General features: G+C 54.5%; 8 protein-coding genes and 1 non-coding gene across 13 annotated transcripts; 6 read left to right on the plus strand and 3 right to left on the minus strand.

The window, feature by feature from the left end:
- The first annotated feature begins 9,892 nt into the window (after positions 1-9,892).
- PTBP1 (polypyrimidine tract binding protein 1) lies at positions 9,893-23,099 on the plus strand. 2 transcript variants are annotated; one of them, XM_070415617.1, is made up of 15 exons: positions 9,893-9,997; positions 12,774-12,804; positions 16,312-16,387; positions 16,677-16,849; positions 16,953-17,099; positions 17,195-17,365; positions 17,442-17,552; positions 17,637-17,811; positions 18,078-18,155; positions 18,854-19,002; positions 20,161-20,194; positions 20,615-20,707; positions 20,790-21,006; positions 21,348-21,425; positions 21,520-23,099. In XM_070415617.1, the coding sequence occupies exons 1-15, from the start codon at positions 9,990-9,992 to the stop codon at positions 21,650-21,652; spliced, it is 1,674 nt and encodes a 557-aa protein (XP_070271718.1). In that variant the 5' UTR covers positions 9,893-9,989; the 3' UTR covers positions 21,653-23,099. The 2 variants fall into 2 exon arrangements, with proteins under 2 accessions (XP_070271718.1, XP_070271719.1); XM_070415618.1 differs by lacking the exon at positions 18,078-18,155.
- A 506-nt stretch (positions 23,100-23,605) lies between these two features.
- PLPPR3 (phospholipid phosphatase related 3) lies at positions 23,606-29,269 on the minus strand. Of its 2 annotated transcripts, XM_070415615.1 has the most exons (8): positions 29,168-29,269; positions 28,895-29,014; positions 26,245-26,430; positions 26,021-26,162; positions 25,727-25,922; positions 25,574-25,631; positions 25,226-25,399; positions 23,606-24,995 (listed from the first exon to the last, which is right to left on the minus strand). In XM_070415615.1, the coding sequence occupies exons 1-8, from the start codon at positions 29,168-29,170 to the stop codon at positions 23,640-23,642; spliced, it is 2,235 nt and encodes a 744-aa protein (XP_070271716.1). In that variant the 5' UTR covers positions 29,171-29,269; the 3' UTR covers positions 23,606-23,639. The 2 variants fall into 2 exon arrangements, with proteins under 2 accessions (XP_070271716.1, XP_070271717.1); XM_070415616.1 differs by lacking the exon at positions 29,168-29,269 and having other exon boundaries at positions 28,895-29,155.
- Positions 29,270-44,135: 14,866 nt separating this feature from the next.
- Positions 44,136-47,971, plus strand: LOC139009751 (myeloblastin-like). Its single transcript, XM_070413855.1, has 5 exons — positions 44,136-44,202; positions 44,482-44,638; positions 46,117-46,258; positions 46,973-47,203; positions 47,721-47,971. Exons 1-5 carry the CDS (start codon positions 44,136-44,138, stop codon positions 47,889-47,891), a joined length of 768 nt encoding a protein of 255 aa, XP_070269956.1. The 3' UTR covers positions 47,892-47,971.
- Positions 47,972-53,106: 5,135 nt separating this feature from the next.
- On the plus strand, positions 53,107-55,555 carry ELANE (elastase, neutrophil expressed). Its single transcript, XM_070413856.1, has 5 exons — positions 53,107-53,173; positions 53,593-53,749; positions 54,048-54,189; positions 54,891-55,121; positions 55,282-55,555. The coding sequence occupies exons 1-5, from the start codon at positions 53,107-53,109 to the stop codon at positions 55,480-55,482; spliced, it is 798 nt and encodes a 265-aa protein (XP_070269957.1). The 3' UTR covers positions 55,483-55,555.
- Positions 55,556-58,322: 2,767 nt separating this feature from the next.
- CFD (complement factor D) lies at positions 58,323-60,285 on the plus strand. The gene is made up of 5 exons (XM_070415620.1): positions 58,323-58,411; positions 58,926-59,082; positions 59,180-59,330; positions 59,467-59,724; positions 60,071-60,285. Exons 1-5 carry the CDS (start codon positions 58,354-58,356, stop codon positions 60,266-60,268), a joined length of 822 nt encoding a protein of 273 aa, XP_070271721.1. The 5' UTR covers positions 58,323-58,353; the 3' UTR covers positions 60,269-60,285.
- A 10,142-nt stretch (positions 60,286-70,427) lies between these two features.
- MED16 (mediator complex subunit 16) lies at positions 70,428-89,185 on the minus strand. 2 transcript variants are annotated; one of them, XM_070415621.1, is made up of 15 exons: positions 89,107-89,185; positions 85,180-85,351; positions 84,036-84,143; positions 83,537-83,706; positions 81,229-81,660; positions 80,450-80,555; positions 78,132-78,287; positions 77,180-77,391; positions 76,427-76,633; positions 74,949-75,159; positions 74,328-74,461; positions 74,052-74,244; positions 73,445-73,661; positions 71,457-71,540; positions 70,428-70,851 (listed from the first exon to the last, which is right to left on the minus strand). In XM_070415621.1, exons 2-15 carry the CDS (start codon positions 85,310-85,312, stop codon positions 70,725-70,727), a joined length of 2,490 nt encoding a protein of 829 aa, XP_070271722.1. In that variant the 5' UTR covers positions 85,313-85,351; positions 89,107-89,185; the 3' UTR covers positions 70,428-70,724. The 2 variants fall into 2 exon arrangements, with proteins under 2 accessions (XP_070271722.1, XP_070271723.1); XM_070415622.1 differs by lacking the exon at positions 89,107-89,185 and adding an exon at positions 88,569-88,745.
- Positions 89,186-89,403: 218 nt separating this feature from the next.
- Positions 89,404-89,508, plus strand: LOC139011831 (U6 spliceosomal RNA). Its single transcript, XR_011471662.1, has one exon. It is a non-coding gene; the product is annotated as a U6 spliceosomal RNA (small nuclear RNA).
- Positions 89,509-91,479: 1,971 nt separating this feature from the next.
- On the minus strand, positions 91,480-99,887 carry R3HDM4 (R3H domain containing 4). Of its 2 annotated transcripts, none has more exons than XM_070415623.1 (8): positions 99,755-99,887; positions 95,639-95,793; positions 94,898-95,022; positions 94,350-94,473; positions 94,112-94,197; positions 93,604-93,689; positions 93,463-93,518; positions 91,480-92,502 (listed from the first exon to the last, which is right to left on the minus strand). In XM_070415623.1, the coding sequence occupies exons 1-8, from the start codon at positions 99,835-99,837 to the stop codon at positions 92,399-92,401; spliced, it is 819 nt and encodes a 272-aa protein (XP_070271724.1). In that variant the 5' UTR covers positions 99,838-99,887; the 3' UTR covers positions 91,480-92,398. The 2 variants fall into 2 exon arrangements, with proteins under 2 accessions (XP_070271724.1, XP_070271725.1); XM_070415624.1 differs by lacking the exon at positions 99,755-99,887 and adding an exon at positions 99,187-99,582.
- Positions 99,888-103,320: 3,433 nt separating this feature from the next.
- KISS1R (KISS1 receptor) lies at positions 103,321-106,979 on the plus strand. Its single transcript, XM_070413858.1, is given in 6 exon segments — positions 103,321-103,564; positions 104,267-104,391; positions 104,912-105,047; positions 105,255-105,487; positions 105,665-105,988; positions 105,990-106,979. Coding segments are annotated over 6 exon segments (1,197 nt in total). The 3' UTR covers positions 106,125-106,979.
- Positions 106,980-110,598: the final 3,619 nt, after the last annotated feature.

The raw sequence follows: 110,598 nt of genomic DNA on the forward strand, positions 1-110,598 counted from the left end.
AGGGAGACCCTGGGCGCGGGCTGGTCGGAGGTCCAGGAGAGGCAGTGTTCTGAGGTCAGCTGTGCTGGGGAGGGCTCCCCGCTCCTCTGGAATGTGGGTGGGGCTGCCAGGAGCGTCGTGCCTGACCCCTGTCCTCAATGACGGGGCACCCAGATTTAGGGCTGGACGTGCCTGCGCGCCCCCAGCACATCCTGCGTTTAAAGAAGCCCAGGGAAGGAGGTGCTGCCCACGTGGGGAGGGCGCCCCAGAAACGCTGACCAGGAGGAGGCCGTGAGACTGTCAGCGCCGGCGGCCCTGCCCACGTGGAAGATGTTTCCAGAATTTTGGTTTGGGAAGATGAAAGAGCTGTGGGGATGGGTGGCTGCACTACAATGTGAATGTACTTGATGCCACCGACCTGCAGGATTGAAAATGGTGAAAGGGGTAAATGTGATGGCATGCATATTTTACACATTTTTTTTTTTTACTAATTTAAAAAAATATTTTACAATAAAAAAAAAATGATGCTTCAGAGGAAATGTTAATGTCACCTGGAAAGTTTCAGGTTATAAAATAAGGGGAAAGGAACAAGGAAGCAAGTTTCACTTTGGTGAACACAATAAAGCTACAAAATAAAATTCAAAGCCCCTGCTCAAACACACTAGCAGTTGTTCCCTCTGGATTACTGGGGACATATATTTCCTCTTCTACTCTATTTTTAAATCTTTTGCTACACTAACATGGGAAACTGAGTTGGTTGTTAAATACAAAATGCATCATGAAAAAATGAATGGCACCCTAGCTGATTTGGCTCAGTGGATAGAGTGTTGGCCTGCGGACTGAAGGGTCCCGGGTTCGATTCTGGTCAAGGGCACATGCCTGGGGTTGTGAGCTCGATCCCCAGTAGGGGGCGTGCAGGAGGCAGCTAATCAATGATTCTCTCTCATCATTGATGTTTCTATCTCTCTTTCCCTCTCCCTTCCTCTCTGAAATCAATAAAGTACATGGGGATATATATATATATATACACATATGTAGTGCATGGCCTGAGGACCATTTAAAACTCAAAGGATGGAAGATGCATACGAGTTGGGAGCATGATGCCAATCTTACAAAACACAAAAAACGACTGTATGTCCGCTCAGATTTTGTGGTGGAAAATAGGGCCTTGGAAATGTCGGGGAGCAAATAGTGTGAACTTGGAACAGCTGGAATATGCAAGGAACAGGGCACAGGAGCTCTGCATGTTTATTTTATATTATTTTTTGGCCGGGGGGGGGGGGGGGGGGAATTGGTTACTATGATACTTAGTTTTTAACCAATGTTTAGAAAGTATTAGCATGATTGGGATTATATATGTGTATACAGACATTATGTATGTGTATATACGTATACACATATCTACATTTATATATCCACTTATTTTCCTTACAACATACATAGATGTAGCCTTGGCAGGCATGACTCAGCAGTTGGAGCCTTAGTCTGCTCACCAGAGTCGCAGGTTCAATTTCCGGTCAAGGGCATGTACCTTGGTTGCAGGCTGGATCCAGCCCCTGGTTGGGGCGTATGTGGGAGGCAACCAATGGATGTGTCTCTCTCACATCGCTGTTTCTCACTCTCTCCCCGTCCTTTCCACTCTCTCTAAAAATCAATGGGAAAATGTCCTCAGGTGAGGATTAACAAACAAACAAAAAATCAATGGAAAAAATATCTTCGGGGGAGGATTAAAAAACAAAAAGGTAAATAGATATAGAAAACCTAAAAGGAAGGCCTAAGAGGTTAAAGGTGGTTACTGCTGACTTGAGTAGTGGGAGTTTCAGGTAATTTTTAGTTTTCTTCTATTTGGTTACCTAATTGTTTACAGTGAGCTTTTTAAAAAAAAAAAACTTGCCTTTTCATTTTTAAAAAAATATTTTTATTGATTTCAGAGAGGAAGGGAGAGGGAGAGAGAGATTGAAACATCAATGATGAGAATCATTGATTGGCTGCCTCCTGCACGCCCCCTACAGGGGATCGAGCCCGCACCCCTGCATTTGCCCATGACCCGAATCGAACCCCGGGACCCTTCAGTTTGCAGGCCAGTGCTTTATCCACTGAGCCAAACCAGCTAGGGCTACAACGAGCATTTAACATACCAACATTTTAAACTCAGTAAGAAAAATAATGCAGAAAAGCCTCAGGAACAAAAAGAGAAATCCCACCCCCATCAGCGGTCACTCCCCATCCCCCTTCCTAGCCCCTGACAACTACTAACATACTTCCTGTCTCTGTGAATCTGCCTGTTCTGGGCATTTCACATAAATGGAATCACACACTGTGACTTTTTGTGTCTGGCTTCTCTTGCTGAGCATCATGGTTTCCAGGCCCATCCACATATCTGTGCTTCACTCCTTTTCTCGGCCGAGTAATATTCCAGCGTGTGGACGGGGCACATTTATCTGTTGATGGACACCCGTTGTTCCCACGTTATGGCTTTTGTGGATCATGCTGCTGTGTACAGTGTTTTGCTTGTTTCCGTGTAAAGTTTTATGTGGATGTGTTTTTGTTTCTCTTGGAGTGAAATTCCTAGGAAGAAATTGCTAGGTCAGACAGTAACTCCATGCTCACCCTTTAGGAGAACTGCCACTGTTTTCCACAGCAGCTGCCCGTTTCACAGCCCAGCAGCTGTGGACTAGGGTTCCAACCTCTCCCAGTCCTCGTCCACCCGTGATCACCACGTGAACAGTGGCCATCCTGTGGGTGTGAGGCACCGTCTCGCTGTGAGTGTGTTTGGGCAGCATTTCCTCCGTGTCTCATGTTGTTGAGCGTCTTCTCATGGCCTTGTTGGTCATTTGTCCATCTTTTCTGCAGAAACGTCTGTTCAGAACTGCAGAGGAACTTGGAGCCAGGAGCCTTGGCCCCTTCTCCTCCCTCTTCTGTGGATTAGCAAGTAAGCAACCCCACCCTTCAGCCCATCCAAATGAAAACAAGTTGGTGGCAGTGTCTCTGCTCCGGGAAGGGTGGCTTCTGTAAAACCAGGCACCACACGCGTGTGTGTTCAGCCTGAGATGAGGCACAGGGTCCGTCCTGACCCCCTGTGGGTCCTCAGGAGCCTCCCCAGGCAGGTGGCCCGGAGGCCATCCAAGCCGACTGCCCGAGACTCCAGATCAAGTGTCCGTTCCTGCTATAAACTATTGATGCCGGCAATGTCACCACTGGAAGGCTGGCTGTCTGGGGTGTCATATGTTACCTGTTATGAAATGCAAGGGCCGCTCTTCCTTGTGTCCTCGAGTCCTATCTGCCTGCCTTGGGGGCACGTTCTCTCCAGTGGGCCTGGATCCTTCCAGAATTAGCTTTTTACCAGGATTCCAGGTCCCCCCCACTGTGCAGCCTGACCTCCTTCCGGGGGTCATCTGCAGAGGACTCAGGGGCTTTATTTAAACTCAGCTGACATTGGGCAGTTACTCGATGTGGGGGGCCATCCTGGGCACTTGTGGGATATAGAGCAGCATCCCTGGCCCCCTGGTGTCAGGAACACCCACAGTGTGACAACCACAAATGTCCTCAGGCATGGTCCAGTATCCAAGGGGGAGGGGGGGCAAAAAGAATCTTCTGGGTGAGAAAGGCTGCTTTCCTGTATGTAGGAAAGGCTCTGCTGCCGTGACCAGGATGGGGCTGGGGTCCTCACCCCCAGTGAGTGAGGACTTGGGTCTGTGCCCCTACCCTGGTCAGGACATGCTGGGCAGCCCAGAGCCCCTGATCTGCTCCATCCCAGCTGGTGCCCATGGCCCCATGACCCTGTGGGCAGGCGGGCATCAGAGTGAACAGATGGCCATAGGATCACTTACAGCCCAGCTCACATTCCCTCTCCCTATCAAGACATCCTCCTTTTCATAAATTTTGCAAGGGCCACGGAAGCAAGCCAACTTTCCTGTCACCAGGCAAAGCTGCCAGCCCAGGCAGGACCGCCACCGTCCACCCCCCTGGCCACACTTCTCAAAGGCATAGTGAGTTTCCTGTGGCTGTCGTGACCGAGAGCCGTGAGCTGGATGTCTTAAAACAACACACATTTACTCTCTCCCTTTTCTGGAGGCCAGAAGTCAGAGACCAAGGTGCTAGCAGGCTGGTTCTTTCTGGAAGCTGTGAGGGCAGATGTTGGTGTGGCCAGCAACCTTGGCGTCCCAGGCTGGGGACCTCATTACCCCCGTGTCTGCCTCCGTTGTCACTGTGGCCTCTCCCCTGTTTGTATGCAGATTTCCCTCTTCCTATAAGGACACCGGTCATTGCATTCGGGCCACCCCACTCCTGTGTGACCTCATCTTAACTGTTTACATCTGCACAGACCCCACTTCCAGGCAAGGTCGCATTCATGGGTGCGGGTGTCAGGACGTGGACACATCTTTTGGGACCATGATTCAGCCCTTGACAGGGCCCTGGTGGTTCCGTCCTCCACACTCTTGGCCCAGCAGTCCAGTGGCCAGCCCTCCCCCCTCAAATTAAATGCGGCTGCTCAGGGAGGCTGCCCTGACCTGCCGCAGCCCCTTCCTGCCTTTCTCTCTGGCATTTCCTGCAGGGCTCATTGCAGCCGCCTGCTGATGTTTGCTGCCCTCAGCTTTGTGTTTATCGTCCATCTTCCCAGGCCAAGGCTTTCTGCACAGCCCAGTGCCCAGCAGGGGCCCCGACATGACCTGGAGCCATTTGGGCTCCTGACCACTTGACAGAAAGACCCCTGGCCCACCCCTCTTCATGGGCTGCATATGGTGACCCCCTCCTGGGAGGACAGTTCGGGGAGAGACTTCCCATGGAGAAGTCTGACCAGCACAGAGGCCAGGAGATGAGGGTCAGTGTCAGGCCTGAGGAGCCGTAGGGGACAGCAGGGACTCTGATGACTTCATGGCTTGTCAGTGTTTCGTTCCTTTTCATGGCTGAGTAATATTCCACCGTGTATGTGGCTGCATCACGTTTCGTTTGTCCGTTCATTTGTCAATGAACCCTTTTGGCTGCTGTGCACACTCCTGTACAAGTGATTGTGTGAATTTGAGTTTCATTTCTCTTGAGCACATACCTAGAAGTGTTGCTGGGTCAGGTGGTCACTCTATGTGGACTCTTTGTTGGACAGGCCTGTTTGCCCCAGGGAAGGCGGAGCGGCCTCGGGAATCTTACAGGCTAAGAAGCTCAGGCAGCTGACTCAACCGTCTCTGGGCTGGGGGAAAGGAAGTGATAGTATTTCACACTCAGAGGATTAAAGAGTTAAAACTGGAAGGCACCCAGCACTAGCTGAGCTCCCAGTGGGCTGTGGATCAGCCTGGGGGTGGTATAGTGCTGAAGGTGGAAACTAAGTTCTAGCTCTAGGGCAGGGCCTGGGGAGAGGGTGGGTTCCTCGGGGGAGGGGCAAGCCAGGCTGGTTTGGGCGAGTAAGGGCCAGGGAGTTAGCCGTTGGCCTGAGGGCCTGGGGGAAGGGAGTCTGAGCCCTGGATGTGGGATCTATGATAAGACCCTTGGGAGGTGACCACGACAATTCAAGGGAAGCACCTTGGAGACCCCTTCCCTACCTTACAGAGACAGGGGGCTGGGCAGGGCCTGGCAGGGATAGTGGAGGAAGAGGCCTGGGGCCTAATTGGAGGAGGGGACCAGCTGAGGTCTGGTAGCTGGGGAGTCAGCTGTTCCCTGATGGACCCAGGCTGGAGGCAGCTTTTGAATATTCTTAGGCTGAAAGAGTTCCAGAAGGTCCAGGAGGGTCCAGGCCACCCAGCTGGGGCCGGGGGAGGAGCTCCAGCTTGGAGGAGCTGGGAGTAGTCTCTTTAATCCCTCTATGCCCTAGTTCAGTTCAACAGAAATGTAGAAAAAGGGTCAGAAAGTCTGGGAGGCCTTCTGGTGGGAGGGAAGATGTGAGCGACTTGCCCAAGCCCAAACCAGGTCCCCCACACCCCATGGCTTTGTAATCTAGGCAATGGATAAACAAACATGGGACTAAATCCAGAACTATTAAGCTGTTTCCATTTGAAACAGGAAGGTAAACCAAAGGGAGGTGAAGAGGGACAGGCCTGGCCATGCCCCTTCGTTTTGACAAAGAGATAAACTGAGGCACCATCCTCCACTCCCATCTAATTCGAGAAGAGAACCGAGGCCCTGGAATACCTGCCCTCCACCCCCATCTGGCTCCCACTCGCCAGCCTTGCTCCTGCCACAGAGTATCATTTTCAAAATGATCAAACAATTGCAAGGTGAGCATGTGGCCCTGCTCACCCTGAAACTTTCATGAGGGAAGCAGCTGGCTGGCAAGATTAGGATGGAAGCACTGAGAAGGGAAAGGGAAGACAAAGAGGAGGCTGCTCCCCTAGATAAACCAGGGGCACAGATCTAATTGTCAGCGCCCTGCCCTAAGCCTTAGCAATCATGAAGGCCCCACCGCAGGCTTTGTTGCTGGTCCGAGTTTCAGATGGTGCTGTGGACTGTGGACTGACCAGTTGGGCTGGGGGTCACGATTAGATTATATTCACATCTAATCCCTGAACCTGTGAGCATGACCTTATTTGGGAAAGGGGGTCTTTGCAGGTGCTCTTAAGGATCTCATTAACATAAAAAACATTCAAACCTGTAAAGAATTTTTGTGAGTTTATTTGAGCCAAACTGTTGACAATTGCCGGGAAGCAATATCTCAACGGATTGGGATAGTGCTCCGGGGAAAGGCGGGTTTTCCTCTGTTTTATACATTGCAATCAAAGGAGGGACGTAGGTGGGTTACATGAAATCCATTGGTGAGAGAGAGGCAGGAGAAAGCAAAGCAGGGAAACCTCTGGGATTGGATAAAAAGTAAAATGATAGACACATACTTAGGTGGGTGCAGGAATAATTAACATGATAACAATGAAGGGATGTGTGGTATCTGTCCTGACGCCCAGACACATTAGGTTGTGCCCCAAGGGGTCCAGAAAAAGGAAGTTACAAGTTACCCAGATATTTCAAGGATATGGTATTATAGATGCAAAAAGACAGACAGGCTCAGTTAAGGTAAAGGTTGAACTTGTCAGTGAAGATGGCGGCCTAGGACGGGACTATCCACCATAACTGCTTTTACTTACTTATTTATTTATTTATTTATTTATTTATTTTTAAAATATATTTTTATTGATTTTTAACAGAGAGAAAGCGGGAGAGATAGAGAGTCAGAAATATCGATGAGAAAGAAACATCGACCAGCTGCCTCCTGCACACCTCCCACTGGGGATGTGCCTGCAACCAAGGTACATGCCCTTGACCGGAATCGAACCTGGGACCTTTCAGTCCGCAGGCCGATGCTCTATCCACTGAGCCAAACCGGTCTTGGCTATTTTTAAAATATATATTTTTATTGATTTCAGAGAGGAAGGGAGAGGGAGAGATAGAAACATCAATGATTCGAATCATTGATTGGCTGCCTCCTGCACACCCCCGCACTGGGAACGGAGCCTGAAACCCAGGCATGTGCCCTTGACCGGAATTGAACCCGAGACCCTTCAGTCCGAAGGCCGATGCCCTAGCCACTGAGCCAAGCTGGCTAGGGCCATAACTGCTTTTAAAGTTTAATTTCAGACCATCCTTTGTGGTTACGTTAGGTCTCTGAGTTTGCAAGACCGTCATGCAGGTCTTCCCTGAGCTTGTCAGGTCAGCATGTGGCCCCCTTCCAGTCTTGAGGTGAGATCTTCCTGGATTATCCCGATAGGCCCTAAATCCAAAGAGAAATGTCTATTTTAGAGACACAGAGAAAATAAGGGAGAAAAATGGCCACGTGATCACAGTCAGAGACCAGAGTGATGTGCCTACAAGTCAAGAGCCTGGAGCCCCCAACCTGAGAGGCATTAGGCTCCTGCCCTGGAGCCTCTAGAGCAGTGGTTCTCAACCCTCCTAATGCCGAGACCCTTTAATACAGTTCCTCATGTTGTGGTGACCCCAATCATAAAATTATTTTCGTTGCTACTTCACAACTGTAATTTTGCTACTGTTATGAATCGTAATGTAAATATCTGATATGCAGGATGTATTTTCATTGTTACAAATTGAAGATAATTAAAGCATAGTGATTAATCACAAAACAATATGTAATTATGTATGTGTTTTCCGATGGTCTTAGGCGACCCCTGTGAAAGGGTCGTTCGACCCCCAGAGGGGTTGCAACCCACAGGTTGAGAACCGCTGCTCTAGAGGGAGCTTGGACCTGTTGACACCTTCATTTCAGACTTCTGGCCTTCAGAGAGTGGGAGAATAAAGGAGGGAGTTGTGTAGGTTTAGGGAAGAATCTTCCAGAGGGAACTGCTGCACCAAGGAGGCCGGCTAGTGAGGTCAGAAACCAGAAAGGTGGCCAATGGTGTGGGGCCTCCGGGCTGCCAGGCTGCCTGGGGCTTGAACTCTGAGCAAGACAGGAGTCCTGGGAGGGCCAAGCTCAGAAGTGGGTTCTAACACAGTCTGATGGCTCAGACCCCCGCCCCCCCATGCCAGCTGCCCCTCTTCTCTCCCCCAGACCCTGCCATGAAGGGTTGGCGGTGGGGAGGCAGCCCTGGCACTGGTCACCAAAGGATGAGCAACTGGCCCTGGTGGTGCCCAAACCCGAGCTTGGGTGGGAGTCTGGGAGGGAGCAAATCCACGAATCCACTGAAGCATTGCTCCTGATGAGTAATTCAGGGGCTTCAGATCTCCTGGGACGGGAGGGGGCCCAAACCCACAGGGCAGGCGGCTTCCTGTGACCCGGGCAGCCGCCGGCTCCTGGGCTGCGTCCAGGTCCGCCAGGCCCGGCGAGTGCTGTTGCCAGGACTACGGGCGCTTGCGGGTGAAACGAAACCAACCCGCGAGGCAGAGGAGAAAGAAATGCCATTGCTGCTCCCTCTCTGGGCTGGTGCCATTTAAACATCCCCCTTTCGGCAGGGCCGTCAAGCAAACTATCATCACAACAGCTTCCGCTTCTTCTGCTTCGCACCGAGAACCTCGCCAAGCCCACGATGCCCGTCGGCTCCGACGCCGGTGCCACCAGCAGCGCCGGGGAGCCGACCCTCAGCAGCCTCCCCGGCTCTGGCCCCTGATCGCATGTGGAACTCCCGCTGCCCATCTCGCTGGCCTCGGTTTCCCCTCTTCTCTCCGAAGGGGCAACCCGTCACAGACAACCCTGTGAAACTGGGAATCAGCACTCCTGGGAATACGTTTAGGGTGTTTTTCCTGCTGCTGGGACGGAGCCGAACCCGGTTCTGAATTTCCCATGATGGCAGGATTCTGCTTTCTGCCACCCGGGCTCAGATGCCCCGTGTGCAGGACTGCACTCGGCCTTGGCTGCTCCGAAACCAACAGGCCGGTCGGGGCGCTCCCTGACCACATTGCGCCTGCAGGCTCGGTGCCAGCAGTGAGGACTGAGGCCTGGCGTCTGGGATGCGTTAAGCGGCCTCTGCCTCCCCGCCTACTAACCTAGGAGTAAGGACTCAATTTGAATCAGACTTTTCTGCCACGTGCCCACAAGCAAGATGGAGCCTAATAGGTGTCCCGCCCGACTCCAAGATGGCCACGCGCCTCCCTTTGCTCTCACGCGTGAGGGGGACAACACCTGCCCGTTTGCAAGATGGTGGCAACCTAGGGCGAGCACGCTTCCCGCCGCCGGACTCGCCACGTACCCACTCTCAAGATGGCTTCTCCCGCAAAGCCCTAGGCAGGAGGGCTGCTGGCTCATTGGTTCCGGCTTTGTCACGTGCTCCCACCTTTTCTCCCCTCCCCCGAGTCCATGGGCCGTTTCCGCCTTGAGCCCTGACGGACGGCCACGTTCTCCAACGGTCCCCTGTCATTCCTCTTAGCTCCACCCCTCAAGCGGCCTCCTAGCCACTGGGAGGCGCTGGTGGGGGCCCGCAGCGCTCTCCCCGCCTCTCTGAGCAGCGGGAGCCAATGGGCAGAGCGCGCAAGGGACGTGTTCAGGCGTCTCCGCCATTTTGTGAGTCTATAACTCGGAGCCGTTGGGTCGGTTCCTGCTATTCCGGCGCCTCCACTCCGTCCCTTGCGGGTCTCTTCTGTGTGCAATGGACGGGTGAGTCATGTCTTTCCGCGCTTCCCGCTCCCCCTCTCGCGCTCCAGCCTTCCTCTTGCGGCCCCCTGGGCCTCCTCGGAGCCGGGGCCACAGCGCCTCCGGGATCCTTCCCCTACTCCCGGCCGCGGGCGCGGAGGGAAGCTGCCAGGAGCGAGAGGTGTCCCCACATTTCCCGAGCCGGGGGTCGGCCGGCCCAGACCTTCCCACCGTCGTGCTCGTTTTCGGTCTCCGCGGCTAGTCTCGAACACACGCGGCGGCCGCGCGACCCTTTCCGCTGGTCTCCTCCCCTCCCCCGCCCGCGCTTCCCTTTGCGCTTTCCACGTGCCCCTTCCTGCTGTCCGTCCGGCCCTTCCCGGTCCCCGTCCTGTTCTTCCCGCTCCCCGTCCGGCCCCCACGCGCGCGTGCGCAGTTATTCGAACTCTTCTCAGGCCCCGGTGCGCGTGCGCAGCCTTTCCCGCCGCACCGACTTTGCACTCGGCCTCCCCCGCCCGCGGCGGTCCCGGGCGCGCCGGGAAGACGCCGCCCTTCTGCCCGGAAGGGCGCGGGCCCTCCTCCGCCCCCGCCTTGCGCCTCCCCCGGCTTCCCACAAAGAACGGCCGCGCTCCCGGTTCAGGGCCGGGGGTGTCGGGGAGGGGCCCTCGCGTTCCCTTTGTTCCCGCCATCCCGGGGCTCCTTGTACGGGAGTTCTTTAAGCACGAGTTGGCCCACCCCGGCCGTGGAGTTTCAGGCCCTAAAGCCCGCGGAACGACCCACGTGGGCCGGCACCACCGGACCCCGAGCTTTCGGGCCGGCCGGCCGGCCATTCAGCCGCCTTGGGAGAGGGAGGGGGCCGCTCCGGGGCTTGTGTGTGTGCCAGGGACGAGAGAAACGGGGAGGGCGGTGGGGCCATCTAGGTTTTACATTGTGGGTTATCATAGCCTTAAGCAGATCTGAGGTTGCAAAGACTGCACTTTACGGTAGAGATTTAGGCCAACGCACGAAGCTGTATTCTGTGAGCCCGAGACATGAGTCTGCCAGTTTAGGGACTTTTTTTTCCGGATGTTCTGGTCTGGGGAAAATGATAGAACTTGTTAAAAATGAAACTAACTTTAAACAGGGCCTTTTCTTCTTTCGTGTTAGTCTAATTGTTTTCATTTCCCCTTGGGAGGGTTAGGTTCTGATTTTTAAAAAAAGTGAGCCAGAAGATTCCAAAGGTAGTTCTTATCTTTAGATCTGGAGCTTTGAAAGCCCTCCTTCCCTAGACTGACCTGGGGGGGCGGGTGTGTAGTTAAAATGCCTGGACGGTCACTATCTCTGTGCCTCTGGTTTTAAATGATACGTTTCAGGCTTAATTAAATTCTGCCTTTTAGAAAAACTGCTGGGCCATGAGGAATGTGATCTGGGGTCCACCTTCCGTTTTGGGTGGACCTCCCAGGGAATCCCAATCCAGTTGGCCTGGGCTGTGGGTGCACATAAGTGGGAATTTAATGGGCCCTGCAGGGAAATCTTGATGGAAAGTGGGGACTGTCTGGTCCAGTTCTGTTTTCCTTCCCTCAAGGACAGTTGGAGTGTTTTGTCCCCCAGATGTGGCTTGGTGGCCCAGTCCCTTCTGCAGCCTCTTTTGAATGGTGTATTATCCGGGCAGCCAGGTTCTCTTTGGAAGGTTTGAAACCCTTTTAAGAAGGGCCATTTCATGTCAAACTGCCTGAGGGGCCCTCCCAGGGAGCAGTGTGTTGCCCTGGGTTAGCAGACGGGAAGCTGCATGTTTTTAATTCTTTCCGTTTTTCTGAGTTTTTCCTTGACTCTATAAGGTTTTAAAAACCCTGTGGACACTAGCCCATGATGTTTTTATACTGAAGAGGTGAAGCCCTACAGTAGAGGCAGTAGCCGGTGAGATGTACAGCGGATGGCAGGACTAGGGTGTAGCGCTTGGGGTCGTGCTGCTCTGCGGGTAGCGGGTGTTGGATCTTCTGCCCATTCTGAGACCAGCCTTTCCCTGGCTGGTGAGGGGGACATCTTTGTGTGACATCATGGGAGGCTCTGGTCACAGGCCACTAAGCCAGGTGACCTGGTGTGTGTGGGGGGGAGGGTGTTGCTGACGAAGTTCTTCTCCTTGAGTCATTAAGGACCTTGTGAGTTTACATTTAGAAGCCTAGGAGAGTTTTATGTTTGTACTGAGAGCTGGTGTGCAGTTGAGCACTGCAGGAACCTCAGCAGCCATGGTTTCTTCTCACCTTCCCTAGCTGGGCCTGGAGCAGGGAGAAAGTCCAGTCACAGGGAGCCAGGTTGATGAGTAACTGGTGTTAATTTTATCTGATTGTTTCATCTTTGCTGCCTCCTTCCTCTGGAGGATGCCATTCTTTGAACAGTTCCCTTGTTGAGTCCCTTTCTCATCCCCCTGGAGCTGTGACCTCAAGGCCTTGTGAGCTACCTTCTCACTAGTCTTCCCTGCTTGAAACATTCTCCAAGCATTTCCAGTTTTTAGAAAGCAAACAACAGCACTTCAGCTTTTAACAACAAGCATCAAGTGTCCCTCCTGGGGCTTTTGGAGGGGGTGTTTTTGTCTGGGGGCCTGCTGGGAGGGAGGGGAGCTAGAGCACAATGATGGCTCCTTTTTCAAGTTGAGATTAAAGGCACGGCAGCTCACTTCCCTGCCCTAAGCTTACTAGTTATCTGAGGACCTCATTGGGGGGACTGTGCAGCCAGAGAAGCCCTTCGCTGGCCGGCCTATCCTGAAAGTCCCAGCAGTAGCTGCTGTAGTACACCTGCTAACATTCTTTTTTCTCTCTCTCTACAGCATTGTCCCAGACATAGCAGTTGGTACAAAGGTAGGCATTGCTGACTCTGCTACCCTGCTGCTGGCATGGCCTCTGATCTGGTGCTGCCCTTGTTGGCCCCTTCCCTCCTGCTGCTGAGCACTGGGGCTTCTTCTGACAGCAGCGCTCCCATGGTCTACCGCGTGTATAGGGCAGACAGTTTGCAGGTTGGGCTCTCAGACACCTTTCCTTTGCCCTGCCTGCATCCAGCTAATTCCAGGCACTGCTTCCAACAGTGTGGGTTCAGTGGCCTCTCGGTGGTAAATGCACCTTTGGCCCTAATTTCGGACCCTTCCTCCCTGCTCAGGCGAGAGTCCTGTGATTGGGACTGAGTATATTTGCCAAGTGTTCTAAGTACCGTTGGTTTGATGCAGAAAAAGTTGAAACTTGGTTGTACCCCAAGTAGTTTATGAGGTGGCTGGTGGGATAGGAGGGTACAGAGGTGCTACTCTTCTTACTTTTAAATATATTTTTCTTGATTTTAAAGAGGATGGGAGAGAGAGATAAACATCAGTGACGAGAATCATTGATCGGTTGCCTCCTGCATACCCCCCACTGGGGTTTGAGCCCACAACCTGGGTGTGTGCCCTTGACTGGCATCAAACCTGGGACCCTTCAGTCCGCAGGCCAACACTATCCACTAAGCCAAACCAGCTAGGGCCAGAGGTGCTGCTTTTGATGGCATTGTGATCTGGATACTTTTTGGTCTGCACATCTGATTGCTTCTTTTGAGATGAAAGAAAATGAAGGTGTGTCCCCTTTATATGCCATCCTTGGTACTTGGGACATTTAAGCTGTAGGAAGGACAGAGCTGGCAGTGGGTGTCTCCACAGGAAGTGGGGCCATGATGGTTCTCAGTTCTCCCCTCAGGTGAGGACCAAGCCTGTGTACACTGCAGTAAGTGGTGCCAACTGAATACTTCTACAGATTTGGTACCGTGTGCTGGCAGGAATTGGGGGCTGGGGAGTCCACTGCCGGTGGGTTGGTCAGTGAGCCATGCTGCTGGGGTGGGTTTGGGTTTTTCCAGGTGGAGTCTTGTCTTCACAGGCTGCCTATCCTGATCTTCCTGCAGATAAAACCTGTTTGTTCAGTGGTAGGAGGAGGGGAGAGGGACTTTCATCTGAAGCATTTGTAACCATCACAGAAAATGTCTGGCTTCCTGTAATCCTCCTGGCTTTGCCTGTTTCCAGTTGGAGCAGCTCTGTCTGGGGTTGTCCTTAGAGTGGTCCTTCCTGGCCAGTCCCAGGCGACCGCTGCTTTCAGAATCAGACCTGTGCAGGACAAACTCGAGGTTCTAGTGGGTGGGTGGTGGGGGGCTACTTGCCCTCAGGAGGGCAGCACGGTTGGGTTCTGAGCACTACTGACCATCACCCCAGCTTTAGAACAAGCTGTGCCATAAGTTAGAAGTGTCCAGAGATTAACAATGATTAGCTACTGACTAAAAAGCAAAGGTTCCCCTTAACATACTGTTGGGAGCAGGTGTGCCTTGTTCCCAGCAGGAAGCACACAGATTGGGGGCTTTTCCAGTAGATGCTTAATTGACTTTGGGTTAGGTACCCTAGGGTCTCCCCAGATGCCCTGGTCGTGGTCTCAGTGTTCCTGTGCTCTGGGGATGGGGGAGTTGCCTTTAGCAGACCCGACCTGTGTCCTGGGGAAGGGGGGCCGAGGGGAATGTGGACGGACAAGTGGTCACAATTTGCCCACAAATGTGGGAGCACCAGGCCATCTGCCATGGGAACATGAGAGTCAGGAGTTTTGCCACTCAAATGATGGCCCACCTGGCACTGGTCAGAGACAGCAGTTAAGATGCCCTTTTTAAGGTTGTGCAGTCAGCACGTGGGAGCCACATAGTGCCTGGCTCTTGTCCAGCTTTGGGGGAGTCACCTTTGTGAGCCTAAAGGGGGCAGGAATATGGGTCAGAACTCCCAGTCCAGAGGCAGGAACCTTCTTGAGGCTTGCACAGGTGAGACTCACCTGCCCTTGGTGTCACCAGGAGGTTCTGGGGCTGAGGTGCACTCTGCCTGGTGGCTTTGTCCCCACTGAGGCCTGGGTGTCCACTCAGGAAAAGCTCAGTCATGACACGCCCAGAATGTTTCATTTTATATTAGACCCCAGTCCTCAGAGACCAGCAATTTTAACTCTGTTCCTTGGCTCTAAGCACCACTGGGGTTTGAGCAGCCCTCACAGCCTTGGGCTAAGGGGCGCTAGGGGTGGGAGGCTTCTGGGTGCTTGCCTAGCCAGGGGTCTGGGATGTGGGGATATGCCCACATAGCAGGGACCAATGGTGATGTGGCCATTCCTGATCCTCTTCTTGAAGAGCAGTTTGTAAACCTCGTCTCCCTTCAGTAGGTACTGACACCTGCCTGTGGCAGGGGGGATTCTGAGGGCTTTTAGAGCACCTCAGCTCTGCCTGGGGTAGATGGCAGCCCTGGGTGATGGTTGTGCTTGTTGGAGGAAGGGCAAAGATAAGGTGTCCTTGAGAAAAAGGCAGTTGGAGGGAGAAGGGGCGAGGCTCGTAACCCTGAGAGCCAAGGCCCAGTTGAGCTGGTCTTTCCTGTTCCTGCTACAGGCCTGAGGGGGCACTGAAGTGGGGGTGAGGGAGACACCCTCCCCTGATTTCCAACCTTGGTCCTAGTTCATGTTGATGGAGTCCTGTCACAGCTCTGCCCCAACACCCAACAGGTCCTAGAGCCTGCAAGTTCCTGGTGCTCATGCTCTTGTTCCTAGCAGAGTCTGTTCTGGGTGGGGGCTGCATCCTGAGTCTCCACTTGCATGACTGCACTGCAGCCTCATACAGCTCACCCCCTGAATAAAAGTAGTCCTGTCCTTGGGCCCCGGTCCACAGGAGGGATGCCTGTCTGCCTGCTTTCTAAGCCCAGAGTCAGACTAACGTGATCGAGGAGTTGATTTAATTAGATTGAGACTCGGGAGTAAATAGGTTGTTTCTGGAAAGAAAACAGGCAGGTCAGAAGTCATAGGAGCCCGCCTACAGATGAGCAGTTCTAGAGCTGCCCTCAGACCCTGTTTTCTGTCACTAGATAGTGTTGCTGGCTCACAGAGAGGTAGTGTTTCTAGTCAGTGAGTGATGAGGCTGCGGCTCAGGTGTCCTCACACAGCTGGAAAATAGGCCGAGCTCCGGAGACCAAGGGAATAGCTGCAGTGTGACAAGGGGGCTTTGTTCTCAAGTTTGCAAGTAGCTTTGTAATAACTAAAGACAGTCTAACAGTCTCAAGGTGGCCGGCTAGGCCTGCCCTTGAGGCACCTGTCCTGAGGCCTGTCCACAGACCCTGTAAGGGTTCCCCAGAACCTGGAGATGGGAGTGACATTTTAATCCCTTGTCAGCCCCCCCTCCCCCCCAAAAGCAGCCACATCTGGGACTGTGAGGCCATCTTGGGGTGGGACGGACACAGTGCAGGGCAGTGTCTTCACAGCTGAGCAGCAAGGTATTCTGGGAGGATGGTGTCTGCAGCCATGTGCCAGGCCACCTCCAGCCCCACTTCAGCACACCCTCTCTTCCAGCGGGGATCGGACGAGCTCTTCTCTGCCTGTGTCACTAACGGACCCTTTATCATGAGCAGCAACTCAGCCTCTGCAGGTAACTGCTGACCATAGCCCTTCGTCCCTGCCGTGGGGGCGCCCTCTCTGTGCCCAAGTAGGCTCTGCTTCGAGAACACTGGGGTGAAATGATTTGGGCTGTGACCTTGAGCCCTGGTTTATACATGGGCACTTACTGGGAGCTATGTGTGTGAGGGGTGCACCAGCTGTGGAGATCACTCTGCTTGGATCCTGTCAGGGAGGAAGCTGATTCTGAGGAGGTGGGGGGAATATCGCTGTGTGAGAGCCTAGGAGGTGCTCCGTGTTAGATGTACCACCTTTCTTCTCAGCAAACGGAAATGACAGCAAAAAGTTCAAAGGTGACAACAGAAGTACAGGTGTGCCCTCCAGAGTGATCCATATCCGGAAGCTTCCCAGTGATGTCACCGAGGGCGAGGTCATTTCCCTGGGACTGCCTTTTGGGAAGGTCACCAACCTCTTGATGCTGAAAGGGAAAAACCAGGTATGTGAGCACATCCCAGGAAAGGCCCTAGGCCTGCTTTAGGAGTGTGGTGCCAGGCTTCTTCCAGGGGTCTAGGTCTGGCTTACGCCCCCACCCCCACCAGGCCTTCATTGAGATGAACACAGAGGAGGCAGCCAACACTATGGTGAACTACTACACCTCGGTGACACCTGTGCTTCGTGGCCAGCCCATCTACATCCAGTTCTCCAACCATAAGGAACTTAAGACCGACAGCTCACCCAACCAGGCAGTGCGTCTTGCCCTCATCCCCTCCCAGGTCTGGGGTGGGACAGGGCTCTTGGTGTGAGGCTGGGGGCAGTGGGACTCATGCTTTCCCCCCAACAGCGGGCCCAGGCGGCCTTGCAGGCAGTGAACTCCGTTCAGTCGGGGAACCTGTCACTGGCTGCCTCAGCTGCTGCCGTGGATGCCGGGATGGCGATGGCTGGCCAGAGTCCAGTGCTTAGGATCATCGTGGAAAACCTCTTCTACCCAGTCACCTTGGACGTGCTTCACCAGGTGAGGTGGAGTCCATGTGCCCCCATTTTCCACCCAGACCCTGGGCAGAGGTTGACTGTTCTTCCTTTTCTGACAGATCTTCTCCAAGTTTGGCACAGTTCTGAAGATTATCACTTTCACCAAGAACAACCAGTTCCAGGCACTGCTGCAGTATGCCGAACCCGTGAGCGCCCAGCATGCTAAGCTGGTGAGTGGGTACCCAGGGACGCCTGCCTGCCTTCTTCAGCCCCAGGGCCCCAGCCACTCACAGCTTTCCCCTCCTCCCCCGCAGTCGCTGGATGGGCAGAACATCTACAATGCTTGCTGTACACTCCGCATCGACTTTTCTAAGCTCACCAGCCTCAACGTCAAGTACAACAATGACAAGAGCCGAGACTACACCCGTCCTGACCTGCCCTCTGGTGACAGCCAACCCTCACTGGACCAGACCATGGCTGCAGCCTTTGGTAAGATTCCTGGGAAGGTGCCTGCTACTGCCGTGTGCCATAGTCAAGGACGCGCAGCTCAGTCTTAAGTGACTAGGCCCCAGGAGTCCCAGGATGCCCGCCCTGCGCCCAGGGAGGTTGGCGCCCATCACTCCTTCCATGGCCATAGCACCCAGCCTGGGTGGACATTGGACCTGCCTGCTGGGTGTGGGGTGCGCCGGCTTGGCTCACTCGGCTCTGGTGGCGGAGGTTGTGGGTGCAATGATTAGTGTCTCATTTGTTTCTAGGTGCACCTGGTATAATGTCAGCCTCTCCGTATGCAGGAGCTGGTTTCCCTCCCACCTTTGCCATTCCTCAAGCTGCAGGTACTCAAACACTTGGTCTTGGTCCCCATAACTGACTGTGCATGCCCACACACCTTTCAGTAGCTCTGCCGACATGCGAGCTGACGGGCGCAGTCACGGGGGGAGCCCATCTTCCTGGGCGCGGGCTTCTTTCTGGGTTCCCTGAGGAGCCTGGACAGGGTAGTTGTAGGATAGGGCCACGCAGAGAATACTCTAACCCCACAGTCTCTGGTCTGATTCCTTCAAGCACCTCCCGGGCAAGGACGTGTACACAGAGTGGTTGGAGGGCTGTGTCCCTAGTAGGTGAACTAAGTGTCCTGGTAAGATCAGCATGAGCTGGGCGGGCACACCTGACCGTCCCTCCTGGGGGCTGGCCGCCCCACAATGTAACGACTACCATGTGACAGTCATGAGCCTGCTGTGTCCTGCCCAGTGTGCCATCTGCATGGTGATGGGTACCTGCATGCACACAAGGCCGAGGCTCGATTCTGCATTCATGGAGCTGGAGCTTTTGTGCTGTATGGGCGCATGTAGCCTGGTCCAAACCCAGTACAATCTGCTGTGAGGAGGATGAAGGAGCCAGCAGGCCATATGGCCAGGATAGGCCGAGTGCAGACACCTCCTGTGTGTCTCCTTTTGCATGAGGATGGGCAGGACTTCGCTCCCCTTTTGGTGGAAAGCAGGCTGTACTGCTCATCTCCTTCCTGCCTCTTCCTCAGGCCTCTCCGTTCCCAATGTGCACGGGGCCCTGGCCCCTCTGGCCATCCCATCGGCGGCGGCGGCGGCGGCGGCAGCTGGCCGGATCGCCATCCCAGGCCTAGGAGGGGCTGGAAATTCTGTTCTGCTGGTCAGCAACCTCAACCCTGAGGTAGGTGGCTCTTTCAGGCTGTTTTTCCTGGAGGCTCAGGCAGGGGAGTTGTGCATCTAGGTCTTAGGGCAAACTATCAGCAGGCCACGCTCCTGTAATCCACAAGCCAGTCCTTATGCAGTTCCACTCTGCTCGCATCCTCCCCTCCGTTCCCACTGTGCTGGAAGCTCTGTCCCTGAACATCCTAGTTTACATTTCCAATTTCATAGTGTTTAGAGTTAAAATATTTTTTGATACTTTCATGAAAGCAATCATAAAATTTCGAGCTAAAAACACCTCTGTTTGAGGAGGCCTCTGGGCACCTCTGCTCAGGAGGGCCATGGTCTGCGCTGCCCCCACAACTCTGAGTCATAGTCCTACTATAGCCAACCTACACTTGTCTCGGCCAAGTTTGGCTCAGAGAGCATGGGTGAGATCAAGGCTCAAAATATTTAACTCTAGAGAGATGGGATTAATGTTCAATTAGCGTTTCAGACTGTTTTCTCATCTGTCTGACCACTCCTATCATCTCTTGGCCTGGGGCGGCCGGTGCCTTGTCTGACTGAGTTATTAGATGCTCTAGAAGCCTCACTAACAGACTCCACCCCTCGTGCTTGTGTGAGCGTTTACACTTTCCCCGCAGCAGTCAGCAGGAGACAGTTCCGGGGAGCTGAGCCCAGCAAGGGGCTTGGCAGGAGCAGGGCAAGGCTGAGGGGCAGCAGCGTCTCCTGCTCACTGTGCGGACAGGGGCTTTCCTGCCTGCTCCACGAGGTGGACCTGTGACTAGGAATGTGTGTAGATCTGACTGATGGAACACTGCGGATTTTCTTATGTATTTACTGACCTGTGTTTTTTGCTACTTTTTTTTCTTTTCTCCCCTTCCCCTTTCCCAATTTTTTTTCTGATCCGGAATTTCTTTGCCAACTGACTGCACGGTACTTCTGCTTCCTGTTGTTGCTTGAAACAAAACAAAACCATAAATAAATAAAAACAAAATTCCCCCTCAAACCCTGCTCTCCGGAAACCAACCTGCCCTTGAATATTAACATCCTGACAACTTCATCATCCATCAACCTGCACGCCTGCGGGGCTGCCTCCTCGTGGTGGACGATGGCAACTCGCCCCTTGACCTCTCCCTTTCCCTGTCCCTCCGCTGCCTTGCTCTGCTGTCCTCTAAAGAGAGTCACACCCCAAAGCCTCTTTATTCTTTTCGGTATGTTATCATTCACACTTTTATTATCTTGTTTTCATTTAATTGAGGTTATTTTTATGCCCTAAGATGTACTATGAGTTTGCAGTTCTGCCTCGTTACTTGGTTTGCCTTCGGTTTGTGTATTTATTTGGATTTTTTAGACACGCATGGTTTATTGCCCTGCATGCTCTCGCAGAGTTAAGCGTGTTGGTAGCATGTAAAGTGATGGCTCTTTGGCAATTGACCTTTCCTGGATTTTATGACGTCTTTGCTGAAGGGAGTCCTCCTGTTAACGTCCCTGTGACTAGACGCAGGTTCCCAGAGGCAGAATAGCAAACCTTCAGGAAGAGCCAGTCCTGTGAGGGTGTGCGGGTCATGGGGGCTGGTGTGGGAGGCGGCATCAGATCCTAGGCTCAGAGCTCTGTCCCCACACTTTTGAAGGCGTGTATGGCGATGTGCAGCGGGTGAAGATTTTGTTCAATAAGAAGGAGAATGCCTTGGTACAGATGGCAGATGGGAGCCAGGCCCAGCTGGGTAAGTGGGGATGGCTGGAGATGGGGGGAGGAACCAGACCTGTGCCTGGGGCCTTGAGGTCATATGGGTCCTACCTTTCCAGCCATGAGCCACCTTAACGGACATAAGCTGCATGGAAAGCCTGTGCGCATCACCCTCTCCAAGCACCAAAACGTACAGCTGCCCCGTGAGGGCCAGGAGGACCAGGGCCTCACCAAAGACTACGGGAACTCACCCCTGCACCGCTTCAAGAAGCCTGGCTCTAAGAACTTCCAGAACATCTTCCCACCCTCGGCCACCCTGCACCTTTCCAACATCCCGTAGGTGGCACGTGGTGGGGAGCAATGGGGGAGGAGGGCCTCCCTGAACCACCAGGCTTTTGACAGGTTGTCCTGCTGTAAGCTGCCTCTGTCCTTCCTGAAACACTCCCAGAATAAACAAGGAAGGAGGGGGTGGCATTTTTTGCAAACCTGTTTGGTGTCATTTTTTGAAGCCAAGTGGAGTGTTTTTTGTGACTCTTGATAGACCTTTAAGATACGGTCGTTCTGCAATATCTATCTATGGGTGCCTAGAACAGTGAACAGGCCCCTCCCTCACCTCAGAATTACTGTCCTCAAGCGAGTAGCCAGATGGTCTGCTCAGGTCTTCCCTCTCCCTACAGGCCCTCCGTATCTGAGGACGACCTCAAGATCCTCTTCTCCAGCAACGGCGGAATTGTCAAAGGGTTCAAGTTCTTCCAGTGAGCATGACACCCTCTCCCCACCTGCCCTCCCTCCCCCTTCTCTGTCCTCCCCCCTCCACCTCATGCTGTCTCTATACCCCTTGTCCTGCAGGAAGGATCGCAAGATGGCGCTGATTCAGATGGGTTCAGTGGAGGAGGCCATCCAGGCACTCATTGACCTGCACAACCATGACCTGGGAGAGAACCACCACCTGCGGGTGTCCTTCTCCAAGTCCACTATCTAGACTCCCCACCAAGGACCAGCCTGCCGGGTAGTCCCGGCAACAACTTCCATCATTCCAGAAAATAGCCACTTTAAAAAGCAGCTGAAGTGACCTTAAAAAGACCAGAGATTTTATTTTTTTAAAGAGAAAATCAGTTTACCTGTTTTTAAAAAAATTAAATCTAATTCACCTTGCTCACCTTTGGGAGATAGGGTGCCGGCCTCAGGCTCTTGGTGACCCGTGGACGATATGCCTACCCCTTTGGCAGGGTGGGTGTTCCCAAGCCTCCACTCAGCTTTCTTGTGCCTTAAAACCCACTGCTTTGGCAGGGCCTTTTTTTGCAGTAGCAAATGCATAGGGGTTTGGGGACAGGGGACTGCTTCCCCACAGGGATCATGTGCCTGGCATGGCAGGAGGCTGCCAGCTGCAGGGTCGGCGGACATCCTAATCCTCCATTTAATCAAGTGTCTTGATTCTTCCCTCTCCCTGCCCCTGGCTTGAGGTGCCCCTCCTGGGCCAAGACCCTCTAGGGTGCATCCCTGGCACTTCTTCAGCTTGGAGCTTTGTTTTATCATAAGTCTTTGTATTGTGCTTTTTTGCAGTTGCAGACATCTGTGCCTAGCAATATTTCCAGTTGACCAAATATTCTAATCTTCATTTATATGCAAAAGAAATAGTTTTAAGTAACCTTTTATATAGCAAGATGATAAAAATGGTATGAGTGTAATCTAAATTTCTTCCTTATATGACCTTGTATACTGTACTTTTTATTTTATTCCTTGTGATTAAGTTGCAGGGCAGGATCTAGTCTCCAGGGCAGACGCAGTGGTGGGCCACTGCGGAGCCTGGGTTCTTCCTAGAAAGCCCCAGGCCTGAGACCTTCAGATGCCTTACACATAGCCTGTCCTCTGTCTGGGAGGACAAGGGCTCTCTTAAACTTTCAGGGTTTCTTTTTTCCTGCAAATCATGGACCAAAGTTTTTTGTTTTTTTTGTCTGCCTCTAACGCTGGGACCCATTAAGGTGGGACAATAGCCTTCGAGTCTTAACTGTCTCCCTTACCTTGTATAGTCCTACACTCATGGGTCCAAGGGGCTTCCCTGTGCACAGACCTTGTGCTGGCTGGCCCCTCTTCCTGGGGCCTGGACCCCAAGTGTTCATGTTGGGGTGGGGACGAGGGATTAAATATTTATAATTTTTTATACCTGTTGTAAGACATGAGGGGCAGCAAATGCAGTTTTTTATGGTGACACAGATGTATATTTTGATACCAGCAATTACAGGCTCAGTATTGTAACGTGGAGCGTGGCACATTCCACTGCCTGCCTTACGGCTTGTAATGTTGAGAAAACTGAATTAAAGCAATTTTATAACAACTCTTGCCTTTTCCGCAGGCTTTCTGTTCACATTGTAGAAGGCAGTTTGGCTAGTCTGTACTGGACTTTGAATAAACTCTTTCTGTATCCTGCACTCATTTCCCTCTTTATTGGGCTTGCTTGTCTTCACTGCTGTTTTCTTTGTGAATTCAGACATTTGTTTGCCGTTAGGATTTCAGGGGGGAAGTTTTATGGGCCAGTGAGCCCTGCTTGGGAGTCTCACCTGTCCTGTCCCAGTGCGGGTGGCCTTCCCTGGGAAGTAAGCATGAATCTGAAAAGGGGCAACTCCCCAGATGCTGCAAACCACACCGAAACCTTTTCCATGTTCCAGTTAGAACCTTGCTGCAGTCTTTGGGCACTGGACAGAACTCAATGCCTTTCTCCTAGTGCCGTGTCCGTAGTGCTCCGGGCCCTGGTCACATGGCCCAAGAGCCTGCAGCCAGCCCAGCACCCTGGGGTCCGTGTGCATGGCCAGGGCTGCCTACATGGGGGAACCTCAGACCAGGATGACTGCAGCCAGGACTCCAATTCAACCTTTTATTATCTGATTGAAAAATGCCTCCACTCCCCTTTCCCAGGCCCCCCATGCTGTTGCACCCCCACCCTCACCCCAGCCTGCCAGGCCCCTGGGCATTCAGTCCTTGAACCTGCGGGCTGCCTGCATCTTATGGTAGTAGCTTTCAGCCTCTGACTCACAAGAGGTGGGATCTCGCTCACCCAGTGCCAGGCCAACTGCTTTGCGCCTCAATGTTGATTCCCGGCTGGCTGGCCCGAGAGTACTGTCGGCCGTGCCCAGTGGGGGCAGCCCCTCCCCTGTGGCCAGATTGACTGTGGCCACACCACCAAACCTTGGCTCCTCCTGGTCCACATCACTGACAGATGAGCCAGGAGACACACCCAGTGGCTTGGGCCCACCCCGAAAGCCATGAGCCAGGTCTCCTAGCTCATAAGTGCCCTCTCCCTCCGGCCCCTTGGTCCCACTGCCAGCAGCCTTCCACTCCCAGGGCCCATTACCAGCAGACAGGTGGACCACGGGGTGGTGAGGCGCGTGTGCGTCAATGGTGACAATGCTTGCTGAGTCACGGTCTGATGGCGACCTGTACTGTGAGGAGTCGGAGCTGGAGCTGGAGGACAAGGCTGTCTCAGCCGCCTTGGGGCCAGGTCCACCAGGTGCCTTGGACATAGCAATCACCTGCAGCAGTCGGGGTGGGTTGGCCATGCGGGGCTGGGTCAAGGCTGTGGCCACTGGGGCCCCGCTCTTCTCAGCCATCATGAGCCACTTGGCCCGCACAGCCACGCTGCCCTTAGGTGATAGGCCTGCTGCTGCCTGCGCCCCCTCCTCGGGGATGTGTACCAGTGGCTGTGGCCCGGCCCTTGGTGGGAGAATGACCCGAGGCCCGAGGCCTGGCCTCGCCTGGACTGTGGGGTAGAGTGAGGGTGGAGCTGGGCCCTCTTCCTCTCCCTCCTCCTCCTCCTCCTCCTCCTCCTCCTCTTCCTCCTCTGCCATGGGCTCTGCGGGCACCAGCATATGCCCCAGGCTGGCCTCATCAGGCAGCCCCAGGCCACGGCCTTCCAGTGACTTCTGTTTCCACTCGCTAATGAGCTGTTTAGAGCGCGAGGCGTCAAGTGGCACGTGGATGGTCATGTGGCGGCGGGCAGGGTCATCAAGTGAGGGCGTGCTGACACGGGGCAGTGTGTGGCTGAAAGTCACCATGTTCTCCTTGCCCATGGGGCTGCGTGGGGCCAGCAGGTCCACGTCCACGCTGGCCCGCTTCAGGCTGCCCAGTGAGGTCTTCTCTCGGGCCACGGGCCCAGGCACACTCTCCAGCCGCCCTGGAGGGCCCAACTCGTCAGTGCTCACAGACTTGTTCTGCTGGTACACCGAGTCGTGGCCCCGCTGGGTCAGCACCCGCAGTGCATCTTTGGCAGGTGTTGGGGCTGTGGGCTTCTCTGTGGGTGGGGCCTGGAAGTTGCCAACTGCATGGCAGGCCTGGGGGTGAGATTCAGGATGGCTGTGAGGCCACGTCAGGGTCCCCACAGGGCAAAGACTTGGGGGTTTTGGAGGGAGGCAAAGGTCTTATCAGTCTCCCCAGAAGAGGGCTAGGCCTTGGCACCTGTCCTCCCCTCCTCTGACCTCCCCCTTGGGGGCTAGCCTGCTCCTTCAGACCTCCCCTCTCAGACCTGCCCAATGGCTGCCAGCCTCCCTGGTCAGACTCTCACCAGGTAGGCGGCGATGCCAGCACCAATGAGGAAGCCCGCATACACGTCCACGGGGTGGCTTCGATACTGTGTGATCTGGGTGAGACCGCAGACACCCGCTGCGATGGCGAAAGCGAACACCAGGCTGGGCTTGAGCAGCTTGGTCGTGTCGGAGATGACAGAGTTGAAGTACATCTGGGGGCGGGGCAGCAGTCAGGGCGGTGGGGCAGGAGTGGAGGTGGGGGCGGGTGCAGGGAAGCTGGGGCGGAGGTGGGTGGGGTGAAGGCGGGGTCTGGTCGGTGCGAGGGGATCCTAGCGGGGGTGGGGGAGGTGCGGTAGGATGAGTAGATCCTGGGCCTGGGGACTCACGGACACATAGACCGCAGCAAAGGCCGACAGCGTGGCATGCTGGGATGGGAAGGTCTTCCTGTAAGAGTCATCCATGTGAGCCCCGCTGTATCTGAAATCCCTCTGTGCCTCAGTTTCTCCCTACTGAATGGCACAGGAGCTGGGCCTGCTCACCTTGCAGACAGGATGGCATGGGTGTCCTGGCCAGAGCAGATATCCTGCGTGATGTAGGGGTTGGCCTCGCATGAGGTGCCCAGCAGTGTGTAATTGGGCTTGCAGACCGTCAGGAAGAAGGGTGCATGGTAGCCCGTGGCCAGCTGGATGACGTCTGTCACCAGGGCCGTGGCACACAGGCCGAACACATGGACTCCTGCAGGTGAAAGGGTCAGGGCCGGTGCCAGGGGGCCAGGACCCTCCCACCCCGGGCTATAGATGGGGAAAGGGTTGGGGTGCTGCCCAGGGACTTACCCACAAAGCGCACAGTGCGCCGCAGGAAGGAGTTGAAGTTGCAGCCGCCAGCATTGATGCTGCCCTCGGCCCCACCTGGGCCACCTCCGCGGCCCCAGAGCCGAGACTGCAGACAGTACAGCATGCCCTCGCCCACCATGATCTGCCGACAGGGGGGTGGCTCAGCTGGATCCTGGCCGGGGGTGCCCACAGGCTGGCCGAGACCCCTGGACTCTGGGACTCACCGAGGCTGCAGGGGCAGCGAAAGCCAAGCTGAGCAGCATGAGCAGTGGAATGAGCTCCTCGTTGGTCTCCACGTAGGGCATGGAGAGCGTGCGGTCGTAGCACTGGAAACCCACCTTGGCTGGCTTGAAGAGGTCAGTCAGCTCCAGGAAGTACAGGGACACGATGGAGGATGCCACAATGGGCAGCTGCAGGGAGAAGGCTATTCAGTCACACCCATTCACTGACTCATCCATCTATGAATTCAGTCCCATCCATTGATTCACCCACCAACCAATCCATTTATCCCTGCTGCAGTTCACCCATCATGCAGTGACCCACCCATCCATCTGTGCAGCAGCCACAGTCCATCCATTCATCATAGCCATTCTTGCACCCATGAATTAATTCATCAATCCATGGATTTACCCATCCATCATTCATCCATGCTTCCTTCCTTCCACCCATCCACCTACTCACCCACCCACCCATCATCCATCCTTTCATCCACCCATGCTTCCTTCCTTCCACCCATCACCCACCCACTTCATTCATCCATTTCTTCCCTCCGCCATCCTTGCCATCTTGAAAAACTCAGAAACAGCAAACAGTCCTGCCTCTCAGCTTTTTCTCTCAAAGATGGATGGATGCCCTTAGATATCCCTCTGGTGCCCCAGCCCTCCTCAGAGGAGCCCTCCCTGGCTACCCATCTCTCTATCCCTTGCACTGCTTTATGTCCTCTGGGCCCCCTACCCTATGTGCCAACCTGCCACTCAGCCCCGAGAACATGACAGGTGCTGAATGAATGAACGAATGAATCCATTGAGTCACTAATTCATGCAACTGTCCTCCACACATCCTGTCTTGTGCCCCGCACAAGCTGGGCACACTGCATGCTCATGCCACCCGTGAGGTACAGAAAGTAATGCGTTTGGGAAAGCTGAGCTGTTCTTTTTTTTAAAAAATATATTTTATTGATTTTTTACAGAGAGGAAGGGAGAGGGATAGAGAGTCAGAAACATCGATGAGAGAGAAACATCAATCAGCTGCCTCCTGCACATCTCCTACTGGGGATGTGCCCGCAACCAAGGTACATGCCCTTGACCGGAATCGAACCCGGGACCCTTCAGTCCGCAGGCCGACGCTCCATCCACTGAGCCAAACCGGTCAGGGCCAGAATCTTTTTAAAAAATATATATTTTTATTGATTTCAGACAGGAAGGGAGAGGGAGAGAGAGCAACATCAATGACGAGAGAGATCATTGATTGGCTCCCTCCTGCATGCCTCACAATGGGGATTGAGCCTGCAACCCAGGCAATATGCCCTGACCAAGAATCAAACCGTGGCCTCCTAGTTCAGTGATGGCGAACCTAGGACACGCGTGTCAGAGGTGACAGGCGAACTCCTTTTTTTGGTCGATTTTTCTTTGTTAAATGGCATTTAAATATATAAAATACATATCAAAAATATAAATCTTTGTCTTATTATGGTTGCAAATATCAAAAAATTTCTATATGTGACACGGCACCAGAGTTAAGTTAGGGTTTTCAAAATGCTGACACGCCGAGCTCAAAAGGTTCGCCACCCCTGCCCTAGTTCATAGGTGGACACTCAACCACTCAGCCATGCCGGCTGGGCAGGCAGAACCTTTTTGAGGAAGCAAACCCTCTTAGTGTTCTATGCCTCTCATCCTGGTCCAAGGGTCTCAAACTCAAACACCCACAGGGGACAGAGAGGAGTGGTACTGTGGGGGCCAGAGAGTAAGAAAGAGTCTAAGGGGGCCTGGCTGCCTTAGGAAACCCCCCTCTATTTTACAGACGTGGAAACTGAGGCACAGATACACCCACGAGGGGCTCCCATCTTAACTCCTGCTTTGGATGACGCCTTAAGAGGGGCCTCAACCATCCCTCTAGCCCTGGAGAAGGTACTGGGCAGGACAGACAACCCCAAGCCCATGGTCAGGGCTGGGACCAGGGTAGGGGCTCTCAGAGGGAAAATGCCCAAGTTGGATTTGTAGGAGGTCTCCCCCGCAAGGAGCATTTATTGAGTGCCTGTTGGCATGTCAAGAGGGGGAGGTTTCGGCTACAGGGAGACTAAAGTCAATACCGAACCTCAAAGGGTGGGCAAAGGTCACCCTGTGCCATCATCAGCATATGCCAAGTGGCTGCTCTTACTATCTTTTACTTTTTAAACACTCATTAAGCCTTCATTATGTGCCTGGACTGTTCTATCAGAGGTTAGGGGAAGTGTACCAGCCCCCACCATCAGCACAGGAGGGATTTGAGCTCAGATCCTCAGGCTTCAGAGCTCAAGCACTGGAGGAAATCAGTGCACCCTCATCACCTGCACCATCCTATGGCTCCCAACACCTTGTTCCAGCCCCTCCAGGTGAGCTACTGGCCTGAACCCCCGACTGAAGGCCCCACCTCCCCCTTTCCCCAGCATATGCCCACTGTTTGGGAAGCACAGAACAGCTTTTTGCCCCTCGAACTTCTACTCATCCTACAGAGCCCAACTCCTCTGATCCTCACCCCCAGGCACAGCCCCACCCCCCAGGCACTCTAGCTGCGCCCCAACTCGAGGGTGACCCGCCCCTGGACCTCAGCATGGGGGTCCCGGTGGGACTGAGGCCTCTGCCCTGCCCCCGCCGGCGCGACCCCCTCCCCCCTTACCTCCACGAAGTAGAAGCAGGGCAGAAGCGTCATGCTGTCCTTCGGGTTTTTATTCTTCTCCTTGGTCGAGATCATGGTGTCGCGGCTGCCACAGGCTGTGGTTGGAGGGAATAAAGCTGCCTGGAAGGGAGGCGCAGACTGAGTCCGGGGGCCTGGTACCGCGATGGCGGGGGGAAGGGCGGGCGAGGATGCGAGGGCACCGCCCAGGGAAACTGAGGCCAGGGGCGAGGGGTGTCCCCGCGGCCGCCCCCGCGCACTGTGGCCCTGTCAAACCATCGGCTGCTGGCACCCCCACACCCCCGATGGGGTCGGGCGAGGAGGGCGGGGCCGGCCTGGCTCAGAGGGGGTCTTAGTCCGGGGCGCCCTCCGCGTCGGGCGGGGTCCTCCGGGAGAACGGGGGTCCGAGCCTCAGCTGCAGGCCCCTCACCTGGCGCGGGCGCTCCGAGGGCGGAGCTGGCGGCGCGGCGGCCCCGCTAAGCGCCGAGCACAAAGCACAGCCCCTCCCCCGCGGGAGGGGGGCCGAGGGGCGACGGGAAGGGGAGGGGCGGGAGGAGGGGAAGGGGGAGGCGGAGGGGACCCCGCCCGGCCCGGAGACCCCGCGCCCGGAGGCCTGGCTGCGGCGCGAGGGGCGGGGGCTCTTTGTCTCGGCGCGTCGGGGGCGCGGCGCGCGCTGGTGTGCGGTCCCCGCCTCCCGGGCGCCCGCCGCCTCCGCCTCTGGGTCTCAGGGGTCCCCGCGTCCGGTCGGGGAGAGCGGGGGCTGGGGTCTGCGGTCTCCTCCCCCCCCCCCCCCCCCCAGGATAGGCCCCGGGAGCCCGCTCGTTCCTGGGCCCGGGGGCGAGGGTCTGAGTTCCGGGGTCTCTGGTTATCTCTTCGTCTCTTGGGTCTCTCCCTGTCTCTGCCGCCCCAACCCAGCATCCCTGCACCCCTCCCTGGTACCCACCGCTCGCCCGCACGCGTTTCCATGGCAAGAAACCTGGGCGCGCAGCCATCGGGAGACAAAGAAGCGGGGCGGGGGCTTGCCCTCCCCCCAGCCCAGCCTCGCCCCCGCGCCTGCCGGGGTCCAGCCGGGGTCCAGCCGCCCGAGTCCTGGCTCCTGGCCAGGCGCACAGCCCTCACGGTGAATTTTTATTTTTATTTATTTATTTTTAAAAAATATATTTTATTGATTTTTTACAGAGAGGAAGGGAGAGAGGGATAGAGAGTTAGAACCATCGATGAGAAAGAAACATCGATCAGCTGCCTCCTTGCACACCTCACACTGAGGATCGAGCCTGCAACCAAGGTACATGCCCTTGACCAGAATCAAACCTGGGACCCTTGAGTCCGCAGGCCGACGCTCTATCCACTGAGCCAAACCGGTTAGGGCTCACGGTGAATTTTTAATATGTTTTCATTGAATATATATATATAATTTTAATCCTCACCCAATGATTTTTAGAGAAAGTGGAAGAAAGAGGGAAAGACAGAGGGAAACCTCGATGTGAGAGAAACACATCGATTGTTGCCTCTTGCACCATCCTGACCGAGGCCCAGGCCGGGGAGGAGCCTGCAACCCAGGTACGTGCCCTTGACGGGGAATGGAACCCGGGACCCTTCCGTGTGCAGGCCCACACTCTATCCACTGAGCCAAACCGGCTAAGGCTCCCGGTGAATTTTTTGATGCACAATTAGGCAGCTCTTACTGTTTGTCGTCACTTCCTCCTTACCATTCACAGCCCTGTAGAGTGGGGACTGACTGAGTCCTGAGCCCTTATTTATGAATGGGGAAACTGAGGCCCAGGGAACTTAAAAATCACTGATGAAGGTCACCAGGCACAGTCAACTCCGTCCTTAAGTGTTGGGGGTCGAGGGCTGCATTATTGAGCTCACCACTGGTTTTTATTCCTGGTCAGCCGCTCACACTCCACCAAGGCTGTCCAGTAAGTTGGGCAGACCAGGGCTGTCTGTCCAACCTTCCCAGGCCTGGTGGACAGGCCTCAGTTTTCCTGGCTGGTAGAGGCTGGGTTGTCGTTTATTGAGGCAACGTGGTGCTGGTGTTGAAAGGTGACTACAGCCAGCCAGCCAGCCTTTGGGAGGCGGGAGGCAGGAGGAGGAGGGAAAGATGTGGCAATCACTCTTGGGTGACTCCTGGGGGGGCAGGAGCATGAAGAGGTGTCCTGGAGAAACTTTTTAAAAAATATATATATTTGTATTGATTTCAGAGAGGAAGGGAGAGGGAGAGATAGAAGCATCAATGATGAGGGAGAATCATTGATTGGCTGCCCCCTCCATGCCCCCAATTGGAGATCAGATCAAGTCCACAACCCAGGCATGTGCCCTTGACCGGAATCGAACCTGGGATCCTTCAGTCCAAAGTCTGACGCTCTATTCACTGAGCCAAACCAGCTAGGGCTGGAGAAACCTCTTGACTGCTTGATAGTCTAGGGCAGCGGTTCTCAACCTGTGGGTCACGACCCCTTTGGGGATCGAACGACCCTTTCACAGGGGTCGCCCAAGACCGTCGGAAAACACATATATAATTACATATTGTTTTTGTGATTAATCACAATGCTTTAATTATGTTCAATTTGTAAAAGTGAAATTGGGGGTCACCACAACATGAGGAACTGTATTAAAGGGTCACGGCATTAGGAAGGTTGAGAACCACTGGTCTAGGGGAGTATCAGATCGGGGGAGGGGGAGGGGTGTGTCCTTCTTGCCACCCAATTCCTGGTGGTGGAGATGGGGCCAGACCTGACTGTGGTGGCACATTATCCAGCTGGGGGCCTGCACTTGAGTCTGGGGCTTCAGGGAGCCACCGGAGAGGTTAGAACAGGCAAGAGGGGTTGAGCATGCTAGGTGCTGCTCAGAGACTCATACTCATATTATCTTGATACCACAGCTCTACCGAAGGGTGGGGCTGTTCATATCCCCATCGAATAGTTAGGGAAACTGAGGCACGGAGCAGGCAGTTTACAGCACTAAGGGGGCTGGCCTGTAGACTGAAGGGTCCCGGGTTCAACTCTGACAAGGGCACATGCCCAGGGTTTCGGGCTCAATCCCCACTAGGGGGCGTGCAGGAGGCAGCCAGTCAATGATTCTCTCTCATCATGGTTGTTTCTATCTCTCTCTCCCTCTCCCTTCCTCTCTGAAATCAATAAAAAATATTTTTTTTTTTAAAAAAGGCGACATGATGGTCACAAGGTAGTTTTGTTTACTTGCAGCAAGAAAAAGAGCCAGAGGATTCCTATCCAAAGCTCTGCCTCCCCAAAGGGAGGCTGAGCCATTGCTTTTATACACGATTTGGTCAATTCCATGTTGATTTCTTCTTTGCAGTTGGCTACACTTATGGGTTGGGTTCCTGTCAAGTTTATCCTGTTTACAACTGGTTTACAAAATACTGTGCTATATATTTTACCATTTACCAAGAATAGCGTTTAGTAAGAATGGCTCAGACCTTGAGACCCTTGTCCTATCTAACAATTCCCCCAGGAGATTTTTTATGCCTCATTTTTGAGGGAATAGGGACAAGGGTCATACTTCTGTAACTTTTCTGCTGAACGTGGACCAAGTATGTCTTTGAGTTAGAGGAGTGAAATTATCCGGATGCCTGACTTAAGAAAGCCATGGGGTCCCCTAGGTTTTGAGATTCCTGAGAACAGGAATGGATGGAGAGAGAGCACCACGCTAACAGGAGACAGGAGCCATTAGAGGTGAGGCAGAAGTAAGAGGGGAAAAGCAAGGAAACTGAAATCCTGCTGCTTGTAAACTCACACTCTGGTGGGGCTCTAATGAGCCAGACAGAGTAGAGTGACAGCTTCCCTAAGATGTCAGCAAACTAGGTCGTCTGTCCAAGACTTCGAAGGACAGGTGGGATCTGGGCAGGATGAAGCACGGTCACTCCAGAGCGGGTAGGGATACCAGATATGACAACTGCACTCAATATCCAGTCGGTGTCCCATGGTTTTTCAAGCACAGAGATGCTTGCTACGTGGCCGAGTGAAGAGCTGCATCTCACAAGGCACCTTGGCCTGGGGAGGGAGGCCAGTTTGGGAGGAAGTCCTGGCACAGCCTTCTGAATCAGCTGCGCACCAGAGAAAAGCCCCCCACCCCACCCCGTGGTGGCAGGAGGCATTCGCAGGGACCACAGACTCTGTGTGTGCATGTGCAAGTAAGGTCAGACACTTGAGGCCACGCTGATCAGGCCAACACAGCACAAGGCCCTCCATAATCAGACATCCTGCTGGATACCATCCCCTAGGAAGCCAGCTACACAGCTGCAATTCAGAGACTTAAAACCCTTCTGAAAATCAGGACACGGGGAGAAAGCACTCACTACCTCTTTGTCATCCAAACCGACTGCCCCGTAGGCGCTGGGATGAGCCTTGAGATGAGCAGAGCACCTGAGGTCTATAGAACCCGTAATTTCCATCTTTCACGGACTGTGGCTCCTCCACCCCTTGTCCCCAGTTGGGAAACGTTAGGAGCTCAAGTCTAAGAGTGAAGGCAGGAAACAGCTGCGGAAACAGGTTGTCATGAAACAGGAGGGAAAAGTAAGGAGAGTCGGCAATGCCATGAGGAGCTGCTCACAGGAGGCACCGAGCACCCTCCCCTCCCCTCTGGCTGCAGACGCCCACATTAGCAGAGTCTCCTACCGCAGTTACAGACCCCGGCTCCTCTCAGTCCTCCGGCGCCTGGACTATTAGAGAAGATGAGCTGAGAAGGCCTCCCCAGGGCTTGCCCCCATGTTCCCGACAAATGGGACTGTGAGAGGCAGGACAGGCCCAGGATGCCGGGTATAAGAGCTTGCCTCGCGCCACAATTCAGACGAAACCTGCTAAGAGGAAGGGTCAGGGTGGTGTGGCCTCCCTGTATCTGACTCCCTCCCAGATCACACCTCAGCAGGGCTGTGTTCTGTTCCTAAACTCCCATGGCTGCCTCTGGCTGTGACAAAACACTGGGCTGTGCCACCTGGGGCAAGTGCCTGGGTCAGCCCACTCCCTGGCAGCCAGAGGCTCCCAAAGCCACAGGGGCCTGTGCCCAGCTGAGTGGGGACCACTCCCCAAGGAAGAGAGCCCACCCTTTTGGCTTCTGTGACTCAAAATACACACATGTGGTTGATTCTACTCGCTTCATGTTGCAAGTCCATTAAAGCTGACTCAAGCTACTTTTTTCTTTTAATGTCAATTCCTTTTTTTTTTAAATATGTTTTTAATGATTTTTTAAAGAGGAAGGAAGAGGGAGAGAAACTTTAATGTGAGAAACATTGGTTGCCTCCCGTATGCACCCCAACTAGAGATCAAACCACAACCTGAGTATGCGCTGACCGGGAATCGTATCTGACCTCCTGGTGCATGGGATGATGCCAAATCCACTGAGCCACACTAGCCAGGCGAACATCTCTTTACACCAATGAGACTCTTTTTTTTTTTTTAAATATATATTTTATTGATTTTTTACAGAGAGGAAGGGAGAGGGATAGAGAGTTATAAACATCAAGGAGCGAGAAGCATCGGTCAGCTGCCTCCTGCACGCCCCCCACTGGGGATGTGCCCGCAACCAAGGCAAATGCCCCTGACCGGAACTGAACCTGGGACCCTTCAGTCTGCAGGCCGACACTCCATCCACTGAGCCAAACCGGTTAGGGCCCAATGAGACTCTTGAAGAGATGTGGCATGTCATTTTTTCCCCTTCAGAGGAAGAAAAGTAGAGGGAGTCTTTCTTTTTTTTTAAATTGATTTCACAGATGAAGGGGGAAAGAGAGAGACAGACAGACAGACACATCAATTGGGAGTCTTATTCAAACAGCTCATAGATAAAACCAATAATTCTTCCCATATGATCCCAAGCATATATCTTTACATTATGAGCCATAGATTGGCCCCTGAGTCCCACAGCCAAACCTTTGCCGCTCTTGCTGGTCCCAGATCACCCCCACTGGGAACCAGGAGCTGACTTACTGGCCCTCCTCAGTGGAGGAGGTGCGGCCTGGTCTGATGGGAACCTCGTGTTGTTCAGGGAACTGCTGGGGTGCCATTCCCATTCCCCACCGAGCTCCACCCTGGCTGCAGGAGCTCCAGAAAGTGCCCTCCTCGATGGAGCAGAGCAGGAGTGGCTAGAGAGAAGCTTATATGTGGTCAGCAAACGTTGAAACTCCAATAAACAAAAAACTGCACTTAGAAGATCACGCCTCCTAAATCCAAAATGGAATCCCAGCCTTGAGCAAGGCTGCCTTACACAGGACAGGCCGTCTCCTACCATTAGTCCATGTGGTATATTTCTTCATGTATTTTAAACGCTTAATTTATTTAAGTCAAATAAACCAAGCTCTTTTTATCCAATTCTTCAGAATGCACCCCAAGAGGCTGCATTGGGGGATCAAATTTGAGTTGCCCACAGCCGACACTTTTACATATAAGGCGAACAAGGCAAACACCAGTGTGCACACAAAGAGCAAAATCTCACTCCTGCAGGACAGACAGCCAGACAACCAAACCAGAGATTGCCACCCAAGGATGTCTTGGGTGCCTCACAGCGTTCCTCAACCCTCCAGAGTTAGCCCCAGGCCAGGCCTTGAATCTGGCGTCCCAGGGGTAAGTTCCTGCCCAACCAACCAGAAACCAAGCGCATACCAACTGAAACTATCTTTCCGACAAGCCTATGCCCCAAACAGGAACAGAAACACCAATTCCAGTGACCACAGGAGCTGATGTCCCGCATCCCTTTCGAAGTGCTGAGTGAGGTAGATTCAGGTGTCCATTCGGCTTTGCTGTCCAGGCAGACCAGGCAGCCGGCTCAGTGGGCAGCACCAAGTGGGAGTATCCTATGGGACAGATGCTTCGTCCGGTGGAGATGCAGGCAAATTAGTTCCGGATGAGAACTGCTGCTGCTGACCACTTGGCCAAGTATCCGCACAAGGCCAAGAGGAAATCCTTTTAGAAGGGTCCCATCTGAGTTGCCAATTTGGTACCGAACTCAAGGGGTTCACCACTTGGGGTCTCTATTACAAACATGAGAGGGCCCGACTGGGTGGCTCAGCAGTTGAGCATCAACCCAGGAACCAAGAGGTCGCTGTTTCAATTCCTGGTCAGGGCACATGCCTGGGTTGCTGGCTTGATCCCCAGTACAGGGCATGCAGAAAGCAGTCAATCAATGATTCTCTCTTATCATTGACTAGAGGCCCAGTGCACGAAATTTGTGCATGGGGGGGGGGGTCCCCTCAGCCCAGCCTGCACCCTCTCCAATCTGGGACCCCTCAGGCCCAGGATCGGGCCTAAACTGGCAGTTGGACATCCCTCTCACAATCTGGGACCACTGGCTCCTAACTGCTCACCTACCTGCCTGCCTGATTGCCCCTCACTGCCCCCCATTGCCGACCTGGTCACTCCCAAATGTCCCCCCCTGCTGGCCTGGTCACCCCACTGCAGCCTGTTTGGTCATTGGTTGTTTTGACTGTGACAGTTGCTTAGGCTTTTATATATATATAGATGTTTCTATCTCTCTCTCCTTCTCCCTTCCTCTCTGAAATCAATATACATATATATTAAACAAGTCTTGGCTGTCACAAAGTAGTTTTATTTACTTGCAGCAAGTAAAGGAGACAGAAGATTCATATCTAAGGGAGGCTTAGCCATTGCTTATATACACTATTTGGTCAATTACATGTTGATTTCGACTTTGCTGTTGGCTATACTTGGGTTCCTGTCAAGCTTCTGTTTACAGTTGATCTGCAAAATACTGTGCTACATTTTGACATTTAGTAAGAATAATATTTGGTAAGAATGGCTCAGACTTTGAGACCCTTGTCCTATCTAACAAGTTGGCAGAGTCTAGGCAGGTTCCAGGAGCAGTTGGCAGTGGAGGCCTTGGGCAACTTCTTGTTTTTCACCAGGAGAGGCTGACCCAGTGCTGGGGGTACTGCCAATGCTGAGGCCCGAGGTCTGAGGGAGGCCCCATCCCCAGCCACCCCCAGTTGCTCGGTCATGCCAGCACTCAGACTCCTGTGCCAGGCAGGCGTGCCCATCCCATGCCAGGCATGCCCATCTCTGCTGGGGGTCCAGATGCAGAGGGAGAGGCCCAGATGGGAGGGAGCAGCAGCCCATTCCTGTTCCCTGGACTTAAGGCTCAGAGAGGGAAAATTACTTGGCTCAGGCCACACCGCCAAGGGACTGTTCAGACCCTGAGCAGTCCTGGAAGGGGGATGCAGAGGGCCTGGGGCCACCTGTCTTTTTAGGGAAGGAGTGGGGGGAAGCAGGGGTGGGTGTCTCTCCAGGGGTAGGGATGAGACATGCCCCCACCCCTGGTTCAGCTCCCCCTTGTGGACATCCTCGGGGTAGGGGGGCAGGAAGGCTAAGTCACTGGCCTCCATTCGGTATCAGAGATGGCACTTCTGTGGGGGTGCCCTGGACCACACGCTCTGTGCTGACAGCAGCCAGCTGCTTCCAGAGCCGGTGATGAGGGGGCTGCGGGTGCAGATGGTGCCACAGGGGCGGTGGGTTCAGAGTGGGAAGGGTTCGTGGGGAGGGAGGTACCTCAGGATTCATAAGGGGCTGCCTGGTAGATGAGAGGGGAGAGGGTTTGGCAAAAGGGGGAGGCTCAGGGAAGGGTTAGGGGGTTGGAGAGGGAAATGGGGGATCCCAGAGAGGCTCAGGAGAATCTGGAAACAGAAGGTGAATCTAGCTGTGAGGGAAGGAGGCCTGGCCATCCTGGTTGGCCTTTCTTTGGCTCCTGGGCTGCTGGGCTGTGGGCTGATAATTCCCCACCTTATTTGCCAGCTTGCTGTCAGGCAGTGCTCAGGTCCCAGGGTGGATGTGGAAGGTTGAGTTGGGGGTTTGTGGAAAAGCTGGGGGCTGCCCCAGCCTGGTGTCTCCCCCTCCTGCTTTCCACCCACTCCCAGGAGCCCCAGAATCACCACCGTGGTGCTGGGGGCCTATGACCTGAGGCATCAAGAGAGTTCCAGGCAAACATTCTTCATCAGGAGCATCCACAAGAATGGCTACCATCCTCAGGAGAACTTGAATGACCTGCTGCTGCTGCAGGTGGGAAAAGGGGTGACACGGGGTGGACCGGTAACAGCCTGGGGGGCTGGGGAGAGATGCGCCTGGTGTACACCCGGACTCTTTTCGTTTCCTTCGGTGGATTAAATCATGCAGCAAAGTCCACAGACATCCCACAGTCCGTTTACTTAGCCTCCTGTTGGTGGACACTTGAGTTGTTTCCAGATAGAATTACAATGAACTTCTTTGTATCTGTTCCCTGAAAAAGTTTCTCCAAGGTAGACAACATAGCTTACCCTCTCCACCAGCAGAATCAAAAACTGCCCCTTTCTCCATAGCTGTACCAACACTGGATATCATGATTTTTTATTTATTCTGTTTTTAGGAATTTCCACATTTTTAAAAATATTTTTTTTATTGATTTCAGAGAGGAAGGGGGAGAGAGAGATATATATATAGGAACATCAATGATGAGAGAGAATCATCGATCTGCTGCCTCCTGCACACCCCCCACTGGGGATAAGCCTGCAACCCAGGCCTGTCCCCTTGACTGGAATCCAACCTGAGACCCTCCAATCCGCAGGCTGACGCTCTATCCACTGACCCAAACCAGCTAGGGCTGATTATTCTTTTATTATTATAATTATTAATATATTTTTATTGTTTCAGAGAGGAAGGGGGAGAGAGAGAGAGAGAGAGAGAGAGAGAGAGAGAGAAACATCAATGATGCGAGAAACTCATTGATAGGTAGCCTCCTGCACGCCCCACACTGGGGATCAGCCCGAAACCCAGGCATGTGCCCTTGACCGGGACTGAACCTGGGACCCTTCAGTCCGCAGGCCGACGCTCTATCCACTGAGCCAAACCAGCCAGGGCTAGGGCTGATTATTCTTTTTCTGTGGTGCAGGAACCAGAGGCTCAGAGAGGTAAAGTGACTGGCCAGGATGCCACAGCAGGTTACTGCCCAAGCTGGGACTTGAACCCAAACCCAAACCACTTTACAGACCAGAATTTATTTTGCTGCCACTCTGGCTCCCAGCTGGGCCCCATGAGGCTCCAGTCCCTCCTGACTTGGTTCCCCTCCCAGCTGGAGGGTGAGGCCAACTTCACCATCAGTGTGGCCCTGGTACTGCTGCCCTAGCAGAACGCCATGGTGGAAGCCAACCCCAGCTTCCAGGTGGCAGGCTGGGGAATCCAATGGCATAGGCCTTATGCCATAGGGGACTTATCTCCAGTTTCCCAAGGGTCCCCAATGCCACCCACCATGACCCCCTTGGACCAGTGTCACCCCAACAATGTGTGCACTGGCACTTTTACCTGCTGGGGTGGCATCTGCCAGGTACAGGCCAGGTGCAACCTAGCATGGGCTCCCCATGGTGGGAGGAGAGGTCTTGAGAGAATGAGTTTCCCGTGGTGGGAGAGGCAAGCCCAGGACCAGGGCCTTGATACTGAGTATGGAATTAGAACTGGATGATTAAACATTTGAGCATTTGAGTAGCATGAGAACAGGTTGGGTTGGAACAGGTTTGGGGGTTGCAGGAGAAGGGCTCAAGTTGTGGGGGCAGCTACCAGCTCAGAGATTCTGTGGGAGTAGCGAGGGGGACTAGGCCTGGGGGTGCCCTGACTGGTCTGCCAACTGTCCAGGGTGATGGGCTGGTGATGGGTGCCCCTCGTCTATAACGGCCTGGCGTGTGGTGTAGCCTCCTCGATGGAGCCCTGTGGCAGGGGCCCCAACTTCCTCACCGGAGTGGCCCTCTTCCAAGACTGGATACTGGCCAGAGCCAGTTTGGCTCAGTGGATAGAGCGTCGGCCTGCGGACTGAAGGGTCCCAGGTTTGATTCCCATCAAGGGCACATGTCTAGGTTGTGGGCTCGATCCCCAGTAGGGGGCGTGCTGGAGGCAGCCTATCAGTGATTTCCTCTCATCATTGATGTTTCTATCTCTCCCTCTCCCTTCCTCTCTGAAATCAATAAAAATATATATATTTTTAAAAGACTGGATACTGGATGAATTCTGTTCTAAACCCCTCATTGGATTAACACTGGCCTGAGAGGCCCTCAGCTTAGCCCGTGGTGGGGGGTGGGGGACTGTGACCCCCCATCTCCAGGCCTGTCCCCCACCCCCACCCCAGCCTGTGCAGTTATGACTCTAATACAGAAGCCATCCATTCTCTCCGCACCTGACCCCTGCTTTGCCAGGTTGGCAGGGGCTGGGGCAGGAGGTAATGAGCATTTTCCGGCAGTCGCTGAATTCACTCACAGCCCTGAGAACCAGGGGCTGTCCTATCTCCACCTGACAGACGGAGCACCTTACCCACCTCTCACTTTGCTCGAAAGATATTGTGCCGCAAAGTCAAGAGGCACACGAGACACTGGCCTAAGACTGTCACTTGACTCACAGAGGCTAATGTACCTAATATAGAAAGACCTAAAACATAGCTATTAAATGATAAATACAATTATATGAAAATAATAAATAGAATCATATATTACATAATATAGTTTATGAAAATAAAATTTAAACAACGTATCATTATTTAGTATATACCACTATATATATTTAAAATGTGTATATTTAGCCGTGGCTAGTGTTGATGAATGGTTAGAGCATCGGCCCACACACTGAAGGGTCTCGGGTTCGATTCCCAGTAAAGGGCTCGTACCTGGGTTGCAGGCTCGATCCTGGGCCCCAGTTGGGGTATGTGCGGGCAGCAACCAATTGATGAGTCTCTCTCTCTCTCTCAGATAAACGTTTCTCTCTCTCCCCCTCCCTTTCTCCCTTCCACACTCTCTAGAAAATCAATGAAAAAAATATCCTCAGGTGAGGATTAACAACAAAAAAGTATATATTTAACAATATATAATTATGATTAATATATGAAGAGCAACTAAAATCAATAAGAAAGAAACAACAGCCCAGCAGTAAAAGAAATGGGTACAGGATGTTAGCAGTTCATAGCAAAGAAACAAAAGAATCTTGGAGATATAGAAACACCTTCACCTTCAAGCACTATCCTAGAAATATGAGCAAACTTTCTCAAAAAGACCATTTTTTTTCAGTCTATGGGATTTGCAAAAGCCCTGGGGTTTGAGAACTCTGTGGGCATCTGCCTGGGTGGGCGGGTAACTGGGACACGCCCACCAGAGGTGGATCTGGGGCCTCAGAGCCAGCAGCGCCACCCACCATGGGGCAGGGGGGGCGGGGGGGGGGCGGTAGTGGTAGTGGTTTGCCCCACCGGTCCCTTTGCATCGTTCGGATGATGAGGGTACAAGTTCCTGCCACATGTCTACAAGGAAAAGAGACAGAAAACAGCATAGCGTCCTCAGGAGGAGGCCACAAATGCACCAAGTCTGGCTCACTCCCCTGGGGAGTAAGGCGCAGCTGTGTAAAAGGTGGAGGCACCTCATTCACCGGCCTAAGGGGTCTTCACGGGACAGTGGAGACATGGACAAGGGCAGAACAGTGTGTGCACATGTGTGAATGGCACATGCTCATCTGTTGGTCGGAGCATCGAGAAGCCCAAGAGAATCGGTCAGTTTACTTGGGGGTGGAGGAGTCAGGGATGCAAGGAGACTTCCCGATCTTCCCAGGGGAACTTTGTACACGTATTTAAATGTTTTATTTATTTACTTTTTGTTAATCCTCATCCTAGGATATTTTCCCACTGATTTTTAGAGAGAGTGGAAGGGAGGGAGGAAGACAGAGAGAAACATCAATGTGAGAGAGACACATCAATTGGTTGCTTCCCATACATGCCCGACCAGGGCTGGGGATCGTAAGTTGAAGAAGAGCAGGACACCTGTTTGTGCTGGAGGGAGCCCGTGATTTGGGTGTCACGCTGCATTTAGGGGGGCGTTCGTGTTGTTGATCTGCGTCCCTAGAGGGAGCCCCTCAATCATGGAATGGGCCGCTAATCGCCTGGGGTCCCGGGTTTGTAGGGGAGTGTGTGTGCCAGAGCCCACAAAGGCTTTGAATCCTTGGCCAGAGGAAAGGGGCGAGAGCTCTGCCCAGCTGCCCGGTGTGAGGATCCGTGGACTCCACAGCCCCCTGCCCCAGTGTGGGCGCCCCAAAGCCGCCCGCTGCCCCCGGGAGCCCCCGACGCTCACCCAAACCGACTGACCACCAAGGTTGGTTATGTGTGTTGCCATATACTCACCTTCACAAATGGGGAGGTTGAGGCTCAGAGGGGACTCTTAATGCCTCAGGAACCTCGATCCTTCCAGGGGCCCTGGCCAGAGCTTAGGGAGGTCAAGCCACTGCCTGCTCATTGTTCAGATGGGGAAACTGAGGTCCAAGGGCTGTTGGGGTCCGAGAGCATATTGTCCCCCAGCTTGGAGCCCCCCACACTGATACACTCAAGAAAATCGTAATTTTCTTTTTTAAGGAGAGAGAGAGAGAGAGAGACTGACTACAGGCTAGACCTCCTGCTCCCTCTTTCCCTCGGGTCCTGGTGATGCAACAGGCCGGGTTCCTCCAGCAGCGGTTGCCCGTTATGCCACCCACGGTTGGAATGGAAAGGGGCCGGGGCAACAGCTCCCAGCCCCCACTTCCCCTCCACCTGCCAGCGGGACCCCCTGCCAAAGGGTTCATTCCTATTGCACCCCCCCAGGCTCTCCACAGCCCCCAGCTTCTGCCCTGGGAGCTTTCCCACACCCCATGCCCTAGGCCTCCAGGCAGCCCCCCTCCCCCCGCACCCATCTGCCTGTCCCCCAAGCCTTGGTGTGTGTGCACCCGGAACAGAGCGCTTGGAGAAGGACACCCCGAGACCCCCCAGGGAAGCCCCCCTTGGTGGGTGAGTTATCTAGCAGGTTTGTGTGTATGTTTCATTTTGTTGTTGTTGAAGCTTTATTGAAATATACTTTATAAACCATAGGACTTGCCAGTGGTAGTTGATGCATTCACAATATTGTGTAACCACCACCTCTCTCTAGTCCCAGAACATTCCTTCACCCCGAAAAGAACTCCCCCCTCCCCATATGCAGCCACTTCCCATCTCCCTCCCCCAGCCCCTGACAACCACCAACCCACTTCCTGTCTCTGGATCAGCCTGTTCTGGACATTGCACATAAACGGAATCACACAGAATCTGTCCTGTGTCTGGCTTCTCTCACGAGCACGTGTTTTCAGGGTTCATCCACATTGTAGCAATGTCAGCGCCTTGTTCCTTTAACCCGGGGTCAGGGGATTCCCGGACCCCAGGAGACTCTGCTGTTTAGTAACCATCTGACCACTGAGGTCCTGGGAGGCTGCCCACACATAAATATGCAGCCTGAGTGGGAGGTGGGGGAGTTGACTCACAGATGCGAGGGTCACCCTGGTTTACATCGTCTGAACATCATGATTTATTCTGGTGTCTACTGTGAGCAGGGAGTGAAATCAAAATGTTCCCAAATAGCCCTGACCCGTTTGGCTCAGTGGACAGAGCGTCGGCCTGTGGACTGAAGGGTCCCGGGTTCGATTCCGGTCAAGGGCATGTACCTGGGTTGCGGGCACATCCCCAGTAGGGGGCGTGCAGGAGGCAGCTGATGGATGTTTCTCTCTCATCAATGTTTCTAACACTCCCTTCCTCTCTGTAAAAAATCAGTAAAATATATATTTTTAAAAAAATGTTCCCAAATAATTAACTATGGTTTCTCCACTATTTACACGGGGGAGGGGGAGCAGATCACCTCTGGGGAGCTGTCTGGGCATTATGGGGGGTTGAGAATGGTCCCTGGCCCCACATACTCCATACCAGGGGCATCCTCATCAGTCCTGCTGACCTTCACAATGTCCCCAGACAGTGTCCCCTGGGGCAACAACCACCCGGTGAGAACTCTGCCTCAGAGGGAACGGTGAACCCTTCTGCGTCCCAGGAGGGCACATGGCTCTGTGGCCCCACCAGTTTCCTGTGCTTTCCTGTCCCCAGGAGGGGGGCTCACACCAGCACCTGGACATGCTGGCCACAGTCCTCTCAGGCAAAAGGGGCCTGTGGGGGAGGCACGGAGAGCGGTGTGTGTGCCCCTCTGAGCTGTGCCCTGCTGGCCCTTGTCCATGGGACCTAGGCATGGGGTGGGCAGGAGATAGTTTCTCACACTCGCAGGGGAGTTGGAACCCTGAGCCCAATGCTCCCTGTCCCCCTGGAGTGTGGTTTGACCCCAACTCCCTGCGGCCCCAGGTTGAAAGGAGGAAGTAAGGACACCCAGTCCACGTGTGGGGCAACCCAACGGCCTCTAGGTCTTGGGCTATAAGAGGGGTTGGGGAGGCAAGGGAGCCCCCACCCAACCATGACCCAGAGCCACCGACCCTCCCAGCCTGCCCTGGCCCTTGTCTTGCTGGCCACGCTGCTGGGCGGTGAGTGGGGCCACATGTTGTCCATCCATCTGCCCAGGCCTTGCTGATTCTGGGGAATATCCACCCACAGCAGCCAGTCCAGCACCCTCACCACACAGATGGGGAGACTGAGGCAGGCCCAGGGCAGGACCCATTTGCTGCCTGGAATGAATGCCTCAAGGGGAGGGGGCAGCTCTGGGACATGGGACTCGGTGTCTGCCCAGTGCTTCCCTCCCAGGGAGGTGGGTGGGGATGCACGCAGCAGGGAGAGTGACAGCCGCTGATGCCCCTCGTTCTCAGGTGCAGCATGGGCTTCGGAGATTGTGGGCGGGCGGGCAGCTCAGCCCCACTCTCGGCCCTACATGGCGTCACTGCAGATGCTGAATGCCCACTTCTGTGGAGGCACCTTGATCCACCCGAGTTTCGTGCTGACCGCTGCTCACTGCCTGGCGAACATGTGAGTGCCCAGGTGGCCCTGCCCTGGGTCTGATGGGGGAGGCCCTGCCCTGGGTCTGATGGGGAGGCCCAGTCCTGGGTCTGAGGAGGGGAGATGGCCCAGCCCTGGGTCTGATGGGGGAGGTGGCCATGCCCTGGGTCTGATGGGGGAGGTGGCCCTGCCCTGGGTCTCATGGGGGAGGTGGCCCTGCCCTGGCTCTGAGGGAGGAGGTGGCCCTGCCCTGGGTCTGATGGGGGAGGTGGCCCAGCCCTGGGTCTGATGGGGGAGGTGGCCCTGCCCTGGGTCTGATGGGGGAGGTGGTCCTGCCCTGGGTCTGATGGGGGAGGTGGCCCTGCCCTGGGTCTGATGGGGGAGGTGGCCCAGCCCTGGATCTGATGGGGGAGGTGGTCCTGCCCTGGGTCTGATGGGGGAGGTGGTCCTGCCCTGGGTCTGATGGGGGAGGTGGCCCAGCCCTGGGTCTGATGGGGGAGGTGGCCCAGCCCTGGGTCTGATGGGGGAGGACCAGTCCTGGGTCTGATGGGGGAGGACCAGTCCTGGGTCTGATGGGGGAGGTGGCCCAGTCCTGGGTCTGATGGGGGAGGACCAGTCCTGGGTCTGATGGGGGAGGACCAGTCCTGGGTCTGATGGGGGAGGTGGCCCAGTCCTGGGTCTGATGGGGGAGGTGGCCCAGCCCTGGGTCTGATGGGGGAGGTGGCCCTGCCCTGGGTCTGAGGGAGGAGGTGGCCCTGCCCTGGGTCTGAGGGAGGAGGTGGCCCAGTCCTGGGTCTGATGGGGGAGGTGGCCCTGCCCTGGGTCTGAGGGAGGAGGTGGCCCAGTCCTGGGTCTGATGGGGGAGGTGGCCCAGCCCTGGGTCTGATGGGGGAGGTGGCCCTGCCCTGGGTCTGAGGGAGGAGGTGGCCCAGTCCTGGGTCTGATGGGGGAGGTGGCCCAGCCCTGGGTCTGATGGGGGAGGTGGCCCAGCCCTGGGTCTGATGGGGGAGGCCCAGTCCTAGGTCTGATGGGGGAGGTGGTCCTGCCCTGGGTCTGATGGGGGAGGTGGCCCTGACCTGGGTCTGAGGGAGGAGGTGGCCCTGCCCTGGGTCTGAGGGAGGAGGTGGCCCTGCCCTGGGTCTGATGGGGGAGGTGGTCCTGTCCTGGGTCTGATGAGGGAGGTGGCCCAGTCCTGGGTCTGATGGGGGAGGTGGCCCAGTCCTGGGTCTGAGGGAGGAGGTGGCCCTGCCCTGGGTCTGAGGGAGGAGGTGGCCCTGCCCTGGGTCTGAGGGAGGAGGTGGCCCTGCCCTGGGTCTGAGGGAGGAGGTGGCCCTGCCCTGGGTCTGAGGGAGGAGGTGGCCCTGCCCTGGGTCTGAGGGAGGAGGTGGCCCTGCCCTGGGTCTGAGGGAGGCTGTAACTGAGGGAGCTGCATCTGGTGCTCAGGGTGCCCATGGGGTAAGGAAATGGGTGGATGAGGGGAGCAAACAATAAGCACCCTGACCTCTCAGGCCCATGGCCCTGGTGAGGGTGGTGCTCGGGGCCCACAACCTGCGGAACGCCGAGCCCAGCCAACAGAAGTTCTCCGTCACTCGCCAGTTTTCCAACAACTATGACCCAGAGCTGAAGCACAATGACATTCTCCTACTGCAGGTGGGTGGGCGGAGCCCGCAGGGCCGGTAATTACTCCTTCAGTCACTTTTAGCAAACACGTACTGAGCACCTACTGTATGCCAGGCCCCTGCCGGTGCTGGGACATAGCCTGGTATACAGTAGGCCTGGTAAGGAGAGGGCCATTCAGACAATAGCCCCACAAATGGCTGCCCCACCTGCCTTTGACCTGGCTGTGCCCCTTGCCCGGCACCCATCCTCCCAACATCCTCACCCCCCACCTCAGCGCCAACCTCACCTTCTCAGCGAGAGCTCCCCTCACCCTAGTGCAAAGACAGCCACCCCTCCCCTGATGCACGGTTCACCATCTCGCCATTTCCCTCGACAATGCATCTGTCATTCTCCTGGCCTCTCCCACTCCCTGTAAGGTCAGCTCCCTGAGGGTTTAGTGGAGGACTAAGCATACAGTTGGCACTCAATAAGCGCTTTGTGAGTGGATGAAAACCACAGTGACAAATGCTGCAAAAGGGAGGCCCATGGTGTCAGAGAATGTAAAACAGCCCTGGTGGGGTTTGGAGGATCAATCAGAACAGGCTCCCTGGAGGAGGTGACCCTGAGGTAGAACCTGAGAGTGAGTGGGAGGGGGCCCAGAGGAGGCACTTTGGGGTGGTCAGGACGTGAGTGGATGTGAGAGGGGGGTGGCTATGGGGCCTGGAGACAGGATCTCACTGCCCACCTCCTCTCACTCTGCCCCAGCTGGACCGCCCTGCCAACCTCACCGCCCAGGTCGCAGTGGCGCAGCTCCCGGAGCAGGACCAGCTGCTGCCCCACGGCACCCAGTGCCTGGCCATGGGCTGGGGCCGCCTGGGCACCATGGAACCATTGCCCCAGGTCCTTCAGGAGCTGAACGTCACCGTGGTCACCTTCCTGTGTCGGCCAGAGAATGTGTGCACCTTTGTCCCCAGGCGCAAAGCTGGCATATGCTTTGTACGTACCTGCCCAACTGCCAGTGCCCTGGGCCTCTTTGGATGGCAGAGAGGGCTCCAGGAGCTGCCCACAGGAGGGAGGGCGGGGGGGTGGCAGCAGTTCAAACCCACCTCCTCCCCACTGAGCAGCTGCAGGCTGTGCCTTGGTCTCCTGTCGGGAAGAGGGGCGCACCCATCGTGAGGGCTCAGCAAGGGATGGAGAACAGCCTCGGCTCCCACAGGCACCCAGGGGTGCTCATGTCGTACCCGGTGGCCTTGGTGGGTCTAGGGATTCTCCCACTCCGGGGCCCCCTCTCGGACCCGCCCAGCTCACTCCAGGGGTCCAGGGGAATAGCAGGGGCCGTAAATGCCCACCCGCCCCCCCGAGTGGCCCATCTCCCTCTGTCGCCCACGTGCCTGAAAGAGAATTCCGCACTGGAAACACGTTACCGCTAACTGGCATTGGGCTGCCACCAGCTTCACTTTGCCCGACGCGGCCACATCCGGGGTGATGACCAGCCTGTTCCCGCCCTTCCCAGGGGGACTCTGGCGGCCCCTTGATCTGCGACGGCGTCCTCCAGGCCGTGGACTCCTTCCTCGTTCAGGAGTGTGCCAACCGCCAGTACCCGGACTTCTACGCTCGAGTTGCCCTCTATGTGGACTGGATTCAGTCTGTGCTGAGAAGTGTGGGGGGTGAGGGCAGCCCCTGAGCCCCTTCCCCCGGGTCCCCCCACAGGCTGAGGCCAGAGAACAAGCCCTAATGGGGGGAAGGGAGCCGGTGCCCGGCCTCACGGTGACGTCAATAAAAACTGAAACCCTCCTCTGGCTCCTGTCTGTCCTTCCCACGTGGGGAGAGTGGCCCACGGTCCCCAGCATCCAAATCTCCAGACCCCAGGCGTTGGAAGGGGGTTTGGAGCAGAAGCCTAGAGCCAGTGTGGGGCCCGGGTCACAGTGGGTCCCCTCCCCCAGCGCCCACAGACTTGGGTGGAATCCAGCCCCACCAGTGCGGCCCGGCAAGCCGATGCCCATCTCTGCGTCTCCGTTTCCTTGTCTGGAAGAGGGAGCCACCGCAGACATTTCCCAGAACGGACACGTCTGTCCATCCATCTGTCCCTGGGCATCTATTCCTGCTTCTCCATAGTGTGGGCTCTGTGTCTCCAGCTCGGGGGCTGCCGGAGGACCGGGCTGTCATAACACGAGTGCTGCCCAGCAACGAGGCTCAGTGGTTGAGCGTCACCTATGAACCATGAGGACATGGTTCCACTCCCTCCCGGTCAGGGCACATGCCCAGGTTGCGGGCTCGATCCCCAGTGGGGGGCGTGCAGGAGGCAGCCGATTAATGATTCTCTCTCATCATGGATGTTTCCATGTCTCTCTCCCTCTTCCTTCCTCTCAGAAGTCAATACAGATGTATTTAAAAAATAATAATAACATGGAGTGCCCAGGCCTGTGGGGCTCCTGACTCAGCTGGGGGCCGGCAGAATGGCTGTTAGGGAGGCTTCCTGGAGAAGGCAGCTGTGCCTGAGCAGGAGCATGAAGGGAAAAGCACCCCCCACCCCCAGGGAGGCTCATCAAGTGCAGAGGAACAGGAAGGGTTCAGTGTGGCTGGAATGGAGATGCCCAAGGGGCTGGGGAAGGAGCGTTCAGGCATGTGGCGGGGCTGGAGTATGCAGGGCCACAGACATGAATGGGGGGCAGTGGGGGCTAGCGAAGAGCCCTGAGGACAGGAAGAGGTAGAGATCATTGGCCAGCAGGCGAGTAGCCATGGGAATGAGGCTCAGAGAGAGGGCCAACCTGCTCACAGGACATACGGGACCTGGAAGGAAGCTCTTTCCTTATTGCTTTCTTCTCCCACCGCCTGGTGTCAGCATACAATTCAATAAGAGTGAGAACTCCAGGCCTGCCCCTTCTGCAACTCTGTTACACCTTAGCCCAGGGTAAGTGCTAGGACTGGTCTATGGCAGCGGCAGCAGAGCACATCTGCGCTAAGACAGGGGACACAGCTGAACCCTGGGAAATGCACGCTGAGCGGCAGGGCGGTGCTGGGGGTTCCCTGCACTTCCCAGGGGCTCAAGGCAGGGAAGTGGTTTCTACAAAAACCCCACAGCGCTGGGGGTGAAAGAGGTTTGCTAGAGCAGCGGTTCTCAATCTGTGGGTCGCGACCCCTTTGGGGTCGAACGACCCTTTCACAGGGGTCGCCTAAGACCACCGGAAAACACATATATAATTACATATTGTTTTGTGATTAATCACTATGCTTTAATTATGTTCAGTTTGTAACAATGAAAATACATCCTGCATATCAGATATTTACATTACGATTCATAACAGTAGCAAAATTACAGTTGTGAAGTAGCAACGAAAATAATTTTATGGTTGGGGGTCACCACAACATGAGGAACTATATTAAAGGGTCGCGGCATTAGGAAGGTTAAGAACCACTGTGCTAGAGCAAGGGTCCTCAAACTACGGCCCGCGGGCCACATGCGGCCCGCTGAAAACATTTATCTGGCCCGCCAGGTGTTTTTGCCACCGCTGTGTGCATAGGAATTTGTTCATGGTTTTTTTTTAAACTATAGTCCAGCCCTCCAACGGTCTGAGGGACAGTGAACTGGCCCCCTGTTTAAAAAGTTTGAGGACCCCTGTGCTAGAGGGAGTGTAGGGAACAGAAAGGCCCACAAAAATCCAACAAGAGATGTTTGCTAGTTTTGTGGGCTCATGTGTGAAAGGTGGCTCAGGTAAGCTCTGCACCGCAAAGATCAAACCCAACACTGGGAGCTGAGGATCAGGGGTCGGGGACCCTGGGGAGGATTCAGGAAATGAGGAGCCCATGAGAATAACAAGCAGGATGGTCAGGCATGCAAATCGGAAGGCCTCAGGGAGCAAGGGGTCCCCCCCTACGCCCCAGGGGTGTGTGGGTCTGTGCTGCTCGGGGCCACAGGCAGGGGGAGCCAGTCCCTGCAGCTCAGAGGTGCCCAGTCTCCAGTGGTGGGAGAGATACTCGAATCACTGTTTCCTCCCTGCAGGGTAACTCGGGTCTATAAAGTGCAGGTGTCTTATTTGGAAGATGCGTTACTCATTACGCAGGTGTGGCCAGTGTTACCACGACTCTGCAGCGGAGCAGTTTGCCACCCAGCCTGGAGGTGGTTAATGGTTAACATCATTTTCTTATCTAAGAACTTGGCCAACGTTCATTCACCTCATCTTGGGATAATCCTATACAATGGAGTCTATTGTTATAACTTCCCTTTTACAGACAAGGAAACTGGGGCACAGACGGTTAAGTCAGTGGGTTAAGTCAGTGTCCTCAAGTTATGTAGAAGGCAAGTGGCCAAGCAGGATAGGAACCCAGAGTGGAACCCAGAGGCTTGACCACTATGAGATGTGTGTACCCAGTATACAGGTGATGCTCAATAAATGCAACTTTGATTAAATGGGGTCTCCCTGTCTGAGCCACAGCCTCCCCCACACCCCACCAAGACATGGCTTCCTCCACTCTCCCTCATCCCTGGACTGGAAACAGGGCTGTGTACACAGTAGGTGCTTACTAAATGCTCTGTGGCAAATTTAACACAATGGGGTGGGGACCCTGCCAAGCAGGTAGGAGGGCAGGTGACATGTATCCGATGAAGGGAGGGATGAGGGTGAGCACTGAGCGCCTGCTGTGTGCCAGGCTCTGGGAAAGCAGGGCCATCACCCTCAATGATGAGATATGGGGGTTCCTTTGCCTGTGGCCACAAATGGAGTGGGAGGCCCAGGGACAAGCAGGACTCCAGCCCTGGCTCTGGGTGTCCTCCATGCCCCCACCCACTTGTTCCTGCGATGGATCCGTTGGTTGCCCCCCATGAACCCTGCTCCTGGTCAGGAGAACGTTGCTTCTTGCGACAGCCTTGGCTACAGCCGTTGGAGCTGGAGCATCTGGGGGAGGTGGGAAGAGGAACAGGGCCAGGGGGTGGGGGCTGGGCCCTGGGGGCCCTTCTCCACTGTTTGGCCTGAGTTCTTCCACAGCCCCAGACAGAAGCTCTCAAGCTTCACTGGACATCCATGGTCCAGCCCCCTGGCCCGGGCAGGGTTCCTTTCCCGGGCTGGAGAGGGGGTCTGTGAAACCCCAGGAGGTGGGGTTCGGGGCGGCCGGGGATTCTTTCCCAGAACCTCTGCTGGTGACCTGAGACTAATAGGGCCCCGGGTGGGGATGAGTTCCCCATTGTGAGCAATCGCCAAAGGGAGGTTGGAAGGCCAGGCCAGGAGAGGGAGACCCCAGCCTCAGGGAGGCGGGCAGCAAATCATCATCCAGCTGCGAATTGTGGGGGCCTGAGTTCAAACCCCAGCTGCTCACCATGTCACTGGGTAGCCACTCCTGGGGGAGGCCTCGTTGTGCATCAGCTTCCTCATCTCAGATGGGAACCGAGCAGCCCCCCGTCGCCCCTGTGAAACGTCAGGACCGAGCTGGGTGCCCCGGCCCGATTGTGGTGCTCTGGGGAGACCGAGGCATGCGCGGCAGCCGCCACTCTGGGCCCAGGGTGGCCAGATTTGGCAAAAATACAGGACACTCAGTTACATTCGAATGTCAGGTAAATAATGGCTAACTTTCTAGATAAGTACAATATTTGGAACATAGTTATACTAAATAAATTGTTTTTTTAAAAAAACACTCAGCGGGGGCTGGGAATCTGCACAGGAACCGACTGGTGAAGCCCAGCACCGCACTGCAGGGGCGCCCAGGCCCTGCGCCCCACCCAGGCCCAGCAGCAGAGGTGCTCGGGGTCCTCTTGCTTGTCACGGGGACTCCAAGGAGAGTTCTGTGGCCCTGGAAAGAATGGCGCTATCGTGTCCGTCTTAAACGGGGCCTCGTCAGGAAGCAGTCTGGGAGTGCCCGGTCATGGCCACCTCGTGAGGATGTGTGGCAGGTGGCTCTCAGGCAAAATGCGGAGTCTGGACCATCCGTGTGGCCGCTGTGCAGAGGGGGTGACAGCTCCAAACTAGAACGGAGCTGCTCTCCGCACACTCCCCCAGCGCAGTGTGATGAGGGCGGCCAGTCCACGTGTGAGCGGTGGGTTTGAAGAGAAGGGACGGTTTTGCTCGCTCCGTTTGTCCTGGGGCTGCTCAGGCTGAACAGTAGGTGGCCGCTGTTTTCAAGGAACCAACCCCACGTGGCTGGTTTGGCTCAGAGCTTGTTGCATCCCTGGCAGTGAGTGCCTCTTGGTCTGGAAAGTTAACGTGTCTCCTAACACCCACAGCTGGGACATCCTCTCTGCAATAATGAATTGTGTTGGTTTTACATTAAAAGAGAATATCTCATCACTAGAGTTTGCCGGTGTTGGATTGTTCCCACTGTGAGGTTCTTAAGCTTTTTTTGCTTCATAATTAATATTAAAGCAATTCATGTTAGAGATCCTTTCAATATGAAAGGTTTGTAATGGAGGCATAGCATTTTATTGTTTATAATAAAAATCATCTATGCAGAAAAAAGCAAACACTCATAGACACAGACATCAGTATGGTGGTTACCAGAGGGAAGGGGGTTCGAGCGAAGTAAAGGGGTCAAATATTTGGTGACAGAAGATTTGACTTTGGGTGGTGGGCACACAAGGCAACATACAGATGATGAATCAGAACTGTACGCTTGAAACTTACATAATTTTATTAAGTGATTTCACCCCAATACATTTAGTTAAAAAGAAAAAAATAATTTTTTAAAATCTGACTTTCAAATTTGTGCCCTGAATTTTATCTGGAGCCAACCCAGGCCCCTGGCACCCATCCCCCCTGTTCTTGCCATCATCACCCTCATCCATTCCTGGGGGTGGAGAAAGGAAGTGGGGACACCTGGCCCTGCGGTGGGGCAATGCAACGGCCCCCGGGCTTTGGGCTATAAGAGGGCCAGGTGGGTGCAGGGGACAGAGACACTGGAGCCCCCGCTCAACCATGACCCAAAGCTGCAGACCCTCCGGCCCGGCCCTGGCCTCCATCCTGCTGACCGTGCTGCTGGGTGGTGAGTGGAGCCACACGTCTGTCCATCCATCTGTCCCTGGGCATCCATTCCTGCTTCTCCACTTATGCCCTTGACTTAAGTGGTCCCCTTCTCCTCACGGGAAGGGGTGGCTGGGATGAGGAGACCCATTTCCAGAGGAGGAGACTGAGGTTCAGAGTGGTGAGGGGCCCAGGGAATCCAGGGGGGGGGGGGGTCAATGGGCAGGCTCTGGGGACTCCAAAGCCAAATGAAGCTCAGATCTAGCTGTGCCCTGGCAGGAGGCGGCGGCTTCCTCTCCATACCTCAGTTTCCCCATCTGGCAACAAGGACGAAAGAATCCTGACCCAGAGGTTCTGGGTGGGAGTTCAAGGGCCAACTGGCCCAGTGGGGTAGGGCTCCTCCATGACACTCACCACCACGCTCCCCCTGACTGTCTCCAGGCCCCGTGCTGGCCTCCGAGATCGTGGGTGGCCGGCAGGCCCGGCCCCATGCGTGGCCCTTCATGGTGTCCCTGCAGCGGCGTGGAGGCCACTTCTGTGGCGGCACCCTGGTGGCCCCGAACTTTGTCATGTCGGCCGCGCACTGTGTGAATGGCATGTGAGTGACTCCCGAGCATACCTTCCCTCTTTTCTCCATTCCCACATCTGTCAAAGCAAGTCGGGGTGGAGGGGGTGGGGAGTGAGACCAGGGTCTGGGCCCCTCCAGGGCGCCCCCATTAATACACCTTCTTCACCAGGCCGAAGTGCGGGCATTCAGCCCAGGAGCCCAGAGATCTGTTCTGGGTGGTGAGGCCACACGTGGGCCTGGGCCTGGGCTCGCTGAGCTCTGGGGTCTCTCTCCCACCCCCAAACCCAAGAGCCACCTCGAATCACCTCCTGCACCCACTTTGCTGCAGAAACTTCCAGACAGTGCAGGTGGTGCTGGGGGCACACAACCTGGGCCGGCGCGAGCCCACCAGGCAGGTGTTCAGCGTCCAGCAAGTCTTTGAAAACGGCTTCGATGCCCAGCGGCTGCTGAACGACATCGTGCTTCTGCAGGTGGGAGGCCAGCCCGGCGGCCAAGGGGTGCCCGGGGCGGGGAAGGGATGCCCACGCGGGTGTAAAGGCCCGGGGCCCGAGGCGTGGGGAGGGCACAGAAGGGGCGACAGACCGGGGGTCCCACCTGGCCCTAACGGGGCAGGTCATCCCTGTGCCTCCGTCTCCACCTGTGTGACCTGGGAAAGAAGCCCCACCTGGCAGGGTTGGTGAGCGCGTGAACAAGAGGATGCAGAGTGCTCGGAGCGCTGTCCATCCACAGGCTGTTGTGATGATTCGTGCCCTGTGGCCGAGGGCAGGGACAGTCCCTGTCTTTGTGAACTGGGGCCAAGTTCCCCACATTCAGACTGGGGGAGGCTGGAGGGAGAAACCGTCCCTCCCCCCCGGCTGGCAGAGCTATGATTACTCTCTGTCGTGCTCCAGAACAAGGGTTTTGTTGTTGGTGGTGTTGGCCACAGTTTGGTACCTACTGTTCACTGCACTCAAGACATGTTCAAGTTCACCCTGAGCCACTGTGGCTGCGTCTCCTGCACAGACGGGGAAACGGATGCTCAGGGTGGGGAGCGTCTGGCAGGGTGGCCACGCTGCCCCATAAAATCCCAGAACTATCCTGGGGCCTCCGCTGGGGAAACAGGCCCAGGACGGGGAGAGTCGGCACCCGCTGCCCCATGTGACTCTCTGATGCTCTGTCCTGCCCACTGCAGCTCAACGGGTCAGCCACCATCAACGCCAACGTGCAGGTGGCCAGCCTGCCGGAGCAGGACCGAGGTGTGGGTAACGGGGTACGGTGCCTGGCCATGGGATGGGGTCGGCTGGGCACAAACCAGCCACCACCCAGAGTCCTCCAGCAGCTCAACGTGACCGTGGTGACAGCCCTCTGCCGCCCCACAAACGTGTGCACCCTGGTGCCGCGCCGCCGCGCGGGCATCTGCTTTGTGAGTACCTGCCACCCCCCTCTCAGCTCCCGCCCCACTCCTCCCCGGGCCACAGCAACCAGGACTGCAAGCCAGATGCCAGGAGGACTTCCCAACCCCGAAGGGAGGCAGGCGGGGGGCCCTGAGAGCCTAGCCCCCTAACCTCACCTGCCCCGCACAGGGGGACTCCGGCGGGCCCCTGGTCTGCAACGGGCTGATCCACGGGATCGACTCCTTCATCAGAGGAAGCTGCGGCTCCGGCTCCTTCCCAGATGCCTTTGCCCCCGTCGCGCGGTACGCAAACTGGATCAACTCCATCATCCGCAGCCACAGTGACCGCCCTCCTCTCCACCCCAGGGACCCTGCAAGTAGGAGCCACTAGCAAGGGCTGCCCCGTCACCCCACCTCACCTGCCCCTGGCCAGGCCTGTCCATGCTGCCTTATGCAGCATCTGGCAGAATAAAAACCTTCTCTGTTTTGTAGAATGTGTCTGGGTGTTTGTTGGTTGTGCAACTGGGGATTGAAAGTAGTTAGGAGAAACAGATCCAGAGACAGAGAAGCATCGATCAGACCCGCAAACCTCAGAGCAGCGGTTCTCAACCTGTGGGTCACGACCCCTTTGGGGGTCGAACGACCCTTTCACAGGGGTCGCCTAAGACCATCGGAAAACACATATATAATTACATATTGTTTTTGTGATTAATCACTATGCTTTAATTATGTTCAATTTGTAACAGTGAAATTGGGGGTCACCACAACATGAGGAACTGTATTAAAGGGTCGCGGCATTAGGAAGGTTGAGAACCACTGCCTCAGAGGGAAGGTAGGGGAGGGTGGGGGTAAGGGGGAGAGATCAACCAAAGGACTTATATGCAAGCATATAGGCCTAACCAATGGACACAGACAACAGGGGGGTGAGGGCATGAGTGGGGGGATGGAGGGTGATGTGGGGACAAGGACACATGTGCAATAACTTAATCAATAAAGAAATTAAAAAGAAAGAAAAAGTAATTAGGAGAGTGTTTGGGGCATCTCACAAGTATGCTGCCACCAGGTGGCAGCAAAACCAGGGCATTGGGGTCAGAAGTTCCTTCCCCTCCTGGCACAAAAGGATGCCACTTGCCATTTCTGGTTTCCCTCCTATAAAACGCATTCACACATGATTAAGTTAGAGTTACAAGTGGCCATGACACAAGTCGCTGTAGCAGGTGTTTGCTGAGTGCTCACCGGATGCAGGAATCAACCTCAGTCTTCGCAAGTGTTGGCTCATCTCCGGCCCCTGAGGCGGGTCCCATCAGTGCCATGTGTTACAGAGAAGAAGCGGAGGTGCAGAGAGGCGAAGCCCTTCTCAGGAGCCTGAGTTCGAGTCCCAGCTCTGACTTTGGGCAACTTGGCGGCTGCCTCTGAACCTCTGCGTCCCTGTGGGGAGGAGTGAGTGCTGTCTGGGAAGGGTGCAGCCAGGGACTGGGGTTCACTGGTGACAGAGACAAGCCCTCCCCCAACTCCCCAGCCCTTCGCTCTGACAAGTGGGGAGGCGCAGAGCAGAAGATTCCCCAGGCATCCCCCAGCCTCGGTGGGAGTTGCTGCCCTGGCCGGGGAAGCGGGGGGGGGGGGGGGGGGGGGGCGGGGGGCGCATGACTGACTTGTACCCTCTTTCGTCTTCCTGGTCCCATGAGGAGCCCTCTGGGGCCACGGGTGGGGACCACAACAGGCATGGCCTCTGCCATCATGCAGCCTAGAGTCTGACGATGGGGGAGGAGATAGTCAGCCAAGCAAACAAATAAATGAGTGGAGTGACAATAGGTAACACCCCAACACACACACACACACACACACACACACATGCACACACGCACCATGAGTTTGGGATAAATCTTTCCCTCTCTGTCCCCTGGTCCCAAATGCCCTCCCTCTGGAGCTCAGCCCCCTGGGTTCCCCTCGGGGCCTCTGCCTTGGCTGTTTCTCTGCCTGCTCTGCCTGCAGGCGCTCCCCTTACCCAGCTGCCCCCAGGTGCCAGCTGCTCAGGAAGGTGCCTAGCTGCCCTGCTTTTCCCACTTAATACTACACCCAGGCGGCCTTCCCTTGTCCACACAACATCTGGAGATGTTCAGGGTTGTTTATGGAACCACACCATCTTCCTAGGTCATTTCCAAATTTTGTTGCAATTTTGAACATTCTTACGTAATCCGGACTCCCATCTCCTCATGGGCATTCATTCAGAACTTCTGATTTTAATAAGGAAACTGTTAGGATCTAACAGATCACATTTGTTATTTTCTATAGGTATGAAATAGTCTGATGTGAGGAGAAAAAAAAAAAAATGAGGGGAAAGTATTGTGCACTGTTCCCACTGGGGATATTCAAGGTCTGCCCCACCCCTCTGGTCCCAGCACCTGCCGCCACCTTTCTTCTCTTCAGAACCTGGGAGGGGGCCTGTGATCCAAGCTCAGCCAATCAGAGGCAGCCTGCGGACACTGGTGTCATGGGGAATTGGAGCAGGAGCCCACTGAGCCACTGGGCTGAGTCTGGGGTTCCTGGGGCCACAACAGGGGAGCCTGGTGAGGAGAGAAGCCATCCAGGAGGAAGGGGGAAACTAGTGGCAAAGACCTGACATTGTTCAAGGCCCCTGGGTCACGCCACACCTGAAGGCAGACCTGAACTTCCCATTAAAATTTCCTTGTTGAAGGCACGGTCTTTCCAGCTGCCCCTACACAGCACCTTTCCAACATTCCACTGGTTGGGGTGTCAGGACCCAAAGGCACAGCAATGGCAACAAGGTGTAGGGTGACTCTATTCCCTCCCCCACCCAATTTCCCCTCCAAGTTGGAGAAGGAAGACAAAGGAGGGAGGTGCAGGAAAAAGAAAAGAAAAGAAAAACACGAGGAAGTGGGTTGTTTACACGCTGTGGCCTCCAGCGGCTGTTGTGAAACTTGAGGGCTGGAAGGGCACTGTGGGAGACTTGGCTGAGGGGCTCCATCCCTCGGCTCTGCTCCTGCATCCCGAGGGGTTGCTCCCCACACCAGGGTCAGCTCTGGGCTAGGTACCCAGAGGCAGGAGGCAGCCCTCAGGGTGCAAAGTCCAGCCGAAGATAACCTCAGCGCGAGGTGGGCGGAAGCAGACTGGCGGGCTCCCCTTGACCCAGCTGGGCCACTGCCATTGGGCAGATAGGGCCAGTGGGAGCCGCCCCGCCTCCCCCTCTCATAAGAGTGTCCCAGGGCCCCGCCTTGGTCAGTGTCGAGGCCACAGCAGCACCATGACAGACCTCTCCGTGCGCCTGGCGGCTCTGATCCTTCTAGGAGTGGCCCTGTGTGGTGAGAGTGGACCTGGGACTGGGCTGACAGCAGGGGGGCACCAGGCTGCGGGGTGGTCAGCCATGGGGCCCCCTCCATCAGGCAGAAAGGACTGTCCCCCAGCCCACTAGATAGGCAGAAAGGGGGCAGCGCCCAGGTGAATGGAAGGCTCTGAAAGTCGGGGGATTCTCAAAACTTGGGTCTGAAATGAAAGCTTTCCGCGCAGTGAGAACGCGCAGCTCTGCAGTGAGAACGGGCAGCCCGCGTGTTCAGTGGCTGCCAGGGGTGTTGGTTTGGTCTACCCCACTTTTCTTATGTTTAAATCAAAACTGTTAGGCTCAGTGTATAGAATGGAATTTGCCCCGGACCCTGCTGCTCCCTATTGTTCCCCCAAGCAGCTGAATTGATGACCCTGGGGTGGGGGCTCCAGTGATGAAATTCCAGGTCTGAGGGGGGCTGGGGTGGCCTGAGGGGGCCTCTGAGGGCTGGGCTGCCGTCACCCGTGGAGTCCTCACGCCCACCTGCCTGCACCCAGTGGCACAGCCCCAGGGCCGGATCCTGGGCGGCAGCGAGGCCAAGCCCCACGAGCGGCCCTACATGGCATCGGTGCAGGTGAACGGCACGCACGTGTGCGGCGGCTTCCTGGTGGCTGAGCAGTGGGTGCTGAGCGCAGCGCACTGTCTGGAGGACGTGTGAGTGGTGGTGGCGGGGGCGGGGGAGGGCACACGGGGCCGGGGATGTGACTGGGTGGGGCTGGGGACGTGGAGCTGACATGGACCCCTGCCCCAGCTCCAGGCCCAATGAGACGGTGACGGTGCTCCTAGGCGCGCACTCCCTGTCGCAACCTGAACTCTCCAAGCGCCGGTATAATGTGTCCCGAGCAGTGCCCCACCCGGGCAGCCGGCCGGAAACCATCGACCACGACCTCCTTCTGCTGCAGGTCGGCCAAGCCTGGCTGCACGCGCCCCCCAACCCTGGTGCCCACCTCCCCCTGCCGGTCCCACAGAGTCTAGCCTCAGTCCCTCCTGCTGCATCCTCTCCCTGCAGCCCTGACACCCGCCTCCCCCCACCCGCAGCTGTCTGAGAACGCCACTCTGGGCCCCGCCGTGAAGCTCCTGCCCTGGCAGCACGAGGACCGCGAGGTGGCCGCTGGCACGCGCTGCGACGTGGCCGGCTGGGGCGTAGTGAGCCACACGGGCCGCCGGCCCGACCGCCTGCAGTACTTGCTCCTGCCCGTGATGGACCGAGCAACCTGCAACCTGCGCATTTACCACGACGGCACCATCACTGAGCGCATGATGTGCGCCGAGAGCCACCGCCGGGACAGCTGCAAGGTGTGGGGCGGGGCGGGGCCGGGTGGACCAGGGCCCGCTGAAGAGGGGCGACCCTGAGGGCGAGGGCAATGGGGCGGGGCCTCGGAAGGTGGGCCCCATAAGAGGGGTGGGGCTGGGAGAGGGCGGGGCACTGAAGTGTGGGGTTTGGAGGGCAGGGATGGGGGCCTGCGGTGGTGGGTGGGGCCTGGGGAGATTGACACACGGGGGGCGGGGAGTCAGGTTTGGGTTGGAGGGAGAGGAGCGGGAACTGCAGGGGTCGAGCTTGGGGTGACACTGGAGAGCCTGGGGACTCTTGGGGGATTGGTGGGGGGAGATAAACACCCCCTCACGGCCCTTTCTCACCTAGGGTGACTCTGGGGGCCCTCTCGTGTGCAACGGCGTGGCCGAAGGCGTGGTCACCTCAGGATCCCGCGTGTGTGGCAACCGCAAGAAGCCGGGCATCTACACCCGGGTGGGCAGCTACGCGGCCTGGATCAATAGCGTTATGGATGGAGGCGCGGTCTCCGAAGGGGAACCTGAGGGGCAGGGTCACGAGGAGCAATAAAGTCATTCACTCCTGCATCCCATCAGACTTTATTTCATTTTTTCCTCTTTCTATTCTGTTTATTTATTCGTTTTAAGATCCCACATATACGTGAAACTATATGGTGCTTGTCTTTCTCTGTCTGACTTGTTTAATTTAGCGTAATCCCCTCTCGGACTAGGTCCATCCACGCTGTTGCGAATAACAAGAGTTCATTCTTTCTCGTGGCTGAGTAATGTTCCATTGTCTATGCACCACGTTTTCTTTATACGTTTGTCTATCGATGGGCGCTTAGGTTGTTTCGTGTTTGGCTGTTGTAAATAATGCTGCCATGAACACAGGGATGTAAATGTCTTCAGCTAAATATCCAGAATGCGGGGCCATACGGCAGCCCTATTTTTAATGTGAGGAAATTCCATCCTGTTTTCTACAGTGGCTATAGCAGTTTACAGTCCCACCAACAGTGCCGACGATTCCCTTTTCTCCACACCTCACCAACACTTGCTGTTTGTTGATTTGTTATTATTTTTTAAATCCTGTTACAACCACTTTCTTGAATTGATTTTAGAGAGTTAGGAAGGGGGAGAGAGAGAAACATTAATGTGAGAGAAAAACATGGATTGATTGCCTCCCATATGCGCCCCTGGGAATCAAACCGGTGACCTTCGGGCGCATGGGACAACTCTCCAACCAACTGAGCAACACTGGCCAGGGCATGTTTGTCGATTTATTGATGAGAGCCATTCTGACAGGTATGAGGTGGTGTCTCATTGTGTTGTTTGGGGTTTTTTCATCTTCACCCGAGGAGTGAGAATATTTTTCCACTGATTCTTTTATTTTTCATTTTTTAAAAAAAATATTTCTATTGATTTCAGGGAGGAAGGGACAGGGAGAAAGAGATAGAAACATCAATGATGAGAGAGAATCACTGATCGGCTGCCCCCTGCACGCCCCTTGACTGGAATTGAACCTGGGACCCTTCAGTCCGCAGGCCAGCGCTCTATCCACCTAGACAAACCGGCCAGGGCTCCATTGATTCTTTTAGAGAGAGTGGGAGAGAGGAAGGTGGGGGTGGAGAAGGGGGGGAGAGAGAGAGAGAAAGAGAGAGGGAGAGAGAGAGAGAGAGAGAGAGAGAAACATCAATGTGAGAGAGACACACCTATTGGTTGCCTCCCACACTCACCCCGACAGGGGGAGAGGGGCAGGCAGAGATGGAACCTGCAACCCAGGTATGTGCCCTTGACTAGAAATAGAACCTGAGACCTTCCCTTGTGCAGGCCAACATTCTAACCCAGCCGTGGGCAAACTACGGCCCGCGGGCCAGATCCAGCCCGTTTGAAATGAATAAAACTAAAAAAAAAAAAAAAAAAGACCGTACCCTTTTATGTAATGATGTTTACTTTGAATTTATATTAGTTCACACAAACACTCCATCCATGCTTTTGTTCCGGCCCTCCGGTCCAGATTAAGAACCCATTGTGGCCCTCGAGTCAAAAAGTTTGCCCACCCCTGTTCTAACCACTGAACCACGCTGGCCAGGGCTCTTATTTTGGTTTTGATTCACATTGATGATTGGTGACCTGAGCATCTTCATATGTCCGTTGGCCATCTGTATGTTCTTTCTGGAGAAATTATTATTTAGGTCTTCTGCCAAATTTTTAACTGGATTGTTTGTTTTATGATGTTGAGTTATATGAGTTCTTTACATATTTTGAATATTAACCCCTCATCAGATAAATCATTTTCAAATATCTTCTTCCATTCAGTAAGTTGTCTTTGTTTGTTGTTGATGGTTTCCGTTGCTGTGCAAAACTTGTTTTTGTTTTGTTTTGTTTTGTTAATTCTCATCTGAGGATATTTTCCCATTGATTTTTAGAAAGAGTGGAAGTGAGAGGGAGAGACAGAGAGAAACATCGATGTGAGAGAGACACTTTGATTGGTTGCCTCCTGCATGCACCCTGACCAGGGCTGGGGAACCTGCAATCACGGTACATGCCTTGACCGGAATTGAACCCTGGACCGTTCACTCCACGGGCCAACGTTCATTGAGCCAAACCTGCTAGGGCTGCAACACTTTTTAGCTTGATGTAGTACCGTGTTTCTTTTTTCTTTTGTTTTTCTTACCTGGGGGAACATATCCAAAAAGATATTGATAAGAGTGATGTAGAAGAGTTTACTGCCTATGTCTTCTAGTTTTATGATTTGGGGTTGTACATTTTAGTCTTTAATCCATTTTGAATTTATTTTTGTGAGAAATCAGCTGATAGCCTTATGGGATTTCCTTTGTATGTAATTCTTTTTTTCCCTCTTGCTGCCTTGAAAATTGTCTCTTTATCTTTAACTTTTGCCATTTTAACTACAACATGTCTTGGTGGGGTCTCTTTGGATTCATCTTGTTTGGAACTCTCTGTGCTTCCTGCACCATGATATCTGCTTTCTTTCCCAGATTAGGAAAGTTTTCAGCCATTATTTCCTTTAAAAAATTATTAGAGAGAAATACATTGATTGTTGTTCCTCTTATTTATTATTCCTGCATTCATTGGCTGATTCTTGTATGTGCCCTGCAGACCAGAGATCGAACCCGCAACCTTGGCATATCCTGAAGACACTCTAACCATTTAAGCTACCTGGCCAGGGCCCAGCCATTACATCTTTAAGTAAAGTCTCTGTTGTTTTCTTTCTTTCTTCTCCTTTTGGGATCTCTATAATGTGAATGTTGGAGTGCTTGATGCTATCCCAGAAGTCCCTTAAACTATCCTTGTGTTTTTCAATTATTTTTTTCTTCTGTTCTGAATAGTTGTTTTCCACTAGTCTGTCTTCCAGGCCACTGAGCCATTCTTCTGTGTTAGCTAATCTGCTGTTAATTCCTGCTAATGTGGTTTTATGACCACCTGACGTTTGTAGGCAAATTAGCTATAATTTCACGCTGAAGTTGCTAGAGGGCCAGACCATTATAAATGTCTGAATAGCACAACGTACCTAAGTATCGTTGCTGATCAAGTTCATCCTATCATGTTGATGGCGTATCCCAATGGAGATGGCTTCTTCCAACAAGACAATGCGCCATGCCACGGTGCTTGTATTGTGCAGGAATGGTTTCAAGAACATGAGGGAGACTTTACCTTGCTTAGGTGGCCCCCACAATCACCAGATCTCAATCCAATTGAGCATTTGTGGGATGAAGTTAAAAGAGCCATCAGGCAGCTGGTTCCACAACCATCAAATCTCACAGAACTGGACAGTGCTATTTATCAGGCATGGTGTCAGATTCCTCGCATCACCTTTCAGCATCTCATGGAGTCAATGCCAAGAAGAATCACCACAGTACTGATGGCAAAAGGTGGCCCAACAAAGTACTGATGGGGTGGTCATAATAATCTGACCAGTCATAATAATCTGGCCACTCAGTGTGTATATATATAATTTTTTTTTTTTTTGCAGAGAGGAAAGGAAAGGGATAGAGAGTAGGAACATTGATGAGAGAGAAACATAGATCAGCTGCCTCCTGCACGCCCCCTACTGGGGATGTGCCCACAACCAAGGTACATGCCCTTGACCAGAATCGAACCTGGAACCCTTCAGTCCGCAGGCCAACGCTCTATCCACTGAGCCAAACGGGTTAGGGCAAGTTATTGTATTCTTTAGGTCTGCTTGGCTCTATCTTATACTTTCTAATTCTTTGTTGAAGTTCTCCCTAAGTTCCTCTATTTTACTCAAGTTTGGAAAGCATCCTTATGACCACTCCTTTGAAATCTTTTTTTTAGTGGACTTATTATAATTTACAGTTTGTATATTGTTTTACATCGTCTCTATAAAATTGTGTGCTCTACTTTACCTTGTTTCATGAGCACTTTCCTGTGAGTATTTCTAGTTAGTATTTTAATAATCATGTCACATTTCTTTGTGTCAGTGCATCATACTACTTAAACATCACTCTGTTCTGTTATATACTTGGTTCCGAAGAGGTTCTCAGTATGTATTTGTTGAAAGAATGCACGAATATCACAAACTTATATTCTGGGCATCTTTTCAATATTTCAAACTAAGGGGCAGAAACATTTTCCTCCTACTCTTCTAGGCTCTTTGGCTGGTCTAATCAAATTGGCATAAGATAGGTTAACAGGAGAAAACCAAATTTAATTATGTACTATGGAGGGGGGAAAGAGGGGCCCATGGAAAGTAACCTCATAGGGTGGCCTGATTATAAATTCCTAAGTGGGCAGGTCATGGTGAGTAGTCAAGCCCAGGCCTATAACTACTTCTACTTCTTCTTCTCCTTCTTCTTCTCCTTCTTCTTCTTCTTCTTCTTCTTCTTCTTCTTCTTCTTCTTCTTCTTCTTCTTTAGGGAGCATCTGCTATTTTACTTTTAAAAAACATTCAATTGTTTCTTTTTAAGTAAAAAAAATATATATATATGCACATGGTTTAAAAAATTCCCTAAGCAACATAGAAGGTAGAAAGTGAAAAGCCTTCCTTTCATTCCAGTCCTCCCTCTACAACTTCTTTAGTGAAAAGTTTTAAGCCAGCCCTGTCCATCTAGGGCAGCGGTTCTCAACCTGTGGGTCGCGACCCCTTTGGCGGTCGAACGACCCTTTCACAGGGGTGGCCTAAGACCATCCTGCATATCAGATATTTACATTATGATTCATAACAGTAGCAACATTACAGTTATGAAGTAGCAACAAAAATAATTTTATGGTTGGGTCACAACATGAGGAACTGTATTTAAAGGGCCAGAAGGTTGAGAACCACTGCCTAGGCCAGTGATGGAGAACCTATGACACGCGTGTCAGAGGTGACACGTGAACTCATTTTTTTGGTTGATTTTTCTTTGTTAAATGGCATTTAAATATATAAAATAAATATCAAAAATATAAATCTTTGTTTTACTATGGTTGCAAAGATCAAAAAATTTCTATATGTGACACGGCACCAGAGTTAAGTTAGGGTTTTTCAAAATGCTGACACGCCGAGCTCAAAAGGTTCGCCATCACTGGCCTAGGGCATCTCCTTTGAATTCCTTATCAGGCAAATTATTAAATTATTTACCTTTTTCTGGAGATTTTTCTTGTTCCTTCAGTTTAGAGATATTCTGTCATTTATTTTGTTTGCTTTCTATGTGATTTTTAAAAAATATCAACTAGACAAAGTAGCTGTCTCTCCCAGTCTCAATAAAGTGGCCTGATGGAGAAGCGGCCGCTGTTTGGTCAGCATGTGCCGCTGGTTTTGGGAAGCTGGTGGGAGCCAAAGGTGTGGGGCACTGGCCACTAAGCTGGAGTGGCCCTGAGGCCCTGTCCATCCTGTTTGCTTGCTTTGTTCGGAGGCGACCTTGCAGGCAGACCAAAGTCCGCGGATAGAGCTTCTGCTGCCTTCTAGAGGTAGAGGGATGTAAACAATGACACTCATGGCCCCGCTGACCCCGCCATCTGGGAGAGTTCCTGCAGTTCACTCTCCAATCTTCTCTGTACGTTCTCTCTCTCCTTTGTCGTTTAGAAAGTGGTCTGGCATAGAAGCGACCACTGTGTAGGTGTTACGTGTGGGTTTTGCAGTTTAGGAAGTTGGTTGGAGCTGGGCAGGCATTGTAACACCTGGGGCTCCGGCCTGTGGACCTGAGTGACTCCCTGGCAGGGAGGCTAGGTGTGCAGGTGCCACCAGCCCCGTTGTCCCTTTGTTCAGAGGCAAAAGGCTCCAGGCAGTGTAGATGGGAGCCTCCTGTGCTGACCTTGCAGGCCAAATCCCCTGAATAGAGCTCCTGCCGCCCCATGGTTCTTTGGCCTCTGATTAGGTGAGTTCAGCTGCTCCCTTGCTGCTGCCATTAGAGCACACGCTGCAGGACACAGACAAGCCAGACCCAGGGGTGGCGGAATCCGCAAATAAAAGTACCTGCACCAGTAATGCGGTGCCAGGAAGTGACAGGAGGGCTGAAAGGTGGTGAACCTGGTTGGGGGGACCTTGAGGTGAAGGGGAAAAGTGGGGAGATCTGACACCATTCATGAGGGGCTGGTTGCCAGGCACCTCTCCATGCCTTGGCCACACGGTGGCGCCCTAACCCCTCCCTACCAATAGAGAGGACGCCTGTCCCCTTGGTCTGGTTAGTGTCCAGCTCTCCTTTTGCTTCCCAGATGGACTGTGAGGGCCTATGTGTGCAAGCCCCTGCTCCGGGCTGAGATCTAGGTGTACAGAGACTCTAAAGTTGTGCTTTATTGCCCTAACCGGTTTGGCTCAGTGGATAGAGCAGACTGAAGGGTCCCAGGTTCGATTCCTGTCAAGGGCATGTGCCTAGGTTGGGGGCACATCTCTGGCAGGGAGTGTGCAGGAGGCAGCTGATCGATGTTTCTCTCTCATCGATGTTTCTAACTCTCTATTCCTCTCCCTTCCTCTCTGTAAAAAATCAATAAAATATATTTTAAAAAATAAAATAAATAAAGTTGTGCTTTATGGCCATGTCGCAAATTGGGAAATAGGCTGGGAGAGGTCATGTGGTCACACAGAAGCTACTGGGCAAAGTCTGAATTCGAACCCAGAGCCATGGCCCCTGCGTTCATTGGCATTTCCTGGGCTGAGATGGCCATAGAAAGAGATTGACGGGTGTCCCTGAGCAGCCACACAGCTCTGCCCTGCCCTCCTTCTGGGCAATGACAGGGAGGTGACAGAGGGCAGAACCCAGGCCCCCAGGCCCTGTGCCCCTTTTCCTGCCTGGATGTGGGGCCATTAAGTCCCCATTAGTTAAGCCTAGTCCCCAAGGGCATTCATAACTTCCCTTTTGTTGAAAAAGAGAAGGAGGGTCTAAAAGGTGAAGTTGGGTGTCCCACTGGGGATGGGCAGTTGGGATTGGGACCTGTGGGAGGGTTTTGTTTTTGTACATGGAGCATTCATTTATACACAAGAGTTTATTGAGCTAATCCCGTGTGCCTGGCCCTGGGCTGGGCGCTGTGGGCACAGCTGACTCCCAGTCCTGCTCATACGAGCCGGTCATGTACTCTGCTGCCTGGGATCTGACTGATCAGGCTTTCCTATGACGGTGTGAGGTCCTCCTCAGCACGCTCATGAGTTTCGTAAGGAGTTGTACACATCTGATAAAGGGAACGAGAGACGTCACTGCTGGTCATCTGCACCCAAGGCTCAGTCACTCAATAGGCATTTCCTGAATGAAGTGATGATGCCAGGGAGTGGCTTGGAAATGGGGAGGGAGGAGGATGCCTAGATTTAGCAAATGAAAACACAGGCTGGCTAGTTACATGGGACTTTCAAAAACCAAATACATTTTATATTTTATCTGTCCCAGGTGACACTTGGGACAGACTTACACTAAGAAAGTATTCAGCCCTAACTGGTTTGGCTCAGTGGATAGAGCGTCAGCCTGCGGACTGAAAGGTCCCAGGTTCGATTCCGGCCAAGGGCATGTACTTTGGTTGCGGGCACATCCCCAGTAGGTGTGCAAGAGGCAGCTGATCGATGTTTCTAACTCTCTATCCCTCTCTCTTCCTTTCTGTAAAAAATCAATAAAATATTTTTTTTTTTTAAAAAAAAAGAAAGTATTCACCGTTCATCTGAAATTCACATTTACTGGGCATCCTGCCTTTTATCTGACAACACTGGTGGGGGTTACAGATGGACTGCTCCCTGTCCAGGGGCTGATGACTGATGAAGCTGGGCCAGGTTTCCTCCACCTGGAAGGGGGATGGGGAGAGGCAAAAGGGGGTGCAGCCTTGGGGGGGTCACAGGAGGTTCACCCCCATCCTGAGGTCAATGGGAGCCACAGAAGGTTCCAGAGATGTTTGGGAGGAGGAGGTGGGTTGTGAGGAGAGGAAGGCTGGAGGCCTGGGAGTACCGTGGACACCAAATCGAGAAGGGATGAGTATCTTCCAAACCCAAGGCACAGGCTCCAGCCTCGCAGCCGCTGAGGCCCTGGTTTCCTCGTCCATAATCAGGCCCAGGGCCACTGGCCCTAAGGAGGCTGAGGATTCGGTGCACAGAGAACACTTGCAGCCTGATGCAGTCACACTGTCATTGTCGACCCCAGAGGCAGGAACCATGAACTGTGTGAACTGAGCATCCCAATGACTCCAGGTGGGGGATGGGTTGCGGGGCAACAGGACATCTTAATCTGCAGATGCTCCCCCCAACATTCTTTCTAGGGGCCCATGGCAGGCAGGCTACCCCATGTGCCCCCCATTAGCCAATGCTCCCGGGCAGCCTGGCACGTTTTGCCCACTAGGCCCGCAGAGCAAGTTACGAGGTGTTCTGGTGGCCGCTGCAAAACAGACCCCCTGGACTTACTGACATGGAGCCCCTACGTCACTTGTGCTCAGCTTCTGCGGGTTGGGAATCGGGAGGCAGGTGGCTTGCCCCTCCTCCACCACGTCCAGGTGACCTGGGGTGACGTGCAGGTGTCTTCACTCCCCTTGGGTCCGGGCTGGGGAGACTCTGAGTAGGTACGTGGCCAAATGAGGTGCAGATGACATGACAGTAAAAGGACTCCACCCACCTCAACACGCAGATGGCACCGAAGTGGAGTCACGGGTGAGGCTTGGGTGGGACAGACCTGGGGAAACACCTTTGAGGAGAGAAGGCCAATTGTTCCTACTTCCCAAACAGCCATGAATCTGCTCCTAATTCTGAGTTAGAACAAGTGATTTACAGACATTTCCTCCACTGGCTCATGATGGCTCCGTCCCTCGGGCGGTGACCCCTCAGCCAGGTGTGCCTCCCCCAGAGAGCTGCCCTGGGGGATCCCCATTTCACTGAGGGCAGTGGGGAGTGATGGCCAGCAGCCCTCACCTGGCCAAGGGTCAGCTTCCCACTCCCGTCCCGCTGCTGGCTCAGAGCTCCAAGTCCCTGTGGAGAGCACCAGCTAGACCACACTGGTCACACTTAGGACTAGACACTGTCTGAGTCCTGTAGCCATGGGTAGGCGGGCTTTCAACATGTCCCCAGCCCAGGTAAGGGGCTCCCTGAGCTCCCGCCATCCTGAGAGGCCAAAAAGCGCCTGTGCAGTGGTGAAGGCATTACCTCCTGTGGGGTGCCCACCCGGCCTGCTTCCCTTGAGCTTCCAGAAGAAAAACATGAGAACTAATTACCACTAAGGTAGGCCACTGCATCTTCCTCGGGGGGCTGGGGAGGGGGGCGGAGAGGGGACATAATCAGAGGTAGTGCCTGCTGGTGGCAGGGGGTGGGAACCTGAGCAGCTCTGGGTTGGAGGCTGGGAGGGAGAGACAAATACAGAGCAAGAAGAGAGACACACACTCAAAGACAGACGAGGCAGACACCCACCCACCTACAGAGAAACAGGGCAGGCCAGGCACAGTCCTTACCCTCAACCAGCCTGCTGCTCCCTTCGGGACCCCTGTGCTGGCATACACTAGGCGCTCCATAAATGCTGACAGAGCAAGAGAGCACACATATGGGCACATAGAGACAGAACTGCCCAGAAACACGATGGGGGAGGGGAAGCCAGGATTGGGTGGGACTTGGGGGGCCCTGCTGGGTGATGCCCACCACATGGCCAAGTACCTGCCACCCTATACAGCTGAACGTTTACTGGGCCACCTGGGTCAGAGCCACTTGCATGAGCAGGTACAACATCGGTAGATACAGGTGAGGAAACTGAGGAAAATGCCTGGCTGGTGTTACCAGCAGCAACCGCTGGACACCCAACAGGTTCAAGTGGGACATTTTATTATTTTTTAAAATGTTTTTAGAAAGAAAGGAAGGGAGAGGGAGAGAGAAACACGAATCAGCTGTTTCCTGCATACCAGGGATTGAGCCTGCAACCTGGGAATCGAACCTGCAACCTTTTGGTCCATGGGATGACACTCAACCAACTGAGCCACAACAGCCAGGGCTCACGTAGGACGTTTTAAAGGCCCAACATTCAAAATGCCCTGGACCCTCTGAACTATGACCAGGGTCATCTGGGATTTGGGGAGCCCGGGGGTCTGGAGGTTCGGGGAAGTTGGCACCTGAGCCACAAGACGTGGGCAGACCTAGGTCTGTCTCAGCACACGGCATGGATAGAGCCAGGTGTGAAAGGCCCCACTTCCTGGGATGCACCATTAGGCTCCAAGAGAGAGAAAGTGGAGCCCCTGGGCACCAACCTGAGGCTTCAGGTCATGTCTTCACCTGCCCCACCCGCCTCATCAGGCTTGGCTGATGAGGCTCCAAAAGCCACACTTGAGAATGACTATTTAAAAAAAATTTATTGATTTTTAGAGGGAGGGAAACATCGACTGTTATCCCACTTACGCGTTCCTTGGCTAATTCGTGTATGTGCCCTGACTAGGGACTCAACCCCCGACCTTGGTGTGTGGGGACCACGCTCTAACCAGCTGAGCTACCTGGCCAGGGCCACGGATGACCATTTTTTAATGCACGAATAAAGGTCCTGCGTGTGTGGAATGCTGTCACTGGCGAAGGGACAGAATCACCTTCCTATAAAATCCATCAGGAATCTATTTACAGGGCTTGGGGGCCCCAGTCAAGGGCAGCTGAGGGGCATCCGCCGCCAGAGCCCCCCACACAGGCAGTTCTTGATCCAGCGCTGTTCCCATTGTTTGACGGCTGTTGTCTTGTTGGGCGACTTGAGCATGGTCACACAGCCACACCTGCAGACAGACGTGGGTGGTAGCACGTGCTGGCAGGGCCCTCTCTCACCTGCCACGGGGCCCTTTCACATGCTGTTCCCCCACCAGGAATACTATTCCATGCACTACCCTCCACACTGAGCTAAGTCTTCCACATCCTTCCGTCCAAGTTCAGGCATTGCCCCTTCACCTCCCTGAGTGAACGAGGCCAGGGTAGGGATTCCAGTCCTGGCTTAGACACCACCTAGTGGTGTGATCTGGGAGTCAGAACCTGCGTCTGGGATCAGGTGGCAGCAATCAGGGCCACGTTTGCAAAGGGCCAGCGCAGGGCCCAGGCCTCTCACTGCTGTGGCTGCACCTTCATTCCTGCACTTGAGTTACTAGGAGCTCTGCAAGGGCTGTGTGGTCGGTCACTTGACCACCATCGTGCCCAGGACAGGAAGCCCAGGACCTCCCGAGGCAGTTCGTCCGTTACAGAAACCGCCTGGTGTGCCCTCTGGACAGCCCCACACGTGGGGAAAGTGAAGTTCACAGAATGGAAACCTCTCACCCTGTGGTCACTTGGTGGCAGAGTGGGGGCAGTGTTTGCCACAGGACTGACAAAGGGTCCATAGTGGGTGGCTCACCTCGTACAGGCCTTGCACTCCTCTGTGGGGTGGGCTCCCAGGTGCAGCCGCCGCAGGTGGTCAATCTTGGGCTGGCCCGTTGCCCTGGCAGATGAGAGAGGAGAGCAAAGGGGATCAGGCCTCCAATCCCACAACACACAGAGAGATGCAGGCACATGTGCACACATGCGAACACAGATGCATGCACACACGACACACCCACTGTGCCAAAACACAAGGGAGTGTGTGTGTGTAGATGTGCATCTACACTCCCTCTACACACAGACACCCTGTAGGGATGGTGCTGGATGACACCAGAGAACCTGGCAGTAGGAGCTTCTGCAGGAGTGGACCTGGTGGCTGGGGCAGGACAGTTGGTTATATTCGTTTAAAGCATGTTTGGAAGTTTCCAGAACAAAGGGTTTAAAACCTCCCTGCAACCAGCACACTCATTCACAGAGTCTTTTCTGAACCGCCAAAAAGAGGGAAGCCTGGGATTCATCAGGGCGCGTCCTACCATGACCCAGGAAAGGAAATGCAGGGAGGTCCCAGATCTGGGACCCCAGGGTGTGAATGGTATTTCTTTTATTCACCTGTTTTATTTTTTTTTACCTTCACCCAAGGATATATTTATTGATTTTTTTTAGAGATGAAGGGAGAGAGAGAAAGAGAAACATCAAGTGGTTGCCTCCAACCAGGGATTGAGCACACAACCTAGGTTATATGCCCTGACCGAGAATTGAAGCCGCAACCTTTCGGAGTACAGGACGGCACTCCAGCCAACTGAGCCTCCCAGCCAGGGCTTACTCATGTTTTCTGAAACTTCCAAAGTAACAGCATACTTGGGGAGGTCATGTGTGTTTCTCCATCCAATGAGCACTGAGCAGGGGTGGGAGCCTGATGGGTCCCGGTGCAGATGGTGGCCCAGGGTTAAAGGGTTCCTGGTTGTAACCCTGGCTCAGTGATTGCACCTTTTATTTATTTTCATATTTTGTTTAATTGATTTTTATAGAGAGGGTAGGAGAGGGAGTAACATTGCTTGGCTGCCTCCTGCACGCCCCCTACCAAGGATTGAACCAGCAACCTTTTGGTGCATGGGACGATGCCTAACCAACCGAGCCACACCAGCCAGGGCGTGATTGAACCTTTTTGAGCTGTTGACTCCTCTGTAAGATGGGGACAACCCACCCCCGCCGCCCCCCCAAGTACTGTGGGCAGTAAAGGATTAACTTAGCAGGCTTGGGCGATCCAGACCCCTTTCCCAAAGACAGGCCTGGTCCTTGACCGCATGAGTTCTCCTCAGCCCGGTGAAGGTCCTGCCTGACTTAGTGTCTATCGGGGCCGGGGACCAGGCCAGATGTGCTTTATGGTGGGGGGCTCAGGCCATGTATCAGCCTGACCTCTGCAGAGGCTGGAGCCCAAGTAACCACGGCCAGCCATGTGGGCATTGCATGCAACAGGTGACAGACCAGGGGGAGGACTCATGGGCACCCGAGTGCACAAATCAGTGAAGACTGAGGGGATGGCCCAGCCAGTTTGGCTCAGTGGATAGAGGGTCGGCCTGCAGACTGAAGGGTCCTGGGTTCAATTCCGGTCAAGGGCACATGCCAAGGTTGCGGACTCAATCCCCAGTAGGGGGTGTGCAGGAGGCAGCTGATCAATGGTTCTCTCTCATCATTGTTGTTTCTATCTCTCCTTCTCTCTTCTTTCCTCTCTGAAATCAATAAAATTAAAAAAAATTTAAAGATAAAAAAAAGACTGAGGTGATGGTGGAGGGAAGTAACGGATACTAGGAGGTGGGGGCGGGGGCGGGATTCACTACCTAAGCTAGGGACCTCTCCCAGGGACAGCATTTAGGTCAAGGTCAGAAGGAAGCAGCAGGCACAGCACAGCAGCCCTGAGGCAGAAGCGTGGAGTCAGGTAGGTTCAGTGTGGAGGGGGGTGATGGGGGGGGGTTGGAGGACCCTCCGGAAAGAATATGCAAAGGGCCCAAGGCAGAGGGCACCCACCTGATAAGGCCATCCAGCTGCAAGGTGGTGGCGCTGCCAGGGAGAATGGGAGCCTTGCCGAAATGCAGACGCAGGGGCTGCTTGGGCTGCAGGCGGCTGACCAGGCCATCACTGACGGGCAGCCAGTCCAAGCTGGGAATGAGCAGCTGGCTGGGCAGCAGGCAGCACTCATCAACGAGGGTCTCGTCTGGCTCACTTGTGGGGCCCTCATCACGGCCTGCGGAGAGGGACCATGGGGATGGAGGGACCAGCTTAGCGCTCAGGGCCCAGCTCTGACCTGACTTTCTGAGTTGTCCTGGAAGCTCCTCCCCTTCTCTGTAAAACGGGAACCAACCATTCATTCGAAAAACATTCAGTGAGCACTGGGTGCCTTCCTAGGAACAGAGCTGCCAGAACAACAGAAATGTAACCTGGTGACTCGAGACAAGCCACTAGGTGCCTAATAACAGCTAATGTTGAATGAGCACCCACCCCGTGCTTGGCCCTGTGCTGGGTGCTGGGTGAACAGTAGAGACCAACACAGAGCTGGTTCGATTTGTGGAAGTTTATATGCTGGTGGGGGGGACTCAGCTAGGGTTATGTGTTGGTGGGGGGCTGGGAATCTCACAGCAAATCCAGAGCTTGGTGAGCAGGCGGAAGAGCAGGGACATGCTGTCCTGAGTGTCAGAGGTGGCTGTGTATACGGGCAGGCAGCTGGGCTTCAGCAGGCCCCAGATGCGGATGACGACCATCAGCTCCCGCAGCATGCCGAGCGAGGTGCCGTCCCGCAGGAAGCTATGCCCAGGCCGCAGTGGGGCGCCCTGTAGGAAAAGGCTCTCAGGCTGTGCATTTAAATGTGTGCCACACCCTGTGACCTCCACGGGTCCGGGGGGAGGGGGCGCACCTGGTTGGGCAGGCTGGCCAGCAGGTAGAGCACGAAGTCGCCCACCCATTGCAGGAGCTGCTGCAGGGCCTGAAGGGTGTTCATGTCCAGGACAAACTCCTCTGTTTTGAGGTTGATCATGACCTTGTCGATATCTGGAAGGGGAGGGTGGTCAGGTGGCTGGGCCCCACCGTGCACAGGAACCAACCCTGCTTTGCACCGTGGCCTCTTATTACCCAGCAGCACCCAATGTGAGCTGGGCCTGACGGTCAACCCAACACTGAACAAGCAAGTGGACAAGATGACTGAGCTGAGGAGCTTGGAGGAAAGGGCTGGACCTAGAGCAACAGTGTCCACTGCCAGCTCTCAGGACAACCAGTGTCCCTCGGGCCAACCTGCACTGGCCCCTTGCAGCTCCTCCCCAGCATGACTCATCTTTGGTTCCCTTCTGGTTAACATCTGTCCCCAGCTCCAGGCCAACCCCGAGGGCCAAGGCCTCCCCTTCCTTCAGTTACCACCCCCATGCTTGGCACAGTCAGCTCCCAGTGGACAGTGTGCGGGTGGGATTTAGCACATTCCCACGCACAACTGTGCATGTGCAGCAGCTCTCAGGGTGGCCTGCTGGGTGAGGGCAGGACCCACCAACGTCTGTGATCTTGGCGCAGATCTCGGTCAGCCGGTCGCCGGGACTTTTGTCGGGGGTGTTGAGGATGTGTGGGCGCAGCAGGGACTTGAGCGTGGAGCTGATGGCGATGAGAAAGAGCTTGGCGTGGTAGTCGCACACGAGGGTCACGGTGCAGGGCGACAGCTTGCAGAGCGAAGCCTTCATGGCCAGGATCCGGGTGGAGAGGACCTGGGGGTGGACAGCGTGAGGAAGTCACTTTGCCACAGTGTGTAGCTGGGCTGGGCAAGCAGAGACAACCTGCCTCATGTCTCTGTGCCCCACCTCCTTATGGAGAATCAGAAAAGAGAACCTACCTCACAGAATGGGGAGGGTGTCAACCTGGGAGTGGCCCTGCCCCCAGGGGACACTGGGCCTCCTCTGGGGACATCTGTAGTTGTCACACTGGGGGTGTTCCTGGCATTGAGTGGGTGGGGGCTGCTCAACACTCCACTGTGCCCAGGACGGTTCCTCTACCGCTGACCTGGCCCAGATGTCAGCGGTGCTGGGGGAGACCTGGTCTCACGGGATGGGTGAATGCGCGAAAGTATTAAAATGCTTTAGGCTACTGCCCATAAGCAGTGACTTTTTTTTTTAAAATCCAAAATGTGTTTATTGGGATGGTCTCCCACTCATCTTGATTTGAGGGGCTTTTAGTGCTGCTTCCTTCTGAAGGAGCAGCCTCTGTAAGCCTTGCTTTTCCTCCTGTTGGCTGACAGAGGACAATGGAGCAACCAACGTACAAAACTACCGTTTGTGCCTGGCTACAGACGGGGTGACTCTATAGCATCCTGGGCATTTTACACCCATGAAGTAGGAACGGGGGCTCTGCACCAGGCGCTCCTCTCGTGTTTCCTCTTCCCCTCTTCTGGAGAGGGAGGAGGAGGTCCTCAGCGAGAGGCAGACTGTCGTGGGGAGGTTGTCACCGCCGGGAAAGGCAGCAGTGGTTTTATTTCCACCGTGATCAGCGCTGACCCTCTGCTGCACCCTCACATCCACCCCAATAATCTCACTCATGTCCTCTCAGGCTGCTCTTATGAAGGGGACCTTTCCCACTTCACTGTCTTACTGGTCACTGCTGGCAGAGGAAAGCTACCGCCTTCTGAGACTGTTCTCTGCAGCCTCTCTGCTGAGCTCACAAGTTCAGGGCCCCTCGAGGTGCTTGTGCTTTCACAGGCACACACTCTTGTCTCCTGGTCACTGTTCCTTCTTCCTTTCTGATCTCTAAGGCTGTTTATTGTTCCTATCTCATGAGGAACCCCCACTCCGCATGCATACACACGCGTGCACTCCAAGCTGTTTGAGAAGAAAGCTCCCACTGGCAGCAGAGGCGGTGGCCCCAGGGGTTCACGTGTCACCTACAGGGCTCTGACTTCCTGCAGAATCTCTCCAGATGAAGGACTAGGTAAGAAGGGAGGGGGCATCCTCTGTCGGGTGATGGCACGTGGCCCCAGACTACCTGCTGAAGGGCAGCTTTCTGGCGCGTGTACTCCTCGTGCAGCCGCTCCACCAGGCTCTGCACCATGCTGGGCTGCACGTGCAGCAGGATGTCCCACCAGTCATAGCCGGTCACCATGCAGTACTCCAGCAGGAAAAGCAGGTGCCGCAGGGCCAGGTTCATATCCAGCGTGTGGCCCATGGAGGGCGAGATGCGCAGCATGCTCAGCTGTGGGAGAGGGAACGGCAGGTGAGGCCACAGAGGGAGCGCTCGGTGGCTGAGGATCCTCGCTCACCTAAGGCTCCGGGCACCATGTCCCTCCAAGGGCTGATGGTCCTGCTGCTGTGGGGGCAGTCGGAGCCTGGTGTGTGGAAGTGTTAATGGGCTGAGGGAGCTGTGCAGCGCTTCCCAAAAACAGCCCAAGAGGCCACCCTATACCCACAGGCACATTTGGAGTTACTGGAGCCTTCATTTAGGCTCCATGATGGACACAAACCCATGTGGGAGGGGGCATGGGGATCCCTCCAGACACAGACATAGTTCCCCAGGGAAGCTGAGCACCTCACGCAAGACAGGCCTGTAGACGGCAGATGGCCCCTAAATGCAGGTGCTGAGGAAATGAACCAGGAGTCAGGCAGACACCAAAACAAGTGGCAGGCGCCCGACATGACTAGACGGAGCCCATTTCCTCCAGGACGGCCAGGGGGAGGGGGAGGATGCTCCCCACCACACACACTGAGTGGGCAGCTTTGGAGCACCTGGGACAGCGCTTACCTTCCCATGGTTGTCAATGCCCACGAGGGCCAGGGAGGTCCAGGACAGCTGCATGGCCTTGAAGTGGACGGTGGGGCCCGTGGTCCGAGGGCGCTTGATAGCTGGCTCATCCATGGAGCGCGGAGCTGTGGAGCTGAAGAAGATGGCCATGGTCTGCAGTGACAGCCGGTGCACGATGTGGACGCTACCGTCATGGAAGGCCAGGGCCAGCCCTAGGGGCAGGGCACATGCAGGGTCAGGGGCAGGAAGGGCCTAGAACAGGCCCATAGGCAGCTGTGGGGCTGCCCAGTTCTGAACAATAGGAAGTGACTACTCTGGGGATGGGTGAACCCCAAGCCACAAAGGGCTCACCACCCATGTCTGGCTGGCTGCCCCCATGGCCATTACCCGCTCCTCCTTTGCTAACAGCCTATGAGAGTCAGTGGAGCAAGCACTACTAGCTCAGGCTGCATGTCCCCGGCCCCCTTGCAGCTGGCACTGTCTTAGCTGATGTGAGCAAGCGCACAACTCCCAGGGGGACAAAGTGGAGGGGACAAGGAACAGGAAGGGCCTCATAGCAGGAGCAGAGGTCAGTAAGGTCAGGGGCTCCTCAAGCCCAAAGCTTGTAATGAACGTGTAACAGGGCTGGGGCTGACCGTTAGCCATCCCAGTGCTTCCCGCCTGATTCGCTCACGGTCACAGGCTCCAGGGACTGAACCCAGGATCAGCGTCTCAGCGGCTACAAGGGAGTGCTGCTTATCTGCAAAGTTTGCCCCCAAGTTTCCAGCCTCTGCCTTATTGATTTCTAACTACCCTTTATCAGCTAAAGAAGCAGCTTTTCATCCAGCCTCATAGCCCTTTGAGCTCGTCTGATCCTGAAAGTGGGGCCACCTCCTCGCTGGGAACTGACTTGAAGCCCGAGGCAACTCTCCCAGCTTTAAGACCCAAGACCCGAGCTCCGAGACCACCATACCAAGGCCAGGGTAGAACTGCGTGTCGCTGGCCACCTTCAGGTCAGTGTTGGTGAGCGAGATGGGCAGCTTGGGTAGTGCCACGGCAGACACTCGATCCAAGTCGTTGGTGGCTGACAGGATCCGCCATTTGAGAATCATGGGCTGCTTGTCGCCAACTGAAAAGGGGGCAGGGACACAGGAGAGCAATGGAATGAAGACAAGACAAACACCACAATGGGGGGCCCTGACATTGGCCAAGTCCCCTTCTCTGATCTACGGCCTGTCCCCCACAGGGGCCCTACCCCAGCCCTGGCCACTCAGTACATCATGCCCCAGCCAGGCGGTTGGTGCAGGATGGGTATATGACCCAAGGTGGCCAACAGAACTCAATCCTGGGACTTCCTGGGGACGGGGAGGAGGCATCCTTCAGGAAGCTGTCAGCTGGTGGTAGTGGGTGCCCACTTGATGGACCCAACACACCGAGAAGGGGGACACCACCCTCCATATCCTGCTGCCACACAAACCCCCAAATTCCCCTCATAACTCAGCCAGCTAAGGTTTGGTTTTGTCCCTTATGACCTAAGAGATCCTAGGTAGGACCCGATCTCTCCCCATCAGATAAGATGCACTTCTTCCTGTACTCACACCCTCAGGGTGATGAGGAAGCCCCTGCCCCAACAAGAAGTGGACTGATTTCTGTGAATCTGGGCTTGGCCAGTGGGCGCTGGTGAACATGATATGAGTAAAGGATCAAACAGTGCTTGTACCCAGGACACTGAGGTGAGCAGACTGGGCCGGGGATGTGCGCCATGGGAGGATGGGCCCAGCTGGTGGTCAGCAGCCTGAGCCCGGAGGCTGATGGCAGGCACATGGAACCAAGCAGGTACAGCAGGTGACCCAGCCTAGAACAATATGGCCTGTGGTTTTTTGTTGCTATTTTAATTTTTTTTAATCCTCACCTGAAAATATTTTTTCCATTGATTTTTAGAGAGAGTGGAAGGGAGGGAGGGGGGGGGGGAGAAAGGGAAGAAAAAGAGATTGACATGAGAGAGATACATGGATTGGTTGCCTCCCACACACACCCCAACTGGGGCGGGGGATTGAACATGCAACCCAAGTAAGTGCCCTTGACCGGGAATCGAACCCACGACCCTTCAGTCCGTGGGCCAATACTATAAACACTGAGCCAAACCGGCCAGGGCTGGGCTGTGGTTTGTTACTGACTGTCAGAGGGCTCATCTCTGCCATCATCTATGTCCAGATTTGTGCACCAGGTGGCTCCTCACAGTTTATAAACTTGCTGTAAACCCAGTAAGGGACTCTTGGCAAATGCTGCTCCCTCAGGGGAAGATGAAGCCCAGAGAGGTTAGAGTAGGTTTCAGTATCTGGCATGGAAGACACTAGAGTGTCAAGGTAACAACCACAGCAGAGTTCCAGAGAGGGTTTGTGGGCTGGGAACAGTGCCCAGCATTTAAACCCTTCCTGCCCGCCCCCCCCCCCCCGCCCCCCACTGGTGCACATGGAGGCACTAATGCAGTCCTGCCCGCCCCCTGTGGGGCCAGCAGCCACATCTAAAAGCTCCCCGGGATGCTTGTCCAGGGACAGGGCAATGTGGCCCTCTTCAAGTTAATTACTCTGCAGCCACAATAGACAGCTTATGTAACCGCCTTGAGCAGCAAATGGAGCCTCAAGGGGCCTCTTGACACAGCTTCATTAGCGGCTTTTGTTTAGCAGCGCCCAGCCCCCAACATCCAACTACCCCAGAGTCCATTAGCACTAATCAGCAAAGAGCAGAGCTTTCTTTCTCCAGGAAAACATCTGCATCTGTGTCTCAGGGCAGGGTTTACCCCCCACAGCCCCACCATCAGGGGTTGAAAACCAGTAGCTTTTCCAGCTTCCCACTGACTTCAGGCCTGGCCAGGCCAGTGTGTTCCAGGGTCTGTACTGAGGAGGGGGTGCCCGTCTTGGGGCCATCCTGAGCCATGGGGTCTCCCCATGGGTGAAAGGATCGGGGAGAGGGAGGTGAGACTGTAGGCTTGTTCTTGTAAACTCAGTTAAGCCCTCCAGCCTCCGTTTCCTCACTCTAAACCAGGGTCTGTGCAAGATTCCATGGCTTTTAGGATTAAGTGCCTCGCTGCAGCCAATCCCCCCTTGCTGAGCTGGTTCAGCTCCTGGCTTTGTGCCCAGGACTTTGCTCTGCTCTTCCTCCACCCACCCTACGCGCCCTACAGGTTTCAGGGTGAGGTGGCTGGGCTGCCTGCGGGGTGACTACGAGTAAGGACTTCACCAGTTTCCCCAATTTAAAAGTCAAATGCCCAGCCCCACCGAGGGGACTCACCCACAGGAGAGATTTGCTGGAAGATGTTGTTCACGGGGAGCCCCTCCTTCCGCAGGGACCAGCACTCCACGATGCTGCTTGTCTGGCTGGAAGCGCACAAGAGCACCTGGAGGACAATGGGTGGCTGGAGGCGGCGGCACCTTGGGCTTTCACACCTTATGGGAGGCCCTCGCTCTAACCCAGGCTCAGGTGCTGCCTGCCTGATCTAGCTACGGCCCCTCCCTAGGCCTGTGTCTCCTCAGTTGCTCACACTGGCCCTGGCCTCACAGCCGCTGTGGACTCGGATCCAGGCCTACCTATCCCCACTCCGCTGGAACAGCACACATCACCCCATGGTGCCCTCCCTGCTATTTGGGGCCTGACTGCTGCAGTTATGACGGGAACTTAGTGACTTAGTGGGGCCAACTGAACAACAGCCTCACAGATATTCCTGTCCTGGTCTCAGGACCTGTGGACATGTCACCTCACATGATAAAAGGACTCTGAGTTAGGGACGATTCTGCATTCCCTGCGGAGCCCAGTGTCACACAGAGTCCACATGAGAGGCAGAAGGGTCAGAGATGGTCGAGGCTGTGCTGCTGACTGTGACAATGGAGGAAGGTGCCAAGAACCAGGGAGACAGCCTCTCCAGAGGCTGGAAAAGGTTTTCTTTGGAGCCTCTGGAAGGACCAGCCCTACCTACACCTGGGTTTGGCCCCGTGTGACCCATGCTGGACTCCCGATGCAGGACTGGAAATAAGAAACGTGTGGCACTGTAGCCACATCCCAGGTGGCCTCACCTGCTCAGACATGTCTCGGGCCAGGAATTTGAGGTGGGTGATGGCGGGGAACTTGTCCTTGCGGTTGAGGTCGGTGGTACAGCGCATGAAGAGCGAGGGCAGGATCTCGGTGTCGATGCGACACTTCTCGCTAACCACACTCACGCACACCTTGTAGAACTGCACGGGGGAGGCGCTGCTGCCATCCGCCGTGGCCACCACAATGTTGCCGCCGCCCGTGAAGGCAATGTCGGCCAGGGCAACACGGCCACGCAGCCGGCACAGGCTCTCCGTCGATGTCAGCACCTGCCCGCTGGGCTTCAGTAGGGACACAGTGACCAGGCCGCTGACTGTCACTGCGATCCAGCCCTCCATGGGCTTGCCCCCAAACAGAGTGAGCGACGGTGAGAACTTGACTCGGGAGAACTTCTCCCCGAAGCTGGAGGCACCTGACTGCAGGGGAGTGAGCGAGGGTTCTTAGTATTGGTTCCACCCCCACCTAGGGCATGAGGAAAGATGCCCCATTGAGCTGTTAGGGGTCTGCCTCTTGTGACCCGACAACCCTCTTCTGGGAGTCACACCCACAGAAACAGAGGAACAATGAGGTAGAAGCTACAAAAGCTTGGACTTGAATTCGAATCCTGCCTCGGCCACTTGAGCACTCTGTCATATGGGCCTCTCTGACCCTCAGTTTCCTCATCTGTACTTCAGAGGACCCTGCTGAGAGTCAAATGACTGAATCCATGAAGGACAGGAGTCAGCAACCTTCTCCCGTAAGGGGCCAGACACTCAGTGTTCTTAGGCTTGCAGGCCAGGTGGCCTCTGCTGGTGGACTACTTGCTCTTTCTGAGTTTGTAGAAGCAGCTGCCAATAAGACTGTTCACAGAAACAGGTGGGGCTGCATTTGGCCCGCCGGCTGAGTGCAGACCCTGCATTAAGAATTCAGGAGGTACCATAAAAGTACTGGCTGCTGCTGTTTTATTACTATTTTATGTCAAATTAGGTTTAAGTTACGATCTATGTGCAACAAAATTCACTCTTTTTTTAAGCATATGGTTCCATGGGTCTTGACAAACGTATTGTCATGGAAAACCACTAAAATCGTGACCAGAATCCACTCCCCTCATGGCCCTTAGCAGTCAGTCCCCATCCACTCTACCCTGGGTCCTGGTTGTGTCGTTAATTTTGCCTTTTCTAGAATTGTCCCTGAGTGGAACCAGTGTGCAGACTGTAGGCCTGGTTTCTTTCATTCAGCATGACACTTTTGAGCTTTGTCTGAGCTGTTTAATCACTGACGCAGCACTGAGCTGGAGGCTACACAGGGTTTCTCTAAGTGGTCTGAGAGCAGTGGTACACCCCTCTCCTGTGAGCTGGAACAGAATGCAGGTTCCTGGGCCCTTGACCTGTGCCAGGCCCCAGGCTGACTCCTCTCATGCATTCTCCTAATGAATCCTCACCATAACCCACCACCAACCCCATTTGATAATAAGCAAAGTGATGCATATAGGCATGAAGTCAGGATTTTAACTCAGGTTCCCTTTGATCTAGGAGGCTTCAGTCTTAACACATTGCAGACGATCACGAGAAAACTCACTTCATATTACACAGTGTTTTACAAAGTATCATACTTTAAAAAGATATTAGCTTGTAAAAACATGTAATAAATAACTTCAAAATGCAATGGGTATTTAAAGCGTGCCTTTAACAGTTATGTAAAACGTTTTTTATACTCGTTCAATAGAAACTTATCTGGCCACTGGGTAAAGCTAGCAATAAAACTACTGGTCTGCGATGGGTTAACTATGACACTGGGCTAAACCAGGGCATGGAGAGAGGAACTCTGGAATATTACCGAATCAAAGTGTGGACTGGGTTCTCAGGACAGTGTAATGGAAGACTCACTGAGGACAGTAGCCATCAGTTAAACAGGTGGCCCATTGAAAATACAAGTGCCAACTGACAGTTTGAGAAAAGGTATGAGCCAGGCCCCAGGTTCAAAAACCAGAAGATGCCCTAGCCGGTTTGTCTCAGTGGATAGAGCATCGGCCTGTGGGACTGAAGGGTCCCAGGTTCAATTCCAATCAAGGGCACATGCCCAGGTTGTGGGCTCAATCCCCAGTAGGGGGTGTGCAAGGAGGCAACTGATCAATGATTCTCTCCCATCATTGATGTTTCTCTCTCTCTCTCCTCTGTGAAATAAATAAAAATATATATTTTAAAAACAACAACAACAGAAGATGCTGGTGGTGGGAGAGGAGGAGCCAAGTTGACGGATGGATGGATAAAGTAAGTGGTCTCGTCCACCACGTTTACTCAGGAAGACACCCACCTTTTCTACATGCAGTGCCAACTTCACACCATTGTGCAGCCAAGACAGGGCCACGATGGGGTCCCCCTCCACCAGGCTTCCCATAGGGCTCTCCCAGCTGTTGGCCAGGTGGTCCGCCATGCTCCAGCACTTGATTTGTCCATTGGCATCAGCTGACAGGAGCCGGGAGCCTGTGTGGAGCAAACCTGCATCACAAATCCCCACCAAGGGCAAGGACTATTACCCACAGTACTTCATGGACCTGGGAGAAGCCGGCCCAGTGGAGGTGGAGCAGGGGAGTGGCACAAGGCATGATGCGGAAATGGCTCTGAACACAGGAACAGGAAAAGCGGTAGCCGCAAAGCCGTAAATCGAAGGTTCCAGTCCCAGCTCTGACTCTGGGAACAGGACCAAAGAAATACAGAACACATCTCCCTGGGATTCAGGGTCAAGTGTGAGCATCACCATAGTCTCCTTCAGCCACACAGGACCCTACCAACCTTACCAGCCCCGCCCTCACCTGACTGGTCCCACTCAAGGCAGGTGATGGCTTCACTGTGCTCGGAGCTGATGGAGTGCACGTCCCAGGGGTGCTCCGTGTCCAGAATGTGGATCAGGCGGGTCAGGTCTGCAAGAGACAGGACGGGGCACAGTCAGTTCAGTGACAATGACGTGGCTCTGAAGTCATGGAGGAACCCAGCAAAAGTCTCACCCGAAGGGAAGTCATGGAGATGTTGCTAACTATCTATACAGCCTGGGGACTAATGAGGAACAGGCTTGTGGCCCCTCGGGAAAAAGAGCAGGCCTGTGAGTTTGCCACCAGTGTGTCTACGACCACGTGTTTAGAGACCCAGAAAACAGAACAGGAAGAGAATGACCTCAAAATTCTAACAGTGTGCTTCTCCATGGAAGATAATAGGTGGTTCTCTTTATCCTAAATTTCTGTGCTTTTCTAAATTTCTCTAACAAGTGCTCATTACTCAAATGATGGAGAGAAGTCTGCGGTGGGCATGCACCTTACAGGCTTTCAAAAGTCACAAGTGACATGTGCCCTGGCCAGTGTGGCTCAGTTGTTGGGCATCATCCCATGCACCAAAAGGTTGCTGCTTCAATTCTCAATCAGGGCACATGCCCGGGTTGCGGGCTGAATCCTCAGTGGAGGGCATGCAGGAGGCAGCCGATCAATGCTTTGCTCTCACATCGGTGTTTCGCTCTTTCCCGCTCCCTTCCTCAAAATCAATAAAAACATTATGTTTTTTAAAAAGTGATATGTAAGGTATGGAAAGTGAGACATAAATCTCCAACAAGCCTGAGTAAAATGCCCACCGCTCCCTTCTGTCCTGCAGGGGTGACCCAGTGTCCGCCAGGCACCAGATGGAGGAGAGCACCATCACAGAGCCATCAGTTAAATAAAAGGCTCACTTAGGATTGCAGCCATCAGTTAAATGCATGTGCCCTTTGCACCCCTGAAAGGCTGGGGCCCTCACCACCCCCCAATTGTGAATGAGGAAGGACTGAAAGGGCCTGGACAGGTTGGAGGTGGCTACCAGGCAGGCTAGAGACATGGAGTCACCCATGCCAGGCACCATGGGAGCCAGGGGTATATAATGTGTGGGGAGGGGAGAAGAGGAAATGGGAGCTGGGCTGGAGGTGAAGGGGTGTACCCTGGTCATCATTCCGGAGGTCCGTGGTGAAAGCGATGAGGTTTCGGCAGGACCAGGCGCAGGCCAGGGGCACTGACGGACAGTGGGTGCTCTTGGGCCACTTCTCCCACTCGCAGACATAAGCCAGATCCATTGTGCCACCTGCCACAGGTCACACACTGAGAACAGTCACCTGAGGAAGAGAATGACCACCTGAAGGAGGAAGTGACAGGGAGGACTGGCTTGCCTTTGCCAAGTGCCTGCAGGGTGCTGAATGCCATGCTGGATGCTGGGTCACCATGAGAAATGAAAAGGACCCAGTCCCTGCCCTTGGGTCTTACATGTGTGTGTCAGGGTGGAAGGCTGCATTTTAAACAGAGGGCAAGGGAGACCTCACCGGGGAAAAGACATGTGAGCATACGTGCAAGGGAACGCACAGAGGCATGCAGATATCTGGGGAGGAGTACTGCAGGTGGAGGGAACAGCCAGTGCAAAGGCACAGAGGGTGGATGGAGCCTGGGGTGTTTAAGAAGGGGCCTGGTTATTGGAGTAAGGTGGGAGGCGACAGCAGGGTCCTGGCTTTCCCCCTGCATGGCACAGAAGTCCCAGAAAGGCAGTGATTTCTTTGTATTTCAGCAGGACCCCTCTGCTGTCTGGAGGATGCAGCTGGGGAATGGGGTGAGCTGACTGCACTGGTCTAGGTGAGCAGTGGAAACTGAGAAGAGGTCAGACCCTGGGTCTGTCCGTACGGAAGGGCACCGGTGGGGCTACCTCTGGCAGAGTTGGGGAGACAGGCTGGGGGAAGTGAGCAGTTTGTTTTTGGCGTGTTTTTGGTGTGGACTTATGGATTGTAAGAATAACAATAACGGTGAACTTCTCCTCAGTGCTCTCTATGTGACTGGCCTCGATTACGGGTTATTTCCTTTCACCATTACAAAAGCCCAGTGAAGAGAAACCAAGATGGCAGCATAGGTAAACACCGGAAATTGCTGCCTCCCAACACAAATTCAAAAATACAACTAAAAACAAAACGGACATCATCCAGAACTACAGGAAGGCTGGCTGAGTGGAAATTCTACAACTAGAAGAAAAGAGAAAAGCACACTGAGACTCAGAGGAGGTGCAGAAGTAAAGTGCAGAGGTACGGAGGCGCACGCGGAAAGGGCTGGCAACTGAGGACGTGGCTGTCTTTCTGAATCGGGAGGGAGTCACACGCTCCCGACTGCTCTGAACTCCAGTTCCGGGCGAGTCTCTGGGGACCCAGACTCATACGGGGAGAAACTGGCAGCGGGCAGAACTTGGAACTTGAGGGCGGCTTTCTCTCAAAGGTTCTTGCAGCAATTACCGGGACACTGAGACGCTCGGCCCCTTAGGGCAGGGCTGAGGATCAGCCATAGCTGCTTGCTCCGCCCTGTTGATCCCCTGAGACCCCGCCCCACCCAGGCTGCGGCAGAGGCTTTTGCATATGAATACCCTGGCCCTTCGCAATCTAAAAATATCTAACTAACTGCAGCTGGGTCAGAGACCCAGAACTTCCAAGGGAAGGCTCAAGGCCCCACAGCAGCTTGCATTGCTTCACAGCTGGGCCTCATCTGGGCACCTCCAAACCCCAAACAAGGAAGGGGAATCTGCATATCTCTTCGTAGCTCCTGCTGGGTAGCCTCAGACAGAGGCTAAATTAGCACCTCCTTAGAGATCCAAGAGCCAGTGTACCCAGTGGTCAGAGTGGGACCATCCAGATTACAACTCCTCAGATCCATAAGGGACACACTCAGGGGGCAGACTCTGAGCACCAAAGCCCCACTGAAGCAAGTCTTGCCCCAGAAGGGTGTCTTCAGCACAGAAGTTCTCCCACCGTAGACATAGCTGATTCTCACAGCCAATTGGCCTGGAGGTCAATTCCTCCCAGTGATACCTACAACAATCAAGGCTTAACTACAACAAGACTGTGCACAAAGCCCACAAAGGGGTGCACCAAGAGTGTCCACCTCAGGTCACTGGGGAGGCTGAGCCACTGGGCCCTGTAGGACACCTAGCACAGAAAACCACTCTATCAACACAGGGAAGCATAAAAAATGCGGAGACAAAGAAACAGGTCACAAATGACAGAAATGGAGGAAAGCAAACGACTGGATAGAGTTCAAAACCACGGTTATAAGGTTTTTCAAGAATTTTCTAGAAACCGCCGATAAATTTAGTGAGACCCTGGAGGATATGAAAAAAAGACCAACTAGAAATTAAGCATACACTGACTGAAATAAAGAATAATATACAGAGATCCAACAGCAGACAAGATGATCGCAAGAATCAAGTCAAAGATTTGAAATACAAAGAAGCAAAAAATACTCAATCAGAAAAGAAAAAAGAATCCAAAAATATGAAGATAGTGTAAGAAGCCTCTGGGATAACTTCAAGCGCACCAACATCCGAATTATAGGGGTCCCAGAAGAAGAGAGAGAGCAAAATATTGAAAACCTATTTGAAGAAATGACAGAAAACTTCCCCTACCTGGTGAAAGAAATAGACTTACAAGTCCAGGAAGCGCAGAGAACCCCAAACAAAAGGAATCCAAAGAGGACCACACCAAGACACATCATAATTAAAATGCCAAGAGCAAAAGACAAAGAGAGAATCTTAAAAGCAGCAATAGAAAAACAGTCAGTTACCTACAAGGGAGTACCCAAAAGACTGTCAGCTGATTTCTCAACAGAAACTTTGCAGGCCAGAAGAGAGTGGCAAGAAATATTCAAAGTGATGAATAGCAAGAACCTACAACCAAGATTACTTTATCCAGCAAAGCTATCATTCAGAATTGAAGGTCAGATAAAGAACTTCACAGATAAGAAAAAGCTAAAGGAGTTCATCACCACCAAACCAGTATTATATGAAATGCTGAAAGGTATTCTTTAAGAAGAGGAAGAAGAAAAAGGTAAAGATAAAAATTATGAACTACAAATACACATCTATCAACAAGTGAATCTAAAAACCAAGTGAATAAAAAATCTGATGAACAGAGTAAACTGGTGATTGTAATAGAATCAGGGGCATAGAAAGGGAATGGACTGACTATTCTTGGGGGGAAAGGGGTGTGGGGGTGCAGGAAGAGACTGGACAAAAATCGTGCACCTATGGATGAAGACAGTGGGGGGGGGGGCAGAGGGTGGGGTGGGAACTGGGTGGAGGAGAGCTATGGGGGGGAAAAAAGAGGAACAACTGTAATAATCTGAACAATAAAGATTTAATTAAAAAAAAAAAAAAGCCCAGTGAAGTTAGTATGATAAACGCTTTTTTCAATCACAGCCTCCATGTCCGAATTCTTCAGGCTCCGCCCCCAAAGCCCTTTCCCTTCCCCTTCAATCTGGCTTCCCAGACCCCGCACCCAATCTGCCTCTAGAACCTCCAGGCCCAACCTGAACTCCTAGGCTTCGCCGCAGGGACTCCCCGACAAATCTTAGGTCCGCTCCCGAAGCCCTGCAGCCCCACCCTAACACCCTAGGCTTTCCAGACCTCGTCTCCACTTCGGGGCCCTCCAGGTTCCGCCGCCAACTCTCCCCTACAACTCCAGGCCCAACCAGGGGCCACATGCAACCGCTAGGTCCCGCCCCCAAGCCTCCCCCCCAACCTTTAAACTCCGCTCCTAATTCTTCCAGGACCCTCCCCGGAGAGAAACAATCCCTAGGTCCCGCTGCGATTCCCCCGCCCGCGCCCGGCTGAGGACCCCGCTTCTGCAACTACCCCAGACCACGCCCAGGCCGCATACCCAGCACCCTTTGCTTCTCCGACCCGCCCTCTGACCCCGCAGGCCCCGCCCCAGGCCCGCGAGGCCCCGCCTCCTCCGGGACGCGCTCCCGGGGGTTGCCCGGAGGCCGGCCGGCCCCTCTGGACCCCCGTGTCTCTTGGTCACCGGGCCAGTCAGGGCGCCGCGGCCGCAGCCCGCACTCGTCCTACCTCCCCGGCTCCGGTGCCGCCATCTTCCCTGGGACCAACGAGTCGCCTGCGCAGCGCGGCCGCCTCCCAGAGGTTTCTGGGACGGCTGCGGCGCTGGCTCCGCCCACTTCCGGGCTTGTTTGTCTGAGGCTTTATAGACTCCCAGCAGCTACCTGAGCTTTGTGAGGATAACGAACAGTTTCAACTCCAGTGAGAGATCCCGTTATGTGCTGCACATAATATCGTATCAAGATGGGTTGCCCTCAGTGGGAAGTATTTATATGCCCTGTAAATGGCCCTAGGTTCGGCCCCAGCTAATGCTGGCTTCGGCAGTACTGCACTGAAATTGGGACGATACAGAAAAGATGAGCATGGCCCTTGCACAAGAATGCCACACAGACTCGTGAAGCGTTCAGTATTTTGCTTTTCTAATATTCGTGGGTGGGGAAACTGAGGCTGGATAAGAAAGTGCCTTACTCAATCGAGGGCCTTCCCAACCTCAGGCCCCATCTCTAACTCCTTCCAAAGCTGGTTAGTTCCATTCTGTGTTTGCTTTACTTTTTAAAAAAATATATATTTCTTCATTGATTTCAGAGAGGAAGGAACAGGGAGAGAGAGAGAGAAACATCAATGATGAGAGAGAATCATTCATTGATCGGCTGCCTCCTGCACGCCCCCCACTGGGGATCGAGCCTGTAACCCAGGCATGTGCCCTTGGCTGGAATCGAACCCGGGACCCTTCAGTCTGCAGGCCGATGCTCTATCCACTAAGCGAAACCGGCCAGGGCTGCTTTACTTTTGTATTGTTCATCGGTGGGGGAAGTGAGGTGACTTATCCAGTTGAGGACCCTTCTGGGTTCAAACCCCATCCCCACTTCCTCCTCCAACAAGCTGCTTCTATTCCTGCTAGGCCCGCGCCAGTGTGGGAGGTCTAACCTCCTGGGATTGCAGGGAAAGGTGCACCAGGCGGAAGGCAAGGCCTGGACAAAGGCTTGGAGGCCAGGCAGCTTGGGAACCGAGCTGGGGAAGAGGGGCAAGAAGAACCCCACACAGCCCCACTCCCTGAGACCCAATCCTGCCCTCTGGGAACCTGGGGATGGGTCCCCTTTGCAGATGGGAGCCTCCGAGCTTGTTACTCAAATATCTCCTTTTATCCGTCCTCTGTACTGGCCATTTGAATTTCTGTTATTTAGTGTCTAAAACTATTTAAATGCATGTTAAAATGGAATACAGTGCACCCAGCGTCCACTGGTTTCTAACACGGTGCCCCGATAAAAGGAACTGGACTCCTTGGGGAAACACACCAGCCCAGCCTGAGCATCATGTAATGGCAGAAAGTCAGAATCATGCTCAAGAAATAAAAACCCCACAGGAGTGGGTGGGAAGTAATTAACCAAAGAACTTATATGCATAACCCATGGACACAGACAATAGGGTAGTGAAGGCCTGAGGCAGGAGGTAGGGGAGGGGGAAAGGTTGCAGGGGGTTAGTGTGGGGAAAAGAGAGAGACAGGAGCCCCACCAGTGTGTCTCAGTGGTTGAGTGTCAACCTATGAAACCAGAAGGTCATGGTTCAATTCCCAGTCAGGGCACATGCCTGGGTTTCGGGCTCAATTTCCAGGTTGCGGGCTCGATCCCCAGTGAGGAGGCGTGCAGTGCAGGAGGCAGCCGATCAATGATTCTCTCTCATCACTGATGTTTCTCTCTCTCTCTCTCCCTTCCTCTCTGAAATCAATAAAAAAAGAGAGACAGACACAGGAGCCAAACTTGGAATCATTTCTATAACAAAGTTAAGTAATGCTGCATTCTAATCCAAAGTAGAAGTAAATACCCATGCCTCCACATTGCTATAAAATGATTGAATAAATCCATACATGGGGAGGAGAAACAAACCTCCTGAGCAGAAATCCCCATAATTAATGTAGAGTCTCCGCCTTCAGGGAGGTGGAACTAAGGGACACCAGAGCCACTGGGAGTTGGGACAGGTAGGAAGGACCCTCCCTGGAGCCTCCAGAGGAAGCAAGGTCTTGGACACTTTTGAGTTGGGACTGCTGGCCTTCAGAACCGGGAGACAACAAGCCCCTGTTGTTTCCAGCCTCTGTGTGGGTTATTTCATTGCGGGGTGTGGTGTTTCGTGCCGTCTACCCCAGCCAACCTCACTCTAGTGACTTTTTGGAGGTCATACAACTGGGAAGTGGCAGAGCCTGGACATCCAGGAAGGGCCAGGATGGCAGAGCCAACGCCCAGATGCTCCCAGCAGCCTCCCCACCACCTGCCTCGCCCTCCAGGAGCAACTCAGCTCTTCCCCCAGACCCACCGCCCTCAGTGATCGGGACCCAAGCACAACCTGAGCACCTATTGTGCCTCCCGCCCGGCCCCAAGAAAATCCCACATCTGGAGACCAGAGCACCAGAAATTTATTGAATTCTTCACTTTTCCCAAAGCGCAACTAGCCACACATATGGCAGTGTGTGGAGGGGTGTCCCCAGCCCTGCTTCTGTGGCCCAGGTCAGGGCGACACCCCAAAGCTATAGACCAGGGTCAGTCTGGGGGCTGGGGGGTGGGGTAGTGGTGAGAGAACATGGAGAGGGGAAGTTGGCAGTGGGAGGGTGGAGGCTTCTGGCTGGAAGTCCCAGGCTCCCAGTATGAAGAGAGGAGAAAAGATGGGGGGAGGGGTTGTAGAGCAGGCAGGGCCCCAAGAGCCACCAAAAAGCACCCAGGGAGGAAACACACATTCCAAAGAGGGTAAAACCAGCCTTTAAGACACAGCTGCTGTCCTGGGTAGCAGGACACCAGCATGCATAATAACACGCACACGCACACACAACACGTAATGCTCCTGGAGTGAGGGGCAGCACCCCAGAGACCCCCCAATTCTAGCCAAAAACTGGGAGGGAAGTCAAGCAGGGACTAGAACAAAGCCCCCAATTTATCAGTTGGCGTATTTGGTTTTTCTTCCCAAAAGGAAAATTTAAAAATCTACAACACATCATCCCGAATTCATTAAAAGTGATAAAAACCTAGCCTCTCCCTCCTTGCGTGAGCTTCAGCCTGGGCTGTGGAAGCTGAATGAAGGTCTCTCCACCCAAATACAAGTACCAGAGCAGGGAGTTCCGGGGCCAGTATAGTCTAAGGCAGCTCCAGCCGCCAGCATTTACCTGGAAGAGCTGGGATGGGATGGGATGGGATGGGAGGGGGCTAGGGTGAGAGTGCCACCCCAAGGGGGACAGCATGACAAATTCTAAAATTAACAAGCATTTTAGTGGAGGTATAGGGAATCTTGAAGGGAAGGGGGGGAGGGGGGCAGGCTGGCATCAGCTGCGTTGCTCCAGGTAAGCGGACAGGAGCAGCCCAGGAGGCAGGAAGTCCAGATGCCGATTGCTGACCTTCATCTGTCTTTTGCCCTCCAGGTTGGCACCTGCAAGAGGTGACAAGTGGGGCAAGAATGAAAAGAATGCAAGAGGCACGGCCAGCCGGCACTTGGGGTCTGGCTGACCGTGACAGGCTCACAATAACAGCTCCAAATCCATGAGAACTTCCATCTGCAACCCGTTTCATCCTTTCTGTTCCTTATCCATGTTCAGACTGATGCACTGAGATACACAGGCCGGAGACCAAGGGTACACTCAGCCTCCTCCCAGTTCGCCTGCTTCCATCCCTACCCTAGGGGTGACTCTGAAGCTCAGTCCCACCTGGAGACTTCTGCCTCTCTCCTGCTCCCCATCTTTCCAGGGCCCCTCCTCCGCTGTGTTCAGGCAACAGCTGGACTCCAGCAGAGAAGCACCCCCCAGCCAAGCCCCCCATCCATCCTGATCTGTGAGAATAAAGACAAGCATGTGGATGAACCTTCTTGGGGTTGCCATGGGAACTGTCTCCTAAGCGACTCTGGGCAGGAAACAGCGAGACAGACAGCAAAGGCCTACAAGCACCATCCCTAGAGGGCTGTGTCCTAAGACCACCCCCACCCCCTTTATAACTGGGGACACAGGCCCCAAGAAGGGGCACTTGCCAGAAGTCATGTGTGGCACAGCAGAGGGGAGTACGGCTAAATGAGGACCCTGCAGACACTGGGGTCCCCTCGAAGCTCAGCTTCATCACCCTCACATAGGCCCCTCTCTCCCTCTGGCTCTGAAGATGTGGATGGAGGTGGGGTCTGTGTCCACAGCATCGCCCTGTGTGAGGCCAGGACCACAGGTGCTCTGATGAATTAATGCAGAGTTCCACTACCACTGCTTTGTTCAGGCTGTCTCTCCCCCGCCCCCCGCGCCCCCCCAGAGGCCTCCCACTGAGTAAACAGATCCCGTGTAGCCTCGGTTTCTGTGGGCAGAATGGGCAGAACTGGCTCACTGGGAGGGTCCCAAAGCCGCCAGGCACTTACTGGCTGAGATGAGGTCCATGTACTGGCAGACAGCATGGAGGAGGAGCCTCTCGAAGCTGTGGAGGAATGGGCGGTGAATGGCCACGGGCTGAGTCATGGCACACATGGAGGGAGCTTGCTGCACCTGCCCCCACCAGTCACCTGTTGTCCAGCATGGCCGTGTACACGGCCTGGGGAGATACTGAGAAAAACCTCAGCAGCCGCTCCTCCCAGGTCTCCAGCGTTTCCTGCAGGAGATAGAGGCCCAGGGTCAGGCTGACACTGAGATCTGGGCCAGGCTGGCCAGGCACCCCCATGCCCAGGACAGTCTCCAGTGCTCAAAGCCTTGGGTTCAAATGTGGCCTCTGACCGTCAACATGAGGCTACGTAACGAGTTCCAAGAATTCCAGGCACTTAGAAATCTTCCTATCTTTGAATGCCTGCACCTTCTGCCTGGTGAACTCCTACACATCCTGCAGTGCCCACCTTCATTGCCCATGACCCTCCCACCCTTGACCAGCCCCGGGCCCTGCATTCTGATCACACTGGTGTGTATCCCACCCTGTTTCCACTGCAGCATGTGCACTCTGTAACTGGTGCCCTCATGCCACCCCCAACTGAAAAGTTAAGACAGGCAGGAGGGGGAAGATGGGCACAGCCTGATACTCACCATGGGGATGCGGCTCCTCTTGAGAACGGCTCGCAGACGCCGGCTGATGCGCTGGAAGCACTCTCGTGGCGTGTAAGCTGGGTCCTCTGCAAGAGTCCAAGGCTTGGGGCAGCCGCTGAAGCAAACTGCCTGCCCGCCCCACCGGGCTCCTCCCCACCTGTCCCAGTCCCGCCCCACACACTAGGCCAGGCCCCTATCCACAAGTCTGGGTCCCCTCCACCCCCCATGCAGGCCGCACCTTTCCTCCGGTCCACCCCCCGGCTAGGTCCCCTTCTCCGGGCCTTTCTCTTGGCCTCATCCTCCAGGTATTGGAGGACCCGCTCCTGCTCCTCCCCGGAGCGGTTCATGAAGTCATTCCAGACCTGGAACAGAGGCAGGCAGGCGCTGGACTAATGATGGGGCATCTCTGGGCACAGCTTCCCCATCTGGCCAATGCACACAGCGGGCCACCAAGCGTATGGAAATACTCCTCGTGGACACCTTTGCCCACGGGACCCGCCAGGAGTTTAGTTCATGGGACGCCTGAAGATCTGCTTGTCTGGGGAGGGGTATCTATATGGATGAGCAGATGAGTCATGGGTGCTGGGAGGTTCTGGGGTGGGGTGGTGGGCGTTCCAGCCTGGTCTGGGGAACCCAGAGGAAGATTGAAGGAGTATTCATCAAGGGACCAGAGGTAGGTGGGGACTCCTGGTGGAGGCACTAGCACAGGCAAGGCCTGGTGGTGGGAGCCAGAACAGAAACAGTGTGGCTGGAGCAGAGGGAGTGAGAGAGCATAGGGAGTCCCACCTCTACATAGGTCTCATTGCTGCAGGCCTCCGCAAAGATGCCAGGTGCTGCGGGGGGTGCCAGGTCCCCATCCTCTGGACCAAGTGTGTCCCCGTCTGTCTTCAGCAGGGTCAGGAGGTATTGGGCTAGATGGAAACAGATGGTCTCTGAGCTGGGGTGTGGCATTTGGGGCCCTCCAGGCTTCCTCCCTCTCTCTCTATTTATATTTTTTGTTAATTCTCATGGGGATATTTTTTCCATTGATTTTTAGAGAATGGGAGGGAGGGGGGGAAGAGAGAGAAACGTCGATGTGAGAGACACACATCTGTTGGTTGCTTCCCACACACACCCTGACTGGGGTCAGGAATTGAACCTGCAACCCAGGTATGTGCCCTTAACCGGGAATCAAACCCGAGACCCTTCAGTACGTGGGCTGACACTCTAACTTCTCTATATTTATAGCTTTTATTCTCTGGATTGTACCAGCCTCCCCACCTCCACACTCCAACTGTCTCTCCCAGAAGGTACAGAAACCATCCAGCCTCCAGAAGTCCTCCTACCTCTCCCTGCCTAGTTGAACTCCTACACACCCTTTAAAGCCCCGGCTCCAATGCCTCAAGTTCCCTCTGGCCCAGCCCCAGGAATGCCCAGCTCAGGGTCAGGCCCATGGTAAGGGCAGCAGATAATTCCAACATGCATACCATTCTCATCGGAGACCTCGGAACCCCCAGGAGGGACCCCTGACCCCTGACCCCTGCTCACTGTTCTCTAGGCGCTGGAGGCTCTTCCGCCCTTTGGCCTTGGGCACAAGGTCTGAGTTCCGCACGGCCTGGTTGATGAAGTGCTGCTTCCGCTTGGAGGCCGAGAACCTCTTCACTTGGGAGCCAGCTAGAGCGGGCAGGCATCCCGAGAGGTGCCTGTGGGCCAGGGTTTAGGGCGGGGAGCAGTCCTCAGGGCCAAGACAGGCCAGGTCGCCCAGGCAGAACCCTACCACTGCCGTTCTACCATAGTCCTCACCTGCTTGTTTCCCTCAGCAACGGCAGCTCACCCCCTGCCGTGTATGCAGCCCTGGACCCTTAACATTGAATTTTGTTTCATCGTCACATCACCCGAAATGCAGGCATAATTGTGATGACAGATTAGTAAACGGAAGCTCAGAGAAGACCCATGCCTGAATTCACACATCAGGTGGGTGGTGAGAAAAGCTGCTCCCCTCTCCCCCAGGTTTCCAGATTTTAGCTGCAAGCTGATGAGGCCCAGAGTATACGGATTTGAGCACCACCATCCTCTGGGAGTTTCTCAAAGACTTGATTCGCCTGAGCCCAGCTTCCCCAATGTGCCCAGGGACCAGGACCAGGGAGGAGGCTGAAGTGCCCCCCTCCAGCTAATCTGCCCTCCTCAGAGCAAATGGCATTAACTATGGAGATGGATTAGCAGGGCCACCAAGCCTCCTGCTGGGGACCAGAAGGCCAGGTGCATAGGAGCAGCAGGGGGCTCTCGGATAGAAACCTCAAGGCAAGAAGGTGCTGGGGCTTTCTGGTCAGTCCCTGACAACAGCAAACCACAGGAAGGTCCCCATGGACTCACATAGAGTGTGGATGGTCCCTGCTGGGCTCAGAAACCCTCACGGTGCGGGGCAATAGTGGATTCTGGCCCTTGAATGTCTGGGGTGCCAGGATCCCCCTCCCCATGTACCTTCCCTCATTCACTCCTGTCATCTCCTGTTGCTCCTCCAAAAAGCCAGGCACAGTCCCACCTCTGGGCCTTTGTGATGGCTGTGCCCTCTGCCTGGTACACAGTCCCCTAGACTCCGAATGGCTCGCTGGCTCACTTCCTTTTGGCTTCTGTTGAAACTTCCTCAGTGAGACTGCAATCTCTTCCGTTTAATACCTTATTGCTTTGGTTTTTGGATCACCGTACATTCTACCCTCCACTGATGACTCCTCACCTCTCCTGATAGATCATAACCTCTCCTAGGGCACTCACAGCTATACCTGGCACACAGGAGCTCAAACACACACACACACACACACACACACACACACACACACACACACTGCTGCATCAGATGTCCCAGAAAATACCTGTGGGTGCCTGTGAGTCTGGGAGAGGACATTCAAAGCCAAGAGAAGCTGGGACAGGCACTCTCCCCTGGCATCCCAACCCCCCATCTGCTTGGTTTCCTCCTGTGATGGGGAGCTCACCCCCTCAGCCACACCAATGATCATAGCAACATCTCTGGGGTGAGCATTCACATATCAAGTCAGCACAGGATCCGACCTGAGAGTTGACTCCTGAGGCTGAAGCACGCCCACCCCAACCTCCAGATTCACCCATGGCCTCCCTGGGGCTCCAGGGCCTCGGTCTCCACTCCAGGAGCTGGACAGAGTCCAGGATGGTAGCCTGGTTGGGCAGATAACAGAAGCCACATCCTGGGGGGAGCTATCAGACATCAGAGCAGGGCAGGACTCAGTGAGAGAGCTCCAGCCCTTACGGCATGGGCTCTTTGAGAAAAAGGGCTTCCTGGCACCTCCAGAGAAGGAGCAGAGCTAAGATTTGAACCTGAGTCTGAACAGAACCCCCACATACAACAAAAGGAAGCCTCTTGTTTCACTTGTGGGTGCACAGAGATCTGTGGTGGGTTCCTCAGACGAAAGCCCACCTAGCTAAGACCCAACAGGCCCCTCCCCTGTTCCACCACCACCAGTGGCTCCCTAGCACTGTCAGAGAAAGGCCCAGCTCTTCCTTGACCTGGAGTTGGAGACCCTGTCTGCCTTGTCCCCAGGCATTCAGGGGGCTTACTACCCTCTTATGGGCCTCAAGTGCTGAGCTGAGCACTGTAAAATGAGTCCACCATCCATTCAAGCTTGCTAACTTCAACCAGATTCCAGCAGGAAATAAGAAACATGTGGCTACGGGGGGCCTGGGTCCCCCCACTCAAGACACAGAGAGAACAAGGCATAAAGGGGGCAGGGCACAGTTTCCCAGTAATTCATATCTGTTATAAAGGCTGGGGGGAGGGGTGTTGACTATCAGTGTAAACTCTATAGAAAATTATCTCTACCTGGCAAAACATCAATGCCCAACCCCATCTCTCCTCTGGGGGCTTCCTCTGCTCCAGCCACATAGATTCCCTCCATGTACCTCAAACTAGCCAGAAACAACCCACCTCAGGATCTCTGCATGTGCTGAGCCCTATGCCTGAAGCACCCTTTCCCAGCTCCTTCTGGCCTCTGCTCAACTGTCACCTCCCCAGAAGCCGCCTCAGCCCCCACTAGCCCAATCAGCCCTGCTTGCATGCTTCACCAGTTGGCATCCAAGATCAGCCGGCCCATGTATGTGTTTGTCCCTTAATCCTCACCTTCCTTGCTAGACCTGTGCAAAGAGGACACAGGACGAGGTTGTTTTGGTCTCTGCTGTGTCCCCAACACTGGTCCCACAGCGGGTGCTCAATAGCTGTTCATCTGCTCTCTGTGCCACCCAAAAGACCACTCTACAGATGGGGAGACTGAGGATCCAGAGCGGGCACCCGAGGCTTCCTGGACCAGCAGTCCTCAGGAAATGTGTGCCCCATGGGCAGGCCCAATGGTGAACAGCTGCTAAGTCAGGTTGGGTTTGGGAGGACCAGATCCTATTGCCCCCAATTCTGCTCCCTGAAATGGGGAATTTTGACACTGTTGCCCTGGGCAAAAATCACCTCCTCTAACCTGTCCACCCTCCCCCCCCCCCCCCCCCTCAGAGATGGGCAGGAGAGGAACCTACTTCCCTAGCAGGAAACCAAGAGGGCTCAGGGTAGAGATGACTCAGACTGGGTGGGGCCACCCAGCAGTGGCCTACCCCCCAAAACACAGAGGTGAGGGGCTGTGCAGGTCAGGGTAACACACCTGGCAGGTAAATACCCAGGTTAAGTCCTCTTAAAAGAGGTATTATCTCTCATCCCAGTAAATACAGATATATGTAGAGATCAGTAGGGCCTCAGGTAAATGCCCAGATGAGATAACGTAAGCTAATAATAAATAACAATAAAGTAATAACAAATATAATAAGACAATAAAATCCTTTAAAAACAATAATAAAATTACAATAATAAGATGTTTAAGATCATTAAAGAATGGACACTCCTGTGCTGGGCACCTCAGGGGGCACAGGGTCACTGACCCCCAGCCACTCTGAGGCCACTGTTGTTATCTCATTTTACAAGTGGGGAAACTGAGGCACGGGACCGGTGGACCACACCCTTTGAACCCTGGTGTTTCAGCCTAAACTCCAGGGTTCAAAGGAAATCGGGGACCCACCCGATCCACACTCACATGGGGGAGGGCTGTCTACACCCATATGGGTTCGCTCCACCGGCTTCCAGGCTCCCTCCGAGGACAGACAGGCTCCGGTGGACCGGGTTTTAAGCCCCTTCACCCCCGGTTAAGCTGGGTTTGTAGCTGGAGATAAACCCATATACTCTGTGCCCCCAGGAAGGAGCTGATAGTCCAGGTGGGGAGCCAGCCCTGGCTGTGGGGTGAGTGCCCGGCCTGGGGGCAGGAACCGCGCGCGCAGACAAAAGCCTGGGGACACCACACCGCGGCCGCCTGGCCGAGCGGTCACAGGTGCTCCCAGGACCCCAGACGGTTCGGCACCGGGGACTCCAGGGCCCCGGGGTCCTCACACCTTGCGCCGGGGTGCGCCCTCCGCCCCAGCAATACCCCGCCGGTCGGAAATGGGGTTTCCCCAGGGAAACAATAAGCCCCCCGCTCCCACCGGCGTCTGGGGGTGTCACCGAGGAAAGGGGGCGGGAGGGCTGGGGCCGGGGCTGGGCGGGGAGGTGGAGGGAAGGGAGCCCCGGAGCCCCGGGGGGGCGCGCCCCGCCCGCCCCATCGCGCTCACAGCGTCCGCCGCCCGCCCGGGACGACCCCGGCTGTCGCCGCAGCCTCCTCGGAGCCGCCCTCGGGGTTCTCCAGGGCGACCATGGCTCGGAGGTCGCCGCCGCCGCCGCCGGCCAGGCCTCCGCGGGCCGGGCAGGAAGTGACGGCCACCGGGGGGCGGGCCGGGGCGGATCTCGGGGGCTGGCCGTGCGGGGCGGGGTCGCTGCCAGGAAGGCGGCCAAACCCCGGGCTGCGGTGGGAGGGGGCACCCAGCCCCAGGGAGGCCGACGGGGAAACTGAAAAAATGAGGGGGGCCGGGGTGATGGTTCTGCGGCCACAAACCCAGGCTGCGGGCGTGGCGGGGCGCCAGCCCCGGGGAAGGGGAAACGGAGGCCTGGGTAACGGGGAGGGAAGGATGATGACTCGCTCCCCTCCCCTCCCCTCCCCGGGCACCCACGGCCTTTTCCTCCCCCAGGTCCCCCCTGTCGTTCATGACAGTGCAGCCCCGGAGCATGCCTCAGTTTACCCACCTCTGGAATGAGGACGTCGGGCCCCGCTCGGGGTGGCTCGGTTGGTTAAGCGTCGTCCCGGACACGCACAGGTGGCTGAGTCAGGGCGCACACCCAGGTGGCGGGCGCAATCCCGACGTCAGCTACATCCAGCAGGCGGGCTGTGTGCTGGGAGAGAGGGCTGGGGAGCCAGGGGGCAGGTGGGTGCAGTAGGGAGAATGGGGCACAGAGGGAAGTGGGTTGGGGGTGAATCAGCTGGTGGATAGGCTGGGAGGAGGTGTAGCCTGGACCCAGTGGTGGGGGCGGAGAACCCCAGCAATGGGTAGGAGAGGCTACCGAGAGGCCCTGGGTGTTGGAGATGAGCACTGGAGGGTGATCCGGGTTCTTGCCCCGCCTGTCCCTTGGATGGCTCTGCCTCTCCCTGTCTCAGTCTTTGGGTCTCAGAAGACCCCCAATGGCGCCCTCAAATCCTCACCATTCTGGCCCTGACTGGTTTGGCTCAGTGGATAGCGCGTTGGCCTGTGGACTGAAAGGTCCCAGGTTTGATTCTGGCCTAGGGCATGTACCTTGGTTGCAGGCACATTCCCAGTAGGGTGTGTGCAGGAGGGGGCTGATGGGTGTTTCTCTTCATGTTGTTTCTAACGCTCTATCCCTCTCCCTTCCTCTCTGTAAAAAATCAATAAAATATATATTTTTAAAAAACCTCACCATTCTGAAGTCCTTTCTGGTATCGCCCCTCTCCTGACCCTTTCATTTGTGGGTCCTGAAGACCCTCCCAGGACATGCCCTGTGTGTGCATTGAGTGGACATTTGTGTGTGTGGGGGCGGGGGAGGGGGGTGACCCTCAGTGTGGGCACAGACAAACCAATGGATGTTTCTCTCTCCTTTTCTGCCTTTAAAAAAATCAATTAAAAACACACTCATATCTTTGGGTGAGGACTAAAAAAAACCTAAAAAACAAATTAGGGTGTCAGCACCCACCACTTTTGCCATTTTGGGTTTATTCATTCGACAGATGCCTCCTATTTCATGGGGCCGCCTCTGGGCTCTGTGGACCCAGCAGTGACCAAGACAGACCCCTCCCTCACCCACAGGGAGAGGAAGAGGAGCCTCTGGGTGGAACAAATAGCCAATGCAGAGTGGCCAGAGCAGGGAGATGAGTGGGAGGCAGGGGGAATAGACGTGGAGGGGAGGGGCAGACCCCTGAGTCCGGTGGCTCTGTGATGACAGCTCTGGTTTTGGTCCCAAAGGCACTGGGGAGCCATGGGAGGACTTAGAGTACAGAATTTAACCTTCTCGAACATCCAGACTCCACCCTTCAATCTACAAGGAAAGTGGGGAACCTACACCACAGGGATGCAACCCGCCAGATCCAGTCGGGTGCAAATTGTACAGAACAAATAACCTGATTATCTTAACAAAGAAGGAGCAAGGGGGGAGATTGTAGGCATGGGGGTGGGTGGAGGTGGAAGGGGGCATAGATGGGATAAATGGTGATGGGGAAATTTTTTTTTTTAAAGAGCAATGGCCCTAACCGGTTTGGCTCAGTGGATAGAGCATTGGCCTGTGGACTGAAAGGTCCCAGGTTCGATTCCGGTCAAGGGCATGTACCTTGGTTGCAGGCACATCCCCAGTAGGAGGTGTGTAGGAGGCAGCTGATGGATGTTTCTCTCTCATCAATGTTCCTAACTATCCCTCTCCCTTCCTCTCTATAAAAAAAATCAATAAAATATATTTAAAAAAAATAAAAAGAGCAATGGAGGGCAGGAAAAAAGGAGGAGGAACAATTAAAAGACACACACCCCCAAAGAGCTCATACCATGTGCCTTCATGTAGATAAATGTGCAAAGATACAAAGGAAATTAATGGTGCTACACATCAGGAGAGAAGGAAGAAGTGGGGAGGGGGCTCTGGGGCTACAAATGCTTGCTCTCCTGCTCCGGCCCATGATGAATAGCTGCTCGATACATGGGCCAGTCCTAGAGTAGCAGCCTGAGCCTTGACCTGACAGGGCCTCATCCCCAGAGAGTCTCGACTGCACTTTCTTCCAACCTCCTGGGCCCTTGGCCAGTCCGTGAGCTGCTGCTGGTCCCCAGAGCCCCCACCTGGAAGGCCCAGCCACCTGCTGAGCGCTCCCTCAGGCCCGTTCAACTCAGCAGCTGCCCCACACAGTTCCTCTATCTCATCTAACCTGTTCCTCTTACCATCCCACATGGATTTCTCTTCCCTGGTCTTTATTCTAAGTTCTCCAGAATAACTTTGAAGGTTTAAAAAGGGCAAACAAGGAAACGTTCCCCTCCACCTGGCTCTTTGCACTCCTCCCTGGAGAGAGTTGATGCGCTTTGATGCCTGTGCATAGCTATTCATTTCTCCCCCATTTTAGTCTTTTTATACAAATGGTAGCATCTCATTCTCTGTTGCCAAGTACTCCACCATGGCGACCATCCTGGTACCTAGGCTAGTGTATGGGATTCATTTCTAGGTGCGGGTTTCAGGTACAACAGCGTCCACCACCGGGCACCTACCACCAGCGGTACAGGTGTCTGCCAATAGCTGCCCATGAGCTGGGAGGTGGACACGCCTAAGGGGTCTGATTTGCAGCAACCCAAATCCAGGGAGATTGTGTTCTTTAAAGAAGAGGCATCTTCTAACCGCCAGAACCTGGGCAGTGAGTCCAGACCCCCTGGCCAGGGTGGGTCCCTCCAGTCTGCACAGCAGCCTACCCCATCCCATCCCGCTCTGCCCCAACCCTCCCTCCAGTCCCTCTTCTCCAGTGCTCTCACCCGGCCGTTCAGGGGGAGGAGAGAATGGGGGTAAGGTTGCTGGGTGGGCAGGCGGGCGCGCGGAGGGCCACGGGCAGGGGAAGGAGTGGAGAGGCCTGCAGGAGAGGCAGGAAGGCGGGGACAAGGCGGGAATGGGGTATAAATGCGAGGCGGCTGCGGCAAGAGCAGAGGCGCCGCTGCGTCCGGAGGAGCCACCTTCCAAGCCCCGTGGCTTCCAGCCGAGATCCTCCCCGGGGTCCGCAGGGGCATCCCCGGACGTCCCGGAGAGCGATCGATAGAAAGAGGGCGGCAAAGTCATGCGCGCCTTGGCCAAGTCTGGGCCCAATGCGTCCTGGTGGGCGCTGGCCAACGCATCGGGCTGTCCGGGCTGTGGCGCCAACGCCTCGGACGGCCCGGTCCCCGCGATGCGGTCCGTGGACGCTTGGCTTGTGCCGCTCTTCTTCGGCGCGTTAATGCTGCTCGGCCTGACGGGGAACTCGCTGGTCATTTTCGTCATCTGCCGCCAAAAGCAGATGCGCACGGTGACCAACTTCTACATAGGTGAGCACCTCGGCGCTGCGCGCTGCGCGTCTGTCAGTCCCCCTGTCGCCCGAGGGAATGGCGGGGCCGCCCCCTAGCGGTGCCCCGGGCCCTCCCAGAGAGGAGTCCCCGCGCTGGTCTCTGGTCTCCGCTCTTTTCCCTGTTAGCCCTGTGCCTTAGGCTAGAGGTCAGAGGGTTCATGGGGTCACAGCAGTTAAAAGGTTGGAGAGCTCGCCCCTGCCCCTCGAGGAAGATGTCCGGCTGAAATGTGGTCTCTGACACAGTATTCGATGAATAAAAGCAGTGGCGGGGAGGGACTGCTTGGTCCTTGGGCTCCCAGTTTGCCAGTTTCTGCCACAGTGGCTCAGTTTGCACCCTGGTGTGAGGGGATGGCCTGCCATGCAGGTGAGTGCTCAGTTCTGTTCTCCATTCTATGGTGGGTGTTGGGCCAGCACCACTGTCTCCAATTTGCAGAGGAGGAAACTGAGGCTCGGAGGGACAGGGCCTGCTCAGGCTCTCCCAGCCCAGACAGGGGTGAGCGGGGCCCACTGAAGCTTGAATAGCTGTGAAGCCGGTGCGGGGATGTCTGAAATATAAAAGGGGGAGACTGAAGGATGAAGGGGGCCTTCTGGAGCTGCCCTGCTGGTCACTCAGACCAAGGTGAGTGCTAGGGAGCTGGGCCCGGCGCCCCATGTCCAGAGCCCGAACATCTCCCGCCTGCAGCCAACCTGGCAGCCACGGACATGACCTTCTTGCTGTGCTGTGTGCCCTTCACCGCCCTACTCTACCCACTGCCTGCCTGGGTGCTGGGTGACTTCATGTGCAAGTTTGTCAACTACATCCAGCAGGTGGGCTGTGGGCTGGGAGAGGGCTGGGGAGCCAGGGGCAGGTGGGTGCAGTGGGGAGAATGGGGCACAGGGGGAAGTGGGTGGGGGTGAATCAGCTGGTGGGTAGGCTGGGAGGAGGTGTAGCCTGGACCCAGTGGTGGGGGTGGAGGACCCCAGTAATGGGTGGGGCAGGGCTACCGAGAGGCCCTGGGTGTTGGAGATGAGCACCAGAGGGTGATCCGGGTTCTTGCCCCACCTGTCCCTAGGATGGCTCTGCCTCTCCCTGCCTCAGTCTCTGGGTCTTAGAAGGCCCCCAATGGCGCCCTCAAGCCCTCACTATTCTGGGGTGCTCTCTGGTATCGCCCCTCTCCTGACCCTTCAATTTGTGTCCCCAAGACCCTCCCAGGACACGCCCTGTGTGTTTGGACATTTGTGGGGGGGAGGGGGGGGCCCCGCAGTGTGGACACAGACAAGGCAGGCTCCAGACCAGGCGGGGAGAGGGATGGGGGCGGAGCACACGCCCAGCTCCCGGCCCTCCCAGGTCTCGGTACAGGCTACGTGCGCCACTCTGACCGCCATGAGTGTGGACCGCTGGTACGTGACGGTGTTCCCGCTGCGCGCCCTGCACCGCCGCACGCCCCGCCTGGCGCTGTCGGTCAGCTTGGGCATCTGGGTGGGTGAGTGCCGCGTGGGAGCACACGGGGTGGGGGGACAAGTCCCCGTGCCCTGGGCGCCTTCCTTCTCGCCACCTCTCTCTGGGCGTCGGGAAATGCGCGCCATAGCGCTCCCTGCGAAGAAGCGCTGAGCGCGCAGACTGGGGAAGCCCCGGGCCCCCTCCTGGCCCTAGTCCCCCGGCAAGATCTGCAGCTGCGCCTGTGGTGCAGGCTCCGCTGCCGTGTCGGCGCCGGTGCTCGCCCTACACCGCCTCTCGCCTGGGCCGCGCACCTACTGCAGCGAGGCCTTCCCCAGCCGCGCCCTGGAGCGCGCCTTTGCGCTCTACAACTTGTTGGCGCTCTACCTGCTGCCGCTGGTCGCCACCTGTGCCTGCTATGGGGCTATGCTTCGCCACCTGGGCCGGGCCGCCGTGAGCCCGGCGCCCGCCGACAGCACCCGGCAGGTGCGCCGCTGGGTGGGTGGGAGGAGCAGCCAGGCTGGGATGGGCACAGTGGGGGGTGGGAAGGCACATCTGAGGAATCTGAGGGGGTGACCCAGTGGGGGAATCTGAGGGGCCCAGGGGGGCAGCTCTGAGGGAAGGTCCCACAGCCTCTCTTCCTCCCACCCCCTGCACCCCCAGGGGCAGATGCTGGCGGAGCGAGCGGACGCTGTGCGGGCCAAGGTGTCAAGGCTGGTGGCGGCCGTGGTCCTGCTCTTCGCTACCTGCTGGGGCCCCATCCAGGTGTTCCTGGTGCTGCAGGCACTGGGCCCGTCGGGCTCCTGGCACCCTCGCAGCTACGCGGCTTACGCGCTGAAGATCTGGGCGCACTGCATGTCCTACAGCAACTCCGCCCTGAACCCGCTGCTCTACGCCTTCCTGGGCTCGCACTTCCGGCAGGCCTTGCGCCGCGTCTGCTCTGGCGCTTGCAGGCGCCGCCGGCGTCCCCAGCGGTCTGGACCCTCAGGTCTCTCCGCCCCCCACCCGCGCGGAGCTGCACCGCCCCGCCTCCCTTCGCGACCCCAGGACGTCGAGGCCGGGAAGCAGCGGGCCAGGGCGGTGCCGGCTGTGCGTCCTGAGGGAACATGCTGCCCCTCTCTGAGCCGACTCTGGTGGAATCGAGGTGGGCCCCCCTCTGGAACAGGTGTTGCTTGAACAGCAGTTGCCGTTATTCTGTTATTAATATCTTCATTTTTGTCCAAGATAATCTTAGTGAAAATGTCTTGTCCTCTTGTAACGTGTGTTACAAATTGGCTGTGATGTTTGCAGTTGTTGCTGTTGTGATTATTATTTCTGCATGTCCTGAAAGTGAAGATACTTTGATGCTGGCACCGTCTGGAACTTTCCAGGAAGCCCCAATAGACGTTTTCACTCGGTTAACTGTACGATCGCAAGGTTCATCCCATTGTCAGCGATATCAAAATTCAAACACACCCTGCCCAGGGAGCTGAGTTGGTTACAGCGATCACCCCAATACGTCCAGATTGGGATTTCAATCCCTGGTGAGGGCACATAGAAGATTCAACCAGCAGCCCTAACCAGTTTGGCTCAGTGAATAGAGCATCGGCCTGCGGACTCAAGGGTCCCAGGTTCGATTCCAGTCAAGGGCATGTACCTTGGTTGCGGGCACATCCCCAGTAGGGAGTGTGCAGGAGGCGGCTCACTGATGTTTCTCTCTCATCCATGTTTCTAACTCTCTATGCCTCTCCCTCTCTGTAAATATCAATAAAGTGTATATTAAAAAAAAGAATCAACCAACAGATGCATAAATACGTGAAACAACAAACTGATGTCCACCCCCCCCCAAATCAATCAATAAAGCCCACCAATCCCCAGTAGGGGTCCTGCAGGAGGCAGCCTATGGATAATATTTCTGTCTCATTGATATTCCTATCTCTCCCGCTCCCTTCCTCTCTCTGAAATCAATAAAAAAAACAAAAACATTAAAAAAATAAAACCAATAACTAAAAAAGTTTAAATGTGAACATGTTGTGCATTTTAAAATGGCAGAACAGGCTGTTGTTATTGCTACCTGGAGGCTGGGAAACCTCCCTGGGGCACAGGGCATGGGCTGCTGTGCAAGAGGCTGGATTGATGGCTGTGTAACAAACTGGCCCAGACAGAGGTCTCAGAACAGCAGCCATTCATCATCTCTTATTATTCTGTGGGTTGATGGGCCTCCAGCAGGTGGTGCTGTGACCATGTGGTGTTGGCTCGGCCAGGAAGTTGGGAGAAAGCTTCCCTCTAGTGGCCAGTGTGCGCTCCTAGGAGGCCTTTGGGCTTCCTCCTGGATGGCCGGCCGGAACATCAGACATTCTGGGCGGAAACTGCGGAGAAGAGGCAGAAACTTCCTGAGGCCTGGGCTCAGGAGTCCCAAAGCCTCACTTTCCCACCCTAAGCTGTCAGAATCCCGTCAGAAGTATGTGTGTCGGGGGGACCCCACCTCTTGGTGGGTGGGGCTGCATGTGCTTGCTGGGGAGAGGGGGGCATAGTGCGGCTCCCAAACAGCCCTGCAAGCTGAAGGCTTCTTTGCCCTGAGGGACATCTGCCCTATCTCGGAAGGCCCCAGTCCTCCCAAATTATGTGGGGACATTATAGCTCCCCAAACCACCCAGGTTTGTGGAGATATTAACATGAGACTGAGGCCCTGGCTGGTTTGGCTCGGAGGATAGAGTGTCGGCCTGCGGACTGAAAGGTCCCAGGTTCGATTCCGGTCAAGGGCATGTACCTTGGTTGCGGGCACATCCCCAGTGGGGAGTGTGCAGGAGGCAGCTGATCGATGTTTCTCTCTCATCGATGTTTCTAACTCTCTATCCCTTTCCCTTCCTCTCTGTAAAAAAATCAATAAAATATTTTTTAAAAAAGAGAAACATCAATGATGAGAGACTCACCCATCGGCCACTGCCTTCTGCATGCCGCACACTGTGGATCAAGCCCACAACCTGGGCACGTGCCCTGACCAGGAGTTGAACCATGACCGGTGTGTAGGTTGACGCACAACCACTGAGCCATGCTGGCCCGGGCAAAAAAAAAAAAATTGTTTTTTAAATAAAAACATACTAGGTGTACTGGTTAATAATGCGGATTTTTTTTCAATAGCTGGAGTTACACATATGTTGATATATATGCGATTTGATATGTATGCTATTTTGTTGTATTGACAACAAGCTTCAAAACTTCACGTCAAATTTTCTGAAGGTGTTAACATCATAGATATTTTTACGCTTAAAAATGTCGAATTTTGTGCCAAAAAAAGAGCATTTGCGGGAAGTTTTAATTCATTCCTTTATTTTGACGAAAAGTGCTGCTGAAAGTTATGGTATACTTCGGGAAACTTATGGTGAACATGCTCCATCTCAAGATACTTGTGAACGCTGGTTTAAACGCTTTTAAAAGTGATGATTTTGACATGAAAGACAAAGAACATCCAGGTCAACCGAAAAAGTTTGAAGACCAACAATTACAAGCATTATTGGATGAAGATGCGTGTGAAACTCAAAAACAACTTGCAAGGAGAAACCAAGATGGCGGCATAAGTAAACACCAGAGTTTGCTGCCTCGAACAACCACTTCAAAAATACAACTAAAAGACAGAACGGACATCACCCAGAACCACAGGAAGGCTGGCTGAGGAGAGACTCTTCAACTAGAAGGAAAAACAACAGCATTACGAGGCCCAGAGGAGGCGCAGTGTGGAAAATTTAAAGGTACGGTGGTGCGGCGGTGCGCGCGCAAAGCGGGCTGGTGGCTGAGGGCTCGGTTGTCGTTTTCAATCAGGAGTGAGCCTCAGACTCTGGGCTACAGATCCGGGCGAGTCTCTAGGGACCCTGACTCAAACGGGAGAAGCGGGACTGTCTGGCTACGGTCCCTCCGAGGTTTGCAGCGGTTGCGGGGACAGAGAGGCAGAGCCCCTGGAGATGGACTGAGAGCGGCCATAGCTGCTCCCTCCCCCCGCCCTGTTGAGCCCGCCCCGCCCAGGCCCTGCGCAGAGCCATTTGCCGATCGCCTCAGGCAAAGGCTGGACTAGCGCCTCCCCAGAGGACTGAAGTTTTCCACACAGCTGATTCCTACAGCCAGTCAGCCTGGTGGTCAAATCCCTCTAGTGTTAACTACAACAATTAAGGCTTGACTAGAACAAGACTGCGCACAAAGACCACAAGGGGGTGCACCAAGAAAGCATAAAAGATGCGGAGACAAAAAAACATGACAGAAATGGAGGATATGGAGCTAAGAATCGCAATTTTGAGGGCTTGCTATAAACTTGAGCAGAGCCTCACGAAAACTAATGAGACCCTCGATGCTACGATAAAGAAATTAGAAAGTAAGCATACACGGACTGAAATAAAGAATATTATACCCGCCGAAACCGGTTTGGCTCAGTGGATAGAGCGTCGGCCTGCGGACTGAAAGGTCCCAGGTTCGATTCCGGTCAAGGGCATGTACCTGGGTTGCGGGCACATCTCCAGTGGGAGGTGTGCAGGAGGCAGCTGGTCGATGTTTCTCTCTCATCGATGTTTCTAACTCTCTATCTCTCTCCCTTCCGCTCTGTAAAAAATCAATAAAATATATTTAAAAAAAAAAAAAAAAAAAAAAAAAAAAAAAAGAAATTATTAATAAGATATTTAAAAAAAAAAAAAAAAAAAAAAAAAAAGAATATTATACCCAATAGCAGACCAGAGGAGCACAAGAATCAAACCAAAGATTTGACAAAAAACACCCAACTGGAAAAGCAAAATGAAAAAAGAATCCGAAAGTGTGAAGATAGTGTAAGGAGCCTCTGGGACAGTTTCAAGCGTACCAACATCAGAATAATAGGGGTGCCAGAAGATGAAAGACAGCAAGATATTGAAAACCTATTTCAAGAAATAATGGCAGAAAACTTCCCCCACCTGGTGAAAGAAATGGACTTACAGGTCCAAGAAGCGCAGAGAACCCCAAACAAAAGGAATCCAAAGAGGACCACACCAAGACACATCATCATTAACACTTGGAGTGCGGGAAACGAGTTAAGTCGGCTCGCGTGAATTGCGCGTACTCCGTGGGAGCCGTCTTAACTCGGTTCATATAGATTTGCGGTGGAGTGCGGGAAACGTGTAAACTCGGGCCGATTGTAACTGCGTATTACCAAATATTTGTTTGTTTGCCGTTCACAAAGATACCTACCTGCGTATGCAAACCGTTTCATACCCATTGGGGTAATAGGTATCATAAAAATCCCTGATTTTGCGCGGGAAACCTAAATAATTGCCCGCGCCATCTTATATTTTGGCGGGAAATTCACCCGACACCGTGAGCAAAAGACAAAGAGAGAATCTTAAAAGCAGCAAGAGAAAGAGAATCAATTACCTACAAGGGAATACCCATATGACTGTCAGCTGATTTCTCAACAGAAACTTTGCAGGCCAGAAGGGAATGGCAAGAAATATTCAAAGTGCTGAATACCAAGAACCTACAACCAAGATTACTTTATCCAGCAAAGCTATCATTCAGAATTGAAGGTCAGATAAAGAACTTCACAGACAAGGAAAAGCTAAAGGAGTTCATCACCACTAAACCAGTATTATACGAAATACTGA

This window comes from Myotis yumanensis, unplaced genomic scaffold, assembly GCF_028538775.1.
Source record: "Myotis yumanensis isolate MYYU_CA2020_CCGP unplaced genomic scaffold, mMyoYum1.0.hap1 SCAF_5, whole genome shotgun sequence".
Classification (NCBI taxonomy): domain Eukaryota; kingdom Metazoa; phylum Chordata; class Mammalia; order Chiroptera; family Vespertilionidae; genus Myotis; species Myotis yumanensis.

What these genes read in the sequence shown, in the direction of transcription:
- PTBP1 (XM_070415617.1), top strand. An exon ending in GCGCCCAGCATGCTAAGCTG is followed by an intron (nt 17,553 to 17,636) that starts GTGAGTGGGTAC and finishes CCTCCCCCGCAG; the next exon opens with TCGCTGGATGGGCAGAACAT. An exon ending in TCAGCAACCTCAACCCTGAG is followed by an intron (nt 19,003 to 20,160) that starts GTAGGTGGCTCT and finishes TGTCCTCTAAAG; the next exon opens with AGAGTCACACCCCAAAGCCT.
- PLPPR3 (XM_070415615.1), bottom strand. An exon ending in TCGCTGCCCCTGCAGCCTCG is followed by an intron (nt 26,163 to 26,244) that starts GTGAGTCCCAGA and finishes CCCTGTCGGCAG; the next exon opens with ATCATGGTGGGCGAGGGCAT. An exon ending in GCGCACTGTGCGCTTTGTGG is followed by an intron (nt 25,923 to 26,020) that starts GTAAGTCCCTGG and finishes TTTCACCTGCAG; the next exon opens with GAGTCCATGTGTTCGGCCTG.
- LOC139009751 (XM_070413855.1), top strand. Translation starts at nt 44,136, where the DNA reads ATGACCCAGAGCCACCGACCCTCCCAGCCTGCCCTGGCCCTTGTCTTG. An exon ending in GCTGGCCACGCTGCTGGGCG is followed by an intron (nt 44,203 to 44,481) that starts GTGAGTGGGGCC and finishes CCTCGTTCTCAG; the next exon opens with GTGCAGCATGGGCTTCGGAG. An exon ending in GCAAAGCTGGCATATGCTTT is followed by an intron (nt 47,204 to 47,720) that starts GTACGTACCTGC and finishes CGCCCTTCCCAG; the next exon opens with GGGGACTCTGGCGGCCCCTT.
- ELANE (XM_070413856.1), top strand. Translation starts at nt 53,107, where the DNA reads ATGACCCAAAGCTGCAGACCCTCCGGCCCGGCCCTGGCCTCCATCCTG. An exon ending in GCTGACCGTGCTGCTGGGTG is followed by an intron (nt 53,174 to 53,592) that starts GTGAGTGGAGCC and finishes GACTGTCTCCAG; the next exon opens with GCCCCGTGCTGGCCTCCGAG. An exon ending in GCCGCGCGGGCATCTGCTTT is followed by an intron (nt 55,122 to 55,281) that starts GTGAGTACCTGC and finishes TGCCCCGCACAG; the next exon opens with GGGGACTCCGGCGGGCCCCT.
- CFD (XM_070415620.1), top strand. Translation starts at nt 58,354, where the DNA reads ATGACAGACCTCTCCGTGCGCCTGGCGGCTCTGATCCTTCTAGGAGTG. An exon ending in GCGCACTGTCTGGAGGACGT is followed by an intron (nt 59,083 to 59,179) that starts GTGAGTGGTGGT and finishes CCCCTGCCCCAG; the next exon opens with CTCCAGGCCCAATGAGACGG. An exon ending in ACCGCCGGGACAGCTGCAAG is followed by an intron (nt 59,725 to 60,070) that starts GTGTGGGGCGGG and finishes TTTCTCACCTAG; the next exon opens with GGTGACTCTGGGGGCCCTCT.
- MED16 (XM_070415621.1), bottom strand. Translation starts at nt 85,312, where the DNA reads ATGGATCTGGCTTATGTCTGCGAGTGGGAGAAGTGGCCCAAGAGCACC. An exon ending in CCTCCGGAATGATGACCAGG is followed by an intron (nt 84,144 to 85,179) that starts GTACACCCCTTC and finishes TGTCTCTTGCAG; the next exon opens with ACCTGACCCGCCTGATCCAC. An exon ending in GAGTGCAAGGCCTGTACGAG is followed by an intron (nt 70,852 to 71,456) that starts GTGAGCCACCCA and finishes GTCTGTCTGCAG; the next exon opens with GTGTGGCTGTGTGACCATGC.
- R3HDM4 (XM_070415623.1), bottom strand. Translation starts at nt 99,837, where the DNA reads ATGGTCGCCCTGGAGAACCCCGAGGGCGGCTCCGAGGAGGCTGCGGCG. An exon ending in GGGGGTGGACCGGAGGAAAG is followed by an intron (nt 94,198 to 94,349) that starts GTGCGGCCTGCA and finishes GGACTCTTGCAG; the next exon opens with AGGACCCAGCTTACACGCCA. An exon ending in ACGGCCATGCTGGACAACAG is followed by an intron (nt 93,519 to 93,603) that starts GTGACTGGTGGG and finishes ATTCCTCCACAG; the next exon opens with CTTCGAGAGGCTCCTCCTCC.